The sequence below is a fragment of the Sceloporus occidentalis genome, unplaced genomic scaffold (assembly GCF_023333645.1).
Source record: "Sceloporus occidentalis isolate IW3139 unplaced genomic scaffold, rSceOcc1.0.p SCAF_1, whole genome shotgun sequence".
Classification (NCBI taxonomy): domain Eukaryota; kingdom Metazoa; phylum Chordata; class Lepidosauria; order Squamata; family Phrynosomatidae; genus Sceloporus; species Sceloporus occidentalis.
Window position 1 is genome coordinate 297,858,713 of NW_028316981.1, and position 144,179 is coordinate 298,002,891.

A 144,179-nucleotide genomic window follows, 5' to 3' on the forward strand; every position below is an offset into this window, starting at 1 on the left:
CTTGCTGAAGGCAAATATTGAAAATGCCATACATGCACAATAAACAAAGAAAATGGCAAAAAAATGTTATTTGCCTTTTATATTGTTACCATAAGGAACACATTTGTTTTGTAAAGTGTGGAGCTGCTCAGGCCTATCTCTCCCATCCCTGCTCCATGAACTGGATATGCTTAGTGTATCTATGGTTCTCTAAATGGAACACATTGCAAGATATGACAATGAAAGACTCTGAAATTAGTCTCAGCTGGTGTAGATCTGAGAAATCAAAAGGAAATTTTAACTAAGAGTGGGGATGCTATACAACCCACAAGGGAACACATTACATGACCAAGTACAAATAAAGACAAACAAGATGGAAACAATGCACTAAAGAACTATATAAAAGAAATGAAAGGATGGCAGATTCATTCAAGGAAGAAACATTTGAAGATGAGACTACAATTTTAGCAAGTGAAGGGGAAGGTGCACTCAACTGGGAGAAATAAACCACCAGGAACACATGGAGTACCAACAGAGCTGCTTCAGGCTAAAGAGACAGACTCTACTATAGTTCTAACTAAAATCTGTTAATAAATATGGGGGGGAAAGCAATAGCCCACAGGTTGGAAATACTGGTCCCAAACACACTGCAAAAATAATCCAGGTAACTGACCTGACTCCATGCTAGGGAGACCTGGAAATTGTAGTTTATTGTGGCACCAGAGCTCTCACAGAGAAAGCTAAATGTCCCATAAAACTACAATTCCCAGAATTCCCTAGCATTCAGCCAGGGCAGTTAAAGAGGTCTCAAACTGGATTATTTCTGCAGTATGTTTTGGACCACTCAATATACATTCCAGTCCTCAAGAAAGGGGACACCAGGGGTTGCAGTAACCACAGGTCTGTTACTTTAATTTTCCATGCAAGTAAAGTGATGTTCAAAGACTTTTACTATATATGGAGCGGCCCGGGAAATGCCAATGTTCAAGCTGGGTTTGGGAAAGGAAGGAACACTAGGGAGCATATTGTAAACATATGTTGGACTTTTAGAAGAATAGCAGCCTGTGCTTTATAGATTATAGCAAAGCCTTTGATTTTGTAGATCATGGAATACTATGGATTGCTCTTAAAGAAATGAGTGTGTCACAACATCAACTTCTCCTGGTGTGCACCTTGTATTCAGGACAGAACGTGGAGAAACAGAATGGTTTCCAATGGGCAAGGGGATCAGGCAGGCTGATTCTATCACACAGTTTAATTTGTATGTTGATCATATCCTACGTAAAGCAGAACTGGACTCACAGGGAGATGCAAAAATTGGAGGAAGGAACATGAGCAATTTAAGATATGCAGATGACACCATACTGCTAGCAGGAAATAGCAGACTTGAAATGTACAGCTGTGTTAGTCTGTAAATCAGTACTTAGAGAGATCTTGTAGCACCTTTGAGACTAATTGAAAGAAAGAAATTGGCAGCATGAGCTTTCCTAGACTTCAGTCTACTTCCTCAGATGCATCTGAGGAAGTAGACTGAAGTCTAGGAAAAGCTCATGCTGCCAATATTTTTCTTTCAGTTAGTCTCAAAGGTGCTACAAGATCTCTCTAAGTACAGACTTGAAATGATTAGTGAAGAAAGCCAAAGAAGAAAGTGCAAAGGCAGGTCTAAAGTTGAACATTTAGAAAACAAAAATAATACCCACCGATGATTTACCTAACTTCAAAGTAGATGGTGAAGACATTGAAATAGTTAAAGATTGTGCATACCTTGGCCCAGTCATTAGAATGGAGACTAAAGTCAAGAAATCAGAAGATTTGGACTGGAAAGGGCGGTTATGAAGGAACTAGGCAAGATCCTGAAGCATACAGACAAATAATTCAATACTAAAGCTAGGTTGTGCATGCCATCGTTTTTTGTTAGTTTTTTTATGAATGGTTGTGAAAGCTGGACAGTGAAGAAAGCTGATACTCTGTAGGAAGGAAATCAACTCATTTGAAATGTGGCAGCAGAGAAGGGATCTACAAATACTGTGGGCTACTAAAAAGACAAATAAATGGGTCCTAGAGCAAACCCCGTCTGAATTTGTCCTAGAAGCCAAGATGACTAAACAGATGAAGAAGCCCATGGAGCTTCGAAAGCTTGCCACAAGTACATTGTGCATTTTGGTTGGCCAATAAAAGGTATCACTGATGGTTTTTTTTTTTTTTTTTTTTTTTTTTTTTGTATTATAGAATCATAGAATCGTAGAGTTGGAAGAGACCGCAAGGGCCATCCAGTCCAAACCCATTCTGCCATGCAGGAAATCACAATCAAAGCATCCCTGACAGATGGCCATCCAGCCTCTGTTTAAAGACCTCTAAGGAAGGAGACTCCACTACACTTTGAAGGAATGTGTTCCACTGTCGAACAGCCCTTAATGTCAAGAAGTTCCTCCTGATGTTGAGGTGGAATCTCTTTTCCTGGAGCTTGCATCCATTGCTCTGGGTCCTAGTCTCTGGAGCAGCAGAAAACAAGCTTGCTCCATCCTCAATATGACCTCCCTTCAAATATTTAAACAGGGCTATCATGTCACCTTCTCTTCTCCAGGCTAAACATCCCCAGCTCCCTAAGTCGTTCCTCTTAGGGCAAGGTTTCCAGACCCTTCACCATTTTAATCACCCTCCTTTGGACACGCTCCAGTTTCTCAATGTCCTTTGTGAATTGTGGTGCCCAGAACTGTTCCTGATGCAAAAACATGGAGACTTCTTGAGGAATCCATTGTTCTCTGCCTACAAAGAGGCCTGTGACCTCACTGGAATGGAGACATATTGGATTGCAAAATAAGGTTCCCTGTTGAGGTGCAAATGGACTTTAAATTTCCTGGACTTTGAAAAACTCCCAGTTGTTGCCCTCGTGTCGTTTCCAGTTTATGGCAACTTCGAAGTGACAAGATTTGTTCAGAAGAGGTTTGCCCTTGCCTTTGCCATGCAGCAGTTGACTCAACAGGTCTACTCTCCCCGGGATTAGTAACCGGGCCCTCCTTTCTCGCTCTGAGAGCCGATGTGTCTTGTCTACTCCAAGGAGGCTCTCCATCTACTCCTGTTTTAGGGGCGATGTCTCAGAAGGAGAGGGACAATGCAGAGAGCAATCTGGGGAAAAGAGCCAGGCTGGGGGCATAAAAGCACTCTTTGCAAATCTGGAGTGGGGATCTCTCTTCCCAGCCCTTCTGCAGCTGCATCTCATAGACTGATAGAGTTGGAAGAGACCCCAAGGGCCATCCAGTCCAACCCCAGTCTGCCATGCAGGAAACCTCCAACGAAGGAGACTCCCTCATTGGGCAAAGCATACATCCCAGTGGCTCTCACGTTGCACACTCTGCTGGGGCTGCTTGGGACCAGGCATCCTCCTTTTTCCGGACATGTCCTACATGTCAACCTTCTCTGTCCAGGAGGAATCTTAGAAAAATCCTTCATTTGGCACATCAATAAGAAGCATGACTTTACATCAGTATGGATGCTTTTTAGCTATTTATTTTGGTCATGTTTTTCTGGAACGCCCTTCGTTTTTTGTGGTGCCTTGTGCCCCATTGTGAGGACAGCCTTGTGCAAGTCACACTCTCTCAGCCTCAGAAGATAATGACAAAGGCAAACCTCCCTCTGAACAGGGTGATCAGACGTCCTCCTTTCCCAGGACATGTCCTACATGCCAACCTTTTCTGTCCAGGAGGAATCTCCAAAACGCCCTTCATTCGGAGCATCAAGAAGACGCCCTTTATTTTAGTCATGTCCTCCCTTTTTTGCGGTGCCTTGTGCTTCTTTGCGATGAGGACGTCTGGTCACCCCGCCTTAAACCCCGCCTCACACTCTCTCAGCCTCAGAGGATGGCAGTGACACACCTCCCTCCGAACAGGGCGCCCGGACTTCCTCCTTTCCCAGGACCTGCCCCAGAGGTCTCCCTTCTCAGTCCAGGAGAAGTCTCCCACACGTCCTTCGTTCGGAGCATGAATTTCACATGGACATGAATGCCTCTAGCTTTTGATCTTGGCCATGTCCTCCGTGTTTTCGGGCAGGCCCTCCCGTTTGGAGGACGGCTGGTCCCCCTGCTGCAAGGGGAGAGGGGCTAGCAGCCTTGCCCGGGCAGAGGAGGAGGAGGGGGGCCCGGGGGGGCTCCATGCTGGGGACGGGGCCAGGGTCGGGACCAGCTGCGCTCCCCTGGGCTCCCCAGAAGGGGCGGCGAGGGTGGGAGGGACCAAGAGCCCAGGGGCGGGGCCAGGGGAGGGGCGTGGCCCTCCGGAACCCCTCCTCCTCCCCCCGCAGCCCCATGTGTGCAGCCACCAGGCGACCCAGCCGGGGCCACCTTATTTAAAGAGAGGCTATGAGAGCCGGAGCAAGCAGCGAGGAGGAAGAGGGAGAAGGAGGAGGAGGAAAAGAGGAGGAGGAGGATGGAGAGGAAGGGCAGGAAGGCGAGGAGGCTGAGGGTGCCGGACGCCAGTCCCACCGGCCAGGAGCAGCTCCAGGGAGAGTGGTAGCCCGAGGGGCCCTCTGGGCACCAGCCGCCAAGGAAGGGCATTCCCCCTGAAGCCAGGAGCAGAGGAGGGCAGCCACACACACTTCCCCCTCCCTCTTCCTCGCATCCAGAGCCCCCTTCGCTCTCCTCTCCTTCCTCGGAGGACCCAGACCCACCTCTCCTCTCCTCTCCTGGCGGGAGATCCACACCCACCCACTCCCCCCCTCCTCCTCCTCGTAGGACCCATAGTGACTTTGCTCCAACTACTCTGAGCCAGACAAACTTTCCCCCTCCATTCCGGCTTATCATCTCCTCCTCCTCCTCCTTCTCCCCGGATCCATACCGACCCTGCTGCCCCTCCTGCTGGGATCCGTATCAAAGCCCCCCCCCCCTTCTCCTTTCTCCCTCTCCAGAGGAGCCATACCACCTTCTCCCTCCTCTTCGGATCCATACCAGCTTCTCCTCCCCTGGACGGACTTTCCCCCTCCTCCTCCTCCTCCTCCTCCTGGGTCCGTATCCACTTTCCCCCCTTCCTCCTCGGACCCATACCAACCCCGACCCTCCTCCTCCTCCCCTGCTCCTGGCCGGATCCCTGCCGGCTTCTCCTCTCCTCCCGCCTTGGCATCCCCCGCGCCAGGGCCACCGCCATGCCCCCCTTCCCTGCGCCCTGGCCGCCGGGCTTCTCCCGCCGCCTCCTGCTGCTGCTTCTGCTGCTGCTGCTCCTGCTGGAGGCTGGGCTGCTCCTGTCCGGCCCCGCCAAGGCCAGCCGTCCGGGGGGCGCGGCCGGTGCGGAGGCCGCCGTGGAAGAGGAGGAGGAGGAGGAGAAGGTGCTTCGGGTGCTGGTGCTGCTCCCGCAGGACGACGGCTACCTCTTCTCGCTGGGGCGGGTGCGGCCGGCCATCGAGTACGCGGTGCGGAGCCTGGAGGCCAACGGGAGCCTGCTGCCGCCGGGCTACCGCTTCCGGCTCTTCTACGAGGACTCGGGCTGCGGGAACCGGGCGCTCTTCAGCCTGGTCGACCTGGTGGCGCTGCGCCGGGAGTGGCCGGACCTGCTGCTGGGCCCGGTCTGCGACTACGCGGCCGCCCCGGTGGCCCGGCTGGCCTCGCACTGGGGGCTGCCCATGATCTCGGCCGGGGCGCTGGCGGCCGGCTTCGGCGCCCAGGCTTCCTCCTCCTCCTCCGGCGGGGAGTACAGCCACCTGACGCGGGTCTCGCCGGGCTACGGCAAGCTGGGCGAGGCGCTGCTGGCCCTCTTCCGCCACCTCCGCTGGGGCCGGGCCCTGCTGGCCTACCACGAGGACAAGGAGCAGAGGAGCTGCTTCTTCGCCGCCGAGGGCGTCCACCTGGCCTTCCGCGACGCCGGCCTCCACACCGACGACTTCGCCTTCCAGGAGGAGGAGGAGGAGAGCGGCCCCAAGTACGCCGAGGACGTGGCCCGCGCCCTCCAGGCCAGCGGAGAGAGAGGTGCCTCAGGCTCCCCGGGGCTATTGTTAGCACGGCCCCTGGCAGGGAGAGAGGGAGGGAGGGGGGCTTTAGTTCTGGGGGCAGCGGAGGAGAAGCCTCGGGGTGGGAGCCCCAGGCCCCCTTTCGGGTGTGTTCAGCCTGGAAAATAGTGATATGAAAGCCCTGTTGAAGTCTTTGAAGGGAGGCCAAGCTTGTTTTCTGCTGCTCCAGAGAACAGGACCCGGAAGAGTGGATGCAAGCGCCAGGAAAAGAGATTCCAGCTCAACCTGAGGAGGAACTTCCTGGCAGTCAGGGCTGTTCCTTAGAGGCTGGATGGCCATCTGGGGGGGTGCTTTGACGGAGAGTTCCTGCATGGCAGAATAAAGGGGTTGGACTGGGGGGCCCTCGCGCTCTCCTCCAACTCCAGGGGAGTCTCCTCCTCAGCTTTGGGTCTCCCTCTCCCGCCCCGGAGAGCGACCCAATGGCCCTTCTCCAGCCCCAGGCCTCCTCCCTCCCTCGGGCGGCGAGGCCAGCTCCCCTCCGGCGCTTTCCCGCGTCTTGGCGGCCGGTGTCTGGGAGGAGGAGGAGGAGCCGGGCAGGGCCTCCTGGGGTCGGGACTAGCCGGAGCTTTGGTTGGGTCTTCTCCGGCTGTTGGGCGGCTTCCCTCTTCAGGGAAGGGAGGGAGGGAAGGAGGGCCAGTCATCCCCCCTGGAAGCAGCCGGGCTTTGGGCTTTGGGGCAGCGGGGCTGGGCCGGAGGAGCATCTGTGGTGCTGATGATGCTGGAGGCTCTGGCTTCACGACGACGCCTCTCCCGTCTCCTTTTGGGGCATTTTATCCCGCAAGGTTTCCTCTTCGCTGTAGAAAATAATGCAGCATGATCCCGCTTTAACTGCCTCTGTCTAGTCAACAGGTGCAGCTGGAAGCCAAATCTCTTGTGCAGCACTTCCAACCGGTCAAGGGATCACAGTTAGACTCTGCTATTAAGTCTACTGCTATAGCTATTTTCCTTTATTGTTCCCATCCCTTGTTCCGGGGAAAAGTGACAGTGGATTTAGAGCTGATGACAGGAGTCTGGGATGTTCAGTTGCTGAAAAACCATCTTTTTTAGAAAGCAAAGGGTGCAAGGAGACTGGAGGAGAAACAAGTATTCACCAGGCTAGTCCATATTGAATGCTTAGAATCAGAATTGGAGGAGACCACAAGGTTTGAATCCCTGCTCCACTGTATGACTTTGGGCAAGTCACACTCTCTCAGCCCCAGAGGAAGGCAAAGGCACAGCCCCAACAACTCTTGCTGAGAAAACCCAGTGATAGCTTTGCCTTAGCATTGCCATAAGTCCAAAATGACTTGAAGGGACGCCACCACAACAACAATCCTCTAAACACTTATACACAAAGTAAAATAAGTTCTTTTTAAATAGCCGCTTTCAGGGTTCTGAAATGATGTGGACACTCTGAATGAAAAATGTATCATCATCACTAGCCAATAATTGTTCGCAGTGATACTCTTGAAATCCTAATATACATGGCATTCCTAAATGGTATAGAAATGCCTGGTGGGGAGGAGATAATTTCCCTGAGAGTTACAGTAATCTCCCTCAGAGAGCGGTGGAGTCTCCTTCCTTGGAGGTCTTGAAGCAGAGGCTGGATGGCCATCTGTCGGGGATGCTTTGATTGAGAGTTCCTGCATGGCAGAATGGGGTTGGACTGGCTGGCCCTTCTTGCGGTCTCTTCCAACTCTATGATTCTATGAAAAATGTGTTTCCTTCCCTATAATAACCGTGAACTTATTAAGCAACAAAATGACTGAAGAGCTCTGGAAATGGCCACTGTGCTATCTGGGCAAGTGCCAATATCAACTAGATGGGAATTAGTCAAAGAAATGAAGGGTTAATCTCAACAGGGCATCCTCTGGGTGGAGCAACATCAAATCCAGCCTCTTTCCCTCTTACTGTTCCTCTGTCTGTCCTATCTTATGAAAATTTATATCTTATGCATCCCTAGCAAAATTCTAATCTAGTGCGATTTAATTTTGCCTTCCTCCAAGGTATTCATCTTTGTTTTGATTCTGGGTGAAACCATTTCCATTTTAAAAATAAACTTTCTGAAAGATTTTACTCAATTTCTTCTTCAGCTCCAGATGCCAATGTTACTTGATAACTGGGATGTGTCGCACCCACTGTCTTTCCAGATCTGGTCATCTTCAGGGCAGAACACTTTCCCCATGGCAGTGTATAACTATAAACAGAGATTAGGTTCTTTTTTTTAAGTTGATGGGTGCTGTACACTTTTGTTCAAATTATTACATAATTGAGAGTGTTATGGAATAAGAATGGTCACCCAGTTTTCTGTTGCTGTGAATGGATGGTCCAGTAGAAATCAAGGGTTCGGTTATATTACAGTTTGAAAGAACTGTAGACTGTATGGATTTTGTTGTTTGGATGTGTGCAGAGATAGAGCTGGTGTAGCCTTAAGCATGGGTCAGGAACTATAACTGACATCATCTTATTTGTAGGCTAGGTCATATGCTGGCTTTGACTGATGGGAATTGGGAGTCAAAGGAGTTTATCAGACAAGGGAAATTGGAAGTATAATCCAATGGCAATCCGAACACAATCATGGGAATAACGTTATTGCGTGATAGACCACCACATGCAATTTTGGGCAATGGGAAGTCAGTCCAAACACAATCATGGGATTTCACGTTATTGCGTGATAGACTACCACATGCAATTTTGGGCAATGGCAAGCTATTTTCAAGCAATGAGAAGTCAGTTCGAACGCAATTCAAATTCACGTGAATGCATTTTGGCCCCACTTTCTTTTCATTCGAAATTAAGAGAAATTCCTCCCGTGTGATAAACTCCAAAGAATATGTAAAGGGCCACAGGTCTCTCACCTCTGGCTTAGGCTCTCACTTTAAGGAGTTCAAACTTTAGCTCAGCCATGAACTCAGTAGCTGGTCTTAAGTAAACCAAGAGTTGAATAGATGCAAAAAAACATTCAGGGGTAGTTGTGTTGGCCATATAGCAAATCAAAGAACATCCAAACAATGATACTGTTATTGGGCCAACTAAAATGCACAATACACAAGTTGCAAGCTTTCGAAGCTCCACTGGTGTTAAAAACCATACAGGAGAAAAAAATTGAAGATGCTAGTCATAGGCCTGCATTTTGCTGTCTTTATTCTCAGATGGCATGAAGGGGTATGTCTTGCCGGCTGGAACCTCCTTCTGGCCATGTGGTTACTGGGATTCTCCAAGTCCAGGACATTTAACAAATTCCTTGTGGAGACATATTGAATTCCAAAGGAAGTATCTTTTTGTGTTGTAAATGGATGTTAAATTTCCTGGACTTTGAGAATCCCAGTAACTAGAAGGATGATGATGAAGAAGAAGCCAGTGGAGCTTCGAAAGCTTGCAACATGTATATTGTGCATGTTGGCCAGTAAAAGTAGCATTGTTTGGATGTTGTTGGATTTGAATAGACGCTGTCTTCAGTCTGTAATATGGGGATAATAATACTTGGTTGCTGTGTGGATTACTGTGTAAGCAAGTATGCATGTGCTGCATTCTAAAGCACTAAGCAGATACTAAGCATGAATCCTTTTTTATAGTTTGATTTTCTGCTGGAGCATTTCCTCCTGCTGCTCCTTTTGAAGTAATGAAGTGAGAAGGAATTGCTTGGAGTGATTAGTTTAGAAGTAGAAATTGAATAAATGGAAATTACTTGCATGGAAACAGAAATTGAATTAAATTACCATACAGCGTTAGCAGGATGCAATGACTTGAGTATTGGATTAAGATTCTGTGGGACCAGGGGTCAAACCCTTACTTGATCATGGGGAGCCATTGAGTAAAGTCACGCTTGCTCAGCCTCAGCGTTAGACAATGGCAAATGCCCTCAGAATAAATATTCCAAGAAAATCCTGTGACAGGGTTGTTTTAGAATATCCATGAGTCTGAAGTGATTTTTAAGGCATATAACAATAACAACAAATTCAATTGTCAAAAGTGTTGTACTGTAGTTCAAGTTCAGCATGGTGCCTAGACTGGCTTTGATTCCGTGTAGCCTATTTGCAAATGGGGAAATTCAAATCCAAAATCCAACAGATATTCCTAAACTACACAGACAACCACCAAATATGTGAAAAATATAGCAAGTACATTTCTATACCACTTATCAGTGCACTTAAGCACTCCCTAAGTGTTTTACAATGTGTAAGCTAATTGCCCCAACAATCTGGTTACTCATTTTAGCAACCTCAGGAGGATGCAAGCCTGAGTCAAGCTTGAGCCCTTGGCTTGTGGTTTGTGAGTGAGTTGCTGCAGTACAGGCATTTAACCACTGTGCCACCAGGGCTCATATATCCTATTTCCAGATATCCTGAGAACCATGTTTGTGTGTTGTGTGTCTTCAGGTCATTCAAGTGAACCTATCACAGGTTTTTTGTGGCAAGATTTGTTCAGAGGAGGTTTGCCATTGCCTTCCTCTGAGGCTGGGAGCATGTGACTTGCCCAAGGTTACCCAGTGGGTTTCATGGATGAGTGAGTCTCAGGTCTCCAGAGTCATAGTCCAGTACTCAAACCCTTATGCCATACTGTCTCTTTATACTACCCTCAAATACTTCCTGTGTCCTGTGTTTTGAGAGGGACTGCAAAGGAATATGGAGCTATCTGGGCATGTTGTAAGGTGCGTGGCCCACAGAGGACCTGGGAAGAGGAATTGCCCCTGCCTCCCAAACCTGTTCCAGTAGATGCTAAAGTAGGCCATATCAGATGAGAAAACAAAAAGTGAAGTGTGTGGGTTTCATCATGTAGGGTTGTCTGTCCCTTTTTACATGAGATGTCCCTTATTTGTGGATTGGAAAGCTTTTCCTCTATTTTGAGATGTGGGTCCTTCATAAAGACAGAAATGTGTACATCACATAATTTATGAATGTAGGACTATAAATTTTACAGAGATATGCATGGCTAGGTTAACTGGTGTCAGTATTTGTTAATTAGATGGTATAGTATTTAAATGGTATTTAGCATGGCTTATATCTAGGCTTGCCATTTCCCGCCTGGGGGCGGGACTTTCCCAGTTTGGGGCGGGTCCGCACAGTCCCGCCCCAGTTTGGCCCTGCCCCGGGATTGCCCCCGCCCCCGGGCGAGATATGGCAAGCTAAGGGAGGCTTTCCCTCGCAGCTTGGGCCAAGGCCTGCAGGGAAAGCCTCCCTGAAGGGGAGGAGTCCCCCCCCGTTTGGGCTCCGCCCCCGCTGAGGGCGTGACCCAGGCCGAGAGGGAAAGCCTCCCTGAAGGGGAGGAGTCCCCCCCCCCGCTTGGGCTCTGCCCCTGCTGAGGGCGGGGCCCAGGCTGAGAGGAAAAGCCTCGGAGGCTCCTATTCAAAGGTAGGACACAAAAAAATGTGTCCTACATTTGAAAATTTTGTCCTACATTTGTCCCGGTTTGGAGGTCCTGATGAATGGCAACCCTATTTATATCAGTTGCCTTATCTTGAGACTAAGCAAGATATTGCAAAAATGAATCCTGCTAGGAAAGTGCCCACATACTAAACCATGAATGAGTTAACTCCAGAACTCCATTCCTCTTCTACCATCTCCAAAGTTATGTTCCTGTCCCTGCCAGAGCCTCATTTCCATTTTCTGTTTCTTTGTTTATATTTGCCAATGAAGATCTGGCCAGGATTTCCCCTTCTTGCGCTTCCCACAAAATCTGACACATCCAAAATGGTATTATTTGTCCATAGAGATGTTGGACGAAGCAACATTTTTTTCCTGAGGCTCTCTTTATTGTTTTCCCATTCTTTTTCAACTGTTTCTTGTTTGTGACTTTGAGGCTGACCATTCTCAGTATGTGTAGAGTCTATTTTTTGTGGTGTTTCCTGTTTTTATTCAGGGTAGGAAGTTGTTCTCCAGCAGGTCATACTCTTACGGCTTTTGGACTCCTTTGGTTCAGCAAGGGGTAGCAGGAAGCAAGGATATTAGATTTACAATGAATGGGGCGGGGGTTGCGATGTACTGTACTCCCGTCAAGTTTCAGACTGAGACTGGTGGAATGTTCATTGCAGCTTTCTTTCTAGAATGAGATGACACACGTATCATCACTTTCCTAGAATACATTTTAACATAGAGTGGTTTATTCCTGCATGTGCATTCACACTGATCTTTCCTTCATCTCCTCTGAAGACTCACAAGCAGTGAAGAGCAAAAACTTGTCCATAGATAGTAAAAGGAATGCTATAGATAGAAGAGCGGGGGGAACGTAATTACTTAGAAATCAGCCTGCTTTTCAAGATTTTCAATTCTAAGAATGTGAAAAACCCCATGAGACTACCCAATAGGAAACATTGGATGGACAGCAACAAATCTGATGCTTAACCTTTCATTCTTTTATAGTGACTCTGAATATATTAAGCTGCTGAGGGATGTTTTCTTTTGGCCCGGTTTGAATAGTGAGTCTCTTCCCCCTCAACCTTGAAGAGGTCCCATTGAGTAGTGCTTAAATAACAAAGGCATTTTGTATAAGCAGCTTTGGGGGCAGGGGTAGAGAGGGAAAGCAGATATGTTACCAACTCTGGTGTTAATTCAAGAGTATGGTCTTCCATTTAGCAAAGTGGACACATTTTTTAGAAAGCTGATTTACAAATTCTGTGCTCCTGTAATGCTGCCCAGTTGTTATATACAGGACTGCAACAAAATATCTGCATCAAAATCAGTAAAATCAAATGTATGACAAAACTGGAGCTCTATGATTGTCTCACATCCATTGAGTTACAGCTGAGTTAACCCCAGTCACTAATAAATGGCTGAAATACAAATTTGTTTTCTCAGCCAAAGGGGAAAATGAGTAAGGAGAGCTGAACTTCCTTTGTGCCTGCTGCTTACCTCCCCATAGCTTCTCCCAACAAGTGCTTTTCTCACCGATGGTATTATTTTTGATGTTAGAACTCAAGAGGAGAAACAGTCCTTCAGAAAGAAAGACTGAAGAGAGATAAAAGAGAAGGTATGAGATATTAACATCCTCCACTTGCATGTCCTTCTATTTTGCTACTTCCGCTTCATAGGTGGTTGGGGCAGAAACTGAGTTTAAACAAATGCATCTGCTACCACATGTAATCTGAGCCTCAGGGTGAACCTACATGTCATGTAGAAGCATTGTGGGCTATTAGGATATCTTCCATTTTTCTTTAATTAAGTACAGGCACAGAGAAGCTTTATTGTTACAACAGCCTGTGGGGAGGGGAGATTTATCTTTTCACTCCCCAGATGCTGTGGGTGCAGACAGAAACTTTCATGCAGGTTGTTCTCACTAGGGGAAACCCCGTGTTCTGAATTGAATCCAAGGAGTGGCGTTCCTATTAGGATCCGATTTAAACCTAGAACGGTTCTAGAGTAACCCGCAATCGTCCCCACTACAAATCGAATCGTAGAGCGGAATAAAATTTTGAATCGAGTTTTTGTCATTTAACGCGCGTTAAAAAAGATGTAGGGTCTGACCTTCGTTTTTCCCTTGATTCGAGTTAGGAATCGGAGCATTTAGATAGGAACGACAGCCTGTGAAATCGGGTTAGCTGGATGGGAGGAGCGGAGTGCGATGGGGCAGGCCTTGGGGGAGTTGCCCTTTCTGTCCCCATCCGTCGTGGCTGTCGCCATTTTTGCTTCCCTCACCCCTTTGTCCGCTGTGGTCTTTCAATAAGAGATAAGGATTATTTTTATTTTTTATTTTAATGGTTTACAGGCGCTTAATCTCTTCAGCGCTTTAAGCGCCTGAAGTCCCGGCTGCTCAAGCGCCTGCATCTGCCAAAGGAGTGCAAGGCTTCCCCCGGTGGATTGCAACCTCCCCTCTGTGTGGGGAGAGCCCATTTCTAACGGAGGAGAGGCAGGAAGGCAAGCCTCCTCTCGAAGAGGCATTCCCTGCCCGCTTGGGCTCTGATCTCGCCCAGGCAGGGAAGGGAAGGCTCCTCGCGAGGAGGCATCTGATCTCGCCCAGGCAGGGAAGGGCTCTGATCAATGGGGGGGGGGGGAATAGAGCCTTTCTCCCTCTCTTTCTCAAACGGAATCTGCCTTCCCCTCCAACCCTGGAAAGAGAATCTTTGGGAAGAGTGCTCCCTCCCTGCTTTTCCAGCAGCCTCCTTCATTGATCTCTGTGCTCTCTGAAGGGATTCTCCCTGGCTGTCTTGGGAGACATCAAGAGGGGATGCTGTCCTGCAAAACCTATCCCCATAGTTTCTCTGGAAACAGCTTGGGCTCCTCAAATTCGCTTTGTCAGAAGCCTCTCCCATTGATCTCTGGGCTCTCTGAAGGGATTCTCCCTGGCTATCTTGGGAAATGAAATGGAAACGATGCCAAAAGTTAAATCGCTTCCAAATATTCCGGATTAACGTTACGTCATTCTGACGTACTATTGATTGACAGCCCCAAATAAGGCATGGAGGAGAAGAATCGATTTATTTAAACACCGATTTCATGCCAAGTAGGAACGCTTGCAGGTAAAAACTTCGATTTAAATAACCAGATGGGAATGAAGAATAACGCGTTTCGGAACGCGAGATAACACCAGGGTTATTTTGAATCGGTTTTATTAAAAACGTATTTTAAATCGTTTCAAATATTAAGTGGGAACAACCCCATAAGCTTCATAGATGTGCCAGGTGGTGGTATTTTCTTCTCTGTTAGGACTAATGGAGGAAGGAATACACCTCTCTGCTCAGTATGATCCTGATCATTGTCGCAGAGACGCTACTCTTGTAACTGATTAAAAACAAAGTCTAAATGTAAGCATACACTGTTGTTTCATTGTAATTTATAGTTTAATTCTTAATTAACTACTCATTGACTGGCTTTCTCACATGCAGTAAAAACAGGTAAGCCTTATCTTTTCTTAAACCACATTGTGCAAACATAGGATCAAGTGAGCTTCTCAAATTGTACTTCACTAGGAACATGGCAAAGTAGGAAAGCCAGTGTGGTGTGATGGTTTGAGTGTTGGATTATGACACTGGAGAATAGGGTTTGAATCTCCCCTCAACCATGGAAACTCGCCAGGTGAGTCAAACTCTCTCAGCATCAGAGGAAGGCAAAGCAGACCCAGGACATTATCAGACAAGGGAAATTGGAAGTATAATCCAATGGCAATCCAAACGCAATCATGGGGTTTGATGTTATTGCGTGATAGACTACTATACGCAATTTCGGGCAATGGGAAGTCAGTCTGAACGCAATCATGGGGTTTCACGTTATTGCATGAGAGGTGATCACATGCAATTTCTGCCAATGGCAAGCTATTTTCAGGCAATGGGAAGACAGTTCGAACGCAATTCGAATTCATGTAAATTCACTGAACTAGCGAATTCACGTGAATGCGTTCTGGCCCCACTTTCTTTTCATTCAAAATTAAGAGAAATTTCTCCCGTGTGATAAACTCCCCACTCTGAACAACTCTTGTCAAGAAAGACCCATGATAGTTTCACCTGAGAGCACACAACAATGACAAAGTAACTAAATCCTATATTAAGGCTCAGTACTGTATATATAAACTGGAAGGTTTGGGGCCAAGTGGCATCCATTAAAAGGTGTTGCATAACCTTTATTTATTATTTATTTCATCTACAACTCAGTTTACCTCCACTGAGCTAATGGTATTCATGTCCTTCCTCCTGATTCCATTATTAACTACCCAGTGAGGTTGGTCAGAGAGAAAGAATAACTGACCCAAGGTCACTAAGGGGCTGTTCAGACCACCCCATTTAGATCCAGATTGGGGCCGCTGCAACTGCACACCATGGCCCTAGCTGGCCTTTCTGCAGTGCAAAAAGGAGCTGCAAAAAGTGGCTCCTTTTGTGCCCTGGAAAGGGCACCGTAGCTGCTGCACTGTGGCTTTACGGTGCTCCTTTGGTGCTGCATCATCTAAATGCAGCACCAAAGGAATGCTGTGATGCTGAGCATCATGTGATGCAGCTTGCGGTGGCACACCGCCATGATGGCAGAATCGGGGCATGCATCATGTGGACTCTGCCCCCAGGCCAGACTTAATGGCCAGTCTGCACAGGCTGTAAGTTAATTTTATAGTTCAGTTGACACTTGAACCTGGATCTCTCAAACCATGGTCCTATACTTGAATAGTTCACCACACTGATTCTTTAGGTGACCGCCCAGATGAAAAGAGGGACAGAAAAAGATCCCTGATAGTGTTGGCAGGACTTACCAACAACACATATTGAAGTTTAGAGATTGGGACCATGTCTCTCATTTCTCATACATCCGTTCACACTTTTAAATTGAAAGCAAGTTTAATTATAAGTGAGCAGAAGGAACAAGCAATTCAAATATTCTATTATGGACAAAATATTTAGCCATTTCTTTAGAATCATAGAATCATAGTGTTGGAAGAGACCACAAGAGTCATCCAGTCCAATCCCCTGCCATGCAAGAACTCACAATCAAAGCATCTTCAACAGATGGCCATCCAGCCTCTGTTTAAAAATCTCCAAAGAAGGAGACTCCACCACTCTCTAAGGGGGTGTATCCCAAAAAATTTCAATTTCAAATCTTTCTTTCTTTGTAACCCATTTTCATATAACTGTAGTCCTTGTTATTAGTTCATATTATTACTGCTTTATCCTATTATTCCTGTTTGAGTCACATGAAGTTTAATTGTAAAATGGTAGGAGAGAGAGAAGGAATGCAGGTCTGATTCATTTTTTCACAAGCTTCTGCGGATTTAATATGATTACTATAAATTTTTGATGTATCGTGGTGGCAGTTTCTGTAATTCTCCCAGACCTCTTTTTGTGATAAGAGTTGGCAGCACATTTGAGTTAACACAGAATGCTTCACAAGAGGAATGGGAAAGGTGGAATATTCTTAGGTATGTAGAAAGAACTCTTCTCTTGGCAGCCTCATCTCCTACCAGTATTTATCATATGACTAGATCTATTTTAAAATGCTTTCTCGGGAGGTGGGGATTTTTTATTAAATTATTTCATGGCCCATCAGAACTACACTGTTTTCTAGACTGTGTAAGCTTGGGGAGGTGAGCAGGAGATGGTTATACTAGGTGAAATCTCTTAATTAGGTTCTGTACATTCTTAGCTAGTTTAAATATTGCTAGGGAACTAACTATTCAACTGCTTCTTTATACAGGATGAGATCATGTTCTAAATAAAGAAAACTGATAAGAAAAGGGACATGTCTCCCCAGCAAATAAGGTCACCTACAATAGGGTCTTGCCTCCATCTGCCCAAGAAGACAGAGACTCTTACTTTTAGGCTTGGAAAAGAGAAAGACTCAGCAACTGAGCTCAGTAGGCTCAGGGACGTAGCCAAGGGGGGGGGGGTTCTTGGGGTCCGGACCCCCCCCCCTTCCATTAGAAAAATGAATGGTGTGTGCTGCTGCACCGCCGCACTCAAGCCCCATTATAATGGTGGCACTTAGTCTGGACCCCCCCCTTCCTAAAATCCTAGCTACGTCCCTGGTAGGCTGTCTGACAAACAAACAGCCATGATAGTGTGCATTGCACATAGAGGAGGCTAGGATAATAAAGTCAAACTTGGATTTATTTATTATATTATGTATTCTTCTAGGGTGCCCACAATCGTATCCTTACAATAACAGCCCTAGCGGATAGATTGGGCCGAGAGTATGTGACTGTCCCAAGGTCACCCAGTGAGCTGCATGGCTGAGTAAAGACATGAATCTGCTGCTTCACTGACATTCTAATCATTAGGTCACCCTGACTTTAGATATACACAGTCTAGTTTTATTATTGCACTGGTCATAACTTTCCCTCCCAATCTCCCAATTTGAAGAGAACTGAAACTACACATTCTTAAAACCAACAAAATATGTGAAGATAGAGGTGAAGGGGAGGGCAGATTTTTGCAAAGAGTTGTATGTATAAATTGGGTGTTAGGTAGATGTCATGAGTATCAGCGCAGTGCAGTGAGGTTCTTATTCTTCAGGGACAAAGTTACCAACATCAAGAAGCTGAGAGACAATGGGAACTTACAGGGGTTTGGTAGGGAGATTGATTTGCTTGCAAAGAACTTTAGTGATTTTCCCAAGGCAAGAATCTTGTCACAGGAGGACATCATAATGAAGAAATGGGAAAGAAGAGATGAACTGGTGGTAGGCCATCTGTAAAGGACACAAGTGTTAGAAATCTAGTTAAAAGGGATAGAGGTGTTTTGTTGTCCTGTTTAACCAAACTGGATATTCCATGATGCTTGTAAAGAGTTTTGGACAGACTCAGTGTGGTATATATAACCAGTGACACTGAGGACTGTAGTCAGCTGCTCCTAGAACCCTACTTTAGAGGTCAGCCTTCAGCACTAATTGAAAAAGAAAACTAACACAGATGTTTAAAACCCTCAAGGTTGTAGAACAATTTGAAAACTGATTTTTAATTTGGGATGCCCCATTTCTGAGGAACAATATTATAGAACAAAATGATAAATGCTCTGTGTTTTTGAAATATGGATAGGCAAATTCTTTCCTGACCTGGTGTCAATCTTTGGATGTTTTGAACTATAGTTCTCATGTTTGACCATTACCCATGCTGGGTAGGACTAAGGAGAGCTAAAGTTGTCTGCTGCCAGGACTGAAAGCATGCAAATAAACAGAAGCTTAATCCAAATAAACTAGAAGGACTATCTTTGGGTAGAATTGTTGATGAGCTAATTTTGGATAGCACATACTACTTAAGAGAGAACTATCAGTAATGTCTTATCACCATGTCTTGATTACATTCCTTTTGGATTACTGTAATACACTCTCCGTGGGGCTGCTCAGAAACTTCAGCTGGTCCAAAATGCTGTAGCCAGGCTGTTTGACGGGCTGTATACAGGGATCGTGTGATCCCCCTGTTGAAACAGCTCCTTTGGCCACTGGTCAATTTCCAGAGAGAATTCAGAGTGCTGGGTTTTGAAGGCCTACACGACTTGGGTCCAGACTATTTGAAAGACTGTGGGGTTGTACAGACTGGCCATTAAGGCCAGCCAGCCTTGGAGTGTGGCATCCATACAATGCAAGGGGTGGTGCTCATCTCCACTACTAAGCCAAAGAGCCAGCGTTGTCAAAGACAACTCTGTGATCATGTGGCCATCATGACTGCACAAAACGCAGTTATCTGGCCACCAAAGTGCTACCTATTTATCTACTTACACTTTTACATGCTTTCGAACTGCTAGGTTGGCAGAAGCTGGGACTAGTGACGGCAGAAGCTGGGACACCATCACATGCCAACCTTGCGATCATCAGAGTCAGCATCTTAACTGCTGAGTCACTATGTACCTGTACTGAGAAAAAGACAGGGTATAAATTAAATGTAAAAGCAAACTAACAAATATTTTAATTGAGTGTTCAGGTGACAGCTGGATCCAGAAGTGCTTTTCCCTAGCTCAAGCTTTCCTGTAGTAGACAGAATTTTCTTTGATCCCAACCAGATTGGATTCCTACAGTATGTAATGTGCTTTGAGAAGTATTTTAAAATATGGGGTTTATGGAGAATTCACTATTAATGTGAACTGCCCAGTCTTGTGATTGCATAAAACCACTCTTGTACTTTTTCTACTGCCTCCCACATACATTTATGAGTTAGGTTCAAAGTGTTGGTGTTAACTTTTAAAGGGTTTGGAACCAAAATACTTTGAAGGCACAACTCTTTTCATATACATCAGCATGGATTCATGTCAAAACCCCAATGGAGGTGATGTATGTGGACATGCATGTGGGGCAGGATCTTCTTGGTCATATGATCATGTTTCCAGAATGCCATGATCTGGGTTTTGCACAGGCCAAAAGGTCTGATTCCCCCTATAATCCTGGCCCAGGCAGACAGGGCCCCAGATTCCCTGCATCCACCTCATCCCTTTCCTTTAAGGTGAAAATGCTTTTTAGAGGCCTTTGTTTGAGTAATTGCTCCACATTTGGGTTGTCTTCAGGGTTTAATTTGGTTAGAAGGTTTCATTGCTTGTGGATTTCTTTGAAGTCTGTTTTTTTGTTGCAAAAATGAGGCTTCTAAGACAGTTGGGCATATACCATACGCTCTGTCATTTAAAATCAATGAAACCACCAACTGCTGCTAATCAGAACTGATGATGCAATGGACCATTTGCCCGACTTGGTGTCAGTCAGTTTTTTATATTCCCTCGCTCCTATATTCTTGAATTGTTGGGTGATGCAAGCTTTCACTTTATGTTTCATATGTAGCTGTGACCTCCAGGTTTGATCTATATTGGATTTTGAAAACAAAATTTTTAGTGGCCAGTAAATTCTCCATCGCATCAGTTTACCATTCTTTCTTCCTGCCTCACTTCTCCACTCCCTATCTGTTGATGATTGCCTTTTTGTCTGCTGAACTCAGTTAAGTCTGTTCCTCCAGACTAGCAGCATTAATTGAAGATTCTGCAATATGCATACTTTTTACAAACAAGTAAAGTTAATCTGCTTCACTGTAGGTCAGTTGTCTTGTTCATCAAAGAAGACTAGTTTCATTGACATACAAATTATGGAGCTAAAATTATCAGATTGTTTGACAGTTCTCTTCCACGTGTTTTAGGGTTTTGTCACAAATAGCTTTCAGTTAAGATATGTGTTTTTAGTGTACAGCATTTGCTTGAAGCAAATAGGTTTTCTTATATAACTTTCATGCTTTTTTATAACGCCATAGGTTTTAGAGAATGCTCCACTGGGACTTTGACCCAATAAAAATTAGGAATTAAATTCTATGATTTAAGTCCAGTCATTCTGCAGAAATATTGTTATCACTGATCTTTACTGTTAATTTAAAGGAATGGGAAAGTCATAGCATTGTGATCAATGGATGCCCAGTTACATTTAAAACAAAATGGACTCCTGTGGCTACTGTTACTTCTCAGTATGGTTATTTAATTATGGCCAAGGATAAATGAGCTGAGAACAGAATGCTGCTGAGAGTTTTATTTCTTTTAAATGATGAATGCTATCCTAAGGTTGAAATTCTGTGCCTGGCTCAGTTTTATTTCTTGTTAAATGAGGAATGGCATCCTAAGGTTCCCCTGATCCAGGCCTCGGAGGTAGAGAAGAACTGTTGGCCCTCATCCCCTTCCCCTTCTCCTTTTGTGTCGTGTCTTTTTAGATTGTAAGCCTTAGGGCAGGGAACCGTCCAATTAAAAAGATTGTATGTACAGCGCTGTGTAAATTTACAGCGCTTTATAAATAAAGGTTAATAATAATAATAATAAGGTTGAAATTCTGTGCCTTGTTATCTAGGGGTGAATCCCATGATATTTAATAATACCAACACTCTTCCTTTTCTGCACATAATGAAACATTATGGACATGATTCAGACTTGGCTGAGGACTTTTAAATGGAAAAGATATTAGCCATATTTTTAAATGAGTTGTTGTTGTTATTGTTCTTGTTGTGAGTCCTCAAGTCAGCTTCAATTTATGACAATCCTGTCATAGAGTTTTCTTGAAATGATATTATTCAGACAAAGTTGGCCATTGCCTTCCTCGGAATATAGTTTACTCCAGCTGGAATTCCCTGGTGGTTTCCCTTCCAAATACTCACCAGGCCTGTTTAGCTTCCAAGATCAGATAGGTTCTGATGTCTCTGGGGTATTTCAGCTTAAACTGAATTTAGTGATATTGAGAAGGCTTAACTGGTTGGATTGTTCTTTCTGTATGTAACATGTCTTGTTGAAGCATGCATGTCTTTCTCCAAGAAGAAAAAAAGTTCCAGGAAATACTGAAAATATTCAATACAACTCTCACTCTGCATATTAAGTGAATGAATTGTCTAATAAAAAACACTGACGTACTTTATCTTAAATTAATTAATTGGCCATAGGAACTGGGATGCGGTCAAATGCTAGTGAAGTTTCCTTGTTATTTGTTACTTGTTTTTTAAATTCCAGATTGTTGTTGTCCATATATATATATATATATGATAATTTAAAAAAAAAAAAACAACTAGAGGACAATTTATGTCATTGTCTCCATCTGTGCATAAACTTGACAATCTGTTCCCAGTGGTTTGAGAAATAGCTTCTTATCTATGTTTTCCATTTATTTTCACCAGTTGTGATCCTGTGTGCCAGCAGTGATGCAGTAAGGAACATCATGCTGGCTGCACATCGGCAAGGGATGACCAATGGAGACTACGCCTTCTTCAATATAGAACTCTTCAACAGCTCTTCCTATGGTAATGTGGTTTTTTTCCTCCAGTGACTTGCAAGATTTTAATAAACATAATATTTTAGAGATGATGTTAATCTTTAAGCAGGCCACTAAAAGTTGTAAAATGTATCTTATACTTCTTAAAATATAACTAATAAAATGTGTTCATGTGTCTTTACATTTTTGAGATAACATCCGTTTAGATGATGAAGTTAAAAGGAAAACAACAAAGGTTATTGAAATGTCACTCATTTTCTTATTTGGTGTGTGCTTCCTTGACATTATGACCTTATACCATAAGTCATAAGTCTGCCATTAAAAAGCAGTTAGAAGATTCTTGTTTTACTAGCTCCGTCTTTTGGTAAAAAAAATAATTGAAGTAGTTTGTGCTGAGATTTAGGCAGATAATAAATTTACCTTCAACTCAAATGTTTGGATGCAGGAGACATTGCCAGCTGAGCAGGTGTGTGTAGTTTGTGGCTCTTGCAAGTTAATTTAATGTACAGTTTCCAAGGTTTGACTCCAGTGCTTGGATTCATTCAAAGTTATTCTGAGAAAGCAAGTTGCAAGAAATTCATGATGCAATTCCAGGTTTGGAGAGTTATGATGATGTTCCAGAAGAAGAAGACTTAACTATATTTGAATAAATGTAGATTGTTCTACCATACTTAATAAAAATAAGACCTCCCCAGAAAATAAACCATAGTGTGTCTTCTTGAGGAAAAATAAATATAAGACAGTGTCTTATTTTCGGGGAGACACAGTAAGATGAATACCAGCACACACATGAGATGAAACAAATGATGATTGTTCAAAGGCTGTAACAATATGAGCCATACAATGTTGACATGCCAGTATTAGAAGTTATGATTACAATGGTGTTTTGCAAATGCAGGTAGCTGATTATTTAATTCTAACATTTGTATACCACCTGTTGTAATACATGGTCACAGGGTAATTCACAATTAAAAATAATATGAACAAGTAAATATGATAGGGGGCTGAGCAGATGGGTCAGAATAGTACAAGCTGAGCCCATGCTATCCTGGCCCTGGTACTCACTCTGGCTGGTGCATCCCCATAGCAATACAGAATCTACTACCACCACACACTCCTTACCTTGTCACACCATTGCTCTTACTCAGAAGTCCCCTGCTGCCACATCTGATGTAGAAATGGGGTGCCTTGCTTCACCCACATGGCCAAGTGCACCATTTTCACATCAGACATGGCAGCAAGGGGCTTCTGAGTAAGAGTGACAGCACAGCAAGGTAAGGAGTAAAGGTGTGTGTGTAAAAAGCCAGGATTTTCTGCAGAGTTTCTAGGAAACTTGGAAGGGTAGCTATGAAGGAACTATACCAGATTCTTAAATGTAATGATATAGCATTGAATACTAAAGTTAAGATTGTCCACACAGTTGTACTTCCCATTTCTTTGTATGAATGTGAAAACTGGACTGTGAAGAAAACTGACAGGGAAAAGATCATTTGAAATGCATTGCTGGAAGAACGTTCTACAGATACCATAGACTGCCAAAAGGGCAAATGTGTCCAACATCAAATCAAGCCTAAATTTTCACCAGAAGCTGCCAAAGTGGTTAAACCAAGGCTATCATACTTCAGCCATATCATGAGATAACATGACTCTTTTAAAAAAGATGATAATGCAGGAAAAAAGGAGTATGGCAATGTGTACAGATAGATTCAATCAAGGAAATCATGGCCCTGAGTTCACAAGACCTGAGGAAGGCTGTTAATAACAGAGGTCTCTTGTTCATAGATTTTCCATAAATTGAAGCTGACGATGCATAACAACATTTGTTTTCAGATTAAGCCAGTTTGTTATCATCTTTCCAAAATATACAGTTATAAATAGATATCCATTTTGGGGGCAGTGTTTCTCCTGTTTTCTCTTTTTGTGTATGTGTTTATTTCCAAATTTAGAAAATCAGATTGCTAAGGAGGAGGTTCCAACACTTGTGCCTTGGCACTTAATAATACAATGGACATAATATTACTAATTTTTCATAGAAATGTTTTCTTGGTCCCAAGAGACGGTTAAATTTTCATTTGTTTTATAATTTTTGTTCTGAATTTCCTGCAAAGATTTCATGCTTTGGTGATATATCTCTCCCTTGAACACAATGTATTTCCTTTTTCTAAAAAAATATATGCATAAACTCTTCTGTTTTTTTTAAATCATTAGTTAAATCACATAGGATAAAATCCATCTACAGTTAAGTAGGTTACTAAGGCCCATTACAGACGGGCTTAAAAGTACGCATGGAGCACGTACTAGGGTTAAGGCGGGGCGGTGCTTCTGCACCGCCCTAACCCTAGTGCGCGCTGTGCGCGCACAAAATGGCGGCGGCCGTTCGACGCGGCCGCCGTCATCGATACGTGATGACCGCGCCGCCTCCAAATGAGGCGGCGCGATTGTGACGTACTGGGGTCGCGGCAGGGTGCCTAGGGCGCCCTTTCCGTGACCCCGGAAGGAGCTCCATTTCGGAGCTCCTTCCTGGTTTGGTCCGCTGGGCGCAGCCTTCAGACGGCTGCGCCCAGCGGACCAAAGGAGAAAGGGGCCAAACGGCCCCTTTCTCCTTCTCCCCGCCACCGCGGGGTGTCCTTGGGGCTTGAAGCCCCAAGGACACCCCTTTCCAGGCTGCGGGGAAGGGGCCTTTTGCCGCTTCCCCGCAGCCCGGAAAGTGGCGGATCGGGGCTTCAGCGGCTGCTGCTCTGGCCGCTGAGGCCCTGATCCGGCGGGGAAAGGTGCGCCTACAGGCCGCCCCAAAGGGGTGGTCTGTAACACGCCTAAGATCTGTCCACTGCAGTGTGACTCTCATTTGAAATCTTGCAAGTGCTTCAGTTTACGTGAATTTTGCCATTATGGTAAACAAAACACATGGGAAATAGCAGCAGCAAAAGAAAATGGGTTGTTTATGATAATTGGCTTGGAATTATAATGATTTTTATTTCTCCCTTAGGAAATGGTTCATGGAAAAGAGGAGACAAATATGACCTCGAAGCAAAGCAAGCATACTCATCCCTCCAGACAATCACATTACTGAGAACAGTGAAACCTGAGTTTGAGAAATTTGCCCTGGAGGTGAAAACGTCTGTTCAGAAACAAGGAATCAGTCATGATGATTATGTAAGTACCTGACTCTGGGGCTGGAACTTTTAGCATCTTTAAAACACTGTTCTGGTTAAATCATAGGCCACAATGCAGCCTTTTATGAAATGGAGCAAAAAAGGAAAACATGTAAGAGGAAATGTTGTTGTGTGTCTTCACGTCATTTCTGATTTATTATGACCCTAAGAAAAATATTTCACAGGGTTTTCTTGGCAGAATTTGTTCAGAGGGGGTTTGCCCTTGCCTTCCTCTGGGGCTGAAACTGTGACTTGCCCAAGGTCACCCAGTAGGTTTCCATGTCTGAGTGGGGTTTCCAACCCTGGTCTCCCAGTATCTTAGTCCAAAATTCAGACCACTACACCATGCTGGTGAAACCGGACAGGAAACGTTTTGGCTTAAATCCAACTATGAATCCCACCCAAAGAGAAATATAGACCAGGGAGATGCTACACGTGGGCAGTAAAAATGAAATGCACAGATATAGGATGTACATGCAAAAGTGATCTAGGAATCTTACTGGACTATAGGATGAACATGAGTCAGTAATGTGATGCAGCAACTAAGAAGGCCAATGCAATTCTAGGCTGCATCAATAGGAATATAGTGTCTAAATCAAGGGAAGTAATAGTACAACTCTATTCTGCTTTGGTCAGGCCTCACCTGGACTATTGTATCCAATTCTGAGCACCACAATTCAAGGATGTGGAATCTGGAGAGTGTCCAGAGTAGGGTGACCAAAATGGTGAAAGGTCTGGAAATTGAAATCATGCCCTATAAGGAGAGGCTTAGGAAGCTGGGTATGTTTAGCCTGGAGAGTAGGTTAAAAGTTGACATGATAGCCATGTTTAAATATGAAGTGATGTCATATTGAAGATGGAGCAAGATGGTTTTCCTCTGCTCCAGAGACTGAAACATGGAGCAATGGGTTCAAACTACAGGAAAAGAGATTCCACCAAAACATTAGGGAGAACTTCCTGACAGTAAGAGCTGTTCGACAGTGGAACGCACTCCGTTGGAGAGTGGTAGAATCTCGGTTTTTTGGGAGATTTTTAAACAGAAGCTGGATGGCTGTCTGTGGGGAGTGTTTTGATTGTGTCTTCCTGCATGGCATGGGGGTTGAACTGGATGGTCCTTGAGTTCTCTTCCAACTCTATGATTCTGTGATTCTACGATTCTGTTTTAGAGGTTCTTCCAGTGAACAGTGATTGCAGATATTAAGTGTCGAACCAGTTGCCCACTGTTATTAGTGCAAAACAATCAAACTGTTGTGGTTTGTATACTCTCTTTTGTCTTTGTATTAAAATTTCTGAATACACCATTTGACAGAGAAGGTGTCAAAGGCCCAGTACAGACAGGCCTCGACGCACATCTTGATGATGTGCTAGGGTTGCCTCGGTGCGTCGCTTATAGACGCCTCACAACCCTAGCATGTATTCTGTACGTCAAAATGGCGGCGCCCTGTACAGCTGGGTGCTGCCATTTTGATGTGATGGACGCTTAGCGTCCACACATCACAGCACGATACTGACATTGCGAATGTGCTGCAAAAAGAACTCACTTTTTGCGGGTTCTTTTTCCGCCGGCAGGAAACCGCGCGGTTTGTCTGCTGCGTTTTCCCCCCGGCGGAAAACTAGATGCCGGTAGACTGCCCTTTTTGGGTGGTCTGTACTGGGCCAAAGATACCTTTTCTAAGCAACAACAACAGCATCACCAAAGATACCTTTTCTAACCAAATATCTTTTGTAAACAACAAAGAGTTTTGCTTGTTGAAAGACTGAACTGTAATCTCTGCTGTTCCACATTCTTTTTCCTCATGAGAACACCCACTATGGTATTGTTTATGTTTTGTGTCAGCCATGGCATAGCCTTCATTGAAAGTCTACCAAATCCTTGCAATTGCAGATAGTGGAAGCAGTCATTTGGAACTAAAACCCATTTTATATGGCCCTTCACAAAAGGTCAGTGAGATACAATGTGTCTAGTAATTTCTGATGCAGCACCTCCCACCTATACAAATCATTTTTAGTAACAAGCTATTAAATTTGTTTCAAAAATAGGAAGTTTGGAATTTAAAGTAGACTAATTAAAAGAGGATCTATGGATTACCTACACCAGGAGTTGTGATTCTATTCTTTTAGACAAAGAGAATGAAAATAACCATCTTTTCCCACTAGGGAATCAGAGAACAGTTTTTATGTGGGATTTGTTGAAATGTGCTGAGTGGATTTACGCAGAAGCTTCTTGCCAGAAGAACCACCAAGCAGACTGTCACAGAGCTGTATGACTGATCTGGAATCTCCTCCTTCCCTCTAGATGCTGAGAAAGCACACTGAAACAAGTGTCTCTTCAAAGAGGCTCTTTAATCTTCCAGTTGCTATATACAGAAACCAAAATCCAAAGCTAGATATCCACAAACCCCACACTGTACAATGAGGCTTGGACTTTTTATGTGGCACCTAAGCCCAGCCTCTTCCTGCTGTGTCATCTTAATTGTTATCCCCCAACCAAGATGACCAAGCATATTTACATTAGTTTTTCAACACTTCACAGTGCTTTCCGGCACATGATGACCGTGCGGATATATCACATGTCCTGTACCAGCTGCAACCAGATTCTTGGTTATCAGGCTGCAAATGACCCATAGGCGGGTTATAGACCGCCCATTTGGGGCAGTCTGGACCCGCCCCTTTCCCCAGAGTATCGGGGCCTCAGTGGCCAGAACGGCAGCCACTGAGGCCCTGATTCGCCGCTTTTCAGGCTGCGGGGAAGCAGCAAAACGCCGCTTCCCCGCAGCCTGAAAAGGGGTGTCCCTGGGGCTTCAAGCCCCAAGGACACCCCACGGCGGCGGGGAGAAGAGAAAGGGGCCGCTGGGCGCAGCCGTCTGAAGGCTGCGCCCAGCGGACTAAACTAGGAGGGAGCTCCGAAATTGAGCTCCTTCCTGCTCCGTGTTCAAGGCGCACTAAGCGCCCTGGCGCGGAGCAAGGACGTCACGTCCGCGCCGCCCCGTCTAGAGGCAGCGCGGCTGTGACGTCCTCATGGCGGCGGCCGTATGGAAGGGCCGCCGCCGTTTAGTTCGTGACAAGCACACACTAGGGTTAGGGCAGTGCGGAAGCACCGCCCTTTTGTAACCCTAGTGCGTGCTCGTCAGGCACTAAAGTGCCGGTCTGTAACCGGCCATAGTTACCTTTCTCACTTTCTCCACATCTGGACATTTTATTCCAGGTTTTATTCTCTAACAGGATTATCATTGGCTATTCAAGGTACTTGAATAATTGAAATCATTTGCTAAAAATAGAAAATGTTTCTTTGACCAAAAGCTGTCTTCCTTGCATTTATAGTCAAAGCTTCCATAACAAGCTAGTTAAGTTGTAGTGAAAGCTAGAAAATAAATGAAAAGTTCAAGAGGTAGCAGAACAGTGTTCAATTTCAGCATCTCCCCACCAGCCAGATTGGTCACAAGAACACCTAAGTCAGACCATATATAACACCAGTACTAAAATCTCTTCACTGGCTGCTGATTAGCTTCCAGGCACAGTACAAAGTGTTGGTTATCACCTTTAAAGCCCTGTATGGGCTTTAAAGCCCTATACAGCGTGCCCACGTTATACGCGGGCGCGTTTTACGCGCTCTTGAGCCTATGTGCTCAAGACGCGGGACGTGCGGGGGACTCAAGGGGCAGCACATCCCATTCAAATGAATGGGCGCATGTGCCCATGGAGCGGCGCGTGCCACCGCGCTGCTGCACACGAGCCCCATTGTTTCCAATGGGGCTCGAGCATAGGCAGAATTCGCCTTACACGGCAGGGTCCAGAACGGATCCCCCGCGTAAGGCAAGGGTGGACTGATAAAGCCCCGAGTTACTTGAAGGAACACCTCTCCCTACACAATCTGCCCCGCACTCTCAGAACATCCGGGAAGAATTTATTAGACAATCCAAAGACCAGACTAATATCAACTTCCCACAAAGCATTTACCGTCATGGCCCCTAAATTGTGGAATAGCTTACTGGAAGAGATCCGACTTATCACTACCTTAAATGCCTTTAAGAAGGCACTCAAGACACATCTCTTCTGGCAGGCCTATCCCCCCGATCTTCTGTAGACAACCATAAAGGAACACCCCACTCTGAGCATGTCTATTAGACTAGATGTTGATATAGTGATTTTTATTGATGTTATTGCAATGCTGTGATTTTATGGACTGTATTTTATATGGAACTGTAATTCTATTTTTATTGATGTAATCCCACCTCAATCCGCAGGGAGAGGCAGGAAATATAATAAAAACTATTAGTATTATTATTATACACAGGTGCGCCTTAGGCTGCTTTCAGCATATGCTGAAAGCTGTGCTGGGAGAAGGGGTGGTGCATCCTGCCATGTGCACAAGCCCCATTCATTTAAATGGGGCTCGAGCATAGGCGAAATTCCCTTTATGGGGGGGGGGGTCCGGAACAGATCCCCCACATGAAGGAAGGGCAGACTATATTTATTGTGAGGCTTTTTATCCAGATGCATGGAAGAAGCTGCCGCAAAATAACATATTGGTATACACATATCATTTGCAGCTTTCTATTAAAACATTCCAGTACAATCCTAAGTACATTTTGCAGAGTTGATACCGCCACATTGTCATGGACAGATCATTTCCTGGTCAGGGCAGAACTAAGAGCCATTGTCTGCTCCCTCGGGGGTGGAGGACTATTAGAATAGTCTGCCCTCGAAGGCTAATGGAACCGCTCGGATTCCAGAAAGCCCTAGAGGGTTTAATGGTTATTATTATTATTAAGCTTTATTTATATAGCGCTGTAAATTTACACAGCACTGTACATAAAATCATTTAATTAATAATAATAATAATAAAATTTTTATTTATATGCCGCCCTTCCTACGATCAGGGCGGCTTACAGCAAAATAAAATGTACAAAAATACATAGTTACATGGTTAAAAACAAACAACAAACAAAAACCCCATAGCCCAACCTCTTGGCCACGGAAGAGGAGGGAGGCCCACAGGATATTTATTCGGGGAATGCCTGTTGGAATAGGAAGGTTTTAAGATCCTTCCTAAATTGGGCCAGGGTAGTAGACGAGCGGAGCTCTGTGGGCAGCGCATTCCAAAGGGCTGGGGCAGCTATGGAGAACGTCCTCCGAGTAGTGGAGGCCAACCTAGCCCCAGGCACCTTCAGCAGCTGCTGCCCAGACGTTCTGAGGGTGTGAGGCGGAATGTACGGGGAGAGGCGGTCCTTTAGGTATCCTGGGCCCAAGCCATTTAGGGCTTTATAGGTAATTACCAACACCTTATATTGGGCTCGGAAGCAAATGGGCAGCCAATGGAGATCTTTTAGAACCGGTGTTATATGGCTGGTCCTGGGAGCACCAGTGACCAGCCGGGCTGCCATGTTCTGCACCATTTGCAGCTTCCGAGTTTGGTATAAGGGTTGCCCCATGTAGAGTACATTGCAGAAATCCAATCTTGAAGTTACCAGAGCGTGTACAACCGTTTCTAGGTCCCTCTGGGCCAGGTATGGGCGCAGCTGGCGAATCAGCCGAAGCTGATAACAGGTGCTCTTGACCGTCGCACTCACCTGAGCAGTCAGGTGAAGCGACGAGTCCAGAAGCACCCCCAGACTGCGCACGGAGTCCTTCACAGGGAGCGTGACCCCGTTCAGGACAGGTGGAACCACCGCCATTCCTGGGCCAGGAGAACCTATCACTAGTACCTCCGTTTTCTCTGGATTCAGCTTGAGTCGGTTTTCCCTCATCCAGCCCATTACTGACTCTTGACAGGCCACGAGAGGAGAGACGCCATCCCCAGTCACTGCATCAGTCGGAGACATAGAGAAAATGATTTGGGTGTCATCAGCGTACTGATAACCCCGCGCCCCATGTCTCCGGATGATCTCTCCCAGCGGTTTCATGTAAATGTTAAATAGCATGGGAGACAGAATGGCTCCTTGAGGGACCCCCGTTTTAAGGGGCCTCTCGTCGGAACACACGTCTCCCAGCTGCACCATCTGGGACCTCCCGGAGAGGTAGGAGCGGAACCACTGGAGTGCAGTGCCCCCGATTCCCACCTCTGCCAGGCGTCCCAGAAGGATACCATGGTCTATGGTATCGAAAGCCGCTGAGATGTCCAAGAGCACCAAGTTCCCTGCCTTCATGCTTACAATCTAAGAAGACACGACGCAGAAGGAGAAGGGAATGGTTGAGGGGAAGGGGATCAGGTCCAGCATTCTTCTCTCCTTCTGAGTCCTGGACCATGGCAGATGGACAGATGGAGGGATCTGTATCTTAAGGATAGGCCTGATGGCATTGGCCTACCCTCTCTCCCCCTCTGAGGCCAGGATGGAGTTGGATGCCTTCTGGTTAATAATGCCGGTGATTCTGTTGAAGCCTTGGTAAATACATGGAACACCAACCTTACTAGGGCTATCGACACAATCACTTCCAAGTGTCCTTTCCAACCTGCTTCTAATCGGAAGCCCTGGTATACCAGAGAGCTGAAGAATATGAAGCGGGCAGGACAATGACTAGAGCACAAATGGCAGAAAACTGGAGTCTTATCTGACAGAACTCATCATAAGAATTTTCTTTATTCATATAGAGAGGCAATAAAAGCAACGAGGAGATCCTCCTCCTCCATGCATATTGCATCTGCAAAGTCACATCTGTCAGAACTGTTTAGGGTGGTGAGGGAACTGACAGTGATGCCATCTACCCCAAAAACCTCTACTCAACCCTACAACAGCCTGCTGTGATGCATTTAACAACTACTTTGCAGATACAATCTCTCAAATAAGAGCCCACTTGGATGCCAGGGTTAGAGCAAAATCAACTGATGAGGTGTCCAGTAAAACTGTTTATGAGATTAGACTGGATCAGTTCAAGCTCATGAGTACTGATGACGTGGACAAGATCCTTGGAAAGGTGAAGAAGATGAATGACATACCTTTCAATCCCTGCCCATCATGGTTGGCCGTTCAGGGGGGTGATGCCTTGATTGCACTTCTGAGATGTGTCATCAGTTAATCCCTTAGGGAAGGTTATGTATCACCTTTTCTTAAGGAAGCGATCATTAGACCACTCCTGAAAAAACCTTCCCTTGACCCCTTGGACATGAAAAATTACAGGCCTGTATCCCATCTGCCATTTTTGAGCAAGGTCATTGAGAGGGCTGTCGCTCTTCAGCTCTAAGTGGTCTTGGATGAAGCCGATTTTCTTGATACATTTCAAACTGGCTTCAGGATGGGATATGGGGTGGAGACTGCTATGGTCACCTTAATTAATTACCTTTGTCTAGGCATCAACAGAGGAAGTATGACCCTGTTGGTGCTTCTAGACCTTTCAGTGGCATTTGATACAATAGATCACAGCATTCTCTTAGAGCGCCTGAGAGGGCTAGGAACTGGAGGCATTGCGCTCCTTCCTCTCGGGAAGGTTCCAGAGGGTGATGCTCAAGGACAGTTGCTCCTCAAAGACAGAGCTTAATTGTAGCATCACTTAAGGCACCATCATGTCCCCAATGCTATTTAACATCTATATGAAGCCGCTGGGAGAAATCATCCATAAACAGGGGGCAGGGTGTTATCAGTACGCTGATGACACCCAAATGTATTTCTCCATGTGTCGGGCATCAGTGACGACAGCAGATGGCATCTCTCCCCTTAATCAGTCTCCTGAAGCAGTAATGGACTGGATGAGGGAAAACAAGCTCAAGCCCCTAAACCAGGTATTGGGTGACAACCTCCAGTCCTAGAGGGGTTCGCGCTCTCCTCGAAGGATTGTGTTCATAGTCTAGGGGTGCTTCTTGATCCGTTGCTTCAAATGTCAAATCCAGTGAATGTGATGGTCAAGGGCTGATACGCTAGCTGTGCCCTTTCTTGTAACCAGGGGACCTTGAAACTGTAGTACACGCACTGGTAACTTTAAGACTTGGTTTTTGCAATGCACTCTACATGGGGCTACCCTTGTGCCTAGTCCGAAAACTGCAATTGATACAGAATATGGCGGCCAGTTTGATTACCGAAACAACTAGGAGTGATCACATAAAACCAATACTAAAGTCATCCCACTGGCTACCTATTAGTTTTGGGGCATAGTACAAGGTGTTGGTTATCATCTTTAAAGACCTACATGGCTTGGGCCCAACTTATTTAAGGGATCACCTACTTCCATACAATCTGCCCTATGCTCTCAGGTCCTCTGGGAGGAACTTATTGCAGCCTATAAAGACCAAATTGACTGCGACCTCCCAGAGGACCTTTTCTGCAACTGCTCCCAGCCTGAGGAATGGCCTGCCGGATGAAATCCATCAAATTACCAATCTAGATAACTTCAAGAAAGCTGTTAAAATGGATCTCTTCCGGCAGGCCTTCCCAGAATAAACTACTCGGCCATGTAATGACCCCCCACATAAATGTGATGACTGCCCACCGTTATTATTTTAATTGTTTTATGCAATTTTAACCTTAAACTGTTTAATTCTTTTTTTGGGGGGGGGGGGATATTTGTATATATTGTTGTATTATTTTAATATTGTAAGCCGCTTTTAACAAAAAGCGGGGTAAAAATAACAAGTTTTATTTTATTATTTATCTGAATACCGATAGAGTATGTTGTGGAAACTTCTTCCATGCATCTGGATAAAGTGCCTCAAAACAACAAAAAATGCTCTTTGTGTATGATTTCCAATCCTGATAACACAAAAAACAGGGGGGGGGGGGGGCGTAGAGATCTTTGAGATAACTAAAGAAAGAAGTTGGCTCAACATTAACCATTAGTTAGTCTCAAAGGATCTACAAGATCTCTCTACATACTGATTCTACATACTAACATGGCGATATCTTTTAATTCTACCAGGAAAAAATGGTGAGGCTGAATTTCTGATGGAGTTAGCTACTGCTGCTGCTGCTGCAGCTGGCAATCTTTTGTTGCTGTTGTTGTCTCTAATGTCCTGATAGCACATGCGTGGGGAGTTGATTTACTGTTCTTCATGCTGTTTGGTGCCCATATTTCAGGGCCCTGGAGCTAAAAGGACACAGCCTTGGCCTTGAAAGGGGACTGTGCTCAGAAGGACAGAGATGAGTTAACTGTTCTCCAAAACCATCTGTACAGCATTTCCCAAGAATTAGCATGGAAACAGCAATAACTTCTTTTAAGCACCCAGTTTGTTAGATTATCCAGTATATTTTAACCTCAAGCTACTGCTGAATAATTGCAAATTCTATAGCAAGTTGGGAGAATACATTATAATTTATGATGGTTACTGGTTCAACAAGGCAGACCATTAGCAAAATGGCACAGAGAAAGTGCCTGAAACTTACACATGCCTACTCACATATGTTCATCAGCTAGTGATAATAAATAATTATAGTAATAAAATGCAACTTTTCTGAGATGCCACAGAAATGGGAAACGAAAGTTTTCTGGTCTGTTAGGTGGCTCTGTTAGTCATGACATTTTCCTCAGGGGTATTACCAATGACATTTTCCTCAGAGATCACCTCTTATGATCTGGGGGGAGGGAAGCATCACATATAAAGACTGAAATGTATTAAAGTGGATGGCATCCATGTGTTCTCAGTAGGTCCTCCCATGCTGTGGAATTCTCTCCCGCAAGAAACTATAGCCCAGTACAGACCGCGGAAAAGGGGCGGTCCTCAGCCGCCCCTTTCTGCGGAGGATTGGGGCCAGCACAGCCATACCGGCAGCCCAGAGACCCCAATCCAGCACTTCATGCCCTTGGACACCCTGGGAGCCAGAGCCATGGGAGAAAGGGGCCACTTGGCCCCTTTCTCCCTGGCATCGTTCCTGCACCCGTTTGGTGGCTGCGGGAACAAGACGCACTCCCAGAAGAAGCTGTTTCAGAGCTCCTTTTGGCACTGCAGCCAGGCCCCCATAAGCGGCGTGGGGCGGCGTGAAGATGTCACGTCCGCCGCACGCTGTTTGGACATGGTGCATGTATGATGTCATAATGGCAGCGCCCATGTACACAGGACACCGCCATTATTGCGCCGCCGGCATGTATTAGTGTTAGGGAGCGTGTACATGGTGCACGCTCCCTAAACCTAATACCAGTGCTGGTACGCCACTTGTTGGCAGTCTGTACCGTGCCAATGTTGCTTCCTTCTGTCCTTTCTCTAGCAGACAAACTTTTAAAATTATTATTTAGAATAGCTTTTAGTGATTAACTGGTGTTACAGAAGGGTCTGCTATGAATGGGGTCTGTGTTGTGTGCTTTTCCTCTCACTGTTATATTTCAAATGATTTAAGTTAATGCTGTTTAATAAGAGTTTATTTAACACTTACATTTTTATATAATAATTTTTAGCTGTACTTTGCTTTATGATGGGAGTTGATAGATGGGAGTTGCTTTGGGTCCCATGTGAGAAAAGCAGGTTTAAAATTCATTCATTCTTTGATCATGTAGTGAATTATGAAATCTGAAATATTTCAAAAACCAAAAGTTTTTTCATGGATGACTGAGAAAGTAATTCTTTTGCTTTCTGATGTTTCAATGTACAAATACTTTTTAATGCACACAAGTATTGTATAAAGTTATCTTCAGGCTGTGTGTATAAGGTATACATGAAACATAAATGAATTTTGTGTTTTGACTTGGATTCTATCTCCAAGATTTCTCATTATGTATGTATATGCAAATACAGATATTCCAAAATAAAAATTTTAAAAAATCCTAAACACTTCTGATCCAAAGCATTTAGGATAAGAGTGACTCAGACTGTTTTTTTTTCTTTTTTAGCTCCACCTCCATAGTTAATTTCCAACTATGTAGCTTAATATTGACTGTGGTCCAAAACACACTGCAGAAATAATCCAGTTTGAGACCACTGGCTTCAAACTGGATTATTTCTGCATTGTGTTGTGGACCACTTGTTTAGTTTTAGCCTACAGAATCTGGCTGTGAATACCTAAAACATCTTCTCCATAGCTTTGTTGAGGAATGGAGCAGCTTGATGTGTCTGAATGTACACTTGTATATTTGCATATTTCATATACCCCTTGACTTTGAAAGAGACAGATTCTTTTTTTAATACACAGTGCCCAGTTGTATTGCAATTTCTCACAAGTAGCAAAAGAGGCTGCACAGAAGAGATTATGTACTTTTTAGATCAGATGATATGCATGTTTTCCTATCTCCTTAGGATCTCAGGAAGGTGCACATGTTTATTACTTTCCCTGAAAAGGGCATACTAGTTGTGGGCACACTGCCCCCACCTGCAGCTTTGAAACAGAGCAGCTAGGGAACACATGTCACATCGCAAGTGGTGAAAGTCTGTTCATTCTTCATACAGGTTGAGTCTCCGTTTTCTAGAATTCTGAAATCTAAAATATTATAAAATCCAGAATTGTCCACATGAGTAGCTCAGATAGTGACACTATTGTTTTCTGATGGTTCAGTGTCCAAAAGCCTGGTTTCATGCAGAAAATTATTTAAAATATTGTTTATAAAATTTCCTTCAGCCTATGTGTATAAGGTGCATACAAAACATACATTAATTTCATGTTTAGACTTGGGTCCCATCTCCAAGATATCTCATTATGTAAATGCAAATATTAAAAAAAAACAACCCCAAATTCCAAAGTCTAAAACACTTCTGGTTGCAGGCATTTTGAATAAGGAAGGCTCAGCCAATACTATAAAACTATCATTTGGAGGAAAGAGATCATGTTTGTCATAAGTGTATGTTTTGAATAGGCATAACAAAATTGATGCACAACTAAGGAGCAGTACAGACAGGCAGTAAAATGCCGCCCCTTTTTGCTGTATAGCATTGCTACGGCAACCAAATGGCAAGGCACCGCTGCGCAGCAAAAAAGGAGCTACTTAGAGCAGGTCCTTTTTGCAACGCAGTAAGAGCTGCGTTGCAGCCCTTAGGACACCGCTTCCTGGAATAGACGTGTGGATGCTAAGACACCCAGACGTCATCAATATGCCCCCCATGTGGGTGGTACTATGCAATAGTGGTGCCGCCCGCATGTAGTAGGGCTCAGAAGCGTGCGGTTGGTGCGCACTCCCAAGCCCTACTATTGCCACCAGGACACCACTTCCTGGCAGTGTGTACCAGGCCTAAGTCTGTATGTATTATAGAGTACAATGCCTGTAAAAAGTTAGGGCATCCCCAAGTAAAAATAGCTCTTGACATATCTGGTTTACTAAAAATTGTTTTTCAGTTAAAGTTCAGACACAGTCCACTTTTTATTAAATAATTCTAAACTCTTACAGGAAATTAGCTTAGGCTTTGCTTTTCAAAATTCTTAATGCTAGCTCTGTTACTAGTTTGGGGGGTAGAATTTAATAAATGCTGCTTTTATTTTTGACCGAGTATTCTGAGCTAGGATGATTTTATAACCTTGGCTACTTGGTCTTTTGAGGTTAGCAGGCCACCCATGGCTTGTTTTTCCTTCTCATTTAAAAGCTGAGGGAAATTTAACTAATTTAACAAACATTCCAGCAGGGCTGGTTAGACCCAGGAGCACATTGTTTCTTGGGATCACAGATTGTCACTGGCAAAAAGCAGTTCTGCAACACAGATCAGTAATGCAAGGGAGAAGAGCTTCTTGCTATATAACTTTTCTTGGCGAAAGAAAATTTAATTACACTAAAGCAATGTAAATTACTTCGCATCAGATGCAGATTTTTTCTCTTTTACATGCAGATCAGTCAGACACCATTTCTCAGTGAATTGATATTTCTCTGAGGCAACCCTTCAGCATTTTGCTTTGATTGCGTAGAAAAAATACACAGGAGGCAAGAAAACTAGAATGCCCATGAGCTGAGCTGTGATTTTCATGCCAGATTCTTCTGTTTTGTTCATCCTTGATTTCCCCTCTTTCCCACCCAGCCCACCCCATACACACAGAGAAAGTGTCTAACATTATTTTTTTTTAATTGGGATCATACAATCAAGAGATTGGGGAATCAAGCGGGGGGGGGGGGAGTGTTAAGCGCTTCAGTAAGATCACTGAAAGAGAAGGCAAAAATGTTACATGTTCAATGGTGTGTGCCCCACTTGTCTTTTTTGAAACCAGCCAAGGAGGATTGATGACAGGCAGGCTTTTGTGTCTTCTTAAATGCATCAGAGGAGAAAGGAAAGAAAATAAAAAGGCTGCTGCCAGAGAATAATTTGTACAAATGAATAGATCTATTCAGTGTCTGAAGTGCTTTGCTAATTGTCTTGGGGGTAGGGGGTGGGGAGTAAACCACAAGTTGGCTGTTGGTGAGAAGAAGAATGAATTCACATGTCAGCTTATGTTTTGCTGATAGAATTGATTCACTGTTAATTAGAAGTTTGGGGCATGACTCTACATTCACCAATGTCAGCAGGCTTCCTTAGGAGGATTAATCCCAAGAGATCTGTTGTTTCTGAGTAGTCAAGGAAATAATTGGTTCCCGTCATATATGCATCTTTTATATGCACCTCTTTGCATCTTTCTCTCTTGAATTCTATGGATATTTTCAAACAAACAAAAAGTGTTCTGTTCAGGCCCATTCTTTGATGAACTCAGAGTCATGTGTATTCCTTCACAATCTGGTCTGATTTGCCTTAAATGCACTGGTATTTTAAGTGCATTTTCAGCATTTCTCCCACTCATCACTCCCCAAATAAGAACCTTCTGAGTAGTATAACAGTGACATTGGAGATGTTCACACGGGCAAAAGTGATGGAAACATAATGGGATTCTCCCGTCTCTATCGCGCAATTGCATGAAGATTATTAGACTACTTTGTATGATGTTTCGATAATCGCATCCCATGAATAAAGAGGAATTCCAGCATCACTTCATTCACAGGAAAGAATTCCTCTTTATTCACGGGATAATGATGTGATTATTGCAATGTCACACGCTGTCATCTGATAATTTTTGCAAAATTGTATGATAGTGATGGGAGCATCCCACTATGCTCCCATCACTTTTGCCCATGTGAAAATCTCCATTTATTTCTTCCTTTACTTGGCTCTAAATATTTGGGCAGATTTAAATAAACTCTTAGGAAATTTAATCCTGATGAAAGATAATAAGCTTGAATGTGTCAACAAAACACAGTAATAGCACTTTGATCTAACTGCCATGCCTCCATCCTATGGATTCGTAGATTTTTCGTTTGGTGAAAAACTTAGAATTCTCCAGTGCACTTCCATGAACTATAGCTTTATAGCAGTTTGGCAGAAAATTCTAATTGTTACAATCTACAAAATCCAGGTTTCCATAGGATGGAGTCCTTATGGTTAAAATGTGATCAAAGTGTTAACATTGTGCAGTTTGGCTATGCCTTGGTAGTATATGCCACCACATTGCTACAAAGTATTTTTTTTTTGAGCTTTTGAATTAATTTATGGTATGATTACCTTAAATCAGGACTGTTGTTGTTTTTTAAAAATGTTCAGCGCCACGTGCTGAGCACCAGGGCTTCCATCTACTTTTCAGCCACACTGAAAAATAAAGTTTCTTTCTCTTTGGGGCTGCCAGAAGTCATTTCCTCTGAGGTGAGCATGAGCATCCAGCCATGAGATCAACAATGGAGGCTGATTAGGGTAGCACCTCACTGTTGATAGCATGGCTGGGCAACTCACTGTGACCTCGGAGGAAGTGACTTTGCCAGCAGGGTTCTTCTGGGGAGCAGCTTGTTAAGGAAAAAGCAACATGGGATATACAGTGATAGAAATAAAACATGTATGTGAGAGTCACTATGACTAAGCAAAAGCAATTGAGAAGCCACACAGGTGTAAAAGGTAATGTAATTAGCAGTCCTAAATGCCAAGGACAGAAATGTAGAGTGTATAATTGAAAACACCTGAGAATCATTAAGTGGACAAGGTGAAATGATGAAATCATTAATTATGGGTTGAACCATGAGAACCAATCAAAATGGATGTACACGCCCACTGGGTGGAAACTGGCTAAGTGGGTGGTGTTTTACTATGACTATAATAATTGCTTTGATTCCCAATGTATTTTGTGGGTAGTTGTTGGGTTTTGTGAGTAGTTTGGAGATTGTAGAGATTGTGATTTGTAGGGCATTAGTATTTGTATATAGTAGAATAAAGTAGATCTTTTATATAAGACTACTGAGTTGTCTGGTGTCTTGAGGAAGATACAAGAGCCAGCAGGATCCTGGAGAAGTGTGAAGACTTCTGTGGAAGAAGAGTGAGAAGGCTTGGAGAGTTTGTCAGGGTCTTCAGCCTATTCTCTGAAACTCTGCTGCTTTTGAGCAAAGCTTTAACCACTGGCCAAAACTGGTCAGCGCCGGTGCATAACAAGGTGGTGAGTTAGAGCCAGAGGTGAAGAGCTACAACTCCCATCATCCCTGACACAGCTTGCCTGGGAAGACAGTGGCAGTGCCCCAAGAAGGTGGTAAAAAGTGGTGCCAATTTGGGCAGGGGAAATGTGTAGACATCATTTCAGTTTCAGTGCAGTATTTTAAGAGTAGGTGTGGTTCTAATAAGGTGAATGTGGGCCAGGTCCAAGACAGAATATTCTGAACTGCAGTCAGATTATTTTTGCTGATGTAGACATGAACCCAGTCTATGAAAGTTTATGCTACCAACTTCTTTCAGTAAGTCTCAAAAGTACTATAAGATTGCTTTGCATAGAGCAAAGGTGGCAGCCATTAGCGCTCTTCAGTTGGCATGTTATAAGGAGAACAGCAGGAAGGCTCCCTCAGGAGACAGTTAGAGAACATTATAGAAAAGACCCTGCTCCTGATAGATGCTAAATAGCCTTCCCAAAAAATTCATTCCAGAGTAGGATCTGATTAAAAAGTCTTAAATGCAAGGATGAGGATATATGGTGAGAGAATTTCCATTACTTAATTGGCACAACCACATCGTTTATGACTTTGTTTAATATCTGTCTTTGTAGATTTAGGATTTTGGCCAGGCAGTGAGTATTTTGTCCCCCATATAAGAACCCTTAATTTGGGCTGGATTATGAGCTGTAATCAAACAGCTTCATGTATATACCACTTCATACTGAACTAGCAGTGTCTAAGCGGTTTACAACTGTAAGCTAATTGCCCCCAACAATCTGGATACTCATTTTAGCGACCTTGGAAGGATGCTTGGCTGAGTTGAGCTTGAGCCCTTTTGCTGGTATTAAACTCGCAACCTTATGGTTTTGAGTGAGTGGCTGCAGTACAGGCATTTAACCACTGCGCCACCAGGGCTCCTGTAATCGGCTGTTACAGGAACCACTTTCAAAAACAGCAGCTCCATGCTTGGACATCATATCACCATGTTGCAACTTTCTCCGTTTCTCCTTCATTGCATTATCTGCCAGTTGTGAGGCTGAAAGAGCTTGCAGAATGGTAACATCAAAACATTTGTTTTGTAGCACTGGTTATTATAGTGGAGAGAGAGGGAGGAAGAGATATGCTCCTCTTATGTTTACATGTAGCTTAATTAGATATTTTTAACTATTTCAGTAGTCATGAGTTTGTTTCAGTTCTTGGGGGGAAAAGCCCTGTAGTCAGCCCTTCAATTAAAAAAATGGCTCCCAGCCCTTGAAAAATGCCTTTAATGAATGCAATGCAAAGTATTGCACAAATGGTGGAGTCAAGATTTGCAAAGTAATTTCACTGCAGTACTTCATTGCATATCAACAGATCCAAACGAATCTAAATGTTCATAAAACCCCACAGCCTCAAGCCCCTTGTCCACCAGTCCTCCTGATTAGCACAATATATGTGCTAAGAAATTAGATTATCTTTATGGCATTATATAAATAAGAACAACCCCATCAATCTTGTATAACAGTCAGAAATACAGGACAGACTTGATAGAGTATTGTGCATGTGTGCATTTCATAGAGCTGCTAATTTTAACCTTTAGTCTCTAACAATAACAAAAAAAGGGAATGCATGTGTGTTTAGTCTGCCTCCATCATAACTCCAAGACCATAAAACATAATCTGAAAAATGGTATGGATGCTTGATATAGTATGGATATGATTCTAGGGTGTGTAGCTGTGGAACTGGTTTGTTTTTACAACTGAATAATGACTTTTAGATAATTCAAATCAGTTTGTAGCCTGCAGTACTAATTTCAGTCTCTATGTAACAGACTTTACTAATCTTCCTGAGAGATGCTATAGTCAGGCCCGGGATGGCTATATCTCCAGAGAGCTTCTCAGTGGTTGGAGCTGATGCTTTCCTCTGCAAACCCTTCAGAGTTAGAAGACAAGAGGTGGCCCTGTTGCCTAGTAAGGACAGGGGGAAAGATAGTAAGCAGAGGGAATGGTTTTGTGATGGAAGGAGGGAAAGAAGCAATAGCAATAGTATTTACATTTCTATACCACTTAATAGTGAACTCAGCACTCTGTAAGCTGTTTACAGTCTGTAAGCCAATTGTCCCCAGCAAGCTGGGTATTCATTTTATTAGCCTACGAAAGGATGGAAGGTTGAGTCAACCTTGGAGACCTGGGATCAAACTCACAACTTTGTGATTGCAGTACCAGCATTTAATTATTGTGCCACTAGTAAAAGAAGGGAAAATAATACAGCAGGGAAGGAAAGAAAGAGCAGAGGAAACGGTAATGGGCTGCTCATTGAGTAGGAACTAAGGGTTTTTAACCATGGCTTCAAAAGATCAGATGGTGATGAATCACAGAGTTGGAAGAGACTTCAAGGACCATCAGGTCCAACTCCCTGCCATGCAGTAATATACAATGAGGGAAGGAGGGACTAGTCAATGAAATGTTGGGTTGGAACACACATAGAGAAGTGTGATTCTTTAGTTCCTAGCCATAAGACAATTTTGAATCCAGTAGTACTATAATGTCAAGTATACAAATCACTGTGACTCTCTGCATACCCCCAATTGTGTGCTCCATTCTGCACACTGATCACACACTTGCATAGGTTCCAGTTCAGGCAGCAAATCTGCATCCCTAAGGGAAGGTGTGTGCCTCAGATTACTTTATTGAAATTAACATGGAAACTTCTGGAAACATTGCAAGTGTGGTGTCACAAAGTAAATAAAACTCAATATTAGGCAGCTGAAAAAGAAGGTCCCCCAACTGAGATACATTTTTGTGACTTATGGAATCCAAACTTGTTCAGATCAGTGGCCATTAAACTCAATGAAAAATGACCTGCATCATTGTTTGTGTCTGAAAATATAAATATAAAAATATGACAAAAATAACTTGTTTTGTACATCGTCCCTCTCTTGTAGGGTGGGAAATGTAGGGAGCTGAAGGTAAATCTGGCCTTTCCCAGATGGATGTGTTCCCTCCCCCGTGATACTATTATGACTTAGCATTTGTACCATTTTCCCCCATTCCAAAAGAATGAGATGCGGTTAGTTACTGGCAATAAGAGGTTTAAGCTAAATCATGCTGGTGTTTTTCAGTTTCTGCCTTAGGCCTCATCTACTACTGGAATGCAGCCCAATGAGATAGAATTTAACCCTTGGGCTGAAAGGGGATCCCCCACCATTTTATGATCTCACTCAATTTATCAAATTCAACCAGTTTTATTTTAAAAAATCAACTAGAACTACTGCTACACATTAATGCAGTTTGACCTTCCTTTAATTGTCATGTCTCCATCCTGTGGGATCCTGGGATTTGTAGTTTGTTGTGGCACCAGAGCTTTCTGATGGAGAAGACTTAGGGGCTGTGCAAACAGCCCTGAAGGGGCGGCCTCCAGTTGCCCCTTCTTCAGCCAGATTGGGGCCACAGCAACCACACGCCACGGCCCCAATCTGGCCTTTCCAGTGCTCAAAAGGTCGTGATAGCTGTGTCACCGTGGCTCTATGATGCTCCTTCGGCACTGCGTTGTGCGGACCCAGTGCCGGAGAAACGCTGTGATGCCCTGTGCCATGTGGTGCGACGCATGACATCACAGCACCCTGGGGCAGAACCATGGCGTGCGTCATGTAGACACTATGCCCCGACTCGGCCCCTAGGCCGGCCCAAAGTGCCGGTCTGCACAGCACCTAAATACCTCACAACATTACAAACCCTAGAATTCCATAGCACTGAGCCATAGCAGTTAAAGCAGTGCCAAACTGCATTAATTCTGCAGTATAGATACACTCTTAAACTCCGTTAAAATGACCATGTCCCAAATTATACCTTATTTTTTACCTCGAGGCTTCACAAAAAAGTTGTAACACCAGTATTACTGTAGTTATGTGGATTTTAAAAGTAGAAGTAATCTCCCGTTTATGGTCTCGATCAAATGTACCCTTCATTGCTGAACAAGCTGTACCCCAAATGAAGGAACCTGTATTGATATTTGAGTCCATTCTGTGGTTTGATTCTCCATAATGAAAAGCTGTGTGTTTTGAGCTCCCTTTTTCCATTAGATGCTAAGAAAGTCTGTTCCAGAGAGAAATCTCCTGAGGGCAATGTGTCCTTCCCAGTAGTGTGACATTTTACAGCTGTGATTAAGCTTTATATATTTAGGAAGGTTAGGTTTGAAAGAACAATGCACTGTCTTGTGTGAATGTCTATATGCTCCCCACACAAGTTCTGTGCTTACTAATAAATTAATACTCATTTGCAGACTGCTACCATATCTGAAATCTGAAATTTAGACCAAACTAGATGTGACTGTAGATGTCTGTGTTCAGTTACATTGGTAAGCTTTAAAAAAAATCAAATACCTGAAATTATTGAAATTGTGGCAAGAGGAAAAGAACAGTTTAACCTTTTCTTTTTTGGCAGCTTTTCTTTCATGGTGCCAATGGCCAATTTCTTTTTGGTGCAAATTATAACTTTAGGTGAAGGGTTTTCAGTAGTTCTAGAACAGGAGAGGAATCACTAAAAATCCCTGCCTGCTCCAATTTCAATATTTACTAGCTTTCCTCGGCATCTTGTGTTTGCATTTGCTTAAAAATGGGCATTAAGTACAAAGATACATTTAAGATCCCTTGATTCTCAGTGCATAATTGCCAGATTAAGAATCCTTGGGGACCATCTAACACGCTGAAATATAGCACTGTGGTGTTGCTGGCTTTCTAGCAAACTGTCTGACACTGTTGGTTTGTATTCTGACAATTCTGCACAATAAGAAGTGCCCTTCTGGATATCAGACCAAAAGTCCCATCTTTTCAAACAAACTGTTTCCAACTGTGGCCATTCAAATGCTTCCAGGAAGCACAAAAGCAGGATATGAAGACTATCTGCTCTTGTTTGCACCCAGCAAGTGGTATTCAGACTTCAGTTGCCTCTGAATACAGAGCTTCCTTTTAGCTGCCATGATTAATAGCTGCTGATAGATCAATCCTCCATGACTGTGTCTAATCCTTTTTAAGGCAATCTAAATCTACTTTAAAGCACATGTCTTTGCAATGCTAGATCTAACCTGTCTGGCTGTTGTGAGTGATTTTTGTGGTGGAAAAAAGGATAGCACCCTCAGTTCCTAACAAATTTTGTGTGTGAATTTGTGTTTATTAATCCACACAGCAATTGTATCCTACTTCTATATATTTGCATGCAAGTAATCCTCCAGAGACTCAGTATAAAAATCCCAACAGATCTAAACATAGAATTACAATTTAGATTATCAGACTAAAATTTAAAAAAAATCAACTCACATTACAGAACTATATGCCCAGACTTCTTTTTTGAATGATGGTCATAGTCACCATCTATTTAAAAGCCACTTGTGAGGAGCTCAATTTTCTCCTGATCATATACCAGGGAAATACCATAAATGTGGTTCCAAGGAAGTGTTCAGTCAGTAATGGAATATCCCAGGTACTTTTAGACCTTCATCTTCGGTACTATATGGTTTTAAAACTTTATAGATAGTACCTCTATGTGGGATGCGGAACATTGGTAGTTTGAGTGCTGAATGATGGGGTGAGCTCCTTTCACTAGTCCCAGCTTCTGCCAACCTAGCAGGTTGAAAGCATGTAAAAGTGCAAATAAATAAATAGGTACCACTTCGGTGGGAAGGTAACTGCATCCTGTATAGTCACATTAGCCACACAATCACAGAGTTGTCTTTGACAACACTGGCTCTTCAGGTTAGTAACTGAGATGAGCACTGTACCCCACAGTTGGTTACAACTAGACATTCATGTCAAGGAACTATCTTTACCATTTCTTTTTGCCATTGCATTTAATGTGACTTGAGCATCCATGGATTTTGATATCCACATTGAGGGGGAGGGGGGTTTCCTGGAACCAAACTCCAGTGGATACTAAGGGCCTACTGTATACACATTTGAGTGGGTTCATAGAAGTGCAACTAGGATGATAAGAGGTATGGAGAGCAAAACCTATGAAGAAATGTTGAAGGAGTTGGGCACGTTCAACATGATGAAGAGAAGAGCAAGTATAAAATGGCTCCATATGGATGAAGCCACATTTAGACTGTGGAAACTGAAGTGGGAGCAAAGACATGTATGGTTGAAATAGATGTCAGATTTCCACTAAATTTCATGAGATCACCATAGCTAGGACCCTAGTGAATACAAAACATTCATTCCACTATGAATAATTGACCAGGGCAGACTGGCTGTGATATTACATGTGCCTAGTGGAGAATAAGGCTTTCTCAGCATATCACCATTCCATGTCTACCCCAATGAAATCAACTATGTCCATGTGATGTGTGCCCCTCATGATGAACTGGTAGCTGGGGAGGCACAGAGAAGACCTAAGCAGCATTCATCTGCAGTTCCACAGTAGGGAGAAGAGAAAAGACATCCCCTTCCTAGATCTCCATTATGAGTATGCTACAGATCCAGGAGGAGAGTCCTCCTTTTCTTCTTCTTACTACAGAATCATAGCTGGGCAGTGTCCAGGTGCCCTCATCTTCCCCTGAACACTAATTGGCTGATGGACTTGGTTGCATGGGGGTTTAATTGTTGAATGCCTCTTTGTGCAATAATCTAAAAGACATAAAGAAGGGAGCTTATGCCTATACATGTCACCAACAATTTCCCAGAAATTATGGGCTGCTTTATAGAATCATTGAGTTAGAAGGGACCCAATAGGGCAGTGAGCCCAATCCCTGTTCAGTGCAAGAAATCCAGCTTGATTGCCCAGCCTCTTTTTGAAGACATCCAGAGAAAGAGACCCCACCATCTCTCTAGGAATTAATTGCACTGCCAAACTGCTCTTAGTGACAAAAAGCTATTTCTAATGTTCAGTTAAAATCTACCCTCCTGTAATTTAAAACCATTAGACCTGGTCTTACCCTCTGGGAAAGCACAGAACAAACCTGCATTCTCTTTTCTATGGTCCTAACTCCATATTCCAAGGCAGCCCAGAGTGTCCTGACCCGCTTATCTGGCTCTCCATTCCAGCACCATAGTAGTTGTCTGCACAGGTATCCCACTAAACTACCTGGTGCGTATGCTGCCGCTGTGGATTCTGAGGTCAGAATAAGGCACCCAGCAACAATCATGTCTACCAACCTATGGCATCCCCATCTTGGTTTAAATTTGCCTTTTATTTCTCAAATCTTGTGGAAGAGGTCTCTTGTTCTCCCTTTTTTGTTCTGTTATAGTAGTTATATTTTGTTCTGTTATAATCTTATATTCTGTTATAGTAGTTCTTTTCATCCCTGCATACAAATCGGTGAACAATTGCATTCTGCCCCCTTTTACTTTTCTTTCTCATCTGTCCTTAACTGCTTGAAGAGTTTCATCTGTCATCCATTGAAGCTTCTCTTTCTTTTCGGCTGCTGATAGTAAATAATAAATAATAATAAAACTTTATTTATATACCGCCTTTCCAAGGTGATCAAAGCGGTTTACAGCATCAAGTAGTCATTACAATACAGGATAAAATAAGTACAGAAAAAAATAGGCATCTTAAAAACATCATATAAACAGTTTTAAATATCTTAATCTAATCGTGATCCAGCATCTTTAAGTAACTTCTGTGAGGAGGTAGGTTTCTCAAAAAGAGTCAGGAGGGTATGCTAAACGGAAGAGATGTGTTTTCAAAGATTTTTTGAACACGTCCAAGGTGGAACTAAGGCGAATCTCTTCCGGAAGTTTATTCCAGTAATTTGGAGCAACCGCTGTGAAGGATCTTTGGTGAACTGATTCTAGTCTCACCTTAGGGTGCTCCAATATGTACTTCCCCAAAGTTCTGAGGGTGCGAGGCGGATTGTGTAGGGAGAGGCATTCCCTCAAGTAACTCGGGCCCAAGCCATATAGGGCTTTATAGGTAATAACCAACACTTTCTATTGAGCCCGGAAGCTAATTGGCAGCCAGTGAAGAGATTTTAAAACGGGTGTTATATGTTCTGACCTTAAGATTCTCGCGACCAATCTGGCTGCTGCATTTTGAATTAATTGAAGCTTCTGAACCTGGTACAAAGTTAGCCCCATGTAGAGTGCATTACAGAAATCTAAGCGAGAGTGTATGTACTACTGTTTCAAGGTCCTTTCGGTCCAGACAGGGACGCAGTTGGCGTATCGGACGAAGCTGGTACCAAGCACTCCTGGCCATCGCATCTACTTGAGATGATAACTGTAGAGATGAGTCAAGGAGTACTCCCAAACTGCGTACTTCGTCCTTTAGGGGGAGCGTAACCCCGTCCAGGACAGGATGGCAAATTTCCCTGTCTGGACTTGGGGAACCTATGATGAGTACCTCTGTTTTCTCTGGATTCAACTTGAGTTTGTTTTCCCTCATCCATCCCATTACTGACTCCAGGCAGGCATCCAGAGGAGAGGTGCCATCCTTAGTCACTGTATCAGTCGGAGACATGGAGAGATAGATCTGGGTGTCATCAGCATACTGATAACACCGAGCTCCATGGTTCCGGATGATCTCTCCCAGCGGCTTCATGTAAATGTTAAACAGCATGGGGGACAGAATGGCGCCTTGAGGGACGCCAGATGTCAGCTCTCTTTTACGAGAACAGCAGTCCCCCAGCCTCACCATCTGGAATCTTCCTGAGAGGTAGGACCGGAGCCACTGGCATGCAGTGCCACCGATACCTAACTCTCCCAGGCGTTCCAGAAGGATACCATGTTCGATGGTATCGAAGGCCGCTGAGATGTCCAAGAGCACCAACAAGGTCACATTTCCCCTTTCGATGCTCAGATGGAGATCATCGACTAAGGCGACCATGGCAGTCTCCACTCCGTATCCCGCTCGGAAGCCAGTTTGAAATGGGTCTAGATAATTGGTTTCATCCAAGACAACTTGGAGTTGGAAGGCTACCGCCCTTTCGATCACCTTGCCCAAGAATGGTAAAAGAGAGTCCGGTCTATAGTTGCTCGTCTGCAGGGGATCTAGGGAGGGATTCTTCAAGAGTGGTTTCACTATAGCCTGTTTTAAGGCAGATGGAAATTTTCCCTCCCAAAGGGATGTATTAATTATGAGCTGTAGAGAAGATGTTATTATATCCCCTCCCTGAGCAGTCAACCAAGATGGGCAAGGGTCGAGAGGACAGGTTGTCCTTCTCACACAGCCAAGGAGCTTGTCCACGTCCTCGGTACTCACAAATTCAAAGCAATCCAGTATAACCTTGTTTCCAGAGACACTGAATACCTCTTCTTGTGGTTCTGGGACAAGCCCAGCATCAAGATCAGTCCTTATCTGAGAGATTTTATCGGCAAAAAAGTCATTAAAGGTGTCACAGCAGGCTCTAGTTCAGGGGTAGGCAACCTTTTTGAGCCGGGGGCCGGGTTGCTGTCCCTCAGACAACTGGGGGGCCGAAGCCGGGGGTGGAGCTTCCACCCTCCGGGGGCGGAGCTGTACACGGGGGTGGAGCTTCCACCCTCTGGGGCGGAGCTGCATGCCAGGGCGGAGCTTCCACTATCTGGAGGCAGGGCCACATGTCAGGGGTGGAGTTTCCACCCTCCGGGGGCGGAGCCGCATAATAATAACAATATTTGCAAGAAGCGACTAGGCAAGGCCACAAAACAGCAAAAAATGCATGCCACTGTCTGAACCCAGAAATGTGCAAGCAAGTCCATGTGGGGGGATCTTGCAAAGACAATACCAAGGGATAACAACAATAATAATAGCAGTATTTGCAAGGATAGAAGCTACTAGGCAAGGCCACAAAACAGCAAAAAATGCATGCCACTGTCTGAACCCAGAAATGTGCAAGCAAGTCCATGTGGGGGGATCTTGCAAAGACAATACCAAGGGATAACAACAATAATAATAGCAGTATTTGCAAGGATAGAAGCTACTAGGCAAGGCCACAAAACAGCAAAAAATGCATGCCACTGTCTGAACCCAGAAATGTGCAAGCAAGTCCATGTGGGGGGATCTTGCAAAGACAATACCAAGGGATAACAACAATAATAATAGCAGTATTTGCAAGGATAGAAGCTACTAGGCAAGGCCACAAAACAGCAAAAAATGCATGCCACTGTCTGAACCCAGAAATGTGCAAGCAAGTCCATGTGGGGGGATCTTGCAAAGACAATACCAAGGGATAACAACAATAATAATAGCAGTATTTGCAAGGATAGAAGCTACTAGGCAAGGCCACAAAACAGCAAAAAATGCATGCCACTGTCTGAACCCAGAAATGTGCAAGCAAGTCCATGTGGGGGGATCTTGCAAAGACAATACCAAGGGATAACAACAATAATAATAGCAGTATTTGCAAGGATAGAAGCTACTAGGCAAGGCCACAAAACAGCAAAAAATGCATGCCACTGTCTGAACCCAGAAATGTGCAAGCAAGTCCATGTGGGGGGATCTTGCAAAGACAATACCAAGGGATAACAACAATAATAATAGCAGTATTTGCAAGGATAGAAGCTACTAGGCAAGGCCACAAAACAGCAAAAAATGCATGCCACTGTCTGAACCCAGAAATGTGCAAGCAAGTCTATGTGGGGGGATCTTGCAAAGACAATACCAAGGGATAACAACAATAATAATAGCAGTATTTGCAAGGATAGAAGCTACTAGGCAAGGCCACAAAACAGCAAAAAATGCATGCCACTGTCTGAACCCAGAAATGTGCAAGCAAGTCCATGTGGGGGGATCTTGCAAAGACAATACCAAGGGATAACAACAATAATAATAGCAGTATTTGCAAGGATGGAAGCTACTAGGCAAGGCCACAAAACAGCAAAAAATGCATGCCACTGTCTGAACCCAGAAATGTGCAAGCAAGTCTATGTGGGGGGATCTTGCAAAGACAATACCAAGGGATAACAACAATAATAATAGCAGTATTTGCAAGGATAGAAGCTACTAGGCAAGGCCACAAAACAGCAAAAAATGCATGCCACTGTCTGAACCCAGAAATGTGCAAGCAAGTCCATGTGGGGGGATCTTGCAAAGACAATACCAAGGGATAACAACAATAATAATAGCAGTATTTGCAAGGATGGAAGCTACTAGGCAAGGCCACAAAACAGCAAAAAATGCATGCCACTGTCTGAACCCAGAAATGTGCAAGCAACTCCATGTGGGGGGATCTTGCAAAGACAATACCAAGGGATAACAACAATAATAATAGCAGTATTTGCAAGGATAGAAGCTACTAGGCAAGGCCACAAAACAGCAAAAAATGCATGCCACTGTCTCAAAACACAAAGGCACAGGTAGTATAACCCCCCTCCCCCAATGAACAAACCTCTCACCTGGCTCAGTGGCTGTGGTTCTCTCTCTCTCTTCCCTCTCTTTCTCTCCCTTCCTCCCTCCCTCTCACTCCCACCCTCCCATCCTTTCTCTCTCTCCCTCTCTCCTCATAGAGTCATAGAGTTGGAAGAGACCCCAAGGGCCATCCAGTCCAACCCCCTGCCATGCAGGAAATCAGAATCAAAGCATCCCCAAAGGAGCATGGGGGGGGCGGGGGTTGCAAAGATAGTAAGGGAGTCACAAAGCATAGGAGAAACATAGAATCATAGAGTTGGAAGAGACCCCAAGGGCCATCCAGTCCAACCCCCTGCCATGCAGGAAATCAGAATCAAAGCATCCCCAAAGGAGCATGGGGGGGGGGTTGCAAAGATAGTAAGGGAGTCACAAAGCACAGGAGAAACATAGAATCATAGAGTTGGAAGAGACCCCAAGGGCCATCCAGTCCAACCCCCTGCCATGCAGGAAATCAGAATCAAAGCATCCCCAAAGGAGCATGGGGGGGGGGGGTTGCAAAGATAGTAAGGGAGTCACAAAGCATAGGAGAAACATAGAATCATAGAGCTGGAAGAGACCCCAAGGGCCATCCAGTCCAACCCCCTGCCATGCAGGAAATCAGAATCAAAGCATCCCCAAAGGAGCATTGGGGGGGGGGGGGTTGCAAAGATAGTAAGGGAGTCACAAAGCATAGGAGAAACATAGAATCATAGAGCTGGAAGAGACCCCAAGGGCCATCCAGTCCAACCCCCTGCCATGCAGGAAATCAGAATCAAAGCATCCCCAAAGGAGCATTGGGGGGGGGGGGTTGCAAAGATAGTAAGGGAGTCACAAAGCATAGGAGAAACATAGAATCATAGAGCTGGAAGAGACCCCAAGGGCCATCCAGTCCAACCCCCTGCCATGCAGGAAATCAGAATCAAAGCATCCCCAAAGGAGCATTGGGGGGGGGGGGGGTTGCAAAGATAGTAAGGGAGTCACAAAGCATAGGAGAAACATAGAATCATAGAGCTGGAAGAGACCCCAAGGGCCATCCAGTCCAACCCCCTGCCATGCAGGAAATCAGAATCAAAGCATCCCCAAAGGAGCATGGGGGGGGGGGTTGCAAAGATAGTAAGGGAGTCACAAAGCATAGGAGAAACATAGAATCATAGAGTTGGAAGAGACCCCAAGGGCCATCCAGTCCAACCCCCTGCCATGCAGGAAATCAGAATCAAAGCATCCCCAAAGGAGCATTGGGGGGGGGGGGTTGCAAAGATAGTAAGGGAGTCACAAAGCATAGGAGAAACATAGAATCATAGAGTTGGAAGAGACCCCAAGGGCCATCCAGTCCAACCCCCTGCCATGCAGGAAATCAGAATCAAAGCATCCCCAAAGGAGCATGGGGGGGGGGGGGTTGCAAAGATAGTAAGGGAGTCACAAAGCATAGGAGAAACATAGAATCATAGAGCTGGAAGAGACCCCAAGGGCCATCCAGTCCAACCCCCTGCCATGCAGGAAATCAGAATCAAAGCATCCCCAAAGGAGCATGGGGGGGGGGGGTTGCAAAGATAGTAAGGGAGTCACAAAGCATAGGAGAAACATAGAATCATAGAGCTGGAAGAGACCCCAAGGGCCATCCAGTCCAACCCCCTGCCATGCAGGAAATCAGAATCAAAGCATCCCCAAAGGAGCATTGGGGGGGGGGTTGCAAAGATAGTAAGGGAGTCACAAAGCATAGGAGAAACATAGAATCATAGAGTTGGAAGAGACCCCAAGGGCCATCCAGTCCAACCCCCTGCCATGCAGGAAATCAGAATCAAAGCATCCCCAAAGGAGCATGGGGGGGGGGTTGCAAAGATAGTAAGGGAGTCACAAAGCATAGGAGAAACATAGAATCATAGAGCTGGAAGAGACCCCAAGGGCCATCCAGTCCAACCCCCTGCCATGCAGGAAATCAGAATCAAAGCATCCCCAAAGGAGCATGGGGGGGGGGGGGGTTGCAAAGATAGTAAGGGAGTCACAAAGCATAGGAGAAACATAGAATCATAGAGTTGGAAGAGACCCCAAGGGCCATCCAGTCCAACCCCCTGCCATGCAGGAAATCAGAATCAAAGCATCCCCAAAGGAGCATGGGGGGGGGGTTGCAAAGATAGTAAGGGAGTCACAAAGCATAGGAGAAACATAGAATCATAGAGCTGGAAGAGACCCCAAGGGCCATCCAGTCCAACCCCCTGCCATGCAGGAAATCAGAATCAAAGCATCCCCAAAGGAGCATGGGGGGGGGGTTGCAAAGATAGTAAGGGAGTCACAAAGCATAGGAGAAACATAGAATCATAGAGTTGGAAGAGACCCCAAGGGCCATCCAGTCCAACCCCCTGCCATGCAGGAAATCAGAATCAAAGCATCCCCAAAGGAGCATTGGGGGGGGGGTTGCAAAGATAGTAAGGGAGAGAAAATCACAGTCACCAAGCAGAGGAAAATACATGCACCAACCAACCTCTTCAGTGGCTCGCTCCGGCTGGCTGGCTCTCTTACTTTCGCTTTCCTTTTCTCTGCCGCCTCCTCCTTTCCCTCCCCTCCACACTCTTCTATTCATAGAGGGAGGCGGAGAGAGGAGGGCAGAGCTAGGAAAACGGAGCCAGGAGGGCGAAGGGCAGAGAGAGAAGGGAGGAGGGCGGAGCCCATTCGGAGGGCTGGCGCGGCCCTGCAGCCCTGGAACAGGGCTGCAGCAAGCGCCCCGGGCCTCCTAGAGGGGCGCCGCCATTTTGAAAAACAAAATGGCGGCCGGAGCGGCGCCAATCGGCGGCGCAATCGGCGGCAGGGGCGAGCGAGGGCCAGGCCTAGAGGCTTCGCGGGCCGCATCCGGCCCGCGGGCCGCACGTTGCCGATGCCTGCTCTAGTTGGTTCTAATAAAGGGTTCAGGGCGGCCGGTGATTGAGTTAACTCCCTAACCACCCTGAACAGCTCTGCTGGACGAGACTCTGCCGATGCAATCCGTGCAGAAAAGAGCGAATTCTTTGCTGCATCAATTGCCACTCCGTAGGAACGTAACATGTTCTCATGGAGTGTCTTGTCAGATAAGCGCTGATGTTTCTGCCAGTAGTGCTCTAGCCGTTGCGCTGCCTGCTTCATCTGGCGTAGGTCTTTTGTATACAAGGGTCTTCTATTTAAAGCGGGCTGGCAAGGATACTCGGGAGCAATGCTGTCTATTGCCCCGGTAAGATTCTTATTCCAATAATTAACCAGGGTTTCAACAGAATCGCCATCGTTCCCAAACATAGAACCCTCTAGGGCTTCTTGGAACCTTTTGGGTTCCATCAGTCTTCGAGGGTGGACCATTCTAATAGGTCCTCCACCCCCGAGGGGTTTTTGGATTATGGCCATGACAAGGGGGAAATAACACTTACTTCCGCCCATGGACACTCTCGGTCCGTACTGAAAACCACATCAAGTGTATTACCCGCACAATGTGTAGGACCCCAAACCAGTTGTGACAGGCCCATGGCTGTCATGGAATCCATGAACTGCTGAGCTGCACCTGTTAGATCTGATAATCCAGCCTCGAAGGGGATGTTGAGGTCCCCCAGAACAAGAAGTCTGGGGGACTCCAACACCAGCTCCGAGACCAGCTGTGTCAGCTCGGCCAGGGAGTCTGTTAGGCTACAGGGTGGACGGTAGACCAACAGAATCCCCAGACTGTCCTTGGCCTTTAGGGTCAGGTAAATGCACTCGATGTGTCTCAGTTTCGGAACCAGGTTCCTGGTCAAGGTGATGTGACTTTTATGGACAACAGCCACTCCTCCCCCTTGCCCACTTTCCCTAACCTGCTCCTTCACCACATAGCCGGCTGGGAGAGTTTTAGCCCAGGTGACACAACTTTCCTCTCTCAGCCAGGTCTCTGTGATGCAGGCTAGGTTGGCGTCTTTTTCCTGCAAAAGATCGTATATTATATGGGATTTATTTTTCACCAACCTAGCATTGCACAGGAGCAAGGTAAGGTTCTGTGGTATGTTTGGGACAATCCTCGGTTCTATTGGGTTAACAGGATGACTGGAAGACGGGATAGGTATTAAGCATCGATCGTGTCTTCCTCTCGATATTTTGTTCAGCCTATTAATGCTATATCTCCCCATGCTCCTCACCACTCTTATTGGTGCTCCCTGAGCAATTTCAGTTGTTACATCAGTGTCAATGTCCTTCTTTCTCATAACAAGAGTCTCCTCTACATTGTTTTTTTGTCTTTTTGCATTCCTCCCTGCCAATGTCCCTGGCTTCAGTCCAGATTTCTTGGTTCTTGGACAATTAAGCTCAACAGTGCAAATCTATGTTTTAAGTTATCTTTAGATGCTACAGGTAATTTCTTCAGGTTGTATTTTGGCACGATGGTTGGTTTCATGTTCCTCTTTAGCTTTACTTTGATTTTTGATATTAGCAGTTAATGGTCTGTGCCACAATCTGCTTCTGGTCTTGTTTTTGCAGCGAGAATGGAGTTTCTTCTTTTGCTTTCAGTTATGTAGTATATTTGATTTCTGTATTGTCCATCAGGTCTCTTAGAATATGTCTCAAGAATATTATTATTATTATTATTATTATTATTATTATTATTAACCTTTATTTATGAAGCGCTGTAAATTTACACAGCGCTGTACATGCAATCTTTTTAGTTAGATGGTTCCCTGCCCTCGGGCTTACAATCTAAAAAGACACAGAAGGAGAAGGGAGTGGTGGAGGGAAAGGGTAAGAGGTCCAGCAGTTCCTCTCTACCTCCGAGGCCTGGACCAAGGCAGATGGACTGGAGGGAGGGCTTGGCTTCATAATGGATGGCTAATCATTTTCCAGGGAAAATACATACTCTCAAGTAGGATAATGCATATACAGTACATAGCAATACAGGAAATGGTTTGATAAACAGGCACCAAAAGAACATCAAATAGTAAGCGACAATTATGCAATGCCTGGGAAGGCTTCTCTGAACAGGATGGTTTTCAACTCCATTTTAAAGCTGGTTAAAGAAGTGATGGCTCTTGCTTGTGGGGGAAGAAGGTTCCAGGAGTGAGGGGCAGCAAGTTAAAGGGCGAATCCGGGATGAGGCAGAGGAAATCCTGGGCTGAAACATCAGACCTTGACTACCAGAACGGAGGGCCCTGGTGGGAAGGTGAGGAGAAAGAAGGCCTGATAAGTAAGAAGGGGCTAGTCCATGGAGGGCTTTAAATGTCGACAGCAGGAGCTTATACTGAATGCGGAAAGGGAGGGGGAGCCAGTGAAGGGATGCCAACACAGGAGAGATGTGGTCAGAGCGGTGGGTGGAAGTGATAATGCATGCAGCTGAACGCTGAACAGAAATTAAAGGACGGAGGTGAGAAAGAGGAAGCCCAGCCAGGAGGACGTTACAGTAATCCAGTCGTGAGATCACTAGGGCATGGGCCAGGATCTTGGCAGTAGAGGCGGAGAGATATGGTCGGATTTTGGCAATATTGTACAAAAAGAATCTACAAGCCTTGGCTGTGGTCTGGATCTGAGGGATACACGACAGAGAAGAGTCAAAGATAAAACCAAGACTGCGGGCTTGCTGGACTGGTTGAATAGAAATGTTGTCCACAGAGACAGAAAAGGAGAGTTGAAGGGTGGGCTTAGGAGGAAAGACAAGAAGCTCTGTCTTGGACATGTTGAGCTTCAAATGCCGATGGCGCATGCACTGCGAGACAGCTGTGAGACAAGATGAAACTTGCTGTTCAAGCCTTGGAGAAAGGTCAGGGGCGGAAAGATACAGCTGGGTGTCATCGGCATACAGATGGTAGGAAAAGCCAAGAGAGGTAATGAGTTTTCCTAAGGACAGTGTGTAGAGAGAAAACAGAAGGGGACCCAGAACAGAGCCCTGGGGAACTCCAACAGATAAGGGAACAGGAGAAGAAGTCTGGCCCCCTGCAACTACTGCAAAAGATCTGCCAGACAAGTAAGAGCTAAACCAGTCGAGAACAGGTGTGTGATGAATAAACTGTTGGCCTTGCAAAAGTGAATCAGCCACCCTTTTGCTTCATTTCATTTCTTGACCCTAGGCCAATACCATTTTTTATTCTGCTGTTTCCTGCTTTTCCGTTCTAATTGTCTGTAATTAACAAGAAGTCCTGTTCTGATTTGTGATAAATTTCCTCCTGGACTTTAGCACAGAATCTTCAATTTTACCTTCTTCTACCTTCTTCTTCTTCTACCTTTGTAGCTGAAACATAAACTTGGATTGTGGTTATATTGATGGGTATAAATCATATCTTATTGATATGATTCAGTCAGACTTTGTGTTATATCCTTTGACTGTTTTTGCTACATCTCTCCTTGCTATTAATGCCACACTATTTCTTTTTAGTTTTTCATTTCTTGAGTAAAACACTGCATAATTATCTGACTCCAAATAACCATTTCCTGTCCACTTCAGCTCATTTGCCCCAAGTATTGCACTATTTATACTTTCCATTTCTTGTTTTACTCTGTCTAGCTTTCCCTGATTCATTCTTCTATTCCATGTTCTTAATAATATGTGTTGTGCATCTTCAGACTAGCCTTTCTTCTCGGAACATATCAACAGCTGAACATCTAAAGAGCCCTGGTGTTCTAGTGGTTAACTGCAGGTCCTGCAGCTCCAATAGGTCCACTCAGCCTTCCATCCTTTCGTAAGTCAGTAAAATTAGTACCTAGCTTGTTGGGGGCGATTGGCTTACACATTGTAAACCGCTCAGGTAATGCTAGTTTACTGATAAGTGGTATAGAAATGTACTTGCTATTGATATTGCTATAATGTCTTTTCGGCTTGAGTCCAGTTACATCATTAGCCACAGTGCTACTCATAGTTGTCCTCTGCTCTTTCCCAGTAACTCATTGAGTGCCATCTGACCTGGGAGTTTCATCTTCTGGCACTATATCTTGTTTCATTTTGGATTGTCTCATCATAAAGTTTTTATGGTAAAAGACACTCAAAAGGGGTTTACCATACCTCCTTCGGTGCAGTACTAACAACTGTGGTGCCACTGCTGTTGTCTCTGTGAGATCTTCTGCCAGTGTCACCCCTCTTTACAACTGCCCAGTAGCTGTTTGGCACATTTAGTCTGGCTCCTTAGTAAAAACCTGTGTGACATGGGAGACCCTATCAGCAGCTCTATGACTGTCAGCATAGCTTCTTGCCTCACAGGAATACAAAATCCCACTCCCCTGCAGAAAGGTAGAGCCATTGGTGAGATATGGAGGGTACAACTGGCTAAACAGGCAACATCTCTGTGTTATACTGATGAATGACAGGTGTATGAAGCAAATACTACTATTATGGCCTGCTTGTAAACTTTGTTTATCACTGGTCACTTCTGATAGAAGCAAAAAAACAAAACAAACCCCAGAAGGAATTTGATTATTCATTGTGATTTGCAACAAAGAATTGGTATCAATTTAATTTTAGTGGCTTCACAGAAACGTTGAATGTCTGATGTGGAGTCTAAGGAACTTGCTTCTCCTAAAATACAGAAATTTGTGTCAATTAAAAAAATTCCCATTGAGTTTGTATCACATCCTAGATCTGATGAAGGAGCCGTTCGTTTTCTATAGTAGGAAGGCTACTGTTGACCCTTTTGGGGAGGGGAGGGGTTTGCATTTATGGGGTTTATTGTTCTGTAGCTGGCAAGGAGATGTTGGCAGAAGCTTGTAACCATTTATTTTCTGTAATCACTTTAGAAAGAGTGTGGTAATTAAAGGAATACAGTGTAAAAACTGTAATGAGAGCTACAGTTTGTGAAGAAGGGAATTTGCTTTCTTTCTTGTTAGTCATTTGTCAATGTGATTTATCCTGTATTTTTACTGTAATGTTAATCCAGGATCACAGGCAGTTAGATTTATACTTTTTCTCAGTTGTAGTGAAGGGACAACTAGCAGCTGCATTAAACTTGGCAATGTAAGGAAAGAAACTAAAGTGAATCAGAGATAAGGAATTTCCCTCCTAGGGTCAGAAGGAGCTGGATAAGCAAAGGAATCTTACCCCTTAAAGTAGAGACTGAAAGCCTCCCTCTCTGCCAGGGTAGCGTTGCTTTGGGGGCATGTGAGGTGCATGTTGGTGGTGAACTGGATCAGAGCCAGTGTTTTCTGGAGACACCCCTGTTTTTGTTCTTTCTGCCACTCACTTTTCCCTCTTCCCTTCTCTCTTCCTTTCCACCTGGCAACTGCTGGAAGAGGAATAGATGTGTCTTGCTGGAAGGCTGAACTAACTGATCGCAAAGCCTTTTTGAATTGGGCAAACTGCTGATACGAAATTAGGAAAGAGCTGCATGTTCCCCTAAAGGGCTCAAATTGACCACATTGAATTAGGTCATGTTTACTTTACAAATTAAAACCTGGCATATTTATATTTTTGGCTTGTTATTGTTGTGTGCCTTCAAGTCATTTCATATATAACCTGTCATGGGGTTTCTTGGTAAAACTTGTTCAGAGGCCTTTTCCTTCCTCTGAGGCTGAGAAAAGTTAGCTTGCCCAATGTCACTCAGTCAGTTTCCATGGCTGAATGGGGATTTGAACTTACTCTCCAGAGTTCTAGTCCAGTGCTCAAACCATTACACTATGCTGTCTGGGGAACAGTCACTGTCAAATTTATTTATTGAAATTAAAACATCTTACTTTTCAGTTTAAAATAACCTGCTTAAGGTGCTGTTATAGTATTGTTGTCCCTCTGTGAAACCTAACATACCAAAATTCCTATTGGAATCTCAGCACTTTATGAAATTAATTATAGCTAGAATAGTGTCTCAACTTTAAATTGTTGAATGGCAAGTCAACACATAGGTAAATCCCATTGATTCAGTGGGTTTACTTTAGGTAGGATTAGCAACACACTTCAGGCGTATAATCCCCAATGTGTGATGGTTTTTCTTTAAAGCTGATGCAGAGTCCTTAAAAATCTGTTTTCCCCAAAGCATTCTGCATGTATGCATTGTAATGGTACTGTTATGAAAACTGCATATGGCAAGCTTCTTCTTACAAAAAGGCCTTCTCTCGCCTCTTGAAACAGAAGGAATACGTCTTTGAAGACAATGTCTGCTGTGATAGAGGCATGTCCCACTGCATAACAAGGTGTTTCTTAATTCAGAAGCTTCTGGTACTCATTTGCAAGTTTTGCCAGTTTAAATGTGTGCTGGACATTATGTCTTCCATAACCATTCAGCTTAGGGTTTTGCCCTACCTCATACATCCTGCTGTATTCTCTCTGTTGAAATTTGTTCATACAAACTCAGAAAATTACTTAAGATAGCTATCTCAAAGCACTCAAGTTTAAATTGTGAACATTTTAGTTAAGTGTACATTTAATTTCATTAATTTCTTCTAAGTATAATTGTGTTAATTTACATTTGCAAAAACAAAAATGGAAAAATATGTTTTATTAATATAGAATTTGAACAGTTTTCCTCTATAGTTTTGCTGTTTCACACTATTTTTTCACATGCTTTTCAATTTCGTGTTGTAATATGACTGTGTTATATGGTCAAATTGTAATTCTGTACAGGAACCACAACATCAATATACTTAAGGAAATATAACATGGTAAAGTGTCATTCATTTACTTAAATTGATTGGACTTTTTTTCTTTTGGTACAAAGTATGGCTATGTAAAAGACAGTAAACATTAATATGATTATATCTTTTTTGTTGTTCAAAGTAGATTTGGTACTATCAGAGCCCTTTTGGCTGTGACTTCCAGTGTGTGTCAGGGAGGGAACTGAAGTCAATGGTAGAAACTGATTTACTGAAAAGAGCACCACACTTCTGTAGTTGGTGTTGGTGTTTTCCTGTTTTCCTCTACATGAAATATAAATCAACATGTGCAAAGCTTCCTCACACTAGGTCCAATTGTTGGTTCATCTAGTGCAGTGTTTCCCATTTTTTGGTTCCCCATTTGTTTTGGACTTTGGTCTCAGAACCCCCAGCCAACTTGGAGTTAGGAATTATTGGAGTTGAAGACCAAAACATCTGGAGAACCAAAGGTTGGCAACCATTTATCTAGGGTCTACTCAGATTGGCAGCCACTCTCCAGGACTGTAAACAAGAGATTTTTCTCTCCACCTATGTTGGCGATGAGCTGCAGGCTTGTATACTTCCTGCCTGCTCTAGTTGCCAATATTTCCCATGGTGATCTCATCTCAGACCTCATCTCACCCTTTGGAAATCTTTAAAATAGACTGCTAGGAAATGCCATTGACCTTAGGAGGAGATAAGGGCTCGTCAACATGCATAAATATTGCAAAATCATCTCAAATGTTCACAGTGTCCAGACGCTGTGTAATTTCATCACAGATGGTGCTGTCTTCAAGATCCCCAAGTTGCATTTATTGAATCTTTGCCTAACACTTGCATTCTAAAATAAAAATTGTATTTCAAGGGTTCAGTGCCCATAATGTAGATCGGATTTAAGGCAACAAGATACCAACAGTTCCTGCTAGTTCTCACTATACTCATAGGGTGGTAACCTTTGTCTCTGGATTGTGCTACTTGAGATGGCATAATGGCCCCCTATCAATGAATATTCTTCCATACAACAACAACCCCCAGCTAGCAATCTATGTGTCAGGTGAAAGATCTGGCTTTCTTTCTTTCATGCTAATCTTCTATATATAGATGTTAATTTTTCAAGTGGTGGAATGTAGTTTCCATGCAACTGAACCTCAGAGATTTCGGTTGGGGACAAGGGCATAAATGTCCTTCCCAAAAATCATAAAGTGATGTGGGACATTCAGGTGAAGATTTTGCACTAATGCTTATGCTTAATATTGTTATTATATTTATTTATATCGCACCTTTTTTCCAGTCTGGGACTCAAGGTGATTTACAAAAGAGAGCCTTAAAATTCATATCATACAAAAATTAAAAATATTATTAAACTAACAGTAGAAATAAGATCAGTTAAAAGAAAAGAAATAAATAGGATGATACATTGTGGAAGGTTTGTTTTTTTTCCTCCTGAGAAATCAGCTATCAAAGGGTGATTGAGGTCATCACCTTCCTATGAAATGCTAGCAGGGAGGGTACCAGGCTAACCTCTCTAGGAAGGAAATTACAGAGGTTGGGAGCAGGCACTTTCCCATGTTGCTACCAGATGTACCTGTGAAGGTGCTGTGACAGAGAAGAGCCTCCCTAGAACATCTCAAAACATAGGCAGGATCGTATGGGAAAATAAGGTTCTTCAGATAACCTGGATCCAAGCTAAATAGGGCTTTGTAGGTCATAATCAGCACTTCAAATTGTGCCCAGAAACACACTGGCAGTCATTGTAAGGAAGTTGTGTGCTCCCTGTAGCTAGCCCAGGTTAACAGTCTGGCTGTGGCTCTGAACCAGCTGAAGTTTCGAACCACTCTTCAAAGACAGTCCTACGTAGATCACATTATAGTAAACCACATGGGATGTAAGTATGGGATGCATGATTTTAACTGTATCCAATTTCTCAAGGAGTAGGTTTAGCTGGCAGACAGCCTTAACTGTGCAAGTGCACTCCTAACCACCACTGAAATCTAAGCTTTCTGGCTCAGGGTTAAATCTAAGAGTACAACCAAGCTGCAAACCTGCAGCACATGCTGAGTCTTTATATTCTGATCTGCCCTTTAATTGACCAGGACTGCCCCTGTCTTATCTGGATTAAGTTTCAATTTGTTCAGCCTCATCCAGTCCATTACTGATGACAGGCACAGGTTTAGAACCAAGACACTTTCCTTGTATTAAGGTGGAAAAGAATACAGTGCGCCCTTATTATTCATGGGGGATCCATTCTGGACCTCCCCATGGATAGTAAAAAATGCAGGACCTTAAGTCCTGTTCTTTTCAATGGGTGCGTGCTCCTACTTGCGCCACCATGTGCACACGCACCCATTAAAGAAGCTAGAGTTTGCCATCCACGGAAGCTCAAACCACGGATGGCAAGCCTGCAGTTGGCGTGGGCGCACTGTAATAGGACTGGGTGTCATCTGCATACTGATGGCATCACACAAAGGTAGGTGAAGGTTTGTGAGTGTTCATTTTTCTTCCTTAAATTAAAGTCAACAACAAAGAACCTGGAAATCCCACTGCCCCAGAAGCATGCTTTGAAAATGATGCCCAGAAATGCCCCACATCATCACATAGCTTCACAGCCATTAAATTATTATTATTATTATTATTATTATTTGTGGTATTTATACCCTGCCCTTCAGCCCTAAAGGCTATCAGAGGAGCTTACAATTATTATTTTTAATTAAACCCCAACATATTTCTGGGGCATTTCCAAAACAAGCCACAGCTGTAGAAAGGATACCAAGTAGAAGCAGGACTATCAGCAGTCCAGAGGCTTGCCTCTTTCTTCCTATGCTTTACTGATGATTTAAAAGAAACAGAGGCAACAGAAACACCATTCAGTTTTTGCAAAATATCTCCATCCTACCCTATAGCCAATGAAATCATTTAAACAATTAGTGTTTCTCTATTCAGTTGTCTGGAGGTGGTTCTTACATGCTACTGGGGACATCAACTGGCTGTTTATATTTCTGTTATATCTGCTAAAGAAACCCTGTAAGTTGCTTTCAAGACTTTTCTTAGCACATCAGTCACAATATCAAAATTGAAACAAATAATACACTATGACTTCAGTTATAAAATAGACGAATAAGTCATGTTTTCAAAATGGGTAAGTGAAGCATGAACAGAAAAGTTAAGGACATGACCTGAGACTGGAACACTGGTCAATTGACCAGGCAAACCACAGTGAAAATTCACCAATAGTCTCCTTGTATAAATTGCATCTTACTTTACTTGCTTGCTTACTCATTTATTTATTTTGTATTATGGGGTTATTCAATTCAATTAGGATAACCAGATGCAAAAGAGGATAGTGCAGAAGAGTTTCAGTGTGTCATGCCAAGCTGCACCTCCTGGAATTCCCTTTTCTACATAACTAGTCAAGGAACAGGAGGTCTTCAACATCACCTTTCAGTGTCTTGAAATACTGGGGTATTTTTCCCTGATGCAAAAAACAAACAATGTGTTTTGTATACTAGTAGATGATACTACAGTCCTTGAAGAATGCTTTAAAACAGCTGCAGGACAAAATGTTTTGGGCTTTTTCTTTTAGCCCTTAAAGATAATCTTTCCTCATGTTAAAATGTGGGTTCTACTGAATGCTTGGAGGGAACACACACTGCTGTCCACCCCTGCAGCTATCAGTGTTTCCCATAAAGTTATCCCATGTTTAGCAGTAGATACCTACTATCCCATAACTCTTTCTGACCTGATGCTTAAGTCCCATGATCTATTTTCACCTACAGACTGTCTTCTTCACTTGCTGGCATCACTAGACAAGAGGCTCAAATTATATAGAGAAACATTATTATTCTTGTCCCACAGCCTGAACAGGTTATGAGTCTGAGTGGCAGAAGAATACAGGAAGGGGCCATTGAGCCCTTTCCCATCCACTCTGTTTTCAACTAAAAATATTCTTAAATTATATTTTCACCTAGGGGTGCAAAGGTCCTTCAGTGTGTCTCCATGGCTGAAAAAGCAGCTCATGGAGTACTTGACATGGAAAATACTTGAAGATGAAATAGTTCAAGCAACTTCTTACCACTCCACATTTCTATGCAACCTACCTAGGCTGGTGTAAGTTTAAAATTAAAAAGCAAACACAGTATGATTTGTAGACTTCATATAAAATAGAGTTGCATAAAATATGGTTTTAGGACAAGGGTGGAGAACATGTTGCCTCCAAATTGTATTAAATTCCAACTCCATCAGCCCTATCCAGCATTCTCAAATGTGAGGATAGAAACTCTGATGCAATATCATCTGAAGAAGACTACATATTCCTCATCTCTCCTAAAGGAGAGTCTGGGTTTGCCACATGCTTTCTTCTAAGGATGTGGCAAACCCAGCCTATCATCACAATGGCACAGGTCATGAGTCTCCAGGAGTCAGGAATTCCACTGAGTCCATTGCAATTTTCTCTGTGGAAATAGGGCGTCCATGTGCTCGAAGGCATATTTTGTCATTAGCATAATTTTGTGCTCTTTTTAAGCTGTTCCAATAAACAAATGCTTTACATACTTGACTATTTGAAAATATTTGATCAATCAAACACCATCCCTTGCTGAGGTTGCTACAGGAACGCTGGATGGATAATAATGCTGTTTTGGCAGACTTTTTATTTCCATAACTGCTGTTTTTCCACAATCTTCTTGCAGGTTTGAGATGACTGGAAGGGTGACTCATTTATGTCTTTTATCTTAGAACCAAAAATGAACGCATCCTTACTCATCGAAACATGTGGAAAAATTGTAATTAATTCATTTTTCCAGTAATACAAAATAACTGGTATTTTACTGGACACCAAGAAAGTGCATCTTAGAATCACAAGATTCTATGGGAGTAGCCAGACAGAGAAAATATTGGGGCTTCTGCTTTTTGATCAAAAGAGAAGATGAAATCTGCACTTGTCATAAAAGGGACACTTGTTGAAATTCTTCTGCATGGTTCAGGATGCAGGAACCCTGCCCTCTTTTTTTCCTAGTGATCCATGCCTCTTCATTATGTGACCAAAATATGATAGCCTCAACTTGATCATCTTGGCTTCCAAGGAGAGGTCAGGTTTGATCTGTTCAAGGACCCATTTGCTTGTCTTCTTGGCTATCCACAGTATCCTAAGTACTCTTCTCCAGCACCACATCTTGAATGAGTTGATTTTCTTTCTGTCTGCTTACTTCGCTGCCCAGCTCTCACATCTGTACATGGTAATTGGCAATACAACAGTTTGAACAATTCTGACTTTAGTGCTCAGTTGTATGTCTTTACTCTTCATGATCTTTTCTAGTTCTTTCATAACTGTCCTTCCCACTCCTAGTTTTCTTATTTCTTGACTGCAGTTACCATTCTGGTCAATGTTTGATCCTAGGTACAGTAATTCTTTAACTATTTCAATTTCCTCATTGTCTAGATTGAATTTATGTATTTCTTCTGTGGTCATTATTTTTGTTTTCTTTATATTCAACATTAAACCTGCCTTTACAATTAGCTGCACTTCATTGCCCCAGCTATGGTTGGCAACTGCCAACTGCCAGCAAGAGAAAAATAACAAACATCACAGAATGAATCAAGTTCCAGCTGCTTAGTCCTCCTTATTGAAGTCTTTGGTGCCCAGAGACCACAAGGTGGATAGCCAGATTATGACACCAGAGAAAACCAATGACAAAGACATGAAATGCTACCTCAGTTATCCTGGCACCATATGGACGGCATGTGTGTCAACATCCCCGTGCCTGAATATGATTTCCTGTGCCTGAACATGATACAAGCATTCTAAAGAAAGAAGAAAGGTATTTTCATTGGCAACAGTCTCCCATTGTTACCAATGAGGTTATTTCCCTTCAAAGCAGATACCAGCTAAAAGAGAGGGATTTTCCTAAGGGTAGAAGAAGCAGAAGGAGGGCTTGCCTGCTTCACCCATTGCACAGATGATACAGTTTGCTTTTGTTTTTTAGAAATCTGCATAAACTAGTTTATGCACAAGGAATTCAAGCTTATTTTAAAGCTTACCATGTAAAATGGAAGAATGGCTTATTTATATATTTATCCTGTTTATACCCTGCACTTAAGCCAAAAAAGACTGCGATGGATATTTCATTTATTCTCACACATACAGGAATACATATTCTTTCACACATACGTTTACACATCCCTTGCTAACTTCTATTAGTACCAACTTGTTTGGGCCCTTTGTTCCAGGAAATGTTGGGCTAAATCTTGTATTTGTCTTAAGTAAAGTAGATCCATTGAAATCAATTGGAAACTATTTATTTCTTCTCTCGGTAAGACTAGCATTAAATTTAAGCCCATTATCTGAAATGGAAAGGATGCTTAGTGCCTCCACAGTCTGTCTGCTGATGGGAAGACAATCAAATCAAAGGCAAGATAGGATCAGCTTGAAGAGATGTGAACTAGTCATACAGGCCTGCTATTCTGCATTTTCAAACCATGATGATAAGGTTCTGTTATTTTAAAAGTCATGTACTCAATCAGCTCAGTGAAATCTTTTTTAAAAAAATTAATGTTGTGTTTTGGTCCTAAGAAAACTGAGGGGCTGAACAGACAGCCTGACAGGGGCGGCTCCGTGCCGCCCCTGGAAGCACAAGGTCGGAGACATGGCAGCCGTATACCACTCCCCCAACCCACTGTAAAAAGGAGCTGCGAAATGTGGCTCCTATTTCTGGTGCTATAGGGGTGCCATAAGGGCCATGGTGCAGCCTTATGATGCTCCTCATGCATAGCACCATGAAAGCGCTGCACACAAGTGATGTCATCGTGGCATGCACCGTCTGTATGGGCATGCACCAAGTTGGTGCCCGGGACACGGTCAAGCTGGCACAAAGTGCTGGTCTGTCCAGGCCCGGAGTTTGAATATGAACATCAAATTTGAGAGGGAATAAGGGAAAATAAGACAAAACCCACTATGAAGTGGGAAATAATAGCATGATTTTGATAACAAAGATAAAACTGATGGGCTTCTCTTTCATGGTGATCATCCAACAGGAGACTTGTAGTAAATGTAACCCTGAGATGAAGCACACAGATGGATTCCTTGTAGCTCAACAATGACAGTGCTGCTCTAAAACACAAACTTATTTATTTGCTTTGAGGATTTGTAGTAGACAGTGACATTTCATTTAGCTCATGCCATTTAACTAAAAAAGCTACAAAAGATGAGAAACATTTTTCACCCCCTGGCTGCTTCAGAAAACATGTTACAGAACAGGATTGCGCTGTTGTTCCAGCAGAGCAGGAGTTTTGAGCGAGGCCCAGAATCAGCAGGAGTGGAAAAGAGGTAGGGAGCTAGGGGAGGGCAATCATTAAACCAACAAATCAGCCAGCAGAATCAGGAAAAAACTTGCTTTCTCCAAAAAATTAAAAGCTTAATGGGAAGAGAGTATTTTCACAGTCAGTGAGGTGTTCTGTGCAAAACAGACAATTCATAATTTGTGATGTCTGTCATGAGCAATGATGACAGATTATTATATTAATGTCCTGTCCCTATCCAAAATGAGAGTTAGTGGATTCTGTGAGTAATATGTAACTCAAGTCCCGTAACTGTTGTAGACATAGAGGGAATTCAAGAGAAACCTTAAGAGACATCATGTCTGTCTACTCTCTGTTGACAACAGATTCCTAAAGGCAAGCTGAGATTCTCCCTGTTGCTGCCAGTTACATTTTTACAAGCATGCTGACTGACCTAATAGTTGCCTGTGTTGGCAATCTGATATGTCAGTTTTGGACTTGGGGGTTGGTGGTGTTGGGGATCCAGTAGTGCATCCTTACATTTTTATGGGTATGAAGGTCTGTGAATAAAAGTACTTTACTGAGTACTTTTGTACCCGTGACCAAAGTCTGCTCTTGGCTCCAAACTTGAATGAAACTTGTATGTCACTGTCAGAAGGGGGGAGGGAAGCTTTATTTGATACTTTAATATGTATACAGTTCAGCTTTGATTCTTTAATAAGTAAAAGCTGTTTTGAAATTTCCATTTGAGATTTTCTTCCAAATTTTATGTTTAATCCCTACATGTAAGCTTAGGCCCGGTACACAGGCAGGAAGTGGCGTGTTGCCGCCGATACTACAATTCCAGAGCGTGCAGCAACCACATGCTCCGGAACCCTAGTCCATACGGGCAGCAGCATCATGGCAGTATCCCATCCACATGGGTGGTGGCATGATGACAACACCACCACGCAGCGTCTGCACGTCCACGCCAGGAAGAGACATCATAAGGGCTGCAGTGCAGCTTTTATGACATCTCAGGAAGGAGCTGCATTTCGCAGCTCCTTCTTAGAGCATATCATTCCTGTGGCAACCAAACAGTCGCAGGAACGATCCAGAGGAGAAAGGGGCCGCCCCTTTCTCCTCATGGATGTTGGGGTGTCCGGGGGCATGAAGTTGCACAGACACCACTTTTCCAGGCCAAAGGGGAGCAGCATTTTGCCGCTTCTCTTTGGCCGGGAAAAACACCAGATTGGGGCCACAGGTTGACCATCCGGTTACTGTGGCCCCAATCCAGCGCTTCCAGGGGCAGCACAGACCCACCCCTTTCAAGCTGGTCTTTACAGCCCCTTAATGCAACAGTATAGTATAGTAATAAGTTGGTGGAAATTTGAATCTGCTAGGAATATTGAAAGGAGAAATGTTCAAACACTGTAAAGAAGGCTACAGGGCAAAGTTTGTCCAAAAAGTGTCATATGAAGAATGATATTCAATGGAATTGATCAACCTGAATCAATGTGGATTGTAGTGGATTAAGTGCTGGTCTAAGATTCCGGAGGACCAGGGTTCAATTCCTATTCAGCCAGAGAAACCCACTGCATGACCTCTGAATAAATCTTTCCAAGAAAGCCCTCTGATAGTGTCCCTGTAACTCAGAGTCGATTTAAAGGCATATAACAACAATAAGAAAACTACCATCTTCAGTAAGATACAGTTGATTGCACATGTTATTTTTTTAACTAGTTTATATGAAGTTGTGATTTGCTGAACTTTGCAGACAGCTCCTTTGTTATGGTGCAGTGTATTAATGAAGCTTTGCTTTGTTTTTAGGTTAACATGTTTGTGGAAGGATTTCATGATGCTATTATCCTGTATGTTCTGGCTTTGCGGGAAGTTCTGAAGAATGGTTTTACTAAGAAAGATGGAGAGAAGATTGTCCATCAGACATGGAACAAGACTTATGAAGGTAGGCACAGTCAAGTGCCCTTGATTCTTATGCTTCCATTTTTGGAAAGGGCTGTAACTTTTCTACATTTGGAAACTTAATAAAAGGTTTTGTTCCCAAACTTTTTGTTCAGAGCTCCTGGAAAATTAAAATCTGAAATCACGTGCTGATATCATACCATGACCTTGGACAAATCACATGCTCTCAGCCTCAGAGGAAGATAAAGGCAAGCCCACTCTAAACAAATCTTGCTAAGAAACCCCCATGGTAGAGTCACCTTAAGGTCACCATAACTCAGAAACAACAACATTATTAATTAGTCATATTTTTCATACACCTATAAGACAAGTTCCCTAAGCATCATACCTAAAAACAAAGAGCCATGGAAAGCCAAATAAAAAGCTTATCTTGCCCAACATTGTCTTCTCACAGTGGCTAACCAAGATATTTGAGATCTACTATGGCCAGAAACAGACGGGCCAAAAGTGCTACCTTTGGGCCAATCGGGGGACATGGTGTTCAGATGACACATGCCCCCAGATCATGCCCAAACCCAGATGCAAAAGAATTGTAAAAAAAAAAAAAAAAAGTACTCCTTGCTGGCAGTCCATTGCAGACTGCAGCAGTGACCAGCCTCAGGACCACAGCATCATACATAGACTCATATGATCTTTATACTGGAGATGATATACAGAGATAGAAATTTATATTTGTTTATTCCCCACCTTTTTATGAGTGCAGGACTCAAGGCAGCTTAAAAAATTTAAAACAAATTACAGGCAAAAATGTGCATTAAACAGAAATTTAAAAATATAATTATACTATGGTAGAATAAAAGGAGTTAAAAGTATGAACATCAATAAGAAAAGTCGATTAAAAAAACATGGCTAGTAAAAGAAAAACAGCAACTATAGACAATAGAACACAGTAGAAACAACAGAAGCCAGCAATACTTTAACCACCATTAACGTTATCTTCAAACATTGCAATAGTACAATTAAACCTTACAATAGAAATCTCAAAAATGCAACTCAGCATAAAATCAAAATATACAACTACCAAAAAGGTAAAATTAATAGGAAATTCACAAGATTTAAAGCAGCCTGCAAATATAGTAGTTAGACCCATGACTAAATAGGGACTAAATCACATGTCTAAAAGCCGAGAAGAATAATAGTAATCTTGATCAAGTGCCAATAAGGTAGCAAGGCAAGAGGAAGGAAGGCTTTCTGGGGACAGCCAGGGTGGCTATTACTGAAAAGATTTTATTTCTCTCATGACCATCCTTTACAATTAAGATTAAGGGAAGCCCTTGGAGCTGGGCCTTTGTAGATTACATATATGGCAATAGGTGTTGCATCAGGCCTGCATGTACGAAGCCATAGAAAGCTTTATAGGTGAAGCCCAGCACTTTGATTTGGGCCTGGAAACAAATAGCAAGCTGTCACAAAGGAAAACTAATGTGTTTTCAATTTTCCAAAGTTTCCCGGTCACTATAAGAAATAAATTATAGGACCATTTGAATATTAGGTTCCTTTAAAAAAAAGACCAATGTGTGACTCCGCACTCATGGTACAGTATGTCATTCTTAACTCCCCAAAGAAGTGGTAACTAGCAAGAAGTTTTCCATATATGCAATGAGAGCATTTTATCACTTATTTCACTCCATAACCTTATGTCTCTGTTGTGCCTGGAAAGATCTCTCCTGCCTCCAGCTGTCTGTACCAATAATGTGTTCGTGATTGGAGATATTTCAAGATTTCCGTTTAGTATTTCAGGCTGTGTGTGCCAGACACAGCCATTGTTCCCTGTGTCCAAACTGTTGACCCATTTCCCTTACTCCCATTGAACAGAATTTAGAATCTATTAGTATTCTCAAGCTCTGGAGCTAGTACATACATACATTAAACTTTGTAAATTCAGCAGAATCTAACACCAAGCTGCTCTTAAGAGATCCATTTGTCATTTCTCACAGGGTAAGATACCAAGATTTCCAGTGGAAGTACTTAAACTAAAGGAAATGTTCCCTTTAGATAAGAAACTAACAGTGAGTTCAGATACTGGAATAGTTTAAAAAAAACATCATGGGAAATTTTCTCAGCTGCATTTTCTCATCACAGTGGAGCAATGCCCTTGGGAGATGGAAGTTACAGGGATGAAATGGGTGCTGGACAATTTCGCTCAGTCCATATTTTTAAGCAAACCAAGATGTACTATTACTTTAACCACCATTAACATCATCTTCAAACATTGCAACAATACAATTAAATGGATCAGAATGAATTTAATATGGGAATCAGAATCCACTTATACTTCAGACAACATACTGAATTTTGTGATGGAGTTCCCAGTTCAAAGACTATACACACAAGTCTGTGTGTCTATGTGTGTATAAAACAGGACAGATCTGATTTATAATTCAAGAGGAGCAACACTTCTATGGACTATAATGGGATGATTTGTCTGACACTAGTTGAAAATAACAAACAAGTGATAAAGTTCTTAGCCAGAAGCCTTTACATACTCAGCTACAAATTTATCTGTATAATCTAGGCCCCACTATGACACATGGCAACTGAAAGTAATATGTCATTTTAAATAAAAATTATATCATGCAGTATCATACTGTATACAGATGTAATGTACTATACATGAGATATATGAAGAACATGGTGTGATATCTAGAATACTGGATTTGGATTATGGAGACACAGATTCCTATTCAGTTAGGACAGTGGTTCTCAACCTTCCTAATGCCATGACCCTTTAATACAGTTCCTAATGTTGTGGTGACCCCAGCCATGAAATTATTTTCGTTGCTACTTCATAACTGTAATTAAAAATATGTGTTGTCCGATGGTTTTAGGCAACCCCTGTGAAAGGGTTGTTCGACCCCCAAAAGGGTCACAACCCACAGATTGAGAACTGCTGAGTTAGGAGATTATTATACAGCCATTTTTGCCCAACCCATGCACAGGATTGGATCAGGCCAGAACAGGGAAGAACAGGTGATATCACATACAAAATTGCTGCTGCACTGCCGGCTGACCATCTCCTGTCACCCAGCCATGCTCTGCCAGCCTATTTTGCTAGTATGGAAAGTTTCTGTACCACCAAAATTGCTGAGAGAAGCATGACTGGGGAACGGGCGATGGTCAGGCGGCAGCACAGCAGCAATTTTGTTTGCGATATCACCTGTTGTTCCCCTTTCCGGCCTGATCCCATCCTGTGAACAGTTTGGGCAAAAATGGGCATGCAATAATCTCCTTAGAAAGCCTTGTGCAAGTTGCTGTGTTTCAGCCTAACCTATCCCACAATTATTATAAAGACAGAAGAGTGAGAAGGGCACCTATGCTTCAAGGGGTTTCCAGTCTCAAATAGCTGACAGCATTCCACAAGCATATTAGTACTGGGTACATGAAGATTCATTATTATTATTATATATTATTATTTAGACAAGCAGCATCTGATCCTCAGAGCTTCATGGACACAGACTTTACTGTGTATCTTATTTTCCTCAGTTGGTGTTCTAGAATAGGAATTCATTCCTCCCTCCTGCCCCCGTTTCTATTATCCCTCTAAACAAGCTGAGATTATTATATATTTTTGAAGAAGAAATGTTAGGAATTTTAGAAATGCAGACACAGAGGTGAAATTACAATTTCTTTCAGAATGCCAACAAAAGTGCTGGAAGACTGATTATGTTTCCTGCCATATCAGTCTATAAAAATTCTGCCTTCTTTTTTTTTGTTTTTCTTGGAAGCATTCTATATTTTCAACTCATTTTTTAAAAATTTCTCACATGCCATTCTTTAGGCATTGCAGGGCCAGTATCCATAGATGCCAATGGAGAAAGATTTGGGGATTTTTCTGTAATTGCAGTCACTGATCCAGAAACTGGAACCCAGCAGGTAAGCTTAAGAATAAACTTAATAATAAATGATAGTTTGGGACAATGCAGTGCAGGTCAGGAAAACCAAAGGGTGCATCAAAGAATGCCAGGACAATCTGATCAGATTTAAGCCAGTGGAGCTGGACCAATTTCAATAGAACTGTTTGTTGTTGTTGCTGATATTTTATTTTTCTTCCAGAAGGCTGGTACACATGAATATAGGTAACTACACCTTATCCTATACAATACATTTGAATTGATTCTCTTAAGGTTCCTTGATGAATTTCATGTAGTATTACTATTTTCCAATGGATATACAATTGCTACATCAGTTTTGCTTTTTGAAAAGACTTTGGCCCAAAACACACTGCAGAAATAATCCAGTTTGAGACCACTTTATCTGCCCTGGCTCAGTGGTAGAGAATTCTGGAAACTGTATTTTTGTGAAACATTTAGCCTTCTCTGTCAGAGAGTTCAGGTGCTACAATAAACTACAATTCCCAGGATTCCGTAGTACTACGCCAAAGCAGTTAATGCGGTCTCAAACTGGATTAATTCTGCAGTGTGTTTTGGACCTTTGAAGAATTATTTTTCCTAAAGGGTTTTCAAGTATGTTGATTTTATTATATTTACTGTTGGCTTTTAGACTATCAGTCTTCCTATATACAGTATATTCATTCTACCCACCTCCAGGCAAAGATTCTTAAGAGTAGCATGTTATTATTATTTTTTTAATACTATTTCATTAAACATTTTAAAAATCACTTAAAATTATCAAACAATATCCAAAACTTACAGTCATAACTTTACACAAACACGTATTTTCAAACATACATACTGTTTTACAATCCTTACTTATCATTTAATATATTTGGCAAAGATGGCCTTCATCTACTCTTCCCTTTCCATATAAAAGAGAAGCATGTTATTATTTTGAATATTATAATTTTTGATTGGTATTCCATTATTTGAACTATGTTGCCAGGTTTGTTTATGGCAGTCATCTGTAATGGTCTTGGCTTGAAATCTTGGTATTTGTGTAGTTATCTCTTTGTTTTCTTCATTTAGAAATAAATAAGTTAATTATCATCATTGTGGATTTCTCTCCTGTTATGGGACTTACAACCAGGCAAGACATTATGTCAAAATTTCTTAAGTTCTCAAGTTCCTAATATATAGTAAGATACAGTGGGCCTTTGTTATCTGCTGGAGTTTGGTTCCAGGACCCCTCATGGATACCAAAATCCATGGATGCTCAAATCCCATTAAATACAATAGTAAAATGGTATCCCTTATATAAAAAGTCAAAATCAAGCTTTGCTTTTTTGGAATTTATGGTTTTTCAGATCATGAATGATTGATTCCATGGATAAGGAATCTGTGGATACAGAGGACTGACTGTACATTAGCCCTTGAATTTTTTAGTTTTGGTAAACCAGTTCAAAAAATATAGATATATCTACAGTAGATGGCTGAAAGACCCTTCCATCCACACCATTCTGACAGTGTCCTGTTCAGATGACATACGGCTGAAACCTTGGTTCTGGTGTGAACAGTCTGGACAGCATCTGGAACATACAGCACCAGAACTGGGATAGAACACTCTTACTACGCATTAAAAAACCTTACCTTTCACTCCTTTCATCGGTCTATTTTGGTCAAGTGTCATCTAGAATACTGCATCCAGTTCTGAGCACCACAATTCAAAAAGGATGTTAACAAGTTGGAGCATGTCCAAAGGAGGCCAAGCAACATTGTAAAGTGTCTAGAAGCCATGCCCTATAAGGAAAGACTTAGGGAGGTGGGCATGTTTAGCCTAGAGAAGAGGTGATATGATTGCCCTGTTTAAGGGATGCTGCTCCAGAGACTAGAATGCAGAACAATGGATGCAAACTGCAGGAAAAGAGATTCCAGCTCAACATTAGGAGAAACTTCCTGACAGTAAGCTGTTCAACAGTGGAACACACACTCCCTCAGAGTGTGGTGGAGTCTCCTTCTTTGGAGATTTTTAAAGAGAGGCTGGATGGCTATCTTGTTGGGAGTGCTTTGATTGTGTATTCCTATATGGCAGGGGGTTGGACTGGATGGCCCTTGGGGTCTCTTCCAACTCTATTATTCTTTGATTCCTAGTGTTCCAGGAAGATCCAGAGCCCTCTGTTTCTATGCCGGGGCACTGTCAGGACCCCCCTCTGACACTGTCACCAGTCACTTGCTGTGTATACTGGTTCAATTCTATTTTAATGCCCACTTTTATATGTTTTAACTGTATTGTCTTTTAATTTGTAAGCTGCTTTGTTGTGGGGAAAGCAGGATATAAATATAATAGTAACAATAATACTAATCAAAAGTAAGCAACTCTTTGGGCCAGTGGATGAGCCATGCAGTTCAGCAGGATGTCCATGTAGACAGCGGCCCTGGTGCAGCAGCAGAGGACCAGGTAATGATGAGAGGTTGGTGCAGCTCTGGAGCTAGGATACTCTGGCTCAAGTATCCTGGCCAGTGAAGACAAGGCATGGGTTTTATAAAACCCAAATAAAAGATGTCAAAAGAGAATTATGAAGATGATAAAGAAGTCTTCTGAGGAAGGGCTGAAGAGTACAGCATGTTATGCCAACACCTATAATAATGGGATTGAGCAGAAAGGAGCAGTTTGACTTCAGTCTCTGCAGATATTCATGTGCAGCTTTCAACTAGGACAGGAAGTCCAGTGGTTGCATGATCATTCTTTTTGTATATTTAGCACATCCTTTCCATTTCCCTTAAAAGCCTTTCTCATTTCAGATTCTGGTTTCTTTTCCTTTTGCATTTCTTGACAACATTCATTTTGCTAGGGTTGACCTTGTCATGGATTGTCAAGCTCACCCCTCTTTGATTATGTTGGTGGCAGGGTTTGTTTATGTGGCAGGTTCCTTCCCAATGGTCATGAAAACTTTAGTTCCTAAATAGTATAAGTCCAAGCAGGTTGCACCTGGAATCATCCTTATCTGATGATTTGGTGCTTAAAACTTGAAGTTTATTTTTTTTTAAATTAACAAAATTAAATAAACATATATTTCAGAAGACTTTCAGCTACAACTTCAGGAGGGAGTGGAAATCCAGACTAGGGCCATGGGACCACCATAGGAAAGAGCCACACACATCACAGTGAGGCTTCACTCACTGTTCAGAAGATACATTGGTAGGCTCTGTACCATAGGCCAAGGAAGCAACTTAGTGTTTACTGTTGATGTTTGCTGCCCTAAAGTCGGTCCCAATTTATGGCGACCCTGTGGATGAGGGATGTCTCCAAGATCCCATGTCCTCTACTGCTCTGCTCAAGTCCTGCAGACTCATGCTCGTGACCTTTCTGATTGAGTCCATCCATCTAGTGTGCAGTCTTTCTCTCTTTCTTCTGCTCTCTATCTTTCCTAGCATTATTATCTTTTCTAATGAGTCATGCTTTCTTATCATGTGGCCAAAATACAACAGGTTCAGTTTCATCATCTTGGCTTCCAGGGAGAGTTGAGGCTTGATCTGTTCAAGAGCCTGTTTGCTTGTCTTTTTTACTGTCCATAGTATTCTCAGCATTTGTCTCCAGCACTACATTTCAGATGAATAGATTTTCTTCTTATCTGCTTTCTTCACTGCCCAGCTCTCACATCAGTACATGGTGATGTGGAATACAATGGCTTGTGCAATTCTAACATTAATGCTTAGTTGCATATCTTTACTCCTTAGATCTTTGGCTTCACAAATATGAAGCCTACCAATGGGAAGAATGATTGACTCAAAAGCTTTTCATATGTCAACATCATTTCAGGGACATCTGCTTTCTGCAAATCAAAATCTAGACATTTTTGACTAAGTGTTGTAATTATTAGTATCATTTCATGTTGGACTTCAGTCGATTTTCTGCTAATCAAAATTTATGGCTTAACAAGTAATTGTTTGATATGTGTGTGTGTTATATATAACAGAGATTGAGGTAGAGAATATGCCCTGGCTTTCTTTTTTTCCTCCTAGGAATAAGTTGATCTGAAAAGTGTTGCCATTTTGCTGAATTTCCCTCCTTCACAGGTTATTGGGAACTATTATGGAAAACAGGGACGGCTTGAGATGTTTCCAAACGTAAATTATCTCTGGGAACACAAACTGGGAATGGATGACGGCAGAGGTTTGGAACACCCAAGCAATACACCCTGTAAATCATGTAAGTTTAGTGTGGCAAACTTCTTTCTAAACATGTAACAGACAGCAGTCAATGCTGGAAGACTGTGCTTGTTTTATTGTATTGAACTGTACATCCACCCAACTTGATTATATGCAATCCATTGATCTTAGAATAGATTTATGGGTAATATTCACTGGTACCAGCTTGGAAGCACAGATTACCAACCAAGCATATATTTATGGGTTTTTTTACAACACGCATATAACATTGAAAATACAGGGATGATACAGTCTTCATCTGCATAGACATAAATCAGACTATAAATTCCAGTTTTTAAACCTTCTGCAAAGGAATCTTGTATTACCTTTGAGACTTACTGTGCAAAAGAAGTTGTAGCATAAGCTTTCATACTTTCACAGAGGCTTCTGAGGAAGTAGACCAGGGTTCAAAATGCATGGAGCAAATAAATCAGCTTCCAGCTGCTTTGGGGGCCATGGTGTTTAGATGACACATGCCCCCAAAGTGGTCGGAAACTGCACCAAGATTGCCCTAGAGTCAGCCCAAAAAGGAATTGATTTAGACTGACTCCTGGCCAGCGCAGCTTGAGACTGTGGCATCAGCCGGCTTTGGGAGCAGTTCATTCTGTCACCGCAGTCCTGGCCCAATCCCAGCCAGAGTGGCTGGAGGCTGCTCCTACCGGCTTCTTTCATACAGGTAAAATTCAAAGATAGAGCCATGTTAGTCTGTAGAATCAGTATGTAGAGAGATTTAGTGGCACCTCTGAGACTAACTAAAGAAAAAAAGTTGGCAGCATGAGCTTTTGTAGACTTAAATCTACTTCCTCAAATGCATCTGAGGAAGTGGACTTAAGTCTACAAAAGCTCATGCTGCCAAATTATTTCTTTAGTTACCCTCAAAGGTACTACAAGATCTCTCTACATACTTCTTTCATACAGTTAATTTTAAAGGTGCTACAAGATCCAATTGCACACTGATATTCCCCACTAACATGGCTGAGTTTCTAAACAAGTTTTTCATGGCATTGCAAGGGAACCCAAACAATCCTCAGCCCCCCAGCCTGATGAATGAGGAGATGTGCATGGGGAGGAAGGTTTATGTATTACTGCAGAAAGTGTAGATCGCTTCTTTCTACCTACTGTAACCAAGGATATGGCAGATACTGACCTCTCCTGGAACAAGAATTAAGAGATTATACCTGGGGCCCTTTATGGGCTTACCGGGGGGGGGGGGGGGGCTTGCAGAGAATCCATGCCTTTCTGTCCCTAGGCTGGTTATGATAAAGTTATTGAAGCCAAAAGACAAATCACCATGAATCAAAATATGATTGGTATGAAGAAGACCAGAGGCCTGGAATCAAATAGCCATGCAGGAATGCAGGTAAAATTCTTTACCCAATGACTAGCACTCCATCCATGGCAAAGGAAGCAAGCAGTCAAAAGAAACAACTATGAATTAGCAGGAACGAAAGAGCAGACACTGAACACTCTAGCTTGAGGCTATGTTAGCGGCCTGAATTTACAGTCCCAAAGTGTACCAGACAGAGGTGGTCTTTCTAAACTTCCCCAGGGTTCCCCCAGAAGCCAAGTGTTATATACACAAATGTAGCAACATAAAGTACATATTGCCTGTTTCATTTGCCTCTCAGATTTGCAAACAGAGCACTCCTGGGCAATCAGGTGGCTAGGTTCTCATATTTAGGAATCATCATCAATATATAAAGTTGCATAATTGACTGGCAAACTATGAAAGTCAGAGCAAAAAACATCATATGAACACAAAAGGTAGCTACAACTTATCCTAAAACATTCCATTTTTTATTTAGAATTATAATTTTGCAGTAACCTTTTGAGATATATTATATAACTTGAACAGTAAAAAAATGAACTGAAAAACTTGAATAAATAATGCTGCCTTTCTCTAAAACCATGTCCACGCTGAGGCACCTCCATTTACTAATTGCCTTAGTAAATTTCATTGATGAGGAGGGGAGAGAGTTGTGTGTTTGTTCTTAAATAACAACACTAATGTAAATATAAAAGAAATACCATGGCCAGAATCCTATTGGACAACAAATAGAGTATAATGACTCACAAGTGTAATAGAGTTGGTCATCCAGTTGCCAAAAATATTCTCCTTCCCCTCTGTGGAGGTTTTGCAGTTAGTGGCCATCTGGGTAGAGCAGCAGAGCTGGACTCAGGCTTCATTGTCTGGCACTGCTTGGGGAGGTGTTGCACAAGGAAGTACTAGATATCTTTTTAAGCAATTTCCCAAAAAAATCTTACCCTGGTATACTTATTAGTGCAGTTCAGCAAGAGGATTCTGACTCATAAAAGTAGCTGAACCTAAAGTAAAATTTTACTAAGCATCTGGATAAATGTAGTTCTGAAATAGATTTGTCTTTTCAGTGGTTTGTAAGCTTCAGTGCAATTTTTTCTCATCTATTGTTGCTTATTTCTTCTTTTTAATTTTTCAAGCAGGTGGTCTAGGAGAATCAGCAGTCACAGGAATAGTTGTGGGTGCCTTATTAGGAGCAGGATTGTTGATGGCCTTCTACTTTTTCAGGTTAGTTCAGTTTGGGAAGAACACTGTTTATACCTACCATACGTGACCCCTTGAAATCATGCTACACTATATTCTCTCTTCAGGAATCTATATTCTGTCTTCAAGTGTAATGAAGTATCTACAGAAGCCTGTTTACATTTTGCCAACATTAAGCAATAGCGCCTAGCTAGCCCTACAGCTTAGTATTAACACATAGTATAACATAAATCTGATCATAATAGATAGCCATGAAAACCCAAATTGCTACCAGTTCTATCGGTGTATAGCTCAGCTCATAGAATCATAGAATTATGGAATTGGAAGAGACCACAAGGGCCATCCAGTCCAACCCCCTGCCATTCAGGAAATCACAATCAAAGCATCCCTGATAGATGGCCATGTTTCTCCAAATACTCATACACATTGTGAAAGAACTACCACTCCAAGGACATAATAGCACCTTCTATTATAGTGACAGGAAAGTGTCCTTTTCTTGGATGCAAAGTAGAATCAGAAATATAAGGTAGAATCTACCTTGGATTCAAGGTAGTATCAGAAAATAAATAAATAACGGTATTTTGGATCCTACTTCTTTATTTATTGGAGGCTACATCTACACTCTAGAAATAATGTGGTTTGACACCACTAAAACTGGCATGGCTCCATCTTACAGCACTTAAAGTGGTGTCAAACTGCATTATTTCTACAGTGTAGATACACCTTGAACTTATCACGCTGGCAGCTCGCTCTTTCTAGAGGTGCTTTATTATGAGAAATATCTTTGAAACATCCAAATTAAATAATATCAATCAAAAGTACCCAGTTGCCCAGTAGGACCAACCCCACTCCCTTTCTCAGACATGATCCACTAGTGGTATAGGATTCAGAACCATAGTAGATATTTCATTACTCATTCAAATTGAACCATGCAGAAAAAATACTTTTGCATTTGAATAAATTGATTATAGGCTTAAAACAAAGCATTTTAATGTAATAAGGGGAAAGTTTGTATATGGTTGGTTTGTGATTGTGTATTATGAAAAGAAAAATAGTACAAGTATGGCTTAATATTGCATTTTTTTTTATATTGACCTATCCAAATCCTTTATTTCCATTAGCCCGTCTTGGTACCTTTCTTATGATGCACGAGTAGTTATATACGTCAAAACAATTGGTTCCACCACCTTTACTCCTAAACCTCTGGAAGAATGAATCAAAATTTATTTATTTATTTATTTATTTATTTATTTATTTATTTATTTATTTCAAAAGACTGAAGATGTACAGTGCAAGGTTAAATAACATATCTGGTACATAATGCACTGTTGCTATATTCTTGGGGTCATGCTGTGAAATAGATCATTATAAGAGAAAACATGAGAAGTGTTGTCTGAAATTAATAGTGATCACAATGAAAGCATGTGTGTTGCTGAAAATCAACATACAATTTCCCCTTCCCCCCGAAGATTATCTTTATGGATGGGAATTTTCTACACCAATCTTGTATATAAAGAAATACAGACTAATAAGTATTAGGAACAAATACATTCTGCAGTTTAGAGTGTCCTGTTCAGTTTTTCAGCCACCCAACTACAGGTTGTTGTTTTTTCAGGACAGTCCAAACCATTCCTCTTCTTCATTTTCTATTTTCCACCTTTACCCCCAGTAGACACTTAACATTCTGTCACAATTAGGCAAGCTCAAACCATTTGGGGCTTTTTCCCTTGACATAGTTTTTTCTAATTCTGCAAACATAAGGGTCCTCCTGAGCATGAGGATATCCCCAGGTTTCTTAATAGTCCTGTTTTAGCTGTATATCTATCTTAACACAGCATTTTAATTTTTTTATTGCTGTATATTAACAATGTAAGAATTTACACAGGCTAACCATGAATTAGGCATGTAGATATTTTGGGGTATATAGATTTGTGGATTGCACTTTAATGGATCAGTATTGATTTCACTAAGGCATGACATAGTGGTTTGAATGTTGGACTACAACTCTGGAGACCAAGGTTTGATTGCTCACTTGGCCATGTAACGCACTGGGTGACCTTGGGCAAGTCACATGCTCTCAGCCTCAGGGGAAGGCCATGGCAAACCTCCTCTAAACAAATCTTACCAAGGATAGGTTCCCCTTAGGGTTGCAGTAAGTTGAAAACAACCTGAAGGCACACAACAACTACATAACAACATTGATTTAACTGGAAACAAAGGATACAATTGATATGGGGAGGGGGGGTTCTACCAGTCCTCTCCATGTTGTTGAATCACATATAAGGAGCCCTGGTGGTGCAGTGGTTAAATGTCTATACTGTAGCCACTCACTCACAAACCATAAGGTTGTGAATTCAATCCCAGCCAAGGGGGCTGAAGCTCGACTCAGGCTTGCATCCTTCCAAGATCACTAAAATGAGTACCCAGCTTGTTGGGGGCAATAAGTTTACACTTTCTAAACCGCTTAGGGAGTGCTTATGTACACTGATAAGCGGTACAGAAATGTACTTGCTATTGTTATTGCTATATCCCAACAGCCCTAGCTGGCTTAATCAATGTTGAGGAATGTTAGAAGGTACAGTCCAACTACTGGAGGGCCACATGATTCATATTGCTGATGTAAACATCTCAGAGAACTAACAGTTGAACAGTTTCACTAGCTGCAGCCTTGACATCAAAGTTTCAGTTGAATTACATACTGGCTTCTTGATCATTTTGTTTCAAATTTGTGAAAGAATGGGCAATTTGTCTGAAACCTTTGAATATGACTTAACTTTGAGAGTAAGCAATGCTCCAGGGCACTTCTTTTAATCTTCTAGCAGTGATATACATTCACTTCGTTTATCATAAGAAACACATCTTCTTTATAGATGCTCTTTTGTGAAGGGAGTTATGTGAATTATTCAAAAAAGGAGGAGGAATTTCTCATTTATTCTCTCCATTCCTTTTATGCAGGAAAAAATACAAAATAACTATTGAGAGGAGAAGTCAACTGGAAGAATACAACATCGGCAAGCACCGCCAATTACGAGAAGACTCTATAAGGTCTCACTTTTCTGCTGCATGAAGTAGAGAGACAAAATTGTTTTTGCAGGGAAAACCTATAGACAAATGGATGCTACCAAAGACAGTTACAGAAAAGAAGTTCATTAAGGACTCAGCTTTTAAGGAAGTAGAGTAACTTTATCTTTCCCCCCCAGAAACTCAGGAATGATTTACTAGCCACATTATGCCACATGGCCTTTAAAAAATCTCACTGAAAGAAAACTGACAAAAGTGCAGTTGGGCAAGATGGTTTTAACCCTTTGTGTGTATTCTGATACAATATCTTGTCAGTCATTTTTCATCTTGGAAATGTGAATGGTTCTTCTGTCTGCCTCTTTTTAAACGTCAGGTCATCCTTTATTAGCTGCTTCTCACAACAGATTACAAAAGAAATGTGGTCTCAGAAATACAGGTTTTGCTTCACAGCAAGAACAGAAAGATGTATTGAACAGTGGAGGCAGGATGGAAAAAGAAAGGAACGTGTGGGTCATACAAGAATTTGTTGGAAAAGTGTGAGCTTGTTTTGTTCTTGGAACATAAGAAACCAAAAGCTTGAGGAAAGGCAAGATATGATTCTAAGGACCCCTTTTATACAATGCATTTGTTGTGAAGATAGTACACAAGTGATCCCTGTGGATGGATTCATGACAGATGTGTTTGAAATTGATGTAAGCATGTTAAGTGCTTGCCAGTGTTCTTGGAAAGGAAATTTGGACTTCAAAGAAATTCCATTTGCACAAAAAAATTATATCCTGGAAGTTACACATACATAACACCATTTCCACCAACTATGTATAGGAAGCCTATCACAGGACTATGCTGGCACATTTCCTACCCTCATTCTTTGAATGTTTTCTCTACAAGAAAAGCACAAAAGGTTTACAGAAAAGAAAGAGAGACTTATGGCCTGGCTTGGCCTATGTATAAAATATTATGAGTTTAGAATCCTGAAGTGGTAAAATAGATTTACCACTTCAGAGCATAGGTGTGTGGGGCAGTTGCTATTTCTAAACAGTATACACACATACACCCTGCAGTTAGAAAAAAATACACCTAACATTTGAAAGAAGAAATGTCTACTTCAATCTCTCACTTCCTTGCTACATTTTTACCAGAGGAGGTTTCTAGCATGGAGGGATTCAAAGCTATAATTTCCCTCTCGTGCACTTGGAAGTAGTACAGTCCATTTTGTCATGTTTTTCCTTTCTTATTCCATTTGATCTGCAGATCAGGTCTTACTAGTGCCAGTGCCTGGAAATGAGACATCTGCCTCAGCCAAAGCACCTTATGCTGATTTCTGTGCATGCATGTATTTTGAAACATGCACACATGCACAAAAGAATGGGACATCCTGCAGGCATTCTGGTTTCTTCTCTGCTCCACATCATATCACCCTGCTCCTCCTTCAGCCTTTGATTGTTGTCACTGACATTTAAACTAGTGAACAAGAGAAGACATTTGTTCTGTCCATTCATACATGTGTGACAGCCATCCATATGACATGATTGTAGTGATCATCTAAACCAGCTATTTGTGCACCAGGTCATTTACTTTAGCAATATCTTCCACTGAACCCTGTTGTACTTAGTTTCAAGTAAATAAAAACAGGGTCAGGCTGCAGCATGGCATCCATAGTCTGGATTTTTCAATAGGAAGCAAATAACCCACTGACAATTTAAGATCTGAGTAGGGTCCAAACTATGTAAATACTATTATCAAAGTGGTTTTGTATAGTAAAGACAACTCAACAGTGTGTTTTTTTTTCTTGGATTTTTGTTTTTGGGTTGTGTGAATGATGACAGTTCTGGGTTAATATTTTATGTTTAGATATTCTTCGTCTTATATTTTTCTATTTGGAAAAAGTATATTTGGGGGTTTGAAAAACCAAGGGGAATGCACATTTGAAGAGCTGTTTTTCTTTTTTGAAGTGTGAATAATACTAAACACAAAACTTTTTAGTTGTAAATAATAAGAGTCTTTTCCCTTTTTCTATTGGACCACTTTTCCTGCTTCTTTCCTTTCCTCTCAGATTAAGTTGCAAATTTCCACTATTAATATAGAGGCTACTCTGGCTATTATTTCCATGCTATCTCTAAGAAAAACTTTCCTTAGTACCCCCATCTCTCTTATTGAAAGGATACATGAATCTCAAGATATTACTATTGATAAGAAATATTACCTGTGCTATTTTTGAAGTGCTTTTAGGCCAGTTGTTTTTCTTCATACTTTCAGCCTTCACAGAGTCTTTCCATATCAGTTTATCCTCCAGAAAATATTTGTGTGCTTGCTAATAAAAACAGCTTTTGATGTCCAGACAGGCAGTGTACATGCTAGGGAGGCCCAGACATTCACATCAGCCACATACTTGCAAGATGCAACCTTCAGCTACCATTGTCTCTACCGCATCTTGTGTACCTATTTGCGTCTTCTGAGCATACTACCTGGGTGGCTGTTGAACCCAGCACATAGAAGACCCTGAAGCAAGTACAGATTGAGTCTCCCTCATCCAAAATGCTTGGGACCAGAAGTGCTTTAGATTTTGATTTTTTTTTTCAGATTTTTGAAAATTTACATATACATAATGAGATATCTTGGAGATGGGGCACAAATCTAAACATGAAATTCATTTATGTTTTGTATAGACACTGAAGGTAATTTTATAGAGAATATTTGTAATAGTTTTGTGCATGAAACAATGTTTGTGTACACTGAACCATCAAAAAGCAAAGGTGGCACAATCTCAGCCACATGTGGACAATTTTGGAATTTCAGATAAGGGAAATTCAACCTGTACCAAGATATGCATTTTGCTCATATTGGGCCTTACTTGTTATCCTGCATGAATTGGCATGTGTGAGCTAGACCAAGAGATGAAAATGAACTATGTTTATTATTCATTTTAATGCAGACTTACCTAGTTTTGCATTTTCAAACTAATATGCACAGCAAAATTAAGTTATCCTTCAAAATTTACACCTTTCCAGATTTTTCAATGAAGTTCTCTTATGAAAAAGTATATCCTACATTTATTATGGAACAGTTGACATGAAATGCATCTATTAGTGATTTTTTTTAAAAAAATGTTTTTATCTTAGGGAAATGGTTTCAAAAAAGTGTGTGTTAAACAAGATTGCATACAAAAACACTTATTAGAAGAAAGGTGCACAAAAATGTATAGAATTTTAATGTGACCAAAAAAATCTCAAAATTTAGAGTGAACAAAATTTAAGAATAGGGGAAAAATGAGAAACTGAGAAATGGCATAATTAACAGATCTAGCCATCCCTACCTTCAGCTACAACACCCACACAATTTTTTGTAACTACATTTCAGGGGATGGGCATGTTTCAGGAGTGCTATGATAGCATATTCCTGCATGTCAGGGGGTTGGAGTATATAGTCCTTCTGCTTCCTTCCCCCTCTATTCTACTGTGTGTACAATGATCTAGAAACCATGTCTTATGAGGAATTACTTAAGAAGCAGGATATGTTTAATTTGGAGAAGACTGAGAGGTTATGAAAGCTATATTTAAATATCTTGAAGGGGTGTCATGTAGAAGATGGAGCAATTTTGTTCTGCTGCTCCTGAGACTAGAACACAGTTCGAGAGATTCAGATTACAAGAGAGAATCCCTCTAAACTTTAGGAAGAACACTTTTATTGTAAGAGTGTTTGTAAGTGGAATAGACTGCCTCAGAGGGTTGTGGAATCTCCATCTTTAAACAGAGGTTGGATGAGCATATTTCAGGAGAGCTTCAGTTGTATATTCCTTCATGGAATGGGATTGAATGGGGTGACTTCCAACTCTAGGGCTCTATGATTCTAAGACTGAAGACCAGCTGTTCTTCAAAGAGACTTATTTGTCTTTGCTGATCTTGTTGAATGTACTCTGATAACTTTTCAGGAACACTAAAGTTCTTTGGAAAACAGTTGAAAACCACTGGTTTAGATTGTAAATAATCAGTTTCTTTTCAACAGTTTTCACAATTCCAGCACTATGCTGTTGTTGTTAGGTTTCAGTCTTTTCAAGGAAATCATTGAAAACCCACACATTCAGAATCTCCTTCCTTAAGAGACCATGCATTCACACATACATAAACATTAAATTAAATAGGTCTATCTAGCTGAGTATTCAATATGCTCAACTCCACCTGAAATTCAAACATCTAGCTTTTATCCAGTTGAAATTTGGGTTATGACCAACATCTACAAATGCTACACAGAAGGATGTGCTGGAATTTGATTTCAAAACTACACAAGAATCTAGATGCTCATACTGAGCCAACAAAAAATAGACAGTAAAGTAGGTTGGATGTACATTTTATTGAATGAGCAGCTGTTGGTGGGTATGACATTTTTTCCAACTTCATATAGTCCTTCAGGATGTGCACAGTTTCATGTTTCCCCACAGAAGTTGGACCAATAAAAATAATTCCAAATCTTTGCAAATTTTTGAAGTACATTTAGTCACTTCACATTTTAAGTTCAGTCATATAATGTTCATGCAAAAGAATCAACTCCTATCTTGATTTCATTTTAGAATCCCAAAGGGAGCTATCCAGAATTTATTTTTGAACTCCTAATTTTAAAAATACATATTAAATTCAGTGAACTAATCCTACAATGCTACAACCATCAGATCATTTGATTATTAAAAGTTAAATGAATGTCAAGTATTTTAAGGTAATATAAACAGTTTTTATTATGCAAATAGATCTTGTATCACCTTTGAGACTAACTGTGTGAAAAAAGTTGTAGCATAAGGTTTTGTAGACTTGGTCTATGAAAGTATACCATGAAACCTTATGCTACAACAATTGAGAGCCAGCATGTTGTAGTGGCTTGAGTGTTTGGACCATAAAACCCATTGGATGGCCTTGGTCAGAACATTCACCTGAAATTCAAACAAGAATCATCTAGTTCTTTCATAACTGCCCTTCCAAGTCCTAGTCTTCTTTTGATTTCTTGACTACAGCCTCCATTTTGAGTACTGACTCAGCCAAGAGACAGACTATTTCGATTACCTCTAGAACTCTTCTTGAGTGTCACATTTCAAACAAGTTTATTTTCTTCCTGTCAGCTTTCTTCACTATCCAAATTTCGCAACTATACATAGAAATTGGAATTGCAATGGTATTGATTCTGACTTTGACATTTAATCATATAGTTTAGATATATTACAGGGACAACCTCTGTTGTTTGGTGAGGTGTGTGTGTGTGTGTATCTGTTCTAACTTTAAGCAAGACCCCTGTCTGACAATTACTTTGGTGCTGTCTAGGTTCATGGATAAGAAATAGGAGGGGAAATATATCTACTAAGGTACCTTAACACACCTTCCAGTGTACTTCAAGCCATGTCTGACACCAGGAATAAAGCACAAAACAACAACAAAGCAAATACACACACACACACATACAGCAAACCTATGACAAACTTTTTAAAGCATGTAGTCCAACCTTTAGATTTACTATTTATATTGCCAAAACAAATGTATAAACATTACTTTAGGAAGTTTCAAAATGTGTTGGGAAATATCTGTCTTCAGATACATGTCTACATACTTGACACATATTCTTAATCCACTAAGGGCATATCTACAACTGGATTAATTGTGATGACCTTTCACTGAAAGAACTTTTGGTCCTGTAGTTTGCAAACAATCTTATGCCACATCTCTTCACAGAGCTAAAGTATCTCTTACTTGTAGAAACACTGGGTCTATTTTAATATATCAGTACCTGCTTATATTATACTAGGAAGTCGATAAGGTTCTGTAGATTTTAACCACTTGTATGATTGGATGGAAACTTTAGATCTATTTAAATCAGTGGAACATGCATTAATATTACTAAATTAAATCTAATCTGCACCACGGAAACTGCAGTTGGCCAGTGCTTTAACTTCTATGGCTCAGTGCTATAGGATTCTGGGATTTGTAGTTTTGTGAGATATTTAGCCTTCTCTATCAGAGAGCTCTCGTGCCGAAGCACAACAAATCCCAGAATTCCATAGCATTGAGCCATGGCAATTAAAACAGTGTCCAATTGCATTATTTCCGAAGAGCAGATTAGACCTTAGACTGAGTAGTGACTCTAAATCAAGTCCATAAGAAACATTGAAGGAAAGCTAAAGGATCTTTAAAACAGATCTATGTACCTTTTATAACCAGACCTTGGAATTAAGTGGAAGGTAATTTTGCTAGTAAAGGAAGAAATACATTTGAAAGTATTAATAGTTCACATATTAGTGAGAAGTTGTGGTTTCAAAAGATTTAGTTTTCTAAGCAAGTCTGGAATGAGGATCCAGTAAGGTGAATCCCTATGAAATGAATCCCTGTGAATACAGATTTGGCTCTAAAGAGAAAGTACAAATAGAGAATATCATTTTAGGTAATGATTCATTGCATTTGATTGGGAAAATACAGTCAAAATGAGACCTTGTAAAACCAATTAATTATTTTTGTGGGTTCTTTTTTTCCGAGACAGTGGACTTTTCCCATCTGTGGAAATTTGGTTCAAGGCCCCCTCTTGGGTGGCAGAAAACACAGATGGCTGCACCATATATTATTCAATGGCGGTGACATGCAAACAGACCCTTTAGCATGCCTGCATGCTCACGCTGCCATTGAACATGGACTGTGGCCATCCGTGGGTGGTCAAAACCATGGATTGCAAGCTCACTGATATGAAGAGTCCATTGTACTTTTTTTATTCAAAACACATTCTAGATGAACAATTTTGAAAGGTGCTTCTTAACCACTAATGCTAATGTTCTTCAACAGCAAAATATCTTAATGTCTTTGATGCTGCTGAAATTCATATGTTAAGACACACCACTTACATTATGGAAAGATACTAGGTATTGCAATATATGAAAAAAAGTTAAATGTTTCTTTAATATTTCCACTACATAATACCCCCCAAAAAAATGTACCCAAACAGACATTTTAAAAAAAGACTTTAAAAAAATTAAACTGGAATGCCCAAAAGACATACAATTATACCAAACTATAGGCAATGTATCTGTAACTGAATGTCTTGTCTGAATGTATGATAAGCATGTTGTTGGACATCAGGCCACATACTAAATGTTTATTTATGTAAGTCTGGCCAGGTGGCAATTGATATATTTTTAGAACAATAGTTATAATGTCTGAACATTTGGTTCTGCTGAACAAAGGAACTTTCAATTCTTTATTATAAAATAGTTCTTGGAAGTCAATGGATGCTGTTTCAGAGTAAGTTCTTAAGGACTGCAGGATGTTAGAAAATTATTAGCTGTCTTCTTTATAACTGTAAGAATGTTATGGTAATAATGGAAAAATAAGGTTTTATACCGTTGTAATGAATCTTTGCATTCATTTCTAATATGGTAAAGTGCTTTGGGTGCCATGTTTGGCAGAACATGATTTTAAACACACAAGAACATGAAAATTGCCTGTAATATTTAAAAGTCCAGAGGGATTGCCTCTGCGCTAATAATTAGAATGGAGTTAGAATTTCACCTTTGACTTTCAAGAGGAAAAGAGCCAAACTAAACATGCCAGTTTCAATGGCATTCCAAGAGCCATGTCTCAAAGTGGCAAAGATCTATGTAATCCATCATATCCCATGGAGGGAAAGGAAACCCTGCTTTGCCATTCTTCTACCAAGAACAGTGAGGAGAGGCTCTGTGGGGGAGTATAGGAGGAGCAGGGTGGCACCCATTCTTGGTGTAGAAAATGGATCTGATATTTCTAGATCTTTTGGGCAACCTCATAAAATCTTTAGCCATATCTTCAGACAACTTATTCATCCCAATCTGAGAGCGGTGTGATATAATGTGCCTTACTCATAAGTTCACATTGACACAAATCCTTTCCCCTTTGTGAAGTGTACTGGTAGGAAACAAATGTGAATAAGAATTACAGTGCAGGATGCGGCCCTCAGAAGGCTATCAACCAGCCACTTGAACAAATTTGCTTCTCTTACCAACTTAAATACAGTAAATCATTGACCATAAAAGCATGACTTGAGTGGTTTCCAATCACTACACAGTAGGATGATCAACTTGGGCCTAGTAAACAGCTTTCCTTGCAGAGCTGTTTGAGTTTTATCTTAGATTTTTCCAAATGACTACTTAGAGTTTGTTTGCCAGTTTTAATCTAGTTCTTTCCTGATAAGCAATACAAGACTAAAAACTGTGTTTTAAAAGAAAAAAAAATTGTCTTTAAAAATAAAGAACAGATCAGGCTTTACTTTTAAACTGGAGCAGAAAACAGGTACACTCTGGCCATAGAATGGATTTGATTGTTTTCTGTATGAAGTATGTAGTTACAGAAAATAAAAGGACTCAGGATAGAGAATGTGGAAGGTTGACTTTGTCTACCCTTCCTCCCTTTAGTGTGGGCAATGTTATGTTTGTAGGAAAATATACCTAGGAATAGAAGCATAATAATGGTTTGGTTTTTAAAAAAATGAATAACTGCACAGTATGTTGTACTGATGTAAGTAGAACTATTTGCATATGATGTGATTTATTTATTATATTTCTGTAGAGACAGAATTCATGACTGTGGATATAACCTCTGTGATATATTTTTATTTCTTTTACAAGCTGATCATTTAAAATATTAATTGGGTGTCTGTTGACTGTTACATGTGTACATTTTCTTATAAAGATTTCAAATCCTACAGATTTGGTATCCCATTAAACTTTGATGATTAAAGAGACAAATCTATACATTCACTCACTGATGTGTTCTCATTATGTGAAATGAACCCTTATTTTATTACCTGCAATATCTTAAAATACCATCCTATGCCTGTCTATTCTGAAATGTCCCACTACATTTAAGGGGAATTTCTATTGTGTTGCACCTTTACCTGTTTTAAAGAAGGAAGGAAGATCCTTCAGCACAGCTAAGAAATCCACATCTAAATCTAGAGTCAAATCTTCAACATGCTTTGAAACATGCAAATTTTGGCTTATGCTCCCTTTAGTTGCAGAATGGCAGGACATTTTACAACTGGAAAAAGAATATAAATGGAATATATTGCATTTTTAAATGATTTTTTAAAAAAAAGTATAATTGCAAAGGATATGAATGTGAACTAGGTATATACCGTGGGGGCTTGGTATCTACTGGAGTTTGGTTCCAGGACCTCTCTTGGATATCAGAATCTGTTCCACTAAATACAAAAATCAAGTTCCATTATATACAAAAGCATAGTAAAGTAATGTTCCATAAATAAAATTGAAAAATCAAGGTTTGCTTTTTGGAATTTATATTATTTTTAAAATATTTTCAAGCCGTGGATGGTTGAATCTGTGGATAAAGGATCCATGGATATGGAGGAACGACTGTAGATATTGACATACACCATATTTCCAAAAAGACATTTTTATGAAGCTAACATCAATAAAATACAGCTCCAGAAGTACTAAAACAATGAGGTCTTCTGCATGTTGATCTTCTGACCATTGACATATAAGCTCCTTGTATACTTCTGATGCTGAGCATACCACCCATGCCTACTCTTCTCCCCACTTGCAGCTGTGAATAATGTTTTGCAACCTTAAAGAAAGATTTACCCCCAAACTTTCCCTGCTGGTGGCAAATGCAAGCTCACTACCATTGCCAGTTAATTAAGCTCTTCCAATCAACTAATCAGGCTTAGTTTAATTGGGTGACATCCTTACATAAAACATGAAATCAGTCCCTGCAAGAGTTTGACAACAGAGATCTTTTCTCAGCTATTCCAAAAGTCAAAACATTTTGTTCCAGCTGTGTTTCACTGGGGAACAATTCTTTGTGAGGAAGAGATTTATAGCAGCTGCCATAATTGATTGCCTCCTTTGCTTCTTGGAGCAAAAAGATCATTATAAGGGACAGCAGATGAATATCTAGAGAAAGATACATGCATTTACAAATTGTATGATATTTGCTCCATCAACAGATTTAATTTAAGAGATGCAACATGGATGAATACCCTGCCAAAGAAATGGAAGCAATTGAAGCAGGCTCACTGGAAAGATAAGGTCTCATTATGCCATCCATGCAATCCTATTTTTTAAACTTGAACCACTAACATGTTTTTTTTTAATTTGATTTTTTTTTTAAAAAAATGAATATTTTGAAATTGCCGTGCCTCATTTCAAACATAATTCAAAATGTAAAAGCCATGCCACCCCTGAGAAGGGAGGGGGAGTAAGAGATTAGTAACATTATCTTCGGTGTGTTTAATCAGAAATAAGCCCCTACGCAAGTTCTTGGACACTTACTCCCAAGTAAACTTGATGAAAGAGTCATCAAAATTTTGGATAAAGCAAGAATGTGTTGGGCTTTGACAATTGGCAAAAAAAAAAAAAAAAAAGCCAGCACCACTCTTGAAAGGAGTCAGGTCCCTATGAAGGGGATGTCTCATGTTGATATAAAGTGGCACTTGTCACAATGGAGGAGATGCAGAGTTATGCAAACAGCTAAATATAGCCTGCATCTGGAACAGGTAACTAAAAGCCAATCATCTTTTAGTTACCAGTTTAGTTACTTATGGTAGCACTCTTGACTACAATGTTGTCAGAGGGCTACCATAACCACCACCATCACCTTCAAAAAACCCTTGGTACCAGTGCCAGCCAAAAAAGAAGCTCCTTGAACTGAAATCAATTGTCACCCACAATGAACTAGAGGAATACACTGTCCCAGCCTCCCATCGCCTTTGAAAATGGTGAAATGCCTGAGAAAAAAATCCCATGGTCCTTTCCAAGTGGGAAATCATTTTGATGGTGCCCTTAGGAAGAAGCCTATTGATTTCTTCCAGGATAGCTGGGGATGGTGTTGTGGAATTATAGCAATTTAGTGGCAGTACAGTGAGCCCACGCCATATACGGGCTCATTATAGGTGGCTTTCAGCTTACGCTGAAGCTGCCCGACAATAGAAACAATGGCACAAGCGGCAAGGCCAAGCCCCATTCTATCCAATGAGGCTTGAGCATATGCTCTTTTTGCTTTACGTGGGGGGGGGGGTCCAGATCGGATCCCCCACGTAAAGTGAGAGCTGACTGTACATGGAGCTCTATACAATAACCGTGTGCTACTACACAAGTACCCATTTCTCTGTGATGATGTTTTCCCATTTCAGTAAGTAGGTGGCAAGACAATCCTTGAATAAAGAGAAGTTGAAATAGTAAAATAAATGCTGCTTTCCTTCCAAAGTCATGCATCTGTATACCTGTGGCACAAGGAAGAGGATGAAGATGACTTCTTGGCTGCTGGGGATGGATGGGCACTGGTCTAGAGGTAGAGCTGTATAGAATACATCCTCTGTGAAAGGATGGTTGTAGCTGGGGCAATAGTGTTTTGATGTGGAATGGGGGGTGGGGTGATTCCAATCTTCTTTTTGCAGTATTAGCAAGCTTGTGGGCTGAATCCAGATTCCCATCAGCTCTGGTCATAAACAGACTAAGGCCATCAGAGGACATGTCCTCTACCTTCAGGCGCCTGAGCAGTGGGACAGTGTGTGAAGCACCCAACCTGAAGAAACATTCAAAAAGAGGCTAAAAACTTTCCTCTTCTGTCAAGCCTTCCCCTCTGGAAAATGAACTAGTGTACTTTGATCCCATCAACTTCCTGGCTCACCCTTTTGAATGATTGTTTTAGATTTGTATATTGTATTGTGTTATTGATTTTATCTATTTTATGATGTGTTTGTAACTGGTTTTAAATTTTGTGTAAACCGCTTTGATCTTCTGGAAAAGCGGTATAAAAATAAAATTTATTATGATTATTATTATTAACCTTCTCCTCACTTCACCAATGAGGCACTTAGCAACAAGCAATTGTGACAGGACCCACAAGAGTGTGTATGGCTGCATTTCACAAAGCAGGTTACTGCCAGGAGAAGGCTGGCCCTCCTCCCCAGTGCCTTGGAAATCCCTATGTTGCTGCAGCTGTCTGGTTTCTAAGGAGGCTTTTGGGAAGTCATATTAAGAGATGTAGCTACGATGACAGAGCTCCACTGCTGTAGCTACATTTTTTAAATTAACCAACTACCAACATCTCTAATGGGTGGCATTTACACTCCTCTGCAGTCAAGAGGCCTTTACAGTCAGTAGTATAGTTTGTGCAACCCATTCTGACAGAGAAGCATCTGTGTCAATATCTACAATATTCACAATGCCTTCAGAGGGTGAAATAACAAGCTTGTCCTGGTTTTGGAAGAGCCTTCACACAATCAGTTCCTGAAACACTCTTGGCATTATTAGAAACTTTCTAGAAGAGTCCCACGATGGATCGAAAGTTCTCAGAAACCAATGATAGCCACATGCAGACATGCAGCAGATGTTGCCACTGCCATCAGCCCCAACAGAACCTGAACCATCCTGGAAGACACTCTCCTCTTTTTGCAGAAAGCTCGAGCCAATCTGGCTAAGACTTTATCTCTGTTCTCTGGTGAGATGGTCTTCACTAAACAACAATTCTAGCTGAGTGAGTATGAATTTTACATATTGTTCTGCATGCAAATTTTACTTTTTCATATTCACAACTAACTTTAGATAGTTTATCAGTGAAAGAGTTACTAAGAGGTCCACTTCAGAAGCTCACTCTGATGGAATCACCAGCAACCACTTGTCTATACATTGGTAGATGGAAATCTCTTGAATTCACAGTAATGCTACCACCACTGCCAAACATTTCATGAAGACTCTGAGAAATTAAAGAGAAGAACACAAACATGGTAGTACTTGACCTACAGTAAAAGACAGAAATGGACATATTAAAATAAGCTTCCTTCAGATCTATCATCATGTATCAATCTCCTGTTCTGAGTAAAGGGTAAATAGTTGCAAGAGTAATTGTTCTGAATTTTCTTGGTGTGATGAAACTGTTGGCATCTTGGTAGTCAAAGAAGAGCTCAGTCTGCCATCTTTTCTTAGAATGGTAAAGTAGCAGCAAGAGAATCTGTAATGAGAAAGAGTGCTCTGTTGTCTCTTTGGCTACTAAACTGGAGACTTTTTCCTGAAGCATTATCAATGGAGCATAGTGCAAGATACCTTAAGAGATAAAAGCTTTTGAATTTGATGGCATGCTCCTCCAAATAATGTTGAGCACCCAGGACTCCCATTGATATAGTCTCTTAGTAAGTGAGGTTACAGTAGTAGTAAAACAATTGGATGACATTTCCCTAAATCTGATTGTCTTTTCTTTAAAGGAAAGCAATATGACCTTTTAGATGATGATAAATTATTGGATAAAGTCTTGAATTTTTGTCTAGGAGATGACCAGGAAGACAGCATCTTGAACTTTGATAAAAACAGATGAAATTTCTATGGGGTCTCCTCCAAAAAACAGGCATTGGAACAGATAGAAAAAAACATTTCAGCTCAGCTCTATGGTGAACATTTGAATTGTACTATGCAAATACTAAATATTGTATTGATAATAAATATGTTCTGAAGAACAGATCTAAAAAAATGGCTAAACTCACCAAGTCTGTTTATCTAATTCTAAGTGGTCCTTTTGGCTTATGATTTCATTGTGGATAGTCTGAGTTCTTAGAAGGATGTAGTTGTTTTGACCATCCATTAAAATATGACAAGGAGTAATAATAATTAGAAATATGCTGTCACAAGTCTAGACTATGTCCAACGTAAAACATGATCTGGCAGTTTTGGCTTCAGCATCACAACCCAGTGATCCCAGAGGACAGAAGGCAGCTGTATCCATGCAAAACACTCAGATTGCTGTCAGCTGAGTTCTTACTATTTTATGGTAATAAATCCTACTACCACACCCTAATTGGTTGTTGTTGTTTTTTTTACTATTAGCTGAATGGCATTTCCTAAGCTTATTTCAAGTTGTGTTAATAAAAGAAAGCATGCATCAAAGAGGTTTATCACACGGAGACTTTTAGAGCTTTTGCAGGTCAGTTCTGATGTGACTTCCAATGATGTGCATTCATGCGTGAATGTGTTATCAGATGAGATTCCTTTCTATGGGAGCTCCTTCCGTGTTGCTTCCACAGTGATTCCAAAGTGACCTCTCATTTTGATGAATTCAGAAAAAAAGTGAATTCACAGAATTTGCATTCAAGCTCACTTAGGCGTGTTACAGACCTGTAGGCGCTCTTTTCTCCACTGGCTCAGGGCCTCAGCTGCCAGAATGGGAGCTTCTGAGGCCTCGATCCGCCGCTTTCCAGGCCACGGGGAAGCAGCAAAAGGCCGCTTCCCCGCGGCCTGGAAAGGGGTGTCCTTGGGGCTTCATGCCCCAAGGACACCCGATGGCGGCGGGGACAAGCAGAAACAGGCCGCTTGGCCCTTTCTGCCTTGTGTCGCTGGCACAGCCGTCTAAAGGCTGCGCCAGTACCGCAAATTCCAGAAGGAGCTCAGTTTCGGAGCTCCTTCTGGCGCCGCAGAAAGGGTGCTCTATACGCCCTGGTGTGGTGCCAGAACTTCACAACCGCGCCACCTCATTTGGAGGTGGCGCAGTGGTGACGTAGCAATGGCGGCCCCCGTGTGGAACGGGTGCCACCATTTTGTATGGACTCGATCTGTACTACAGTTAGGGGCGTCCGGAAGGGACGCCCCTTTCTAACCCTAGTACGGACCCAGTCTGTAACGGGCCTTAGATTTCCCTTCAAATTGGTCTGGTGTGGAAAACCACTCTGATGTCGCCCCCCTTGGCCCCCTGCGTCCTGCTTCGTCATCCCCCTTCTCCTCCATCATGCCATCTCACCCTCTCTGTCACCCTGACACCCATCCCATCATCCCCATCATCCCCTGCCTTCTCCTGCATCCCAATACTGGCCCCAGGAACCCCCAGCGACCTATCCCATCATTCTCTGCCTTCTGCTGCCTCCCGATCCTGGATCCAGTGACCTCCAGTGACCTATTCCATCATCCTCTGCCTTCTCCTGCATCCCAGTCCTGGCCCCAATGATCCCGTCATCCATCCCATCATCCCCCAACTGCTCCTGCATCCCCATATCACCCTCTCTGCCAAATTGCCATCTACCCCATCATACCCTGACTGCTCCTTCATCCCAATGAAGGATGACAGCTGAGGAGGGGGCAGGGAAGGAGGACAGCATCCAGAGCCCCACTGAGCATGTGCAAGGGTGTTGATTCAAATCGTTGAACCCTCCAGTGTGGTAATACAATGTGCACTCACTCTGCTTTGCTTGAATCCGCATCACGTGACTTGCTTGGAATAGAACTGACTTCGCTTCCCCCTCAATTCGGAAGGGCAACAGAAAGACCACCAGATGTGGTAAAGCATCACATTTTAACCTTAATTCGCATTGCTAGACAGGAGTGACTCTGGATCTGGTGTGAAAAAACATCACGCTTCACGTTACTAGAACAGGAGTGACTGTGGATCTGAGCTGCAAACCCCCCCCCCCCACGTGTGATAAGGTCCATACACATGGAGAGTGTATGGATTATGTATAGATGTGCATTGGTGGTTGCTGTTGTCTGTGCTGTTCATACAGACAAATGGGAGGAAGAACAAAAATAGAGATGCTACATGCTTTTTTTCATGGAAAGGAGGGGATATCTAGCTATTATCCACTAGTTTTATCCTCTAGACAACCAGCCCACCCATCAAAAGTAAATAACAAATACAATTAAAGTTGGTAATTAGTCTGTTCATTTTAGAAAATATATTTTACATAAAATTACATAAGTAAATATTTTTACCACTACCAAGAAACTTTTTTCATTATTTCTGATGGACAGATGTGGGTCCTTAGTGGGACAAATCTGTGTAAGTACAGTATACATAATAAACACATACCACTTATTGGTAAACTTATCTGTCATTATTAATCACAATGGAGGCTTGATTCTCAGGTGTTAATCAGGATACAAGTGAAAAAGGAGCAAAGTCTTATCCTAAACTGTAGCTACGGGGGCAAAATGTGGGCATTGTACCCTTAAATAAGAATTGCTTCCCTCCCCCATGAAATTTTCCTTCAGTCCCTAAATTCTAGCATTGTAGAAAGTAAGACACTGAAAATCATTGCAACTTAGAATGCTTGTACAGTCAGCCCTCTGTATCCACACATTCAACCATCCATGGCTTGAAAATATTCAAAAATAATATAGATTCTGAAGCAAATCTTGTTTTTGGCATTTTATATAAGGAACACCATTTTACCGTGCCACTGTGTTTAATAGGACTTGAGCATCCATGGATTTTGGTATCCACAGAGGGTCCTGGAACCAAACCCCCAGCGGATAGCAAGGGGCTACTGTATTTGATATATCTGCATTCCCTTAGTATCTTTGCCTGCATCATTTCTTGGGATACTGTATTTCTGAAGTTTTATAATACTGCAGTGCTGGTTCTAGCTACATCTCTCCTCTAAAATAGTGGGCAGGACTTTGGCATAATTGAGGCTAATTGCCAAGGGATACAGCCTTTCAGAATGTGCTTTATTGTTTATATTTGTTATTTTCTTTTTAATGGTAATGCTTTTAACTGCTTTTAACTGTACTGACAGTGTAACTGTATTATTAATTTTTGTATGATCTGAATTTTTAGTTGTATCTTAGGCCCCATACAGACAGGCCAAAATAAAGCTGCTTCGAGTCACTTTATTTCTATAAACTGGTTTGAGCCCAGGGAAAATTAACAGGATATTATTATTACAGGAAGCCCTCACTTTCTGATGCCTCACTTTTTGATGACTTAGTCTTTCAGCATTTGGAAATTATATATAAGTTCATGCAACAAGGTCTGCTCTTTCGTCAGTTCTTCTTTCCTACGAGTCTCACTTGGGACTGCTTGCGCATATGTACAGGCAAAATCCAAAGGCTTGCCAACAAAAAGAGCACAGAAACTTGTCAGTGTAATTTGCAAGCATGGAAAGAGCAGGCATGCACCAGTTCTTCCTACAGAGGCTCACTTTGGATTGCTCGCATTTGTCGATGCTAAGTTGACTATGGAGGCTTGGTGCCTTTTCTTCCTCTCAGCTCACTTTGCAAACATCATGCACATAAACATGCAAGCAGCCCCAAGCAAGCAGTGCTTGGCTTGCCTTCTCCCTCCACCTGCGTTCAGCCCATGGTGCTTCTACATTCAGGTTGTGGTGTTTATCTGTGAGCCGCTGCCTTGGGTACTGCCGGGGAGAAAGACGGGATATATATATATATATATATATATATATATATATATATATAAAATGTTCTGAGATTATTGGCAATGCTCCTTCAATCTGCATTCAGTCTGTGGTGCTTCTAAGATTGTGAGAGATGTGTCTCTTACAGTATCACTGTACAATATTTGTGCTTATAATACAGTGTGTGTGTGTGTGTTATTAAGCTTTTGCACACATTCAGATGTGATATATAGTGTGTTATTTATGGTTTCCAGCAGCCAAAATGCACTTGCAAGCTAAAAACAAAACAAAACCTGGGTTCAACTTGTCAACCAATTCCACTTCCTAACAGTACTCTGGTCCCCAACCCATCAGATAAGTGGGGGCTTCCTATATTGTTTTTATTACTATTACTGTCCTATATTACAGTAATTATAATGGTCAAAGTCATCATCAATGCAGAAGTCTACAAAGAAGCAAAACAAAAATAAACCTCAGCCAAAAACCAAAATATGTCTAATTCCCCAAGAAGATGAAGGAAAATAAAAATGCCTTCATCATTTGCAGATGTTAGTGATATTGCTTAACCGGAAGGTGGTAGAGCAAAAATAACAACAGTAGGTCATCATGCATTATCTAAACAGAAACTATTAATAACAAATAAAAAGGGGAAATCGTTTTTAAATGTTTATATACTTAAGAAGTTTCTTGTTTTTTCATATAATTGCATTTTTTAAAAAAAATCCATGTTTATCAGAAGGATTAGTCAGTTCAAAACACATCCACTAAGTTACTAACCTGTAGGAATTACATATGACAAACAATGATGCTAGCACAGTCTAAAGTGCTTATACTTTCCTGAGGAAAGTGTCCTGCATCTGAGGAAGCAGCCCAAGTAGACCAAGTGTTACTAAGGAGGGCAGTGTTACTCTCTGGTTTACACTAATGGTGTTCTTATGATTGCACTGAATTCTTCAAGCACTTTGCCTGTGCTTTTCATTGTTGTTGTTTTCACATGTGATTAAAGTTGAATTTGCTTTAGACACTTCCTCCTCCATTGACTTAAGCTTGCTAGTCTAACCCATTTGTGAGACCACGAAGAAGAAGGACAGGTTGCTCACCTGTAACTGTGTTTCTTCAAGTGGTCATCTGCGAATTCACACAAACCCACCCATCCATCCCCTCAGTGTCTCGCTCATTAACAACACTTGCTGCCGCGCTGCTTGCGGCTCATTCGGAACTGGAGAGGAGCGGGCCACCAGGGGCCTTATATACCGGATGGGTGGGGTTGCCACCAAAAAGTTGCAGAAAGATACATTACATTCTGCCCAGAGATTCTAGAAGTTTCCGAGTTTTACTGCGCAGGCGCAGAATAACCCATTTATATGAATTCGCAGATGACCACTCAAAGAAACACAGTTACAGGTGAGCAACCTGTCCTTAGAATTGTAGCCTTCTGCTTAATCAGAAACACCTTTGAGTTAAATGGAAGTTGGTCGTGGTTAAATGTATATAGAATGGCATCCCTAGAGTATTAGATTTGTATCTTAGGAATGACAGAATTCATGTGATTGATTACAATGCACACAGAAGCCAAAGGGGATTCAAGCCAAAACATTACAATTTAGGAATGTTTTTAAAACATGCAGCCATATGAATTACAAAACCTTAAACCTTAAGCTTATATACTTCCCTGCTGCCATGTATGGGACTTATTTCCTAGTAATTAAAGGAATAACGTGTAAATGGTGAAAGGAATGAAGTCCTGCAGTAATAAGGAATCCCTCAAAATTAAACAAACAAATACAAACAGGCAAAGTAGTGATGTGTAGTGCTACTGCTGAGGCCTCACTCTATTCCCCTCTTCAGGTTTTCTGCAGCTGTCTTGGACACAGCTCCCTCTTGTTTCCAGTGGGGATTTCTTGATGAAGAATACAGTTTGACAAGCAGCGCTTAGGGAACACAGCTTTGGTTATTTTAAAAATTTTACCCCCCTTCCCCCCTTCAATGAACAGCAGCTTCATTTTGTTGTCGTTGTATGCCTTCAAGTCATTTGTGACATATGGCGACTCTAAGGCAAACCCATCACAGGGTTTTCTTGGCAAGATTTGTTGAGAGGGGGTTTATATTGCCTTCCTCTGAGGCTGAGAAAGTGTGATTTGCCCAAGGTCAGACTGAATATCTGTGGCCAAGCAGGGATTTGAGAGCAGCATGTGCAGTGGTTTGAGCACTGGACTATGATTCTGGAGATCAGGGTTTGAATCCCAGCTTGGTCATATGAACCCACTGGGTGACCTTGGGTGAGTCACACTGTCTGAGCCTCAGAAAATGGCAATGGCAAAACCCTCTGAAGAAACTTGCCAAGAAAACCCCATAAAGGGTTCACCTTAAGGTTGCCATAAGTTGGAAATGACCTGAAGGTACACAACAACAAAATGTCACGAACATTTTCTCTTCAAAATAGCAAGTAAAATTAATGCCGACACAACAGTGATTAAGATGAATGTGTTGGGGGTTTTGAACAGTATCCTAAGCTCTGTATATTGCACTCTTAAATTTTCTTGCATTGACCTAATTGAAGTAAGGTTCTTCTTAAACCCTCATTAATTTTAGCACAATTTTCACAGAAGATATACCCAACAGAAACACGGCATATATGAGGTATGGCTTTGGCTGAACACCTTTTATGTAATAAGATATCAAGTTTAAAATTATATGTTTCAGAAATTAAGCAGATATGTATGTGTTTGGTAGCGCAAGTATAAATCAGTACAAGAATAGAAGCAAAGGAAGTTTAAATTGTGTGGAATTGTCCATCATTTCTAATTGCACAGTGACTTACATCCAGACACTATCTTGCTTCACAAATAAGCTGTTCCATCTCAAAGATCGGGCAACAAATATAATTTGTATTCCATGTAAGTATTGAATGAAAATATTTTAAATAGACTTGCATCTCTCCAGTTACCTACAGTATTGCTACAGTCCTCAGTGCTCTTGAACAGAAATGGAAAGAGTTGCAGATGTGATTTCTAGTATCAAAAGCTGGAAATTTGGACCCACTGAATACAGACACTTTGGGTACCTTGTGTTCCCTCATGAATTTTGATTTCACCCTGACTGCCCAAAAGAGGAGGGGTATCAATAGAAGGTCAAAGTTTTATGTGGATTATTATCTACAGCTTGAAGGGTCCAGTAAGAATGAATGGATTGGTGTTAAGAATAATTGACTGCAGACAGTTTTTAAAAATAAGACAAGCCATGAATTAACACATAATACCTAACTGCAAATTTGAGCATGAAATTACTCTGACTAGCTCTCCAAATCAGAGACGTCAGCATAAGAGAGAGGGAAACAGGCCCTCTGAAGATCAAGTTACCAATTTTAAATACACTGTTTTTCATTGTCAAAATTCAACAAGCTAAAAGGACATTTCATTTAGCAAATGCATGCATGTTTACATGACAGACAGACCATGAGAAGAGAGAGTTTTCAAAGCTCAGCCAGCATTCAGTTTTACTAATGCAGGGGTAAAAATAAAAACATAGATCAGATCACTTTTTCATCAGTCCCAGAATACAGTGTGGGCAGACCAGGCTTACAGGTATGTTTTTCATTAGCATCCACCAACTGGAGCCTAATGCAAAAGACTTAAAATACACTTAGCATTAAAGAATCTTGAGTCAAGTGAGTATCAGAATTAGTTTTTCAACACAAAAATCTGTTTCTTTCTTTCAGCAGTATAATTTAGGGTACAGTTCAATCAACTGGGGTGGAATCTACATGAAGGCTGCATCACAGCTCCACTGCATCATATCCCTGCCCTGATTTGACCCTCTTTATTGCCATACAAACTTGTTGTATGGGATCCCTATTACATAAATGCATTGGTGCAAGGGGGTGTTTCTACCATGTACATGTGTCTGCCGTTTCAGTTTATGTCTGATCACGCAACGCATAACGCATGTGTATAGTCACATATTCACCTAACCAAATAGCCTTTGTTTTCTGTTTATTCTGATTGCCCATCTGTATGTGAATATGTGCATACAAACACCCAATTCAAAAAAAGAAGAAGAAGTCAACACCGCCTTTTCCAGATGCTGATCCAAACAAGGGAGCTACCCTTCTGTGGTGGAAATGATCAAGTGATCCAGGTGACTACCCACCAACCTGGGTCCCCAGTCCCCTCACTATTCTATTGCAATTCCTATTTGGGGATCAAACCATGTGTTACTTCTCCAGTGAGGTAAATTGGAGGTTTTTAAAAATTGTCATAAAGCCCAATGTGTTTTTCACATCGGAAGGAGAGGAACATCTTGTGTTCCTACAGGACGGGATCAAGGTACAGCTGCATTATTTAGTCTGTGTAAATTAAGTCTAAGAGTCAGCAGCCTTTTCTGATCTGTTACAAATCATCCAAATGTCACCCAGTGGATCTGAATACGCTTCCTGCTCCTCAGCTTTCCTCTACATCATAGGAGCTCTCTGAATTATCTGTTTGCTTTAAATAGAATGTTCTGCATGCAGAGCATTCATGCTACTCCTAAACTGTAGATAGCTTAGGAGTATGTGGAAGAGGTGTCAGTAGGTCCTGGGTACAGCATTAAGAAAACAGTCAAGGAGAAATGCCAAAATAAATAAAGTGTGTATGTGCATGTGCAAATGAGAACAAAAATTAGAAAAGATTTCCTTGATTAAGATATATAAATTTTGCTAAAAAACATAAAAGGAATGTTAAGAAAAAAAAAGATATTCAAACTGTGTGGTATTTTTAGAACAATTATGTTAATAAAAATAACAATAATTTAATAAATATAATGTACTTGATAAAATTATTAATTTTATATGAATGATCTAGGAAAAAATCCTTGTAGGTAAAATATGTTGCAAACACAAAGTTAATTTGCAGGAAAGAAAACTTTACATGTCTATGGCATTATGCCATATTTCTTTAAGATTAATGAGATTAGATCTGGGGTACATTCAAAAAAACAGGAAGACATGGCAAAAGCATTCCTTCAATTAAATATTTCCCATATAAACACAGGAATTGCACTGCCATCAATCTTGGGCACAGAAAACTGGCAAAGTAAAAATGTTTGCTTTATAGCAGCAAAAAAACAAACTTTAAAAAAAAGCTCCTGCATGCTTTGCACTGAAGTTTCTTAGTGCCTTACCTACCACCTTCTCTTTTCAGTAATGAATATCACCCTTTTTAATGATGCAATGGATAAACTCAAGAGTCCTTGCTAAAACTAGCTAACAAGATTGTTCCCTGGTAAAAGCACGATTGCACTTCAGCTTATTTATTCACAATAACCAATAGGCCTCTTGAGAAAAAAAATATTGGCCCCTGAATTGTCCACACAGATATTCATAGATATTCACAGAGATTCTTTCCTCTTCTTATACTTTTAAAAATTCAGTTTCTACAGCTTTTTTCTCTGTGTGCATTTCATGTCCACTTTTTATTTTTAAAGTCAATGTTCTCTGTGTGTGTGTGTGCATGGTGAATTGTGTTATATCCCATGTGTGGTCTAGAAGTATGCATGCAGTGCTCTGTGATAATAAACTATGATACTATGCACTGTATAACAAAGATATGCTTCCAGTACACTGCAGAAAATCCACTATATAACAGTGAAATGTTTGGGTTGGATAGCCAGTAACTAAGAAGTTTATCACACACATTATTTTCCCCATTATGGGAGTGGGAAGGGGACTCTCAGGGCCATGTGTGACGGGGAAAAAACAGATTTTATCGAACAGCAATCATCCTCAAAATGGCCTCGTTCCGTCCTCTGGCACCAAGCCATTCCTATTCAGTGCTGAGGGGCACCATTTTGCTTGGTCGGAAGACTTCTGACCCGAACATTTAACGCTCCTCAGCACTAAGTGGGGACAGCTGAGCATCAGGGGATGGAATGGGGTAATTTTGGGGATGATTTGCTGTGCAATAAAATCTGTTTTTTTCCCAGTCATGCGCAGCCCTGAGAGTCCTCTTCCCATTCCCATAATGGGGGAAATAATGTGTGCGATAAGCTTCAAAGTCTGACAGACTCACTAAGCTTTGCATTGCATACTATCTTTTGCAGGATAGTAATGCCCCCCTGAGTGGAGCATGCAGGGAGAGAGTGCTAGCTCACCTGCAAAGGACAGAGTTGCAAATCATAAACTTCGCATCAGATATTTAGACCAGTCAGGGTGAAGTGCTATTCACCCATCTCTTCCAGTACACTTGTAGGATGAATTTGTGGAAACAGGACTAAATTATTGGGAGTGTGATGGTATGGTATAGCTGGGCATTCCTCTACACACGTCATGGAGCAGTCCCATATAGCAGCAGAAACAAGGTGATTCAATCAAATGGAGGATAAAACCCTACTAGTAGTTAGCTCCTAGACGTCACTGTAGGAAACAGTATGTTAAAATGAGTACAGAAGTCTGGGATAAACTGCGCATCAGCAACAATGATCTGCCTAGTTCTGTTCTTCAATTCTGGCTTGATCCAATGGCATGGACTTTGATCCCAGCCTGGGAGAAAGGCAGGGTATAAATAAAGTGATGGATGGACAGATGGACTTAAGAGTTGGTCTCACAAATCTTGGTAGAACTTCGAGCTCTCTTCTGATAATTGATTAAAGCTAAGCCTTGACAATGTCCTAATCCTAATTGCGGGGAAATGATGCCATAGTAAACTCTTCTTCAAGTGCCCTGTGAAAATTATGTAGGAAAACAGGAAGAAGACATCATCTCTGTTGAGATGCCCCAATAGTGAATAATTTCCCCTAGCTATGGAAGTGCAACTATTGCCAATATTGCAGTTGTTTTCATTGCAGTTCAGTCTTTTTGTTCAATCAGAAATGTTAATCAGTTTATATAATGAGCCAGTGGTGTATTTACTGTTCTTTTTCCACATTTTGGTGATGTTGATTTATTTATTATTTTTGTTGAATACTTTATGAACATTTTGGCCATACCCTTATATTCAGAGTTGTGTTGTGATGTTCTGTACCTTCAAGTTACTGCCAATGGTGAACCTAACAGGGTTTTCTTGGCAAGATTTATCCAGAGGGGTTTGCCATTGCTTTTCTCGGAGGCTGAGAAAGTGTGACTTTTGCCCAAGGTCACTCTGTGAGTTTAGTGGGGCTTTGAACCTGAATTTTCCGGAGTCTTAGATCAACACACAAATCAGATATTCTTACATACCACTATTCTTAAGGATAAAGGGCGGTTTTATAATATTTGAAATCAATGAATATATATAGTCCAGACTCTTCACTTGAAAAAGAGGGAGTAAAGGGAACTCTACACTGCAGGCTAGCTAGGGGTAAACATGCCATCATAGAAAAGCTGCCCTTCCAATGATATGTAGACTTTGTCCCTGAAATTATTTTAAATTAATGAATTTGCCTAGGGATAGTTTGTATATTACACAAGAGCTGGAACAGGATAGAACCATGCAGGCTCCATATTGTTGACTGATTCTCTGTTCCATGATGTTGTTGTTGTTGTTGTTGTTGTTTGCCTTTACGTAGTTTCTGACTTCTGGCAACCCTAAGGCAACCCTATCATGGGGTTTTCTTGGCATGTTTCTTCAGAGGGGGGTTGCCATTGCTATCTTCTGACGCTGAAAAAGTATGACTTGCCCAAAGTCACCCAATGAGTTTCCATGGCCAAACCAGGATTCAAACCTTGGTCTCCAGAGTCATAGTCCAATGCTCAAAGCACTACATTATACTATCTCATCTGTTCCTTATTAGGGAAGGTGAAATTGTCTCAGAATTGTGTTCTCAACATTTCTGTATTGAATTGGATAATCAAATAACATTTGTATTAATAAGAATATCCCCAGTCATTTGGACAATTACGGAGAGGAACTGCCTGCATTCCTTTATCAACATTGTTGGGAAAGGATTATGCATGAATGATCAGATGTAATGGCTTCCTCTGCCTCATCTTTGATGTCATTAAACATTTAAAAACCAGTCTTTCCCTTGATAAAATAAACAAATGCAATATTGACATCAAAGCAATTTGCGTCAGTCAAGCGTCTTAGCACTAACACATTCCTCTTTTGTAAGAAAAAAAATAAAGAATTAAAAATGTGAAAGTGATCCCAGAGATAATGAGCTGGCATACCTTCAGCATCAGTTTTTGTCTAACGAGATCACTTTTTGGAAGAAGTTTAAAGAAAAGTAATGCCAGACTGCCTTTACCGAGGTGATAAAAAATAATCAGCTCAGCATTGCATGCTTTTCTAAGGATGCATCCAGATTGATTAAAAAACAGAAAAGTCTCACATTTTGTTCCTGTTCTTTCCAGTCTTGTTTTGGAGTACTTTCTGTCACCTCCTGATAGAATCAGAGTTTTATAAATATATATATAAGCCCCCCAGGTAAGTTTATTTTAATCCAGTATAAAATCAGAAAGAACAGGACTAAATTTGGGACTTTTTGGTCAGTTTGGATGCTCCCTAAATGTAATATACCAGTTTTCATCATGCCCTATTTTTGCAAGATGCTCAGTGTAAAATCATCCATTGGGTTAACAATATACGTATTTAAATAACTCTGTGCACGAAAGTTTGCAAATCACAGATATTCATTTTATATGGTTGTACAGAGCAAAAAAGTAGAAGTGATGTTTCTGTAGACTGGTATGTGAGCTAGCACCGATGAAACAGTGAAGCTCAATATTTGCCCCAAATATAACACACATTATAGTATATAATCAAAATCCTTCTCCTTCCTCCCACAATTTAATGCCTAGATGTAGTTCCACCTCTGGTTTAGTGAACTGAAGACCATGTAGTATTTTGATGTAGGAGTTTCAAATTTGCTGCAATATATACTGTTTAAAAATTGCATTATTTCTCCTAGCAAATTTATAAATTGAGTGCATCTTGTAGCTTAGACAGTTCTCCTCACACAAATTCAGAAGGAGAGGCATGCCACTAACATGATCCTGGGGTTATGGCCATGATCATAAGCTTTCTTCATGCATAAGGTCATGGGAAGTAATTGCAGCTCAAGTTCCTAGGCCTGAAGAAACTAGAATACCAACATGGCTGAATGCAACTTTTTTTTTCAACTATAGGTTGGGATGCAAGAATGTTCTAATTATCCCAATTTCCCTTATTCCAATCTCTATATTCAGTTTGCATGTTCAGATAGATTTGTGTGAACAAGGCGGGTTACAGACCGCCGAAATGCAGCGGTCTCCTGCCACCGTGGCCAAACCGCGCTGGTCCCGGACGCTCCAAGGAAGGAGTGCATAAAATGCGCTCCTTCCTGGGCCCCAGAAAAGACGTTGCGAGGCGCTAGTTGCGCACTCGTGACATCACTTCCGGGGTGCCACGTGCGGACGCAGAGCATCCGTTACGTCAAAATGGCAGCGGCTGTGTGGAATGGCCACCACCATCTGTTATGGACTTTGTCCGTAACAGGGTAAGGGGCGTCTGGAAGAGACGCCCCTTTTTCAAAATGGGACGCCCTAAGGCTTCTTTCATTCACTTCAGTGCTGATTCTGTCAGACTCATTTTCTTCCTTTGATATTTTAACTGTCCATTAGTCAGAGTTTGGAAATAATTAGATAACTCGCTCATTAGGTTATTTGCTCACTTGATTTTTCTAGCAAGGTGGCCTTGCTCACTGGTTTTCCTAATTAACACAGAAGTTAATTCTAGGGTTTAATGAGTTAAGCTAGTTTTAGAATGTTGAGATTCGTTAGCGTGAATGGCTCCTCCTCTGGCAGATTCTGTAAAACAGGAAAGCCTGAAGGGGAAAGGATTAGAGAAAGCTCAAAGAGAAAAGGAATTTTCAAACCTAACATTCCAAATTCTGTTATTAACAGAGGTTGAAACCAGCATTATTAAGTAGTTAGCAAAGTTCAAACTACTTACTCTGAGGTCATCTGACTGATGTTCCATGGAAAGAAATTGAATTACAAATCACGACTAGTCTGAAAGGATAAAGTGATCTGAGGAATGCAGCCTATAAAAGTCTTATTTCCTATGAATGTCTCATTCTAACATTAAAAAAGTATCAGACCTTGCAAAAGTAGTTCAAAGCCAGAACCTCAAACTCTCATAAGAAAGAATTTTTAAATCAACACAGTATTCTAAACTGAATTTTTGGGCTAGGTGTCTACATTACTGCCGCAAAATCAGAGAATTCTAATTTGAGAGCTGCTTACCAAACAAAGGGAATGATTGATGGAATATCTGGACAATCTGTTTGGCAGGATGATTCACCTGCCTCAGTCAGTTGACTTGAGATGTCATGAAAGACAACATTTTTTAGCTATTTTATTTATGATAATGACATTGTGTTGTCAGGGAAAGAGTGAACTACTTGTGGGATTTTCTGTCTTTAGTATCCAAATGCCCCTGGGCATTATGTGCCTTGACTGGGAGGAAGCATTATTTGTCATGCCCTTCTGCTAGTGGGATGTTTTTGGCCAGTCCATAGAATTTAGGTACTTAGAAATAACTAGGATACAAAGTCTGAATTGACAGGAAGGTTTATGAAGATATATAGCTGGAAAACATTGTTCTATGGGTGGTTGCTCAGTGGCCTTTTCAGTGCATAATTGATAGAAGATTTAGTAGATTCTGCTGGCTTCTTCTCCAGGATTTTCTAAAATACTTGTGAGTGACAAATTCCAGTGCAACTATGTGGCATATATAAATTTCCCATTAAAAGAATTAAGCGAAAGCAAGGGGAATTGGAAGTATAATCCGATGGCAATCTGAACGCAATCATGGGGTTTAATGTTATTGCGTGATAACCCACTACATGCAAATTCGGGCAATGGGAAGTCAGTCCGAATGCAATCATGGGTTTTCACGTTATTGCATGATAGACTGCCATACGCAAATTCGGGCAATGGCAAGCTATTTTCGGGCAATGGGGAGCCAGTTCGAATGCAATGCGTATTCACGTAATTGCACGAAACTAACAACTTTAAGTGAATGCATTCTGGCCCCACTTTCTTTTCATTCGAATTTAAGAGAAATTCCTCCCGTTTGATAAACTCCATAATGTCAGAAAGGCCACATCAAATGGCTTCCTCTGAACTTTTCTGTTTCAAGGCCTTTGGTTCCTCATCTATCAATATCACTACTCAAGACTTGCCCTTTTCTTTTTACAGCACTCTGTCAAAGAAATCTATGTTGAGGATAGAAATACTTTAATATGGAAATAATGTTAGCTGAGCTGGTGTACCTGGCAGCCGATCTATTATACTCCAAATTATATCAACATAATGCTGGAAAATCCTACCCAAAGAACAAATGGAACAAGGCGGAGGGGGGGGGAGGAATCCTGCAGATCACAAATCCTGCTGAGTGATCAACAGGAATGCACTCCACCCTTTGGAAACCAGCAGAATGTAAAACACAGAGAATTAGAACATTCCCTATTGGCATGCTGCATTCTTTCCTTTAGTTTTCCTACCATCTCACTGATTTCCATTACACGCCATACGCTAACTTACGATCCCTGGGCAATACCCTTCTCAAAGTTACTTGGAACATGAACAAACAGTGTGGAAGCAATATGTGAACAATGCACTTCTTGATCATGGGATTTGTCTCAGCTTCAGAAGAGTTTACACTATTTAATCAGAACTAAAGTATGGAAAAATAAGAAACTGGGCTTATTTTCCATCTAGACATATGAAATCAATATTGTTATTTGATAATGACCAGCTATAGTAGGGAAGAGAAGATGTGACAGCTTGAAGTCTGCATATCTACACTCATCTTTTTGGATAGAGTAGAAAGACTTTCCACAGGAGGCAAACACGTGGAAGAATGTGACAGAAAGAAGCAGAACAGTCAGGAACAATGCTGTGAGACTAAAGGTAAAAGTCTTTACTGATTTCCAGTCACACTGACTCTGAGACCTACACTCCTTCTTTCTAGCTAAGAGGTGGGAGTGTCACCACAAAAAACAGTTACAGTTCTTTGGGTGTTAAAGGGGAGATGGCCCTTGTGGTTTCTTCCAACTCTAGGATTCTATGATTCTAAGGCACAAGAAGCAGTGAGAATGGCCATCTCACTCAGGTATTTTTGCTCTGGTGCATTTCTTAAAGAACCAAATGAAGCCATAGTAGACCACTGGAAAAACAGGACTGCAAGGCCGAAAATGTTAGTCATACAGTCCGAGGTCAAGCCGAGAGAGACAGAGTCCAAAACAAGTTGAGACATAAGCCAAAAGGAGAATAAAAAACCAAGCCGAATATCAACCAGAAAACATATGTCCAAGAAGCAAAGCCAAGAAAACAGTCCGGACCAAAAATACAAGAACAGCTGAGAATAGATCCTCTGATGCTGCTGAGCAGTGGACAAATAGGAACTGAGGGTATAGGTGGAAAGTGTACTGCTAAGGCACCTAGAGGGTGGGCAAGATTATTGCCACAAAGCTGGTATATCTGCTCTAGAAGGTTTCAAATGATGTACTGCACAGACACAGATAACCTGCATTTCTGTGAGATAGAGACCATGAAGAAGAATCTGGATTCAAAGTTACCATAATGGATTGAAAAGCTGGGCCAAAACTAGCAAAATGAATTTCAGCAGGGATAAATGTAAGGTACAACATTAGTCTGGAAAAATGAAATGCACAGCTATAGGCTGGACAAACCCTGGCTTGATAACAGTAAATGCGAAAAAGATCTAGCAGTCTTAGTAGGCCACAAGCTAAACATGAGTCAACAATATAATGTTGTTGTTGTGTGCCTTCAAGTCATTTCTGACTTATGGGGACCCTAAGGTGAACCTATCAGATTTGCTATTGCCTTCCCTGAGGCTTAGAGCATGTGATTTGCCCAAGGTAAACCTGGATTTCATAGCTGTGCGAAGAATTGAACCCAAGTCTCCAGAGTTGTAGTCAAGCCACTATGTCACAAGTATAATGCAGGAGCCAAAACAGCCAATGCAATTGTAGGCTGTCTATACTGTGCAGATTGAGGGAAGAAACAGTACAATTATAGTCTGCTTTGGTCAGATCTCACCTGGAATACTGTGTCCAGTTGCTCCAAAGGAGGCCAGGAGAGCAAAAGGGTTGGAAACCAAGTCCTATGAGAAAAGGATTAGGGAGCTGGGTGTGCTTAGCTTGGACAAGTTACACGATAGGCATCTTTAAATACCTGAAGCAATTATATATAGAGGATGTAGAAAACTTGTTTGCTATTTAGTAGACCAGAACACAAACCAATGGATTCAAATAGCAAGAAAACAGATTTTACCTTAACATTAAAAAGAATCTGATTCTATGACCTTTTCTCTCTTCTCAACAATTTAAAGTTCCTACTTATCTGTTCTCATTGTGTTCATGCTCATTCTAAAAAGTTTTCGTGATAGCTGTGTAGTGGGCTAAAGAACGAGAAATAAGGTTTAAAATTTAAGGCACAGAATTAAGAATTGCCCTAGTGGGTAACATGTCTAAGCGCATTAGGTGTTCCAATTTTATACATAGCAAATGTTTTCTTTAGAGTGTACACCTGTATGCATGAGAAAGAAATAGTGCGAGGGCCTGTGTAGCCAAGGGTGGAATTGCCCTTCCCAGTATGAATGGATAATCTGTCATCTTCCTTCTTTGCCTATAAATAAGTGTTAAAGGGGAGATGGTTTGGTATGTGGATTTTTGGCTGAGGATAGATGCCACTGATTTCATTAAGTTGGTCTTCAACTATTCTATTCTGCAATACAGGCATACCTTGGGAAATTAGCTCATTGGCTTTAAAGAGCCTTATCCCCGACGGGATAGAGGCACATTTAATTTTACAAATGGGTGTTATCTTATTCACCAGTGGCTGGGCAAATGCAAACCTAATAATAATAATAATAATAATAATAATAATAATAATAATAATAATAATATGCTTTATTTTTATACCGCTTTTCCGAGGTGATCAAAGCGGTTCACAAAATCAATAAAAATTAATACATCATAAAAACAACCTCACCAAAATCAATAAAAATCTAACAACATGCAATAAAGACAAGCAAGATGGTGGTCAGGAGGAGGGCTTTTCTTCTTAGCAGGCAGAGGCCTGTTGTTGCTGGCCTGCTTCTCTCCCCCTCAAGAGAGCCCAGATGCCAGCCAGGCTTATCCTGCAGCTTTTCAAGAACAGGATTTTTCCATTTTGGAAAAGCCGCAGGATCCAGGCTGGCATCCAGGCTATATACGGGTTGCATTCACCCAGCCATCAGTGAATGCGATAACACCTATTCGTAAAATTAAATGTGCCTCTATCCCATATGTGTTTTTCCACCTCTCTTTACCATCCTTCCAATGCTAATGCTGCTTTTAAAAAAATCTCCAATTAGATAGAAGACGAGGTGGAAAGGTGAGTTGAATGGACTTAATGGGTTGGATGGACTTAAAGAGACTTAGTAAAAAAAAAAAAGCAGCTTCACTCTCAGAAGCTTTGTTAACTGCTTTTATATCCAATCTAAATGACCCTGAAAATAATTGTGCATTCCATAACATTGATAATAGGGACATTCAGGAAGGCAGAGTGGATTTCTTTTCACTTAGCACACAATCTGTAAATTATTACTTAAATTTGTGAACTCAAAGAACAATGCAGTGTTTAAATGAGATTCTTACAAATTCTACAAAAAAATCATTTTTCATAACATTTTTCAGAAAGTCTTATTACCACAACTACTTATTCAGCATTTTTTTCCTTTTAATAAATTGTTAGGAGACTGTAAAGATAACAAATGTCAAAATTCAATTTGCTTGTCACTACAAAATTTAGACTCAAGGGTTACAGAGCCCTAGTGTCTGCTTTATTATTAAAACAGTCAAATCTCCCCTTCATTGCTTCTCTATTTTGGAAGTATTGTATCTTCTGTACAAAAATGTAGACACAGATCCAACTCTGACATTTTTGGATTGATTTATTTCCACACGATCCAGTTAAAAATTACACATGACATTACATACAAAATTGTTCCAGAAAATTAGCAAATCTCTCCAAATATGGGGGCTTGGGGAATGCCTGTTGCTTCTCCCAGCAAATGGAAACAAAAACTATTTCTGATGCTTCCTGAAGAACATTAAGCACTGTCTATACATGATGGTACATGATGCAAACCATATTGACAACACAATTCTCTTATATGCACTAACTCCCATTTCATCCAGTGAGAAAATAGTGAAATTATACAGCTGAGCTAAAATGATGCTCTTGAACTTAAACTAATTGGCAAACAACCAAGGACAAAGACTTGTTATGAAAATGTACCACACAAATCAGGGGTATTTACACCTACATAATATAATCTGAATGCTGCTGATCAATGGGTTTAAGATCCAAATCTGGCACATTACTGTGGTGATCATGGTATTTAAGCATTTATGTGTCAGTTTTGTACAGCTTGATTAACAAATATTTGAAAATTTAGAACAGATGGTATTTGTACAAGTTGCCTTGGTGCTGCAGACAAGAGCCAGGAGTTCACATGTGATTATTTAATGGAGAAGTGAAACATCACAATCTGAGAGTAAAGCTACATTTTATAGAGAATTAAACATAGGTTTATGGAACTGGAGTTTCATGAAGACCTTGGAATGTTAGATTTATTAATTAATTTATCAACATGGATCACTGGAAAGAGAAATAACTGTCATTAATTTTGGAAGGCAGAAATTCAATTATTTGTTTTAATTATTAATATATTTGTAAAATTGTTCATTTTAAAAGAAACTTGGATTTACAAAGAATGGCCTGTTTGGGTGTTACCAATGCTCTCTAACTGCATGTTTTGCTATTGACACCTTCAAAAGTGCTCTTATGGTAGTTAATAAATTGCCTTCCAAGAATTTTCCAGAGGTATTGGACACAATCTGATTGATGTCTGGGATGGTTAGATTTGTAATACAAAATTAGGCATGACACCCCAGCACTAACTTCAAGGTAACACAGTGAGCAAAAGGAAAGATGATGGAACTGAACTGCACTGGATTTCACTTGAGAATAATAAATCACAATAAATGGTAAAATAACTGAATTCATTAAGAACTCAATTCAGTTATTTTACCATTTATTGTGTTTTATTATTCTCAAGTGTAATCTAGTGCAGTTCACTCCTACCATCTGTCCTTTTGTTCACCAAGATTTGTAATACAACATATCTGGAAACTGCTAAATTCATGCAGGTAGTCCTAACACATGGAATCGTAACAATTTGTTCAATTATATTTTATTACTGATCTACAGTTCTCTTCATTTTATTCCAGTCTGCCTCCACCAACATATTTGGGTACTTGTACATGGGGCTAAAAATGAAACTTAGTCCCAGTTCTAATCCTCATGTACACATGATGTTTGCTCCCTCTTGGAGCATTCCCAAATTATTTATTTAATTATTTATAAACGGAAGATTTTAACTCGGGATATAACTATTAAAGTTTTATAAATAGCTTGTTCTTTTCTTTAACCTTTCCCCTTTGTTTTCCATTACCTGAATTGCAACTGGGGTTGACTAAGGGCAAGAGGGCACAGCAGCAGACTTTCAGGCATCACCTAATCTTTGGTCTACTTCCTATCTTTTTTTTCCCCCTTCTTTTTACTACAGCAGTGAGATTGGCTACAATTTTTTTGTTCCATCCACATGTCTGTGAATGTTCATGTATTTACATATTTTCTTGCCTGCCTTCACACATTCAAAGGGCATGCTGGGCCTAAAGGCATGCTGGGAGGACATACGGCAGGGAAGCGGGTTGTTCCATAAGACAGTGTAATCACAAAAGCAGCCCAAGCGGCACAATTGACAAAACACATGATAATGGCTGCTCACAAACTGGTATGTTTCCGTTTTCTTTAATAAGAGTGATTGCAGTGAGAACTGGGCTCATGTGAAAATGTCCTGAAACGAAATATAGCTAAAAGCAGTAACTGCAGTGAAAACAACAACAATCAAAAGCAGAAGTTTAAGACAACAGTTAATAGCCAAAAGTCTGGTGAAATACAAGGAAGACTAGAGAAGGGGCTATCTAGTTTTCAGTGGAAGGGAGTCCCATAGTCTGGGAGCAGCTAATGAGAAAGGCCTCCCACAGGTCCTCACCAAATGAGCATGTGACACACAAAGCCCTCCCCAATGATCTGAAAACTCAGGCAGGCTCATATAAGGAAATATGATCTTTCTGATGGTCTGAATGTAAGCCATATAAATATTATAGATCATAACCAGCACTTTGAATTCTGCTTAGAAACAGACTAGTAGCCAGTGAAAATTCTGTGACAGGGTAACCAGTAACCAGCCCTGGTCAGTAGTTTGACCATAGCATTTGGGACCAATTGATGTTTCCAAACGCAATCCCATATAGCGTGTGTTCTGCTGTCAGCCCTCTGTATCCACAGATTCTTTATCCAGGGTCAAGCATCAATAGCTTGAAAATATTTAAAAAAAATATTTCTCCTATGCCATTGTATTTAATGGGACTTGAGCATCCAGGAATTTTGGTATCCATAAGGGCTCATGAAACCAAACTCCAGCAGATAGCAAGAGCCCACTGTAGTAACCCAAACCAGATGTAATCAAAACATGTCTTTCTGCAAGTAGATTTGACTTCTCCAGGAATGGATGCAGCTGAAGCACTACTATTAATCATTGAAGTGCACTCCTGGGCATCACTGAAACCTAGGCATTTAAGCTGTGAATCTGAGGTTTCAAGGGGAATGTACCTACACCCGGTACAGACTGAATCCTTGTTCTCTGCTCTGCCTTTTGACTGAGGAGGAACACCTCTATCTGGACTGAGCTTCCCAATGTGATCACTCTCATCTAGTCCATTACTGACAGCAGACACTGGTTGAGCATTGAAACTGTTTTAAGTAAATGGATATATATGGTTGGGAAAGACTATAAGAAACCATAGTCTTCATTTTTAATGCTAACCAGCCTATGCTTTTTCAGATGCCAAATTCCAATAATTCACTTCAGTGTATTCATCTGAAAGCAACAATGTGCTGTAAAGTTGGACGTATGGCATTGGCCAGGTTCCGACAGTAAGAGAGCAATTTCCTCCTCCTTTTGCAGCTGCCCCCAGCTGGCTATGGAGGCCTAGGAAAGTCTCTGAAACTAGTTTTCAAGCAACATACATTTGCATTCTATTGGTAGTCTCAACTAAAATAGACCCATGGAACAAATGGGCAGATTCACTCAACAATATGTGCACCATGTACTCTTGAATACTCGTGCTATAGATCTTTTCTTTGTATCTTACTGTTCATACTTGTGCAAAGGTATATTGCAGCACTATTGAGACTAACAGGGAAAAGAAGTTGGTAGCATGAGCTTTCATAGACTTGAGCCTACTTCCTCAGATTCATATTTTGGAATTCATGGCATGTTCATACTTATGTTTGGTGAAGTTCCCATATTCCCATACTGATGCTGTTCATTCTCATGGGGGAATGGCTGGGGCAGGACAGAAGGGACTGGAGTGGTCCTATCTTGCTACCGCCTGCTCACTTTTTTCTCCATGCTTTCTCTTTTCCTATCATGACATCACACTGCTTGGCAAACATGGAGTGATGGTACCTTATCACCAGCATATGGAGAAGCACATTGCAGGCTGCTCTATAGGTGGAATATAAGTTATTCTTCCTGACTGGATACTGCAACATGGATTCCACGGAGCACAATGCTTACAAACCCCTCTGCCCTGTATCTCTTTAATACTTGGCACTTGTTGCACAGACAGGATGTGGTCTTCATTTATTTAGAGTTACATAGGCGGGATACAAACGGGCAGGGGAAGACGTCTTGGAGGTGTATTCTGCTGAATACGGAGCCTCCAGACCGCCCGCCCTGGGGGCGTGGCTCAGGAGATGGGGCTTCCACATGGGGGGCAGTGAAGACGCCTCACCTGGGGCCGTTTCTGACCCGCAGTTTCCAAACCGCCACCTCGGAGGACACTGCAAAGAGAGAGGCAGCTTCCTCACGGGCGGCCAAAAACGGGGCTTTTTTTTTCTTTTGCCGGCTGGCGGATGCGCAGCTGCGCAGCTGCAGCGCTAAGCGGCGGCGGCAGAAAGCCTATGGGCACATTTAAAGCGCCCAAGCCCCTTTAAAACTTTCCCCCCCGCTCTGCCCAAGAACAATGGTGGTCTCCTGCCAGCTGGTGATCAGCTGGTGTTGGCATCCTTGTCCACTTGCACTTTGCCAGTGTCACCAGCATCATGGATGCCTCCTCTCCTTTGGTCCCCGCGCTCCTGCTGAATCTGCAATGCACAGCCACAGCTGTTGCCGCTGCCACCGCTGTCCCCCTGCCATCCCCCATCACCTCCCTTGTATATATGTAAATATTTACAGTTTTAGCGGTTTTTATTGTTAGGTGAAAATGACACAGGAATGTGTGTAGGGGCTCACTTTAAAGTCCAAACTTTCCAAGCAGCGCATGCGTACATGTTGCTCTAGGGTTAGGGTTAGGGTTACGAGTCTTAAAATGCGCTGCAGCTGTGCTGCAGCTTCCACACCTGCATGGCAGCTGACGCTGCAATTAAAGCCTGACTGCAAACTGCGCATGTTCCAGGACCCCGACTCATTATGTGACGCAGCAGACACGGAGCTTTTAAATGGGCAACTTAAATTAGCGGCATAGCAATTCTGACGTACCAGTGCAGCAGCTTACAGACGGAGCTGCGCAGCTGCGCATCAAACGGAAAAGAAGCGGAGAAAAGCAGCACCTTTTTAATGCCGCTTCTTCCCGCTTGGGGCGTGCGGGGGGCGTGTTCATGGCGGCATTCAGGTAAGGCCCGTCTGAAGGCTCTACCTTCATGACGTCATGAATACACCCCTTTTTGCCTGTCTGTATCCCGCCATAGTGTTTGCATAGCTGTTTTGCTACCCAAAACGTCCTCCACAACAATCACATAAAAAACTTGCCACATGGTGAGGCAGTAAATGTTAAACAGTGGGGAGGGGGTATAGGGACTCTGTACTTGTAAACATGTTAGGTTGCTGGGTGCCCCCCTCTGGCAAGAAAAGGCCATGATACTTTCTAAATCTTGCAAAGAAATGTAGAAAAATAATAGGTAAGTTGTGGTTTAAAACTAAAGGAAATACTGTATAAAAGTTTAAAACTTGGGATCCTATTTTGCAAACACACAAAATACTGGCAGAGCAATCATACACTCTTTGAGACATGCTGATGACATGAGGTGATGAAATGTCATCAAATGCAATGGCACGTCGCCATGTACCTCTTTCAAGGTTGGACAACACTCAGCTTGTTATTAATCTAAATGAATGCTTATTACACTAAAGCATTGATAGATAGCCTTTGGAGACCACTTGTATTGCCCATTGTCAATGATGAGTGTTGCTAGAAATGAATGACACCTATAGAAATTATTCTTCCCACTGCCCTTTTTTGTGGGGCTGTCAGGGTTTACAAAATTAGCACACATACATGCATATGATTAAGCAGAATAAGCACACATACATGCATATGAGTGCATAAACATCTACTGCTTTGTTGAGACGTGTAGTACTGTGCATTTTATAAATGTGGACTTTTCCTTTTCTTTCTCATTAAAAACTGTGTTTAATGCTTCTCTCTCTCTCTCTCTCTCTCTCTCTCTCTCTCTCTCTCTCTCTGGATTTTCTTTGCAAACGAAGATTCAGGAAGGACTCATCCCGTACTTTCTACAAGCGTGTTGATGACTAAAAAGGCTAATCCAAGATAAACATGCTTAACTACAGTGACTTTTATTGCCTAATTGACCTCTGTGTCTTTCCAGCCATTGCCTTGAAATGGAAAAGCCTTTTGAAAATGTTGTAGAAGAAAAGGGTTTAACACTTTTAAAGGCAGGACAAGTTTCCATATGGCCTAGGCATTTGCATTCTACATGCAGCAGGCTGTGGAATAGACCTTAAGCCCATCATGCACATAACCTTTAATGAGAGCCATATGAACATAACTGCTGACTCAGCAGCTATGTGCTGCTTAAACTATCAGTATAAGGATGTTACAGTAAAAACATACAAAAAGTAAGGGGTAAAGAATCTGGATTTTGCTCACATGATTAGGCTGCTGAGCACGTGAGTGCTTAATGCCAGCTCTCTCCACCCATTTGTTCACCTACAGTTCATTTTTATCTCAGAGGGGATATCTACAAGTTATCACCAGTTTAAAATTCTCACAGTATCCTGGCATGGCATCACTCTCCATCACTAAAGAAAAGGTAAAATGGTGGGTTACATGCTTGCAGCTGTTAACCATATATCAGAATGAGTCTCCTATTCATCACAGTTTAGCATAATCTCACCATAGGGTTTGATATGGCCACCAGCTGATGTTTGAGAAGCCACCAGCAGCACTTTAGAAAAAAACAATACATGTAAAAAGACAAAATGTTGATTTTCAAAGACATGTCCTTTTGCTTATATATTTTGAATTCCTTTTGAGAACCAAAGTAAAGGAGTCCTTAATTTTAAAATCAATTCAATGGAAGAAGAAACATCAAAGTTAGGACTATATTCTGGTGGTTGTGTTTCTTTCATCTCTATATTTCTGAGATCACATGTTTTCTCTCCTTGCTTCAAAAAGTAAATCATTCTTCCACTTGAAACATTTTTGTACGTCAGACAAACATTAACCTATAAGTGCTAACTATCTGAACATGATTTGGATGGGTTACGAATGGGAATGTTATTAGGGTTGCCAGAGTGAAAATGGGAAATGGCTCCTGTGCCTTTAATGGTGGGGTTAAAAAGAGAATAATAGAATCATAGAGGAAGAAGGGACCCCAAGAGCCATCAGGTCCAATCTCCTGCCGTGAAGGAACACACAATCAAAGCACTCCCAACAGATGACCATCCAGCCTCTATTTGAAAACTTCCAAAGAAGAAAGCTCCACCACACTCTGAAGCAGCGTGGTCCACTGTCAAACAGTTCCTACTGCCAGGAAGTTTCTTCCAATGTTGAAGTGAAATTTCTTTTCCTGTAGTTTGAATCCATTGCTCTGGGTCCTAGTCCCTGGAGCAGCAAAAACAAGCATGCCCCCTCCTCAATCCCATCTTCCTAAGACACTCCTCATAAGACATGGCTTCCAGACCTTTCGCCATCTTGGTTACCTTCCTCTGGACACACAGTTTGTCAACATCCTTCTTGAATTGGGGTGCCCCGAACTGGACACAGTATTCCAGGTGAAGGAATTTCAACAATTCTTGCTTGTCACACAACGAGGTAGCAAGCAACACTCACTGGAATTGTCTCTTCTACTGCAGGTCTCACCAGTTTTCACTCTGGCAACCCTTCTTTATGGTCCCACTAGAGAACTCCAATGAGGAGGAGTTTGAGTCCCTTGAATCAGAAACTGGCAAGATGTTGTCTGCCATTGCAGAACCCTGAGGGGCACTTCTGGACACAGGCAATCAAGCTCCACAATCTGAAAAGGAGTCTGAAACCCCTTCCAAACCATGGAAACACCATTGTCTGGTGCCATGAGCATGGTTGAAAGTGTCCAGGTGAATTACTTGCAAGGAAGGACTGCTCTAGAGCAGAGTCTTCCTCAGGAATAGAGAAGGCCAGAATGTCAACAGCTGAGATCTGAGTGGGGCTCCAGTAGCTCTTTTCTTGGGGCAATAGAATTATTGGAAGCAATATTGTTTCTAAATTCCTGTCAGCTTATCTTTGTGTTATGAAATGGTGCTATGAGCGATCTGTCAGTGCCTGATCTTGGACTGTGTTAGACTTTGGCTTCTAGAATATCTGTGCTTGTTTGTTTCTTGGAATGTGGATTAGACCCTGGACTGTTGTTTGGCTTTGGTTTCTTTCATCTGGCTTATATTACTCCCCAGTTAAACTCTGTTTGTTTTAACCTTGGCACTGGCTTACCTTTCCTTCTGGATTCTCCCCATCTGTCTTGTCTTCTTTTAATGCAGCCCCCAACTGCCCTTTTGCTACTAGGTCCTATTCACCCTAAAATAAGACTGAGCATACACTTCCAGCTTCCTGTAGGTGTTTGAATCACATGGAGGTGCTCTACTGGCACCACTCTCTGCCAGTAGAGGTTAGATCCAGTGGTATATCAGATGTCTGGCACTCTGGAGGCAACCACCACCATACTCAAGGAGCTCCATCAATAGAAAGCTATCACCAGTGATGCTGTTACTAGTATACTAAACATAAAGTGACATAAATAGGCCTGTAATAGATTAAGTCTCAAAATTACTATGGTCTTCATCTTGGTACTGTAGTTGCATCAGATACTACATGATTCTGTGATGAAGCATGTAGACTTGTGTAGCATGATGGACAGGCAAAGAACTTAAATTATAACAGATATGTGCAGATTTATGATTTGTCAAATCTTAATTCATTGAAAAGCTTGAAAATAATGTAGCACTAACAAGACTGAAGTCTATACAACTTGCCTGAACAGGCCTTCATTGACTTTTCTATGGCTTACTGCCATAGAACTCATTCCCTGCAGACTAGACTTTGTGCTGTCATTTTATCTGTGTACAGTAAATGCAAGAGTATATATTTCTCCTCTGGTGGCATGTTCCATGTCTCTGCAGGGGCTTAAGGCAATGGGATATCAGGTCTAGAAGGTCACATTACTGTTGTACTTACATCTGTGTAACCCCGCAGAGTGTGTAGGAGTAAATCAACAACAAAGATGTCCTTGTCCTTTCTCCAAAGGTACGTGCAGTCTCCCTCACTTGTACCTTTCTTTTATATACACAACTCATTATTTGCATTCTTTCTCCATTGTTTTCCACAAATCTGTCTTTTCTTTTTATGCTCACCACAAATATCAGTATTGTGGGGAAAGCTCCAGATGGAATTTCTTGCTTATGCTTTCTTAATGCAACACAACCTATACTGTAGAAGTGGAACATTTGCTTTATTTTAACATGTTTGTCTTGGGGAAGCATAAACAAATTGCAGCCCATGAATTCATGAAATGTGATCCAAAACCTTAAATGAGAATGTGGAGAGCATGCACGCTATGGGGCTGCATAATGCACACTATTATTCTAGCCTCCAAGGCACTTTTCTCTAGTCCAGTATTTCCCAAACTTTTTGTGGCTGGGGCTGGCATGATTTTCTCAATTAAAAAGGAAGCATATTTTATCCTGAACAGGCTTGTTTTTACAGTGTAAAAGAATATGAGTTATGCACTGTCAGGATAGCAGATCTCTTTCCTTGTTGTTTGTTTGTTGTTGTTGTTAACTGCCTTCAGTTTGACTTTTACTTACAGTGACCATATGAATGAAAAACCTCCAAAGCATTCTGTCCTCCACTGCCTTGCTCAGGTCTTACAGACGTAGGGCTGTGGCTTCCCTGACTGAATCTATCCATCAGGAATAGTGTCTCCTTCTTTTCCTACTTCCCTCTGCTTTACCAAGCATTATTGTCTTTTCTACTGAGTGATGTCTTCTCATGATATGTCTGAAGTGCAGCAGTTTCAGTTTAGTCATCTTGGCTTCTAGGGAGAGTCCAGACCTGATTTGTTCCAAGACCCATTTGTCTTTTTAGTGATCCACTGTATCCGCATACATTTTCTCCAGCACCACAGCTCAAATGAGTTGATTTTCTTTCTATCAGATTTCTTTACTGTCCAACTTTCACAACCATACATATAAATGGGGAAAACAATGGCATGGACCATCCTAACTCAGTATTCCATAACTTCAGTATTCCATCTTTACACTTTAGGATCTGTCTAGTTCATTCATAGCTGTCTTTCCAAGCCCTAGTCTTCTTCTGACTTCTTGACTGCAGTCTCTGCTCTGATTAATGATTGGGCCCAAGTGTGGGAAATCTTGAACTGGGTGTCTTCATCATCTGCTTTAAAGATGTAAATCTTCTGTAGTCAATTAATGCTGCAGTTTTCGAAAGTATTGTCCTCCATTTTCTTTCTCATTTTCTCCCACTCTTTAGCCCCTTCATTTTAATCTCCTCTCTACATTCACTTCTTGGATTGTTGTTTTTTTAATTCTTGAATAACTAGTTTACTTTCAAAATTTGCAGTCTAGGATTACTTCCTCAGTTTGTTATTTCATATCTTGGAATGCTCTGCATGTCTCCTGATATACTCCTGAGTTCTAGTCTTCCATTTATCCTTTTAGTACCATATTCCCATTTCTTCTTATCTAGGGCTGCCATAATTGTCCACTTTTACCAGGGACAAAATGTAGGACAAATTCAAGACCAAACTGTAGGGCAACTGCAGGACAAAACTCAGCTCAAAATGTAGGACATTTAAGGTCCACCATTTTTCTTCAATGTCCTACATTTGGGCTGAGTTTTGTCCTGCAGTTGTCCTACAGTTTGGTCTTGAATTTGTTCCACATTTTGTCCCTGGTAAAAGTGGACAATTATGGCAACCCTATTCTTATCTAGCTTTTTCTAGTATTCCTGTGGTCATCTCAGCCCCTTCTCATGCTCAGCCATGAAGTGCAACTATGAGGTTCAGTTCAGAAAGTTCACTTCCATGTTTAACTAACCACAATTTGTTGTGTTGCCTAAATTTAAGAACAAAGTGCTTTGTTTGAAATGTACCTGCTTCAAACTTAGGTTATAAAGCTGATCTCTTTTTTAAAAAATCATAGTTACAACTTACCAGAGTTTGTGGTTCAGAGAACATACTAAACTTCAGTTAATCTAAAATAGAATCTCTATGGATGCACTGGAAGAGGAGAGGGGAGTCTGTGAATATAGGATAAGGCTAGGTTCATTTTTGTAATACTAAACCATATGTTATGTTACATCCAAATATAGTCTATACATATACAAATATCCTTTAACATCTTTTTTCTGTTCAAAATGTGTTACACCTGTTAATATTTCAAATCAATTTGACAGTTTAGGTTGGAAAGCAAATGTTGACAGCTAAAAATGTCTGGAAGAAGGATGAATATGCTGTAATCATCCAATATTTTTTAATATTAAAATTATGTCAGAATACAGATAATTCATCATCAGATCATTTTATGTATAGCCACCTCCTTGTAAAAGCTGAACAATGGATAGCCATGTCACAAGTTTATCAAACATGAAAGACACTCTCCAAGGCATGAGCCAAAATTGCCAAGCAATTGTTGTTGTTGCCCTCAAGTCAATCTCAGCTCATGGTGACCCTATGGATAAGACATCTCCAAGACCCTCTGTCCTCCACTCTGCTTAATGCCTGCAACCCCATACCCATAATCTCCTTAACAGAGTCTATCATCCATCTGGCATGCAGCCTTCCTCTCTTGCTACTTCCAGCCACCTTTCCCAGCATTATTGTCTTTTTCAGTGAGTCTTTCCTTCTCAGTTTGGTCATCTTGACTTCCAGGGAGGTTTCCGGCTTGATCTCCTCTAGGACCCATTTGTTTGTCCTTTTGGCTGCCCATGGAATCCTCAGCACTCTTCTCCTGCACCGCATCTCAAATGAATGGGCTTTCTTCCTATTGATTTTCTTCATCTTTCTTAACTGTCCAACTCTCACATCCATACATGGTCATAGGGAATATGATGGCTTGTATGACTAAATTTTGTGCTCAGTTGTATATCTTTGCATTTTAGAATCTTTTCTAGTTCTTTCATAGCCATCCTCCCCATTCTTAACCTTTTTTTGATTTCCTGACTGCAGTCCCTATTTTTGATCCCAGGTATGGGAATTCTTTTATTATTTCTATTTCTTCAATGTCTTGGTTGAACTTGTGAAGGTCCTCGGTGGTCATTATTTTTGTTTTCTTTATGTTCAACATTAAGCCTGCCTTTGCACTTTCTTCTTTGATCTTCCTTAGTAGGTGCTCCAGATCTGTGAGGTTTTCTGTTAGTATTATGGTACATATCTTAGATTGTTGATATTCCTTCCTCCTATTTTAAATAAAACCAAGTACTGTATATTAATAATGATGTTAACACTCAGTCTTTAAAATTTGCATCAGCAGTAAAGTTTTAGATGGAAAAAGCTTTGAATATATATATATATATATATATATATATATATATATATATTTAAAATCTGTAGTGGCAGTGGCATTAGTCACTAATAATTCATTCCATTTAAACCTGAGGCTGCTACTCTGTTGTTGTGGGCCTTAAAGGCTTTTCTGACTTATGGTGACTCTAAGGCAAATCTATTATAGAGTTTCCTTGGTAACATTTGTTCTAACAGGGGTACTATTGCTTTCCTCTAAGCTGGAGAGACTGTGACTTGTCCAAGATCACCCAGTGGGTTTCCAAGTAGAAATTCGAACCCTGGTCTCCAGAGTCCTATCACCCAAACCACTACATAACACTAGCTCGCTGAGGCTACTGTTAGTCACCTGCAATTCATTTTTAAAAAAACTCTATCGATTTGCCACCAAAATATGCATTTTACTAGATCCTGATTAACAACCTGTTCAGTAATATGCCTTATCCATGAATGTCATAATGGGATATTAAAAGCTTTAAAAGATTAAAAGCGATACAATGAAGAACTCTATAAAAGAGATGTAAGGATGACATATTCCCTCCAGGAAGAACAATCAACCCACAGTTTCAGAAAGGGAAGTGGCAGTTCCAGACTGGGCAAAACACATCTGTGAACCCCACTTCTTGGAAGATGAACTGAAGCACCTAGGCTGGGCTCTACAGACTAAAAGTTATTCCAGCTCAGACATCAGAAGGGCTGCCAAATGCAGAAAAACCCAGAGGAGTGAAGACAATCAGCCACCCAAAGAGAAGGTATTTTTACCATACATCAAAGGGGTCACAGACAGAATAGGCAAAGTGGTGAGGAAGTACAACCTTCAAATGGTTTACAAACCAACGAAGAAAATCCAGCAAATGCCTTGCTCAGCCAAGGACCAGAGAGATCCTCTCACAGCCGCAGGAGTTTACCGCATACCATGCAGCTGCGGACAAGTCTACATAGGGACCACCAAACGCAGCATGCAAACAAGAATCAAGGAACACAAGAGACACTGTAGACTGGGCCAGCCAGAAAAATCAGCAGTAGCAGAACATGCCACAAACCATCCTGGGCACAAAATACTGTTTGAAAACACTGAAATTCTGGACCATGCCAACCACTACCATGTCAGGATGCACAGGGAAGCCATTGAAATCCACAAACACCTGGACAATTTCAACAGGAAAGGAAACCCTTAAAGTAAACAAGGTTTGGCTACCAGTCCTGAACAATAGCAAGAGGAAGACTCAACAAATGCAAATGAGAAATCTCCCAGCAGACAATGAGCAGACACTAGTCCTCCTTTGCATACCCTCCCACCCTGAGGCCTGCCATTAGCAAGAGATAATAACAACAGAGCGAGAGGCTTACACTCTGGATTGACCTTTCATAAGATTTGGCACCCATTTATTGAATACATTCAGCAAGATTTAGTCTCTAGACAGCCCCCAATTTTAGCTAAATTTTTATGGAAAGTTGTCTTTCAGGATCCCTGAACACACCTTTTATCTATAACTTTCAGGGCCTTACCTGGGTTATTGCCTGTATTTATGTTGATTTGGTGTATTGTTTGTTGTCATGCTTTGTTTTAGAATGTATTAATAAAATTTTAATTTAAAAAAAAACAATAGAACAATCCACATGCAAATCACTTCTGCCTTCCCAGGGTCACACAGTATATATATACCCAACTCCATTCCAGGCAAGCATTCTCTGAAGATGCCAGCCACAGATTCTGGTGAAACATCAGGAAGAAACTCTTCTAGAACATGGCCACATAGCCCAAAAAAACCACAAAAAACTATGGATGCCAACCATGAAAGCCTTTGACTTCACGAAGTAGAAGTTGTTCTTAAAGTACTTGTGAGAAATAAGTCACCAGGAACACATGACATACCAACAGAACTGTTTCAAGCAACAGAAAGAATCCACTCAAATTCTAACAAATATGGAAAACCAAACAATTGCCTATACTCTGGAATTGCTCTATATACATTCCAATCCCCAAGACAAGGGACACTAGTAATAATTGGATCATTGCATTAATCTTCCATGGAAGTAAAGTGTTGCCCAAAATTTTACAAAAAAATGCATCCATTATATATGAAATGAAAAATGCCAGCTGTCCAAGCTAGCAAGCCAAAGGTGGATCTATAATAGGGTTTTCTTAGCAAGATTTGTTCAGAAAAATTTTTCCTTTGCCTTCCCTCTGAGGTTGAGAGAGTGTGACTTGTTCAAGGTCCCCCAGTGGGTTTCCAAGGCTGAGCAGGATATGAACTCTGGTTTCCAGAGTCTCCAATAGTCTCCAGTACTGAAACCACTACACCATGCTGGCTCTCTTCAGTGCTTTATAGATTATAGCAAAGGTGTTGATCATGTATAAAGTAGATCATGAAAAACTAAAGGGTGTACCACAATACCCAAGGCATAAGGCCACTGTAAAAACAGAATGGTTTCCAATTGGCAAGAAGTCAGGTAAGGCTGTATTTTATCATCCTATCTGTTTAATTTGTATGCCAAATACATCATACAGAAAACTGGATTAGTGTAACAGGAACGAGGTATGAAAATTGGAGGAAGGAACATCCGTAATTTAAGATGTGCAGATGATACCATACTAACAGAAAACAGCAAAGTCTTGGAACAACTACAGTGGGCCCTTGCCTTACGTGAGGGATCCGTTCCAGACCCCCCCCCCCCCCGCATAAGGTGAATTCTGCCTATGCTCAAGCCCCATTCATTTGAATGGGGCTTGTGCGCAGTGGCACAGTGGTGCAGGAGTGTGCGGGGCGCCATGGGCGCACACCCCATTCATTTGATATAACGCGGGTGCACTGTATTGAGGAAAGTCAAGGAAGAAAGTACAAAAGCAGGATTACAGATGAACATTAAAAAACAAAAATATTGACTACAGATAATTTACATAATTTTAAAATGGATGATGAAGGTATTGAAATAGTCAAATATCTTGGCTCAGCCATTGCTCTAAAAGGAAATTGGTGAATAAATGAGAAGAAGACTAGAGTTTGGAAGGGGAAGCTATGAAGGAACTAGATAAGGCCCTCAAATATAAAGATGTTTCATTAAATAGCAAAGTCAGCATTGTCCATGCCTTCATATTTCTGATTTCTATGAATGGGTGTGAAAGCTGAACAGTGAAGGAAACTGAGTGGAAGAAACTCAAATTATTTAAAATGTGGTGCTGGAGAAGATGTCTAAGGATACCACCAACTGCCAAAAATAGCAAGAAATGGATCCTAGAGCAAATGATCCTATTCAGAAGCCATAATTACCCAGTTCAGGCTAACATAGTTAAGCCATATCATGAGACAACATAACTTATTAGAAAAGACAATAATGCTTGGTAAAGTGGGAGGCAATAGGAAAAAAAAGGAAGACCACATTATAGTTGGGTAGCTTGAATTTATGAAGCCATGGTTCTGAATTTGCAAGTCCCAAGTAGGGCTGTTGGTGACAAGGTGTCATCATGCACAAGGTCACCATAAGTACAATCCAATTTTATGGCAATTAACAAGTTTAGTTAATTTCAAGACTGAAAAGAGTTTATAACCAAAAGTAGTAAGGGCAGCTTCGAAGGGAGTGTGGTCTTTGCACATGGGTGGTCCTCCTATGTTCTACCTAGGATCTCTCCCAAGAAGCTTAAGTTTGAGGTTTTTTAACCCTGAGCCTTTTTCTGGGATCCAAATAATAATTTGTAAACCAAAAAGGAAGGAAGGAAAAATAAGATTAAGATTGTAGGGAACAGCAGGGAGAGGGAAAACATGGGATGGATCTTTGGTAGCTTCAACAGGAAGTGGTATTGCAAAAATTCATATACTTTATTAACATTCTCCCCAAACCTCAAAACAGTCACCACAGTATGTTAGGATAAATCATGGATGGCATTTTCCAGCATTATTCTGATAAGGCTTTTTGCGTTGTCATCTGTCGTAAACTTAAATAGAAATTTAGAATCAAATTAATAGTTAATTTTTCCCCTTAGATGTATATTATTAAAAATTTTAGCATTAGTTTTTAGCTTTATTAGTTCTCTTTTTTTAAGTAGTAATCTCTTGGATTGCTTTTATATTTTATTGGGAAGAGAACTAAGAGAAAGACTGTTTATACATTTTAGTAAACTATTTCTTAATTTTTAAAATATTTTAATGTCCTTTGTTATCCCAGTACTGATGAATAGAGCGCCTGTGCTGTTTATACATGATAACTCTGGAGCTTTCTCTTTACGTCTGACATTTTTGGAGCCCAAAGAAAGAGAAGAGGGCTGATTTTTGTACTACCACTACTTGGAATGTTTATTATGTCAGTCTAAAGATTTTGACTTATATCTTGGGTTGTTTAATTGCAGATAGTTTATTGTGAAGAGTAAAGACACTTCTAACTCAAAGATTCAATTGGGGCAGCCTAGGAATAGCAGCTTTCATCATAGGACAAAAAAGAGCTAAAAAATTGGAAAGGATAAATATTTTATAGTAATCCAAGTAACAGTGGGAGCATTCTACCATTCTCTCCCAACTTGATGCTGACTGCCATTGATTCCCTCCCCCCCCCCCCACACACACACACACTTTTGCTATTTTCTTTAGCTTTATATGACCTGCAGTTAAACTCCACAATCTTTAAACTGGTTGAGTTTGCCATTTTCACCTTTCAGTTTGGATTGTTCCTTTAGTAATAAATTTCTGGAGATGTTTTCCTGACATTACCTCTTGACCTCTGAATCTGCTGCTAACATTTTCCAAGAGACGCATGGTATAAAGCAGTCAGTAGCAACATGTCAACTCTAGTGCTAACCAACATTTATCAACAGAAATGGAAAACAAAATCATGGCCAACATATTGGAAATGATCAGTATACATAACCAAAGAGAATTTAGACAAATTCAACCTAGACAATGAGGAAATAGAAGTAGTGAAAGAGTTCTCATATCTGGGATCAAACATTGATAGGAACAGGGACTGCAGCCAGGAAATCAAAAAAAGAATGGGGAGGGTGGCTATGAAAGAACTACAAAAGATCCTAAAATGCAAAGATATACAACTCAGCACAAAAGTTAGAATCATAAAATCCATTGTATTCCCTATTACCATGTATGGATGTGAGATCTTGACAGGAAAGAAGATAAGACGAAAATCAATTCATTTGAGTTGTGGTGCTGGAGAAGAGTGCTGAGGATTTCATGGATAGCCAAAAGGACAAACAAATGGGTCCTAGAGCAGATCAAGCCAGAAATATCCAGGGAAGCCAAGATGACAAAACCTAGACTGTCATACTTTGGACACATCATGAGAAGGCATGAATTGTTGGAAAATACAAAAATATTAGTAAAGGTGGAGGGAAGTAGAAAGAGAGGAAGGCCACATGCTAGATGGATGGACTTAATGAAAGAGACCATGAATCTGAGTTTGCAGGAGCTGGGCAGAGCAGTAGAGGAGGGGTGGGGGGCTGGAGACATCTTATCCATAGGGTCGCCATAGGTTGAGATCAACATGAAGGCAGTTAACAAAAACAACAAAGAGTAGTCTAAAAAGAAGGGAAAGGTGGACAGAAAGATTAAGGACCACAAAGATAATATAAAGGATGTCCCCAATCCACATTTCAAAATATTTCAGGATAGCAGTATTTTCAGATAGCAATGGCAAACCTCCTCTGAACAAATTTTGCCAAGAAAACCCCATGATAGATTCACTTTAGGGTTGCCATAAGTCAGAAATTATTTGTCACACAACAACCACCAAGTATCCCATAGAACTAGCTTCAGCAAACACCTGTGCATTTCACAGTGAAAAGTCTTTAAATTAGCCTCTCTTATCCCAATGAGAAACTATTTAGCATTCTCCAGTTTCCCTAAGATTGGGGCTCATTCCCCTCATGTAAAAAAAAAAAAAGGGGGGGGGAAGAAGACTATTTTCTATAGATATCAAGATACAGTGGACCCTTGTTATACGCTGGGGTTTGGTTCCAAGATCCCCTGTAGATAACAAAATCTGTGGATGCTCACGTTGCATTAAATATAATGACATAGCAAAATGGTGCCCCTTTCAAAAAATGGAAAAATCAAGGTTTGATATTTGAAATGTATACTTTTTTTGAACATTTTCAAACCGTGGATGCTTGAATCCATGTTTAAAAACTCCATGTATAAGAAGGGCTGACTGTAACTTGAATCTCACACAAATTAGTTTGGCTTATGTAGGAAAAACTATCTCCTTTCTGCAAATTCAAATATAAGAGTTTAGTTCAATTTCAGATACATCTACTGTTAACTAAGGCGGGATACAGACTGCCCCAAAAAGGCGGTCTCCTGCCGCCCTGGTTTGCTCCGCGAGGGAGCCGCAGCGGACAAACCGTGCAGCTCCATCACGGAACAAAAAGAACCCACAAAAAGGGGGTTCTTCTTGTGGCGCCTTTGTGATGCCAAAATGTGCCAATGGTGCACTTGCAGCATCACAAAGGTGCCAGGACGTGCAGACACTAAGCGTCCGTTGCGTCAAAATGGTGGCGACTGTGTGTACAGGGTGCCGCCATTTTGAGATATGGAGTTCGTACTAGGGTTAGGGAGCGTCTGAATGGTGCGCGCTCCCTAACCTTAGTATTGCCGCCGGCACGCTACAAAATGCAGGTATGTATCGCGCCTTACTCCTCAAAAGCAGGCCACTCCTGCAGAGAGATGGGATACGAATTACTAGATATTCTAGGCAAACTCTCACATTTTCTTGCTAAGGCTGTCAGGTAATAACTCACATAACTCAAGAGAAGAAATTATCCCTTCCTCCCAACCATCAGATTCAAGCAGACATAATTGCGATGGAAAACTGTTGGAGGTCCAACATTGTTCAAGCACTAGCTCACAACAGTGAGGCTGTGGTTCTTATCCCTTCATATCAAGGCTTTAATAATGATGCCAGTTACCAATAGCAGAAGACATGGAATTGGTGAAGCAATTTCAGGTGATGCCTATGTCTGAACAAGAGGAGTAATTGTTTTATATAACTTTCCTTGAGGAAATATTGAAGGTTTAGTATAGAATTAGTGTATTGCTAAAATAAAAGTAATGGTCTTTGAAAAGAGGAGGAAAATTCCCAACTGGAAAATGATTCAAAACCCCATTGAACTGATAGAGAGTGCCTGCAGCAGTTTAAGATCCTCATTAAGGAGCAAAGACACCAATGGCTTGGGGAAAAAAACTAAACGCTTTATTTTAGGAACTTCATTCTAAGATAGGAAAATTACTCAGAGTGCTAATCGAAGATAGCTTTATTCTAGGGAAGAGCTGAGAGAGAATTGGCAGGAAGGAAAGAGGTAGAAAAGGCATCCTAAGGCTTTGTCCATACTGCAGAAATAATCCAGGTTCATATCACTTTAACTGCCATGGCTCAATTCTGTGGAATTCTGGGAATTGTGAGACATTTAGCCTTCTCTGTCATAGAGCTATGGTACTATAACAGTTCCCAGAATTTTATAGTATAGAGTCATGACAGTTAAAGTGATGTCAACCTGGATTATTTCTGCAGTGAAAGTGCAGACTAAGAGTTCACATCACAGAGGGGGTCAGGAAAGGTAGACAAGAAAGGAGGACAGGGCCAAAAACCTGGTATATTTAGAGCATGCCTGGATGGGGAAATGGAAGCAACCATTAAATTCTCATGTTTGAGCACAAACAGTTATGCTTGCTGGAATTTTGTAAATTCTTTGATATTGGCCCGTTACAGACGGGCCATATAGTACGCGCAGAGCGCGTACTAGGGTTAAGAAGGGGTGGTGCTTCCGCAGCCCCCTAAACCTAGTGCGCGCTCTGCGCGCACAAAATGGCAACAGCTGTTCCACATGGCTGCCGCCATGACAATGTCACGACCACGGCGCCTCTATACAGGGCGGCGTGGATGTGACATCATCGCTCCGCACCAGGGCGCTTAGTGCGCCCTTCGCACGGAGCAGGAAGGAGCTCCATTTTGGAGCTCCTTCCTGGTTTGCGCCGCTGCGCGCAGCCTTCACACAGCTGCGCCCAGTGGCGCAAAGGAGAAAGGGGCCAAGCGGCCCCTTTCTCCTCCCCGCCACTGCGGGGTGTCCTTGGGGCTTGAAGCCCCAAGGACACCCCTTTCCAGGCTGCGGGGAAGCGGCCTTTTGCCGCTTCCCCGCAGCCCGGAAAGCGGCGGATCGGGGTCTCAGTGGCTGCCGTTCTGGCCGCTGAGGCCCCGATACACCGGGGAAAGGGGCAGGTGCAGACCGCCCCAAATGGGCGGTCTGTAACCCGCCAATGTTTTCCTTTGCTTTATCTTTTTTAGATTCTTTATTTCATGCCCCTAAGTTTTACCCTTGACTTATCCACGGGTAATATCAAAATCCCTAATACTGGCCCAAAACCTGTCCTCAATTTATACATGAAGTTGACTTATACTCAAGTATATATGGTACATTATTTGGCTTACCCTGTCCACCCTAATTTCAGGTGCTCCTTGCTCTCCCATCTCAGGAGTCTGCAATTAATTCTCATTTTAATGTCCTACAATATTTCATACTTAATGCAAAGAAAGGCAAGCGGAAAGTTAATCTATTACATCCCTTTTAATATGGAACTGTGCCCAGATACAGTTCATCTCTTAAGTGTTTGTGTAGGGCTTCAATGACCTCTGATTCATCCCTCAAACCACAGTGCATTATGTTCTTTTTCCACAAGATGCACAGCAATTCATCAGGAAAATGCATGATTCTGCACACCATTTATACTGCAGTTTTCCCAGGCAAAACCTATAAGCAACAGCAAAGGAACACAATATCTGTGAATATGATATATTTGCTGGCAGCTTAGTTACTTGCGTTTCTACCTTTGTGGTGGGTGGTTCTGTGCCTTCAAATCATTTCTGATTTATGGTGACCCTAAAATGAACTTATTACGGGGGTCGTTTACCGACAAGATTTGTTGAGAGGAGGCTGCCTTTGCTTCCCGATGAGGCTGAGAGAATGTGACTTGACTAAGATCACCCAGTGGGTTTCCATGGCTAATCAGGGATTCATACCATGATGGTCAAAGTCATAGTCCAATGCTCAGGTCACTATAACATGCTGGTTCGTTTCTACCTTTAGCATTCAGTTCATATAAGCATGTCCTTGCATAGAAATGTGGTTAAGGTTTAAGATTGATTATACTCTGTTTCCATTTAATTTTATGTTGCTGGGAAGCAGTTAATTGATAAGCATGAGAGGGTCAAAAAGTGAGTGGAAATTTTTTTGCTATTGTTTCTGGAAACAGAAAATGATGAGAAAGGCCAATCAAATTTCTGCTCTAGCTATCCAGTGCTCTTTAGAGACCATGACATCAGTTCAGCTGTTCCACGTTTAGTGTGGTAATAACTCCAGCCACTCTTGCAATGTCTTAGAAGAACCAGGTCTTATGAAAAATGTGCCAACTATGAAGAAAGGACAAAGGGATACAAGATATCCATGCATCAAGAAAAGGTCAGGATAAATGGAAGGCCCAGAGAGGAACAAATTGTAAAGCAGTCAAACTGTCTTTTGTGTTCCACGCATTGGTGTGGTTTTTAAAAAACCTTTTAACAGTATATGTTCTGCAAGAGAGCAAACATCTGAATTCCATGACTTATCTGCTTCATACCTAGCTGTCAGATTACCTTACTTTGCATTTAACAGATTGTTTAGTAAATATTTATAAAGCTGAGGAACGGTGATTAAAATTATAAATATTGCTCATTGGAGAAGAACGTCTCCTCATTTGAACCTCGGTGCATTAATGAATAAACCAAAACAGAAGCAAAGGAGAAAGAAATGCAAAACCAGAGACTTTGACCCCCATTAGTATTACCAGATGACAGTTCTGTAAAAAGAATAGGGAGGGTTCCAAATGTGGGGGAGCTTTCACATTGATTTGCTGATGCTTGACTCATTACAGTCTTGTTTCCACAGATACTTAACCAGTGCTGCCAAATGTAGCCACTGAAAAGAACTCTCTCAGGCTTGTAATACTGACTGTGTTTTTTCAACAAGCAGCAAATGGTGTCTTATCTCTTTTTCTCTCTCTTTTCTCTTTCTTTTTTTCAGATTGCAAGCATTTAGTTGAATCTTTTTAAATACAAAGGACAATGGGCCCTTGGTATCCACTAGGGTTTGGTTCCAGTTTCCATAGCTACCAAAATCCATGGATGCTCAAGTCCTATTAAACACAATGATACAGTAAATTGGTGTCCCTTATATAAAACAGTGAAATCAAGGTTTGCTTTTTAAGAATTTATACATTTTTTGAATATTTTCAAGCTGTGAATTCTTGAAGCTGTGGATAAAAAAACCCCTGTGGATGCAGAGGGTGAACTGTATGAAGGTTGGATGGAGAGCTTTGTCACACTGCACAGTTATAGTGCTATAATTCCACTTTAACTGCCATGGCAATATCCTATGAAACCCTGGGATTTGCAGTTGAAATGGGGATATTTAACCATTTCAACCAAGAATCCCTAGTGCCTCCATCAAATTAAAGACCAAGAATTCCATAGGTTGCAGCCATGGTGGTTAAAGTAGAATCAAAGTGGTATAATTGTATAGCATGGAAGGTCCTGATAGCACGAACCTTATTATTTGTCATGACAACCATTCTTTACACCAATATTTTGTGGTAAATTACATTAAACTGTTTATTAGTTCTTTAATATTAGTCCTAGACTAGTGCCACATGTAGGGAGGAGGGTCTACTCTGACTTAGTTCAGAGTAAACCTGTGTAGAGAGCCAGTATGGTGCAGTGGTTTGGATTAGGATTCTGGAGAAGAGGGTATGAATTCCTGCTCATGGAAACCCACTAAGGTCAGTGTGACCTTAAGCAAGTCACACTGTCTCAGTCTGGGAGGGAGACAAATGCAAAACTCCTCTATATAAATCTTGCCAAGAAAATCTACATAATAAATTCAACTTAGGGTCGCCATAGGTTGGAATTATTATTATTATTATTATTAAACTTTATTTCTAGAGCGCTGTAATTATACACAGCGCTGTACAAAGTCGGTAAAATTAAGGAGTATATAAAAGCCTGCCCAAGGCATACACTCTAAGATAATAACAATTAACTAGAGGAATAGATAAAATTACCATGTAAAAAGAAAAGACAAATTAAAAACATCAAATATAAAAGCAGATCACATCACATCAAACATTATCAGACAGCCCGATGACAATCACAAATTCCCTGCGAACGCTTCCCTAAACAATATGGTTTTCAGCTCAGCCTTAAATCTGGTTAGGGAAGTGATGAGCCGTGCATGCAGAGGAAGAAGGTTCCAGGAATGAGGGGCAGCAAGAGAGTTTCAAAACTGAGTTGAAGACTATATTGTTCAGGAAAGCATTCCTAGGCATTGTGTGATTGTTTATCCGATTGTTATCTGATATTTGATTTGATATTTGATCTTTTTAATTTCTTGTCTGCTTATTTTTTTTTTGTCTATTTCTATCTTGTATTATTATCTATTGTTTTATATGTATTTTGTAGAATATACGCCATTGGCAGGTTTCATTTTTATCTATTATATTGTTTGTATGTACAGCGCTGTGTAAATCTACAGCACTATATAAATAAAGTATAATAATAATAATAATAATCAGTGCAAAGAAGCACTCACACCTCTTCTGGGCTCTTGCTAGCTTTGTGAGTCTGAGGAGATTATCGGACACAGAAAAACCAGTGGGAGAGAAATGAGATCTAAAAGACAAAAATAGATCTTATCGCATTTACCCATACCCGGTACAACCCAGACTTCTCCCACTGCTTTTTCAAGAATGGGATTTTCATTGTTGTCTTTTAGATCCCGTGTCTCTCCCGCTAGTTTTTCTGTGTGCAATAATCTCCTTAGTGTGGGCAAAACTGGATGAACCATCTGAGTCACGTTGGAAGCTAAAAGCCATTGATTCCAACCTATAAATCTAATTGTGTTTTCTGCAAAACCTTCACTCTAGAGTGAAGAAAAATGATCACTCAGATAGATGATCAAAGATAAATAAAATAAATGACTATACAGTACTGTATACTGTGGCAGAAGTAGAACTGACACTATAATCTGGGCATCTGTGCTCATTGTCAATTATAAATACATCAATATCTGCAAGTCAAAAAGATGCAAGGGGCTGTATATAGACAGGAATATTATATATGAATATAATATTGAATGTGAATATTGTTCCTCGCCATAATACTTTCTCCCACTCTCTGTACTCCAAACCAGACATCCTTTACACTTTTACTACAACCACTCTTCGTACACAGGATAATACTCCCCTACTTCCTTGCTATTATTCCAGTGTAAACAGAGTTCTTAAAACCAATTTGGGATGAGAGGTGTATTCATTTTGCAGAGGATTGTGTACAGCTTAGTCCTTTCATTAGGCAGAGTGGGGCACCTGCCGTAGAAAGACTGTCACCAAAGGACAAAAAAATATTAGTTATTTAATTTTTAAAAATTGTTGCCAGGGATGGAACTACAGAATTTGCTCTCTCACCTGACAAAATAGCATGGCTGACTTTGGATTTTGTGAATCTGGACTTGGATGAGCAAAGTATGACATTTCTCTTCTGCCTCAAATGGCAAAATGTATTGGGCCAGCCTTGTGAGTGTGCTAAGCATTCCTAATACTTTTGCAGTCTAAATTCCCCTTCCTTTTCATTATTCTTAAATTGTTCATGTTTCTCAGTTTAATGTCCCTGTTATTGGCATGTTCACAATCTTCTGAAGTCTTTCTATTTTTTAGACACTGTCCTTGAAGTACAGACCTAGAAGAGTCACAGTTTAATGTTTTAGGAAGCTTGGCATTAAAATGGCAGCTCTGTTTTAGTAATCTCTGATGAATGACCAACAGTAATAAATCAGCACAATCTATTACCATAGGGCAGTCAAGTATAAAGCCATGGAATGGATCTAGATGCTACACTGAATGTGTGTGGTCTGCAGTTAGTATTCTTGTCTAGATTCAAAGAATTTACTTTGAAGAGTTTGTGCATGGAGCACTCACTCAGGTCCAAAGAGAAGTGTAACATTTTTTGTCTGAACTCTAAAATGCCTGGTGTTAGCTGCAGCTACTGTTAAAAATGTTTGAATTTTAAATTGAATTGAATTTCAATACTATCCCCTAAAAACAGAATTTTGTCACCAAATGAGAACAGAAAGGCTGACCTGAAGCACATGAAGGGAAGATCACAGAAGCCCAAAGACTTTTCATAATACCAGATATGTAAAGCAGGCTACTATGATATTAAAGAGATTAGAAATAACCTACAATGATGGTCAGTGATGAACTCGTTTCAGGAAGGAAATGTCAAGGGCAGTAACACCTTAGTTCAGAAATCCAGCCTTCAGTAGTAAAACTCAGAAAAAGCTTTGTTCAGCAACTGGAGATAAACACCAGAGATGGTTGTCAGAACTAAACAGCAAACACTAGCAAACCATAATTAAAGCACATACCATTTCAAATCTTTGGCAGGCTGCCTTCTCGTCTGTTGCACAACCAGTACATTATTTTCTTTCCGTGTTTCCATGAAGCCCCCTCCTTTTTTCTGCCAGTGTTCCCAACAAAGTGACCTTAGATCTTCTCTAGACAAGCTCATCTCCCTTCTGTCTGCTCATTAACCACAAAGGAATGTGATCAACAGTTTTCTAACAATAAACAGCCCACTATATGTCCCATCATTTCCCGCAGTACTGTATAACACATTAATACCAGTAAACAGCAAGCAAATAAGGCTATACCCTTGGTTCATCAGCTACATTTGTTCCTAGAGAAGCTATAACTAACTATTGTAATAGTAACGCATGCTATTACTAAGTAGCATGTAATACTAATATGAGCCTGTTATAGGGAGCATTTGACCTCTTTACTAAAATAGCTGCCTTGGTACCATTCTTGTTTTAGATATAATTCAAAATTCTGCTTTTATTTTCTTGAAAACCCTAAATCAGTAGCTCTCCCCAAAGTGCTTTGCCTGGGAGGCTGACGCAAATAACCACATAACGCAATGCTGGAAGAAAGGCCACAACTTTATTAACATAGCAAACAAACAAATTAGTAGGGTTGGCTCAAAGCATAAGGTCAGGATCTGAAGTATCGAACAACCCCCCGGCTGTTCGATAAGCAGCATGCCTGGTGACCGCCAGGCGCTGGGATGACCTAGGGGAAAAGGAATGCCATGTGGCAGCCATAACACCAGGCGCTCGCTTGTTCTCAAAGCCCCTAGTCACCGGGAGGCATATTCTCGTCGTGGCCCCCGCAATGGCCACAACGCATGCCCTGCTCACCCCCGGGTCCCTACTGACTCCCAAACCAGTGCTCCATAGCCCTGGTATCCAACCAATCAGATCCATGGCCTATGCTGCCACCCCTCAGTTGTGACAAAAACCCACAGACCCTAGGGAGAGAGGGAGGGTGGGAGAGCCGAGCAGCAAAAGGCCGTGGGGCCTGGCCGCATGGCCCTTTTATAGGCCTAGGCCCCACCCAGTCACCCCATGGTTTGGGCTCCTCCTCCAAGGCAGCTCAACCAATGAGCTGCTTTGGAGCACCGAAGCCCCACCATAGAGTTTCCCTCCACCTGTCCTAGAGTGGTGCAGGCGGAAGGGGTGGGCCCTTCCGCTCCGTGCCACCAATCAGGGCGGAGGGCATGCCCCAACCCGGAAGTTGGGGCAAAAACGGCTCCGTGACGGCTCCCGGCAGCAACGCAGCCAGCCTGGTAAGGTGGGCAGCCGCATTTTCTGTACATTATGTGTTAACATGGGGAGAGCATTCCCTGTTATTGTACCTTCTTTGTAGTACTTCCTTCCCACAGAGCTGTGGTTTGTACAACTTTATTGTCTTTTTGACACCAGGCTGACACTTTTGTTTCCCTGGCCACGTTGGCTTCATGGTCATTTTATATTGCAGTGCCTTTTTGACTGTGTTTATATTTTGTTTTTATTGTATAGGTTGAGTACCCCATGTCTGAAACAATTAGGACTAGAGGGACTTTAGAGTTGGGATTCATTATTATTATTATTATTATTATTATTATTATTATTATTATTATTTGGATTTTGGAATGCAAATAGCATAGGGCACACCTGTATTGTATTGGCAAGGCTGGAGAGAGAGGCAAGGATCCGTGAAATGTAGGGAATCTAAGCGTAGCGAATCATTGCCTTCTGCCATTTCACAGATCCTTGTGTCTCTCTCCAGCATCATGTCTCTCCCATCTCTCTCCAGACCCACAAATACAGTGCAGGCATGTACTACACCAATTGTACTTCAAAATCTAAATCCAAAATTATCTCAAAATGCAAGTTTCTAAGTTCATGTTGGTGCTATAAAGTGTCAGGTTTGGGAAATCAGGAGTTTCTGATTTCAGGATTAGGGATGCTCAAACTGTATTTTAAGATATGCTGTTGCTGCTATTGTTGAACAGGTTCTTTTTTGCAATCCATCAGTCGCTGGGGGGACAATTAGTAGAAACTTTCCTGTTGGGCTATTTTTTTTTCTTTTTGGCCTACTGGACTAAATTTGGGGAAGACTGATTTGCATTTGCATTATCTGCTTCCCTCTGTTCTTTAATTTGCTATTTTTGTGTTCTGAGCTATTGCTCTTTTTTTAGCATTTTTATTTTTAATATTGTAAGCATCTGTGAAGTTTTTTTCAATGAACATGTAGGATAGAAATATTTTTATTAATAATAAGTAATAAAACAATATTGCTGCTTCTTTAGAACCTCCCCCGCCCCCAGAGCATACATAGGAGAACAGAAACATTTAAGAAATCCTAGATCCAATTCTATATGCCACTCATATGAAAGTAAGCGCCACTAAATTCAGTGAGTCTTGCTTCATAGCAGCTATGTAGCGAACTGCAATGTTAGAACAATTAAAGCAAAAAGAATAATAGGAGTTCAGTTTTTCCCCCACCCAGAATACACTTTCCATGGATTTAGTTGCCATAAAACATCTTTTAATTTTGACATCCACACTTTACATTTGTATGGCCTGTGTGAAAACCACAAAGGATGGAATGAAATTAATGTCCTT

General features: G+C 41.5%; 1 protein-coding gene across 2 annotated transcripts; it reads left to right on the top strand.

Moving 5' to 3' along the window:
• Positions 1-5,033: 5,033 nt before the first annotated feature.
• LOC149324130 (atrial natriuretic peptide receptor 3-like) lies at positions 5,034-86,756 on the top strand. 2 transcript variants are annotated; one of them, XM_089496806.1, is made up of 8 exons: positions 5,034-5,926; positions 21,973-22,095; positions 25,054-25,220; positions 70,351-70,486; positions 74,282-74,376; positions 78,414-78,546; positions 81,003-81,090; positions 84,022-86,756. In XM_089496806.1, exons 1-8 carry the CDS (start codon positions 5,110-5,112, stop codon positions 84,131-84,133), a joined length of 1,671 nt encoding a protein of 556 aa, XP_089352932.1. In that variant the 5' UTR covers positions 5,034-5,109; the 3' UTR covers positions 84,134-86,756. The 2 variants fall into 2 exon arrangements, with proteins under 2 accessions (XP_089352932.1, XP_089352936.1); XM_089496810.1 differs by having other exon boundaries at positions 81,006-81,090.
• The last annotated feature ends 57,423 nt before the right edge of the window (positions 86,757-144,179 follow it).

Bases quoted from the DNA above. Each gene is read 5' to 3' on its own strand.
- LOC149324130 (XM_089496806.1), top strand. From the start codon at position 5,110: ATGCCCCCCTTCCCTGCGCCCTGGCCGCCGGGCTTCTCCCGCCGCCTC. The intron at 25,221-70,350 runs GTAAGTACCTGA...CTTTGTTTTTAG, and splicing joins GAATCAGTCATGATGATTAT to GTTAACATGTTTGTGGAAGG. The intron at 74,377-78,413 runs GTAAGCTTAAGA...CCTCCTTCACAG, and splicing joins CAGAAACTGGAACCCAGCAG to GTTATTGGGAACTATTATGG.